The 143,876-nt window shown below is 48.4% G+C and overlaps 4 protein-coding genes across 5 annotated transcripts in view; 1 reads left to right on the forward strand and 3 right to left on the reverse strand.

Moving 5' to 3' along the window:
* Window positions 1–694: 694 nt before the first annotated feature.
* Window positions 695–18,832, forward strand: spout1 (SPOUT domain containing methyltransferase 1). Its single transcript, XM_072488849.1, has 12 exons — window positions 695–790; window positions 1,569–1,611; window positions 2,656–2,769; window positions 4,130–4,289; window positions 6,853–6,942; window positions 8,213–8,262; window positions 9,528–9,658; window positions 10,588–10,660; window positions 14,144–14,242; window positions 14,346–14,448; window positions 16,076–16,223; window positions 18,214–18,832. Exons 1-12 carry the CDS (start codon window positions 743–745, stop codon window positions 18,286–18,288), a joined length of 1,134 nt encoding a protein of 377 aa, XP_072344950.1. The 5' UTR covers window positions 695–742; the 3' UTR covers window positions 18,289–18,832.
* Window positions 18,833–21,580: 2,748 nt separating this feature from the next.
* Window positions 21,581–71,902, reverse strand: LOC140399324 (bile salt-activated lipase-like). The gene is made up of 11 exons (XM_072488848.1): window positions 71,787–71,902; window positions 64,579–64,726; window positions 61,440–61,559; window positions 52,626–52,823; window positions 44,605–44,735; window positions 41,681–41,788; window positions 39,883–40,000; window positions 38,800–38,989; window positions 37,140–37,343; window positions 25,838–26,035; window positions 21,581–21,819 (listed from the first exon to the last, which is right to left on the reverse strand). The coding sequence occupies exons 1-11, from the start codon at window positions 71,853–71,855 to the stop codon at window positions 21,654–21,656; spliced, it is 1,650 nt and encodes a 549-aa protein (XP_072344949.1). The 5' UTR covers window positions 71,856–71,902; the 3' UTR covers window positions 21,581–21,653.
* A 22,513-nt stretch (window positions 71,903–94,415) lies between these two features.
* Window positions 94,416–114,481, reverse strand: gtf3c5 (general transcription factor IIIC, polypeptide 5). Its single transcript, XM_072488850.1, has 11 exons — window positions 114,268–114,481; window positions 108,443–108,671; window positions 105,345–105,543; window positions 104,047–104,242; window positions 103,416–103,520; window positions 101,969–102,083; window positions 99,503–99,583; window positions 97,364–97,461; window positions 96,858–96,940; window positions 96,137–96,279; window positions 94,416–95,448 (listed from the first exon to the last, which is right to left on the reverse strand). Exons 1-11 carry the CDS (start codon window positions 114,451–114,453, stop codon window positions 95,300–95,302), a joined length of 1,584 nt encoding a protein of 527 aa, XP_072344951.1. The 5' UTR covers window positions 114,454–114,481; the 3' UTR covers window positions 94,416–95,299.
* Window positions 114,482–127,401: 12,920 nt separating this feature from the next.
* The window catches only part of tsc1b (TSC complex subunit 1b), a 69,057-nt gene continuing 52,582 nt past the window's right edge, over window positions 127,402–143,876 (reverse strand). For both annotated transcript variants that reach the window (XM_072488853.1, XM_072488852.1), the window contains exons 15-22: window positions 141,492–141,535; window positions 137,554–137,720; window positions 136,631–136,813; window positions 135,655–135,765; window positions 133,015–133,137; window positions 130,909–131,102; window positions 130,517–130,675; window positions 127,402–128,742 (exon numbers count right to left, since the gene is read on the reverse strand). In XM_072488853.1, the coding sequence (XP_072344954.1) occupies window positions 128,277–128,742; window positions 130,517–130,675; window positions 130,909–131,102; window positions 133,015–133,137; window positions 135,655–135,765; window positions 136,631–136,813; window positions 137,554–137,720; window positions 141,492–141,535 (1,447 nt within the window). In that variant the 3' untranslated portion in view covers window positions 127,402–128,276. The remainder of the gene's footprint in view (window positions 128,743–130,516; window positions 130,676–130,908; window positions 131,103–133,014; window positions 133,138–135,654; window positions 135,766–136,630; window positions 136,814–137,553; window positions 137,721–141,491; window positions 141,536–143,876) is intronic.

The raw sequence follows: 143,876 nt of genomic DNA on the forward strand, positions 1-143,876 counted from the left end.
GGGCCATGTGCACCCCACCTGCCGTCTTCAGCATTGAATTCAGAAAGACACCATTCAGCCCATCGAGTCTGCACCGACCCTCTGAAAGAGCACCCCACCAAGACCCACTCCCTCGCTGTATCCCCGTAACCCCCACCTAACCTACACATCTTTGGACTGTGGGAGGAAACCGGAGCCACCCGGGGGAAACCCTTGCAGACACCGCACAGACAGTGACCCGAGGCCAGGATTGAACCCAGGTCCCTGGTAACCGCCAGGCCGAGGATATCGATGGGATATCAGGGCTGAACTTCTAAATGAACTCCAGTTTCCTGTCCCAACTCCCCCGATTCCTAGTCTCCAAAAATCCAACAATTGCAGTCTGGATAATGACTGAATATTCCCAGAGCCTCAAGGAGCAGGCCTCACACAGCGGCCAAAAGGAGCAGGCCTCACACAGCGGCCAATAGCAGTGGATCTTGCTGACGCCCAGCGACCAATAGCAGTGGGCTGCGCAAAGCAACCAATAGAAGCGGGGTTTGCTGCGCACACAGCGACCAATAAGAGTGGAGCCGCGCATAGCAACCAATAGAAGCGCTGCTGGACACAGCAACCAATAGAAGTGGAGCTTCCTGTCGCCAGGCGACCAATAGGAGCGGAGCCGTGCGTATCAACCATTAGGAGCGGGGCTTACTGCGCACATAGCGACCAATAGCAGCGTAGTTTATTTGGGTGGGGGTGGGGAGAGAACCCTTCGTTAAACATGGCGACGATGGAGCAGCCTCGGGAGAAGCGCCGAAAGGAACAGCGGGTGAGTCCGGGTGTGGGGCCCGGCCCAGAGCCACCCTTTCTCTCGGAGACAGCGGCAGGAAAATGCCTTTGGGGGAAACGATGAAACCTTTGCATTTGTATAGAACCGGGAGGCTAGATTGCCGACTCCTAATCCATGTGTTCTGGGGAGGAGATGCTCTGGGTGATTTCACAATCCAGCTCTTGGTCTGTAACATTGTGGGCAGCAGATGAGGAACATATCAGCCCTGATCGAATGGCGGAGCAGACTCTGGGCTGAATGGACTAATTCTGCTCCGATATCTTACCAACCTTTCACATCCCTGAGTCACGTGGTCTCCAGTCCAGTGCTGAGGGGAAGCTGCCTTTTTGGAGGTGTCGGGTTTTTGTGAGATGTTAAACCGAGGCCCCATCGGGCAGTTCAGGTGAATGTGAAAGATCCCACGGCTGAGCAAGAGAGTTTATCCTGGTGTCCAGAACAATGTTGATCCTTCACCAATATCACTGCAAAGTGCCTACTTTAGGGGTTGGTTTAGCACACTGGGCTAAATCGCTGGCTTTTAAAGCAGACCAAGGCAGGCCAGCAGCACGGTTCAATTCCCGTACCAGCTTCCCCGAATAGGCGCCGGAATGTGGCGACTAGGGGCTTTTCACAGTAACTTCATTTGAAGCCTACTTGCGACAATAAGCGATTTTCATTTCAAGTACATCCCCAGCGGTCTGCAAAGTGCTTTATCAAAGCAAAACTTCATTCTTGTTCAATGCACATTGTACATTTGATGACTTGGTTTTCTTTCCAGGATGAAATGAGCAGATCTGACAGGAAGAAATTGAAAGAAGCCAGTGAGTGTTTAATTTTTGTTATATTTTATGTTTCTACTGGTGCTGCCTTTGAATATTTTTAAGGCAGAGCCAGATAGATTTTTTTTTCTTTTTTTAAAAAACATTTAGAGTGCCCAATTCATTTTTTTTTCCAATTAAGGGGCAATTTAGTGTGACCAATCCACCTAGCCTGCACATCTTTGTGTCGTGGGGGCGAAACCCACACAAACACGGGGAGAATGTGCAAACTCCGCAAGGACAGTGACCCAGAGCCTCACGGCGCCGAGGTCCCAAACCTGGGACCTCGGCGCCGTGAGGCAGCAATGCTAACCACTGCCACCGTGCTGCGCCACCAGATAGATTCTTGATTAATAAGGGTGTGAAAGGTTATCAGGAGTAAGCAGGAGTGTGGGATTGAGGTTGCAATCAGATCAGCTACAATCTTATTGAATGGTGGGGAGGCTTGAGGTGCTGAGTCGCCTCCTCCTGCTCCTAATTTGTAAGCTCATCTGGAACAGACAGCGTTCTTGCTCGAATGCTAACTTGTAAAGAGACATTAAAGGCACAGGCTCACCAGAGGTGAGGCAAAAGCAAAATACTACATATGCTGAAATTCTGAAATTAAAATCGAAAATGATGGAAATAATTTTTCCAAAGATGTGCAGGGTGGACTGGTCATGCTAAATTGCCCATTAGTGTCCAAGGATCTGCTGGTTACGGGTATAGAGCGGGGAAGCCGGCCTAGGTAAGGCGCTCTTTCAAAGGGTCGGTGCAAACTTGATGGGCCAAATGGCCACCTCCTGCACTGTAGGAATTCAATGGTTCTACTCTAATTACTCAGCAGCATCTGTGTTTCCAACATATTCTGTTTTTACATAATCAAAATTGACTTGTGATAGATTGCTGGACTGCTTGTGGGAGAAGCATGCAATTTCTCTGCAACTTGAAGTGTTTTAAAACAGGATTTAAATGCAAAAATAGTCAAACAGACGAGCTCTAGTCTCGTGAGTTACTTGATGCTTCTCGTGGAAAAATATCTGTTAATTGTACACTTCTTGTCTACAGGGAAGCAAGATGTAAAACGACTGAAAGAACTTGAATTCTTGAAGAAACTCGAGAAACAAAGGGCAGCGGAAGAGAAAGCGCAGAAAGATCTAGAGGGAAAAAAAGAACAGAAAGGTTGTTTCACAGCGTTCTAAATACTGGAATGATATCACAAACCTGAAATGTGTTTACATTGTTCTTTCCTGCCTGGTTTGGATTTCCAGTATGTCACACCAGCTTCTCCTCACTCTACGCAGCTACAAAGAGATTCCCCAGCTCAAGAGGAGTTCACTTTGTAGGGAAACAGAAGGTGCACCGTTAGCTCATTTCACAGTGCTTTCTCTGGCTGTACCGTCAATGCGCATACAAATAAAGGCAAACAAAGTGTAGTTTAAAAAGATCCTGTATTCATTTTTAACCTTGTCACTCAAAACAGACCATCAACCGATGACACTTAATATTTTGCCGGGAACTGGGTACACCGTCTATAACTTAGTAACTAGACCTTAATTACTAAGGGCAGAAAAACTTGAGCACCTGCCAATGAGACCTTGGTTCTCTGTCCTGGTGATTCAAGTAGGCACTAAAGATTCTTGGCAGGGAAACGTTAACCAACCTGACATCCACAGGAACAGAGAAGAAGGAGAATACAGGCGGAGGACGGGAGGGCCGGCTGAAGCGGCAGTGTGCATGAGAAGACAACGGCGGCAAAATCCGACCTGGAGAAGCGAGGGGCAACACCGGCACCAGACCCAGGATTGCTCTCCGGAAGTGCCTCGCCGGCACAAACGGATGCCTACTTGTGTATATATCATATCCTGTCTACATAACGGCAAAATATATTCTCTGCAAAAATCCAATAAAAAACATTTATTAAAAAAAAAGATTCTTGGCAACATTCAAAGCCGAGCCAGGAGTCGTGTCGTCCCCCCCCCCCCGGTGCCTGGTCAATATCTCTCCCAAAACACCTAAGAAATGCCGCATCGCGTTGTTGCTTGTGGGATCCTATTTTGCGCGGCTGCCTTTTCTACACTGCATAAGTACACTTTTTGGAAGTAATTATTTGTACGCAAAACGCTTTGGGATTTTTGAGAAGATGTAAGGTTCCATGTGAATGGAAGTTTTACTGCATTTTACAGCCGTTAGAGTAACGAAGATGAACTCTTTTCACAGTTAGTGACTTGCAGAAGCTTTGACCTGTTTGCCAGACAGTGTGTGGTACAGGCAGAGCAACTGTAAGATCTTTATCATATTTATGGAGGGCAGCAGAACTTGGAGTAAGGTGTGAAAAAACAAAACTGAAAACTTCAGTAATTTCTGGGCAAGGGATGATTGGAGATTTCACTTAAAATAAACACTGGTAACTTGAGGTTTTCTCTTTAGACAGTGCCACGGGGAGTGGACCTGCACGCCAACACCCTGGCACTAATTGTTAAATGATCCCATATGCTAATCCACCTTTTACATGTACTGATATGTCATTTATATTTTCTAGGTCGTCTATACACTGTTAGTGTGGCAATACCGGGGTCAGTACTGGATAATGCCCAATCTCCAGAGCTCAGGACATACTTGGCTGGACAGATAGCACGAGCCTGTACTGTGTTCTCTGTGGATGAAATTGTGGTCTTTGACGAACAGGGAGAAGATGTAAAGTAAGTCACTTATTAGCATTAAATACAAGCAAATCGGGTGTCACGGTGGCACAGTGGTTAGCACTGCTGCCTCATGGCGCCAGGGTCCCAGGTTTGATTCCAGCCCTGGGTCACTGTCCGTGTCGAGTTTGCACATTCTCCCCGTGGCTGCATGGGTCTCACCCCCACAACCCAGGGTAGGTGGATTGGCCATGCTAAGTTTTTTGTTTTTTTTTAATATTAAATTTAGAATATCCAATTCTTTTTTTCTGATTAAGGGGCAATTTAGCGTGGCCAATCCACCTATCTGCACATCTTTGGGTTATGGGGACGAAACCCACACAAACACAGGGAGAATGTACAAACTCCACACGGACAGTAACCCAGAGCCGGGCTCGAACCTGGGACCTCCGCGCCGTGAGGCAGCAGGGCTAACCACTGAGCCACCGTGCTGCTAAGTTGCCCCTTAATTGGAATTTTTTTTTTTAAATTAAAAAAAAAAAGTACAAGCAAATCTTGCATTTACTTCTGTTAAATACTTGATACTAAATGGGGTCGGGTGGGGGTGTGGTGATGGTGGCGCAGTAGTAGTAATGTAGCTGCACTAGTAATACAGAGGCCCAGGTTAATGCTCTGGGGACAGGGGTTCAAATATCACCACGGCAGCTGGTAGAATTTGAACTCTATTCATAAATCTGGAATATCAGGAAGTCCCTTAGGAACATTAACATACAGAGGGATCTGGGCATGCAGGTCCACCGTTCCCTAAAAGTGGCAACACAGGTGGCCAAGGTGATTAAGAAGGTATATGGCATGCTTGTCTTCATCAGCTGGGACATTGAGCACAGGAGTTGGGAAATCATGTTGTAGCTATATAAAACCTTGGTTAGGCCACGCCTGGAGTATTGTGTGCAGTTCTGGTCACCACATTATCAGAAGGACATGGAAGCTTTGGAGAGAGTGCAATGAAGATTCAGCAGGATGTTGCCTGGTCTTGAGCGTGTTGGCAATGAGGAGAGGTTGAATAAACTAGGATTGTTTTCACTGGAAACATGGAGGCTGAGGGGAGACCCGAAAGGTTTACAGAGTTATGAGGCATAGGGTGAATAGTCAGAGGATTTTTCCAAAGGTAGAAGTGTCAATTACAAGGAGGCACAGGTTCAAGGTGAGAGGGGGAAAGTTTAAGAGAGCTGTGCGGGGTAAGGTTTTCACGCAGAGTGGTGGGTGCCTGGAACGCGCTGCCAGAGGACGTGGTGGAAGCAGCACATTAGCAACATTTAAGAGGCATCTGGATGGGTACATAAATAGGGAAGAAATAGAGGGATACAGACCGAGTAAGGGCAGAATTTTTTGTTTTTAGTTGGGGCATCATGATCAGCACAGGCTGGGCTGTTCCTGTGCCGTACTTTTTGTTCTTTGTTATAAAGTTCATCTCCGTAATGGTGACCATGAAGCTATCATCATTTGTTGTAACGACCCATCTGGGTGTCCTTTAGGGAAGGGAATCTGCTGCCTGGCCTACCTGTGACTCCAGACCCACACAGTGTGGTTGACTCTTGAACAGTTCCCTGCAATGGCCCAGCAAGCTTCTCAGTTCAAGGGCAATTAGGGATCGGCAACAAATCCTGGCCTTGTCAGCGACACCAATATCCCATCAAAGAATAAAGAAAAATATGTTTCTTAGAGCATTATATGTTCTGAAGTATTTGCAATTTAACCTGCAGTGCCTTGGCCGCTAAGCCAGCTCCACTTCTGTTTCTTGTGCGCTTGGGAGAATGGCAGTGGTCGCTCTGGTCACTCCAGCCCTCCTCCTGTATGCATTACGGGACAGAAGGAGGACATTCAACCTCCGTGCCTGTCCTACCACTGCGTTAGATCTGTACCTCCTCTCTGCTTACCCAGCTCACCCTATTTCTCTCTGATGCTTCTTTACCCAACAAAAATCTATCGACCTCTTTGTTGAAAGCTCCAATTGTCCAAGAATCCATAGCCTTTTGGCAGAAAGAGTTTTGGATTTCATGACGAGAATGCCTCCTGATTTCCCCCCTACACGGCCTCGGTTAATTTTAGTCCTTGTTTTGGGCTCTCACATCGGGGGACTTAGTTTTTCTGTATCTGCTCTTATCAAATCCTTTTAATGTTTCGAACAACTTGATCGGATCACCATTCAATCGTCTCGACTTGGCCGGCATCCCGAGAGTTTTCTAGCACGTGTAACGGTGGGGCGGGGGCACCCACGCAAGATTCTGAGAAGGCATGTCAGTGGAATCTGGGTCAGAGCTTGTGTATAATGTGGGGAATTTTATATAAAAGGAAGAAAGTGGGAGGGAGAGGGGATGTTACTGGGTGTGTCAGAAATCAGTTGCACCATAAGTGTTTCCCCAAGACAATATCTCACCTGTGGGTTCAGCACCAAAAACGGGGGGATTTTTCACATCGCCACCAATGGGAGCCAGTCATTGTTAATTGCAATAATAACGTGGATTTATATAGCGCCTCTACTTGGATGGCATGTAGAATGTTGAAACTCTGGGTTTGTTTAGTGTGTCGGAATGGAAATTGTCTCGTGTCTGTGTGACTACAGGAGCATCGATGGTGAATTCCGAGGAATTGGGAAGAAAGGACAAGCCAGTGTGCAACTTGCACGGATCCTGCAGTACCTCGAGTGTCCACAGTAAGTCACTTTGAAGTAAAAATGAACTATTAACTCTTAACTGGGAACTACAACAATAGAAAAGTGTATTTAAGCAACACCTTCGACATCTCAAAACATCTTGGGGGTCTCTCCACAGAAGCGGGATGGTACAGGAATTGAAGGTATGGTGAGGGGAGACTAAAAGTGTAGTCAAGATTTTAAGAAGCGTCATAAAGGGTGTGGAGACCGATGTTTAGGGAGGGATTTCCAGAGTCTTAGGGGGCCTAGGCTGTTAGGAGGTGGTTGGAAAGTGTCTAGATCATTTAATTGAACGATCACTATAGTCTGATGGAGGCTTTCACCTCCTAGAAATAATTGATTGGCCAAATCCTATTCTTTATATTTTGTGGGGTTGGGGTCCGTTTTCTCAACGGATCCCCCTGTCGTACTTGTGCTCACTGGTTGAACCCAACAATTTTGCCCTGTGATGAATTTCTTTTTTAAAAAAATAATAAATTTAGAGTACCCAATAATTTTTTTGTCCCGATTATCATAGAATCATAGAATCTACAGTGCCGGAGGAGGCCATTCGGCCCATCGAGTCTGCACCGGCTCTTGGAAAGAGCATCCTACCCAATGTCAACACCTCCACCCTATCCCCATAACCCAGTAACCCCACCCAACATTAAGGGCAATTTTGGACACTAAGGGCAATTTATCATGGCCAATCCACCTAACCTGCACATCTTTGGACTGTGGGAGGAAACCGGAGCACCCGGAGGAAACCCACACACACACGGGGAGGACTCCGCACAGACAGTGACCCAAGTCGGAATCAAACCTGGGACCCTGGAGCTGTGAAGCAATTGTGCTATCCACAATGCTGCCATAATTAAGGGGCAATTTAACGTGCCCAATCCACCTAACCTGCACATCTTTGAGTTGTGGGGATGGGACCCACACACACACTGAGAATGTGCAAACTCCACACGGACAATGTCCAGGGCCGGGATTGAACCTGGGTCCTCATCGCTGTGAGGCAGCAATGCTAATCACTGCACCAACGTGCTGCCCCCTATTTGATGGATTTGTGAACCTGACCTTCCATTAATTGGGACTCCGCACCAGGAGTGCGTATTTGGAGAATCCACTGCCTGCTGTCACTTTGGTTTACTTGTAAAATACACAAAAGCCACTGGTCTGTTTGGAAAAAGATTGCTGAGGACAGGTTTCTAATGCAGATGATAATTGTCACCATCTGTGATTGAGACTGTCAACTAGTGTGATATATCCTCTTGTGTGCAACCAGGTACCTGAGGAAGTCCTTCTTTCCAAAGCATCAGGATCTGCAGTTTGCAGGTAAGCTTGTCAGGAAAGCCACACACTAAAAACTGCGACACATCGATTTCAAAGCAATTATGGTTCTGGCTAACGTTTAAATTGATCAGTAAAAGAAAATTGGATAAATACTGTCAGGAAACTGGTTTGTTGGGCTGTGGGGAAGCATCAGGGGTGTGAGGTAGTTGGATAGTTCCTCCCAAGAGCTGTCCACACGCACACTGGACCAAAGAGCGTCTTCCTCTGCTGCATCATTCTTATTCTACAGAGCTGCTCATCATTGACGGCACTGAATAGACGCTTGTGTTTAGTACCTCCACCAGCAGAGTGGAGTGCTGCGGCAGTATCTCTCCACTTGACTGAGGATTATTGCTAGATTAGTAGCATTGGCCAGACTGCGCCTCTAGGGGACCCAAGAGGTACAGATCGGTCCTGCATCTCATCAAATACCTCTGTCTGTACTTGGATGCCATCGGGCACAATAGAACCTGGCGTGTGCGCGCTGTTTTCTGAGTTCAAACTGAAGTTATCAGACTTGGCTTGATAGCTTGGTAGCACTCTCCTCTCTGAATCAAACGGTTGTGGGTCCAAGCTCAGCGCCAGAGTTTGAGGATATAATCTAGGAGGCTGTCCAGTTTGAATCTGAGGCACTGTCGCAGACACTATCTCTTGGATGAGATGTGCCCTCAGGTGGAAGTATGGTTCCATGGCATTATTCCAAGACGAAGGGAATTCTCACCCTGCCCTTAGACGTAGGATTTACAGTGCAGAAGAAAGCCATTCGGCCCACCGGATCTGCGCCAGCCCTTGAAAAGAGCACCCCACCTAAGATCACACCCGTAACCCAGCAACCCCACGCAACCCCCCCTGGACACTTAAGGACAATTTAGCAAGGCCAATCCACCTAACTAGCACATATTTGAACTGTGGGAGGAAACCGGAGCACCCGGAGAAAACCCACGGAGACACTGGGAGAACGTGCAGACGCCACACAGACAGTGACCCAAGCCGGGAATCGAACCTGGGACCCTGGAGCTGTGAAGCGACAGTGCTTAACCACTGTGCTACCCCGCTTCGCCAACTCAAAGGCACCAAAACCAGTTTAACTGGTCATTTATCCCTTTGCTGTTTATTTCACCTTGCTGTGCGAAAAGTGGCTGCCACATTGCCTCCATAACAAGAGAAGCACTTTGAGACGAGCTCTGAATGCAAACGTGCTTTATAGATCGTTAATATATCGAACAGGGCATTCAGGACAATCATCTGTATGTACCGTTATGTTCTAGGCCTCCTGAATCCACTCGACAGCCCGCATCACATGCGGGTAAACGAGGTATCTGAGTACCGCGAGGGAGTGGTTGTCAAACGGCCGTCTAAACCCAACAAAGGATCATTCGTGGACTGTGGCATGAGAAAGGTTTGTGCGCAAAAATCTAAATCCATCACAAATGCTGTCTTGAACTTTGAATCATTGAATGAATTCATTCAAAGCTTTGTAGCTGGTCTGTCAGTACCCGCAGGCAGCATGCATTGATAATGCTGTTAGGATGTGATTGACAGGAGAGTTGAATGTGTTCCTGAACCTAACGTGGATCAGTCACACGGAAAGCTCATGCTATAGCAGAGTGATACATAATCATTCAGCTCATTGTGCTGTTTGAAAGAACTGTTCATTCAATCCATTCCCCTTCCTGACAAATCTTTCCCTTTACAAATTGAAATTGGAAGTTGCCAATAGTCTCCAAGGGCCATAGGCTGCTCTCCCCTTTTGAGAGAGAGCTAACTGGTGGTGATTTATCCTGAGGGTCACAACACCTCGGGAAAGGTTGAGAAGGCGGGGCCTTCGTGGATAACCTCTGCCGGTACGGGAATTGAACATAAAACATACAGTGCAGAAGGAGGCCACTTGGTGCATCGAGTCTGAACCGACCCACTTAAGCCCTCCCTCCCATCCCCGTAACCCAATAACCCCTCCTAACTTTTTTGGACACGAAGGGCAATTTAGCAGGGCCAATCCACCTAACCTGCGCATCTTTGGACTGTGGGAGGAAACCGGAGCACCCGGAGGACACCCACGCGCACACGGGGAGGATGTGCAGACTCCGCACAGACAGTGACCCAGCGGGGAATCGAACCTGGGACCCCGGAGCTGTGAAGCAACAGTGCGAACCACTATGCTACCGTGCTGCCACAGGTATGAACCCGTGCTGTTGGTGTCATTCTATATCACAAACCAGCTGCCTAGCCAACTGAGCTAACGGACTAATTGATTTCTTTACAAACTATACTGTGCAAACTATAAATCTGCTTCCAATTTTAACTCACTTTTTTGTTAATTTAAATTAGGGAGTACAGATCGACAGAAATCTTCAAGCTGGTTTGCGAGTCACTGTTCAAATGCAGAAGAATGAAAATTCGGGTAAATCAGAACCCGCGGTTTCTATTTGCCGTTATGAAATGAAAATTAATTCTAAGATAACTGGGAAAAATGTGATTTTATGGAGTTCGCTCTGCATAGGATCTGTAGTGACAGAGTGGTCGGTAACTTTGTGAATCACTAAAATGTAGACCGGCGCTCCATTCTATCCATTTTCTGATCTGCCTCAGAAACCTGGACAATAAAGAAAGGTCCGTGGCCCTTGAAACGTGATTGCTGAGACCTTTGCTTAAAAATTCCACATCAGACCAAGAGACAAATCAAGAGATGTGCTTGAATTGTAAGAGTAAAAAGAACTCTTTTTTAAAAAAAGTCAGCATTTCGACCATTTAATCAGATCTGAAATGCTGGGACGATCTCTTCAGGAAGGCTTGGTGGATGCAGCAGCAAGGGGGGGGTCGTAGTTGATGACTGACGTCACAAAGCAGCAAGACTAAAAATCACAAAGGCATGAGATGTCCGGAATATAATAGGGAGGAGGTTTTACTACTGCCGCACTAACAGGGCTGCAAAGGTTAGATTGTGAGGAGAGATTACAGCAACGAGACTTGTATTCTCTGGAATATAGACGGGTGAAGGGTTATCTGTTGGGGATTTTGAAAGATTGATTAGGTAAATAAGGTTACTATGATAGGGTGGGGGCGTGAGCCTCGGTTGGGTGAACTTTCAGAGGGTTCGATGGGCCGAATGGGCAGGCTCGATGGGCCGAATGGCCTCTTTCTGCTTGTGCGAGCGCACAGGACAAGGGGCTATAACTTTAAACCGGAGCCATGCCATTCAGGAGAGAAGTTAGGAAACACTTTCTCTTGAAAAGCAACAGATCTCTTTTTAAATTTAGAGTACCCAATTCATTTTTTTCACAACTAAGGGGCAATTTAGCGTGGCCCAATCCACCTACCCTGCACATCTTGTGGGGGTGAGACCCACGCAGACACTGGGAGAATGTGCAAACTCCACATGGACAGTGACCCGGGGCCGGGATCGAACCTGGGTACCCGGTGCCGTGAGACAGCAGTGCTAACCCACTGCGCCACCGTGCCGTCCCTTACAAAAAGCAGCAGATGATGGCCAATTAATCCTTTTATATTCGAGGTTGATAAGTCTTTTGCGAGATTAGGATTTGAAATGGCTATGGAGCCAAGTAGAGTCCGAGTTTTACAGCACAGAAAAAGGCCCTTCGGCCCATCATGCGTGCGCCAGCCATCAAGCACTATCTCTTCTAATCCCATTTTCCAGCGCTGAGACCACAGCGTTTCCAGTGAGTATCTAAATGATTCTAATGTTATGAGGGTTCCTGTCTCGACCTCCTTTTCGGGCAGTGAGTTCCAGATTCCCATCAACCTCTGGGTGAAAAGATTTTCCTCAAATCCCCTCCAAATCTCCTGTCCCTTACCGTAAATCTATGACCCCTGGTATTGCCCCCTCTACTAAGAGAGGAAGTGAATCCTATCTATGTCCCTCGTTTTGTACACCTCAAAGCCTCCTCTGCTCCAAGGAAAACAACCCAGCCGAGCCAACCTCTCTTCACTTATTAATAAGGGGTTATGGGGAGAAGGCAGGAGAATGGGGATGAGAAATATCAGCCATGATTGAATGGCGGAGCAGACTCGCTGGGCCAAGTGGCCTTGGTCTTATAGCTGAAACGCTGCAGCCCAGGCAACAGCTTGGTGAATCTCCTCTACACCCTCTCTAATGCAATCTCATTCCTCCTATATAGTGGTGACCAGAACTGCACACAGTTCTCTAGCTGTGGCCTAACCTGCGTTTTATACAGCCCCATCATAACCTCCTTGCTCTTATATTCGGTGCCTCAGCCATGATGTGGAGATGCCGGCGTTGGACTGGGGTGAGCACAGTAAGAAGTCTTACAAACCAGGTTAAAGTCCAACAGGTTTGTTTCAAATCACTAGCTTTCGGAGCGCTGCTCCTTCACCTGGTGTTGTAAGAATTCTTACTGTGCTCAGCTAATAAAGACAAGTATCCCATAGGCCTCCTTAACCACCTTATCTGTCAGGGACCTATGGATATGCACCCCAAGGTCCCTCTGGCCCTCTGTATTTCCTCGCGTTCTGCTGTTCATTGTCTATTCCCTTACCTTGATAGTCCTCCCGAAATGCATCACCTCACACTTTCCAGGGTTAAATTCCATTTGCCACTGTTCTGTCTATCTGAGCAGCCCGTTTATATTGTCCTGCAATCTTTCCTCCTCGCTATTTACCACACTACCAGTTTTCATGTCATCTGCAAACTTGCTGATCATACCTCCTACTTTCATGTCTAGATCATTAATGTACACCACAAACTGCAAGGGACCCAGCACGGATCCCTGTGGTACACCACTGGACTTCCAGTCACAAAAACAACCATCGACCATCACCCTCTGCATCCTGCCACTAAACCAGTTTTGGATTCAATTTGCCAAATTGCCCTGGGTCATATGGGCTCTTACCTTCTTGATCGGTCTCCCATACGAGACCTTGTCAAAAGCCTTAATGAAGTCCATGTAGACTACATCAACCGCAGTACCCTCAACAACACACGTCAAATACCTCCTCTAAATTCGATCAAATTTGTTAGACACGATCTCCCCTGGACAAAGCCATGCTGACTATCCTTTACTGATCTTTGCCTTTCCGAGTAGAGATTAATTCTGTCCCTCAGAATTTCTTCTAAGGCAGCACGGTGGCGCAGTGCGTTAGCCCTGCTGCCTCACAGCGCCGAGGTCCCAGGTTCGATCCCGGCTTTGGGTCACTGTCCGTGTGGAGTTTGCACATTCTCCCCGTGTTTGAGTGGGCTTCGCCCCCACAACTCAAAGATGTGCAGGGTAGGTGGATTGGCTACGCTAAATTGCCCCTTAATTTGAAAAAATTAATTGGATACTCTTGTAAAAAAAATTTTTTTTTTTTAAATTTCTTCTAATAATTTCCCTACAACTGCAGTGGATGGGGTTAAGACACAGATCAACCATGGTCTTGTTTAAATAGCAGAAGAGGCTTGAGGGGCTGAATGGCCTACTGCTATTCCTCTGTTACGCCCCTTTTTCTATTGGTGTAGTTTCGATTTGGTGCAAGGTGAGACCATTCATTTTAATGATGTGGAGATGCCGGCGTTGGACTGGGATGATCACAGTAAGAAGCCTTACAACACCAGGTTAAAGTCCAACAGGTTTGTTTCGAATCACTAGCTTTCAGAGCGCTGCTCCTTCCTCAGGTGAATGAAGAGGTATGTTCCAGAAACATATATATAGACAGATTCAAAGATGCCAGATTAATTTTAATGGTTTCAGTTTATTTCTTCTGATGGAAATTGTTCAGTTTTGGTTTTCTGGCAGTTATTGATCCTGAATAAAATGAGGTACTCCAGTAGTGTAAAGCAGGATCCTTTGCCTGGGACTCACTATCCTCCTGAAGGAAGTGCCATTAATGCTGCTCTTAATCCTGATGCAACTTCGTTTTGTCCTTTCAGAGAGCAAAGTTTTGAAGGGTACAGTTGTCGCGCCTCACGCTCCTCGGACAGAGTCTGGTCTGTACTGGGGTTACACCATGCGACTTGCTTCATGTCTCAGTGAGTCCTAAGCCTTTCTCTTCATCTCGTACTACTAAGATTGAACAATTATGGTAAAAGCCTGTTTTTTAAAGAAATAAACCTTGCTGTGTATGTTTTATAGGTGCTGTGTTTACAGAGTGCCCGTTCAGCGATGGCTACGACCTTTCAATTGGCACATCCGAGCGAGGGTCAAATGTCGACAGCGTTACACTTCCCCCATTCAAGTAAAACTTGCTTTCTCGTTCCTTTTATTGGGGAAATTGCTTTATAACCTCAATTAGTTCTGAGGCTCGCAAACATTCAGTCAGAAATACAGACTCTGAAGTGTGTTTCCTGATCACTAGCCATGGCCATACCGATTACCAGTTACTGAAAAATATGCTTCTGTAATTATAGTTTTATTATTGTTTAATTTAAGCTCTGTAGAACAGGAGAGAAATTTTCTCCATTCCTTTAGTCTTTTCCCTTTATGTCCCCTTCATGGTTCCCCATTAACATTGATGAGACCTTCCTCTACACCATTGTCTCTGAGATGCATTGTCATCTTTCACTCTGTGATAACCAACTTATTCACCAGTCGGAACTTTTTAAAAAAAAAAAACCAGAATGAGTGCTGACATCACTCTCCAGATACCGTACCCCGTTTGGAGAAAAGCCAGCGACTGACGCCTAAAACTGACTTAACCCTTTCCAATCTGCTAGATTTCCTGAACTGATAAAACTTTGCATCCTTAGAAAGAGAGTTAGCCAATCATTCATGAAAGAACTTAAAATGTTAACAGTAATTAGACATTGTAGCCTTGAAAGAACAGGGCATCATATGGCCATGCCCCCTTCAAAGTACCACTGCGCATCACTTAGTTTGATGCTTTTATCCTTCTAAAATGTTGCATCGTCTCAGTAAGCAACGCCCCTGGAGGTGGGCTGGCATGGTGGCACAGTTCTACTGCGAACCCGGGTTTGATCCCGACCCCGGGTCAATTCTGTGTGGAGTTAGCACATTCTCCCCGTGTCTGTGTGGGTTTCACCCCCACAACCCAAAGATGTGCATAGAACATTACAGTGCAGTACAGGCCCTTCTACTCTCGATGTTGCGCCGAACTGTGAAACCACTCTAAAGCCCATCTACACTATTCCCTTATCATCCATATGTTTATCCAATGACCATTTGAATGCCCTTAGTTGCACGCAGGGCGTTCCACGCCCTGACTACTCTCTGAGTAAAGAACCTACCTCTGACATCTGTCCTATATCTATCTCCCCTCAATTTAAAGCTATGTCCCCTCGTGCTAGACATCACCATCCGAGGAAAAAGGCTCTCACTGTCCACCCTATCCAGGTAGGTGGATTGGCCACACTAAATTGCCCCTTAATTGGAAAAAATTACTTTAATTTTTTATTTAAAGCGTCCTTTTTCATGATGCTCCTTAAAACCTATCTTTTTCACCAATCTTTTGGTCATCTTAATATCTCCTTATGTGGCTCAGTAAAACCTTTGTCAAATAAGCTTTCCTGTGAAGTGCCTTGGGATGTTTTGAATGTTAACGACACTGTATGTATGACATTTGCTGTTAAATGAATGATAAATTGTAAAATTCCTCTTTCCTTCTCTCCCAGTCTTGTTCATACCTACAAGCTGCACTGCAGCAAATTCAAAGCCAACCCAGTAAACTGCTGGCTAATGTTTTCATTAAATTGCAATTATAATTTAAAACAGCAGATGGGATTTTTTTGAAGTGTTTCTCAGTTTTGCCATCAGTGTTTTAATAATGCCGGACCGTTGCTGCCTTCCACACTCATTTGCTCTGTCTAGCAAAGACAAATGTTGTAACCTTTTCCTCTCTGCGTTAGGCACTTGTTGGTGGTGTTTGGTGGTCTTCAGGGGCTCGAGGCCAGTGTAGACATTGACCAAAGCCTCACTGTTACGGATCCTAGCATCCTCTTTCACCATTATCTGAACACCTGTCCTGGGCAAGGCAGCCGTACCATCCGCACAGAGGTATGTAACATAGGGAATGTTTTCTGTTGTCCCAGATTTGATAAATTTGTAGATAAATCAATGTATGGAGTGTGCAAAGTTTCAGGATTGCAGGCCCACACCATGTACTTGCAGCTAAAGGGACAACGTTCCCAATATCCCTCCCCATTTCCCCTTCCTGCCAGCCTTGTGTACTGATGTAATATTTGGATTGGCGGGTTTGATGCATCAGACTGACCATGAATTGCCTCACTGTATCTATCACTGTTGCAGACGCATCTGAATTGCGGAGAGAGTTAAGGCTTTAATCCATTTGTTGCAGTTTGCCCTTGTAGCTTGATGTGACTTTAAGTGCTTTGGAGACACTTGGAATCACTGACTTAATTCAAATTAACACCTACATCTCAGTCATCATCTCTACAGTGCAGAAGGAGGTCGTTCGGCCCAGGGTCGAGTCTGCACAGACCCTTGGGAAAGAGTATCCTACCTAGGCCCACGCCCCGACCCTATCCCCGTAACCCCACCCAACCTTTAAGGGACAATTTAACATGGCCAATCCATCTAACTTGCACATCTTTGGACTGTGGGAGGAAACCGGAGTACCCAGAGGAAACCCACGCAGACACTGCGAGAACGTGCAAACTCCACACAGACACCCAAGGTCGGAATTGAATCCGGGTCCCTGGCGCTGTGAGGCAGCAGTGCTAATCAGTATGATGTTATAATCATCTATAAAGTCCTATTGAGTTATTTCTTTTCGCTCTGAAAGGGAAGGAGAGAACATTTAAGCAAGCGACATCACTGTGTAATAAGACCCTACGACACGGGCAAAAGTAGGTCACTCGGCCTATCAAGTCTGCTCTGCCATTCGGAGAGATCATGGCTGATAGCAAGTAAAATTTGGCCCTTCTGTAACACGTTGCAGAAATTGGAGTTTAGGTTTCTCGGGCTGATGCCTCGATGGCCAGTTCACTGTGGGGTGAATGCTACAGTCAGAATCCCCTCAAATCTCCTCCTTGCATCAGGCTGTGACTGAAGAACAGCTACATGCAGCCCTCTGATACAAACTCTGGTGTTTCCTTCTCGAGTCTGCCAGTTACTGGGCCAGTTTGGGGCAACCACGAGTAAATTCCACCACTGACATGAGATCTGTAAAATTATGGTTTTAATGCATCAACTTTAAACCAAGCAAAATAAATTTCTTTTGGTTTTCTGAGGAATATGACATTTACTGAGCTGTAAATATTTTCTTCCGTCACTTTTCAGTTGGAGAAATCTCCCTCTGTCCACAGCTAATTAGTGCTGCCTTTCAAATGGGAAGTAGGATAACTCTCACTCCAACTTTACCCGTAAGGACGGAGCTGTTATTCCCTCCATTCAGACCAGCATCTCCCCTTGATCAAGGGAGCTGGTGGTAAGTCACTGAACAAAAAGTCCAGAGACCAAGGCAAATGCTCTGGGGACCAGGGTTCAAATCTTACCACCGCAGCTGGTGGAGTTTAGCTACAATATACAATGTAGGGGCTGGTTTAGCACAGGGCTAAATTGCTGGCTTTTAAAGCAGACCAAGGCAGGCCAGCAGCGTGGGTTCAATTCCCTTACCAACCTCCCCGAACAGGTGTCGGAATGTGGCGACCAGGGGCTTTTCCCAGTAACTTCATTTGAAGCCTACTTGTGACAATAAGCCATTTTCATTTCATTTTCATTTTAAAATCTGGAATTAAAAGCTAGTCGCCACGAGATTTTCACAGTCACCCTCAATTGTTGTTTAAAAACCCATCTGGTTCAGTAAATGTTCTCCAGGGAAGGAAATCTGCCATCCTTACCCGGTCTGGCCTACATGTGACTCCAGAACCACAGCATTGTGGTTGACTCTTAACTACCCTTTGAAACGGCCGAGCGAGACACTCCGTTCAAGGGCAACTAAAGCTGGCCCAGCCATGAAATAATACATTTTTAAAACTCATTACTTTGAAGGTTGAAATTTTCACTGGTTTGTGTACTCTTCTAGGAAGCTATACTCGTTACGCTGTCCATACTAAGACCAAAGATTGACACGGCAGTCGGAAGATCCACTGCACCTTGAAACGTGCAAGCATTTTGCGGAGTTCCACCTCTGAAACCTGCCCACCACATGGAGGACCAGCGTTCACCAGCCGTTATTCATCCTCCTTATTAACACTGCAGTCGAATCACTCGGTTGGAGAGAACCAATCCTGGCCTGTGATGCCGGAGAAGAATGTTCGTGTCGAATTTCTGCAGCGTGTTTCCCACTTTTGAGGAATGTTTGGGGACATATTTGTACCAGATGCTTTCCAACAGTAAAGTATCAAAGATTTAATCCTGACTTTGTCCACCAATTAGTTAGATCGGAATCTGAATTGATGATTGATCACCTTGCTGATATTAGTCTGGCACAAACATCCACTTCTTTAGTTTTGTATCAGTCCTGGAATGAATGGAGTAACACATCAAACACGTTTGCAGTTGGTGTCTCTTTGGATGTTTGGCCAGGATCATTCCTCAAGCGTTCCTTGAATTCTACACAGCAGTGCAAAATTCCAGTAGTTACGGTGTAATATTGAGAAATCGTGCCATTTGTATATTGAGTAAAGTTTTATTTTTAAAAATGTTTTGTTTAGTATTTTCAGTTGCAACTGTTTCCACTTTTGAGGACTGGTCACAGGTCAGATGTAGGCCATTGTCGGTTCTGTAGAAAACCGGAAATTCTATACCCGATACCGGTAGAATTTCTGGACTAGGGTCACAATTTTCTGAATTTGATCTTTTCTGAGTAACTGATCCATTGTTCTGAATCCCAATCTTGGGTGCTCCAGGTGCCTGACTATTTTCCTGGGCACCCTCCTCAATCCAAAGCATTTTGGCTGAGCGCTTTTCATCTCCATTCAAGATACATTCTCAATGTGCAGAGATTTCAGGGAATGTGTGAATTTTGTTGGTCTTCATACCAATATTGCAAGGCTGCTTTACATTAAAGTGTGCCTGAGGGCTGACTTACATTAACACTGAAACGAAGTTACTGTGAAAATCCCCTAGTCACCACAGTCCGGCGCCTGATCGGGTACACAGAGGGAGAATTCAGAATGTCCAATTCACCTAACAGCACGTCTTTCGGGACTTGTGGGAGGAAACTGGAGCACCCGGAGGAAACCCACGCAGACGAGGGGAGACGTGCAGACTCCACACAGACAGTGACCCGAGCTGGGAATCAAACCCGGGTCCCTTGTGCTGTGAGGCAGTAGTGCTAACCACTGTATCCCCTGATACCCTCACATTTGCGAGACCAATTACATTGTGAATGCAGTGAGCTCGCACTGGCCAGTTAGACCAAGTTAAATATCTGATTTTGATTGATTTTTGATTTGATTTATTGTCAAATGTACCGAAGTACAGTGAAAAGTATTTTTCTGCGGCCGAGGAATGTACACAGTACGTACATAGTAGACACAAGAATAATCAACAGGGAACATGAACAAATGGTTCATTGACAAAACCGTGATTGGTTACAATGCGGAACAAGGGGCCAAACAAAGCAAATACATGAGCAAGAGCAGCTTAGGGCGTTGTGAATAGTGTTCTTACAGGGAACAGATCAGTCCGAGGGGGAGTCGTTGAGGAGTCTTGTAGCTGTGGGGAAGAAGCTGTTCCTATGTCTGGATGTGCGAGTCTTCAGACTTCTGTACCTGCTACCTGATGGAAGGGTCCGGAAGAAGGCAATGCCTGGGTGGGAGGGGTCTCTGATAATGCTGTCTGCCTTCCTGAGGCAGCGAGAGATGTACACAGAATCAGTGTGAGGGTGGCATGTTTGTGTGATGCGTTGGGCTGAGTTCACCACACTCTAGTTTCTTGCGATGTGTGCAGCTCCAACAATACTCAAGAAGCTTGATGCAGGGGCACCACTAGCGCAGTGGTTAACACTGCTGCCTCACGGTGCCAAGGTCCCAGGTTTGATCCCGTGCACATTCTCCCCGTGTCTGCGTGGGTTTCACCCCCACAACCCAAAGATGTGGAGGGTACGTGGATTGGCCACACTAAATTGTCCCTTATTTGGAAAAAATGAATCGGGTACTCTAAATTTAAAAGAAAAAGAAGCTGGACACCATGCAGGACAAAGCAGCCCTGCTTAATTTGCACCCCACGAACATTCACTCCCTCGACCACTGACTCTTAGTAGCAGCCGTGTGTACCAGCTACTAGATGCACTTTTTGACAGCACTTTCCAAACCCACTACCAGTTAGAGGAACAAAGGTGGCAGAAACATGGGAACACCACTCTCCAAACTTACCATCCTGACTTGGAAATATATCGCCGTTCCTTCACTGTTACTGGGTCAAAATCCTGGAATTCCTTCCTAACACCACTGGGCTGCCAATAGTTTAAGAAAGCAGCTCCCCACCACCTTCTCAAGGGAAATTAGGGATGGTCAAATAAATGCTGGCCAACCTTTTTTTAAAAATAAATTTAGAGTACCTAATTCTTTTTTTTTTCCAATTAAGGGGCAATTTAGTGTGGCCAATCCACCTAGCCCGCACGTTTTTGGGTCGTGGGGGCAAAACTCACAGAAACACGGAGAATGTGCAAACCCCACACGGACAGTGACCCAGAGCCATGGTTGAACCTGGGACCTCGGCGCCGTGAGGCAACACAGCTAACCCACTGCGCCACCGTGCTGGCCAACCTGGTGATACATAGATACGTAGAAGATAGGAGGAGGCCTTTTGGCCCTTTGAGCCGGCTCCGCCATTCATCATGATCATGGCTGATCATCCAGTTCAATAGCCTAATCCTGCTTTCTCCCCAGAGCCTTTGATCCCATTCTCCCCAAGTGCTATATCTAACCCCCTCTTGAATATATTCAAAGTTTTAGCATCAACTACTTCCTGTGGCAATGAATTCCGCAGGCTCACCACTCTTTGGGTGAAGAAATGTCTCCTTATCTCTGTCCGAAATGGTTTACCTTGAATCCTCAGACTGTGACCCCTGGTTCTGGACACGTCCATCATTGGTAACATCTTCCCTGCATCTACCCTGTCCAGTCCTGTTAGAATTTTATAAATCTCTGAGATCCCCCCCTCATTCTTCTGAACTCCAGCGAGAACAATCCTAACCTAGACAATCTCCTCATATGACAGTCCCGCCATCCCTGGAATCAGTCTGGTAAACCTTCGCTGCACTCCCTCGAGAGCAAGAACATCCTTCCTCAGAGAAGGAGACCAAAACTGCCCACAATACTCCAGGTGTGGCCTCACCAAGGCCCTGTACAATTGCTGCAACACATCCCTGCTTCTATACTCGAAATCTCTCTCAGTGATATCCACATCTCATGAATGAATAAAAATCTACGAGAACAAGCCTATTTTTTTTCAATTGGAGATTTATTTCAGAGTTGCACACTGATTATATCTATCTATGGAGGGTTAAGGTGTCATTTATAGAGCAGTAAATGTCTGGTTCCAGAAGTTAACAATGTCGTAGCGAAGCCTTTGCTTGACAGAGTTCATGCCAATGTCCTTGTTGATTTCCAGATACTGGGTGTACATCGTTGTGTAAGGGATCCATGGGGTGGGCACTTTAGATTCACCCCTACTAGGATCACTGAAAGACAAAACAGACTCGGTCACTGATGGTTAAATTCACTCTGAGCCACTCGTGTTTATACGGTGCCTTTCATCATCTCAGAAACACCCCAGTGCACTTCAAATAATGCTTTGTACATTACATAGAACATAGAACATAGAAAATACAGCACAGAACAGGCCCTTCGGCCCACGATGTTGTGCCGAACCTTTGTCCTAGATTAATCATAGATTATCATTGAATTTACAGTGCAGGAGGCCATTCGGCCCTTTGAGTCTGCACCGGCTCTTGGAAAGAGCACCCTACCCAAACTCAACACCTTCACCCAACACCAAGGGCAATTTGGACATTAAGGGCAATTTATCATTGGCCAATTCACCTAACCTGCACATCTTTGGATTGTGGGAGGAAACCGGAGCACCCGGAGGAAACCCACGCAGACACGGGGAGGACGTGCAGACTCCGCACAGTCAGTGACCCAAGCCGGAATCGAACCTGGGACCCTGGAGCTGTGAAGCAATTGTGCTATCCACAATGCTACCGTGCTGCCCTTGAGAACAAATAAATCTACACTATATCATTTAACCGTAATCCATGTACCTATCCAATAGCTGCTTGAAGGTCCCTAATGTTTCCGACTCAACTACTTCCACAGGCAGTGCATTCCATGCCCCCACTACTCTCTGGGTAAAGAACCTACCTCTGATATCCCTCCTATATCTTCCACCTTTCACCTTAAATTTATGTCCCCTTGTAATGGTTTGTTCCACCCGGGGAAAAAGTCTCTGACTGTCTACTCTATCTATTCCCCTGATCACCTTATAAACCTCTATCAAGTCGCCCCTCATCCTTCTCCGTTCTAATGAGAAAAGGCCTAGCACCCTCAACCTTTCCTCGTAAGACCTACTCTCCATTCCAGGCAACATCCTGGTAAATCTTCTTTGCACCTTTTCCAAAGCTTCCACATCCTTCCTAAAATGAGGCGACCAGAACTGTACACAGTACTCCAAATGTGGCCTTACCAAAGTTTTGTACAGCTGCATCATCACCTCACGGCTCTTAAATTCAATCCCTCTGTTAATGAACGCGAGCACACCATAGGCCTTCTTCACAGCTCTATCCACTTGAGTGGCAACTTTCAAAGATGTATGAACATAGACCCCAAGATCTCTCTGCTCCTCCACATTGCCAAGAACTCTACCGTTAACCCTGTATTCCGCATTCATATTTGTCCTTCCAAAATGGACAACCTCACACTTTTCAGGGTTAAACTCCATCTGCCACTTCTCAGCCCAGCTCTGCATCCTATCTATGTATCTTTGCAGCCGACAACAGCCCTCCTTACTATCCACAACTCCACCAATCTTCGTATCATCTGCAAATTTACTGACCCACCCTTCAACTCCCTCATCCAAGTCATTAATGAAAATCACAAACAGCAGAGGACCCAGAACTGATCCCTGCGGTACGCCACTGGTAACTGGGATCCAGGCTGAATATTTGCCATCCACCACCACTCTCTGACTTCTATCGGTTAGCCAGTTCGTTATCCAACTGGCCAAATTTCCCACTATCCCATGCCTCCTTACTTTCTGCATAAGCCTACCATGGGGAACTTTATCAAATGCCTTACTAAAATCCATGTACACTACATCCACTGCTTTACCTTCATCCACATGCTTGGTCACCTCCTCAAAGAATTCAATAAGATTTGTAAGGCAAGACCTACCCCTCACAAATCCGTGCTGACTATCCCTAATCAAGCAGTGTCTTTCCAGATGCTCAGAAATCCTATCCTTCAGTACCCTTTCCATTACTTTGCCTACCACCGAAGTAAGACTAACTGGCCTGTAATTCCCAGGGTTATCCCTAGTCCCTTTTTTGAACAGGGGCACGACATTCGCCACTCTCCAATCCCCTGGTACCACCCCTGTTGACAGTGAGGACGAAAAGATCATTGCCAACGGCTCTGCAATTTCATCTCTTGCTTCCCATAGAATCCTTGGATATATCCCGTCAGGCCCGGGGGACTTGTCTATCCTCAAGTTTTTCAAAATGCCCAACACATCTTCCTTCCTAACAAGTATTTCCTCGAGCTTACCAATCTGTTTCACACTGTCCTCTCCAACAATATCGCCCCTCTCATTTGTAAATACAGAAGAAAAGTACTCGTTCAAGACCTCTCCTATCTCTTCAGACTCAATACACAATCTCCCGCTACTGTCCTTGATCGGACCTACCCTCGCTCTAGTCATTCTCATATTTCTCACATATGTGTAAAAGGCCTTGGGGTTTTCCTTGATCCTACCCGCCAAAGATTGTTCATGCCCTCTCTTAGCTCTCCTAATCCCTTTCTTCAGTTCCCTCCTGGCTATCTTGTATCCCTCCAATGCCCTGTCTGAACCTTGTTTCCTCAGCCTTACATAAGTCACCTTTTTCCTCTTAACAAGACATTCAACCTCTCTTGTCAACCATGGTTCCCTCACTCGACCATCTCTTCCCTGCCTGACAGGGACATACATATCAAGGACACGTAGCACCTGTTCCTTGAACAAGTTACACATTTCATTTGTGTCCTTCCCTGCCAGCCTATGTTCCCAACTTATGCACTTCAATTCTTGTCTGACAACATCGTATTTACCCTTCCCCCAATTGTAAACCTTGCCCTGTTGCACGTACCTATCCCTCTCCATTACTAAAGTGAAAGTCACTTTACATAGGCAAATAAGTGCAGTGGCCATTCTGTGAACAGCAAGATACCACAACTACTGTTTGTGGCGGAAGATAGGGCAATGGCCAGTGGAATGTCCTGTTAGGTGATATTAAATGTTGCATCCTGGAGTAAAGCAACTCCAACAGTGCAGCACTCCTTCAGAACGGCACAGACATGTGTGTCTGGGCCTTCAACCCACAACCTTCTAACTCAAAAGTGCAACTAATTCGGACAAGCCGAGACCCAAACGAAGAAGTTATTGGACCGGCCCTGCCTAATGGTCAGTGAGTGGAAGCCTGGGGGTTATCCTCACTTCCAGGAATGAAAATGAAATGAAAATCACTTATTGTCACAAGTAGGCTTCAAATGAAGTTACTGTGAAAAGCCCCTAGTCACCACATTCCAGCGCCTGTTCGGGGAGGCTGGTACGGGAATTGAACCCTTGCTGCTAGCCTACCATGGTCTGCTTTCAAAGCCAGCGACTTAGCCCTGTGCTAAATGGAATGGTGCATGTAGCAAATGAGACCTGCAAAACGAGAACTAAGAACGAAAGAACACTTTGTAATGTTTTCATGGGGATGTGAATGTCACTGGCAAGGCCAGCATTCGTTCCCCGTCCCTAATTGCCTTTGAACTGTGGCTGTCACTCTTCCCCAGTGTCCTCAACTTATGGGCTCAGTAACACTGCTGCTTCTCAGCGCCAGGACCCGGGTTCAATGCCAGCCTTGGGTCACTGCCTGTGTGGAGTTTGTACTTTCTCCTGGGTCTGCGTGGGTTTCCTCCGGGTGCTCCGGTTTCCTCCCACAGTCCAAAGAGGTGCAGGTTCAGTGGACTGGCCATGCTAAATTGCCCCTTAGTGTCCAAAAGGTTAGGTGGGGTTACGAGGATAGGATGAGGGCGTGGCCCTAGGTAGGGAGCTCTTTCAGGGGGTTGGTGCAGACTCGATGGGCAGAATGGCCTCCTTCAGCACTGAAGGGATCCTAAGATTCTGGAGACTGAGCGTAACAGTCCAGGTTGCACACACCCGGGGCAGTATTGAGAGTGTTGCACTGTCTTTAGCATGAAACATTAAACTGAGTTTCATCTGCTCTCTCAAGTGGATATGAAGGATCCCGTGGCACTATTTTGACAAAGTGTAGGGGAGATCCCCGGTGTCCTGGACCAATACCACAAAAATAGATTTATCTGGTTATTAAACTGGCTGTGCACAAATTAGATGCTGCATTTACCACATAACTAAAGTATTTTATTGGCCCTAAAGTGTTTGCGAGCATCCTAAAGATGCTGCAGAAATACAAATCTTTTGTTATTTTATTTCCTTACCCAGTTTGAGCAAAGTTGGTCCAGTATGCGATTATATATCTTGAAACATCCCTGTCCCTTGGTCGGTATCCAAGTGGAGTAGCAAACGGTTTGCCAAAGACGTACTGGAGGTCATCCGCGTGATCAGCTCCCATCCATCTGGGATATATAGGAGCGCGGGAGGGATAGGAAAACAAGTAGCTGAATGTCTTGGCTCCCCTGTGAAGAAAGGAGTGTGGAAAGGGAGGAGAAGAGGTGACAGGGTGAGAAAATGTAAGCACAGTTCAAAAATACGCAAGGTGCCATGGGAGTGTCCCTTTAAGAAATGTTTTTGTCTTAACTTTAGAGGGCACGGTAGCACAGTGGGTAGCACAGTTGCTGCACAGCTCCAGGGTCCAGGTTCGATTCCCGGCTTGGGTCACTGTCTGTGCAGAGTCTGCACGTTATCCCCGTGTCTGCGTGGGTTTCCTCCGGGTGCTCCGGTTTCCTCCCACAGTCCAAAGATGTGCAGGTTAGGTGGATTGGCCATGCTAAATTACCCTTAGTGACCAAAAAATGTTAGGTGGGGTTACTGGGTTACGGGGATTGGGTGGGGGTGTGGACTTGGGTAGGGTGCTCTTTCCAGGAACCGGTGCAGACTCGATGGGCCGAATGGCCTCCTTCTGCACTGTAAATTCTATGATTCGCGCTTGGCTTCAGTGATGTCATTGTGTGGGTGGAGCCTGGGTTTTTACTTTCGTTTTTGAGTTTGAACTCGTTTGTATATCACAAGTTTAAAAACTGTTTCCAGATTACTTGATAACTTGAAAATAAATAATTGCTTTCCGGAAGGAATTGAAACCCGCTGTTTTGAAAAGGAAACAATAATAATAATAATAATAATTGCTTATTGGATTGGATTTGTTTATTGTCACGTGTACCGAGGTACAGTGAAAAGTATTTTTCTGCGAGCAGCTCAACAGATCATTAAGTACATGAGAAGAAAAGGGAATAAAAGAAAATACATTATTGTCACAAGTCGGCTTTAGAGTGCACACCAGGTCTTCAGTGCTGAGCGCTGGGCCACACCTTTGAGAAGGATTTACTGGACTTCCGGTTGCGGCTATGCCTAGGTAGGTCGCACGTTTGGCAGCTCCCGCCGGGAACTGACTTTTGGGCTCTTCAGAGGGGCCCCAACGGCAATTGTTCAATGGCTTCCAGTGTGGGAAGGTGACAGCAAGGTCCCCCCGACATTATATGGATTGGACCAGGAGTGGAGCGGTTAAAAAAGTGATCTTGGGGCAGCAAAAAGTGCAAGGGAGGAAAAACAAGATGGCGGCGGGTGGAGACCAAGCAGCGTGGGCGCAGTGGTCGCAGGAGCAGCAGGGGTTTCTTAGACGCTGCTTTGAGGAGCTGAAAACCGAAATGCTGGCGCCAATGAAGGCGGCGATTGAGAAGCTAGTGGAGACCCAGAAGGCCCAAGGGACGGCGATCCGGGAGGTGCGGCAAAAAGCCTCGGAGAACGAGGACGAGATCTTGGGCCTGGCGGTGAAGGCGGAGGCACACGAGGCGCTGCACAAGAGGTGGGCAGAAAGATTTGAGGACCTGGAGAATAGGTCGAGGAAGAAGAATCTTCGGATTCTGGGTCTCCCTGAAGGAGTGGAGGGGCCCGATGCCGGGGCATATGTGAGCACGATGCTCAATTCGCTGATGGGCGCGGGAGCTTTCCCGAGGCCCCTGGAGCTGGATGGGGCTCATCGGGTCCTGGCAAGGAGACCCAAAGCCAACGAGCCACCAAGGGCTGTAGTGGTGAGGTTCCACCGCTTTATGGACAGAGAGTGTGTCCTGAGATGGGCCAAAAAAGAGCGGAGCAGCAGGTGGGAGAACACGGAGATCCGGATTTACCAGGACTGGAGTGCAGAGGTGGCTAAGAAGAGGGCTGGTTTTAACCGGGCTAAGGCGGTGCTCCATTGGAAGGGTCACGTTCCAGGATCGGCTCCACTATTTCGAAACACCTGATGAGGCATGGAGCTTTATACGGACTGAAAAGTTGGACTCAAATTGAGGGTTTGTTGTGGGGGGGTGTTTACTGTATCACGTTTAGGGAATGTTCCTTTGGTTGGGTGCTGGATGGGGATGGGTGAAGGGATTTGATGGGGAGACTGGGAGAGTGTGGGCGTCGGTGTTGGAGGGGCAGATCCCCCACGAAGGAAGAGGGGGAGTGGAGGCCCGGGGATGGGGAATTGGGGTAAGGCCGCAAAAGGAGCTGCGCCAGAGGGGGCGGGGCCGGCTCAGGAAAGCGCGGGCTTTTTCCCGCGTTAGGGAAGGACGGGGGTGGGGGCCGGGGGGGCTTGGGCGGTGCTGGAGAGGAGCGCACACTGACTGCCAGGGAGGGGGAGGGGCGATTCTCACACTGGGGGGGGGTGTCGATGGAATGGCGGGAGAGGCCGGGGTCAGCAGGAGTCAGCTGACTTACGGGAGTGTTATGGAGGGAGCAAAAGGGCTAGATGTGGATCTAGCGGGGGGAGGGGAGGGGGGGGAAGAGGGGGGGTATAGGGTTGCTGCTGCATTGGCCAAAGGGAAGCTCGAAGTAGGAGAGGTGGTCGGGGCGGGGGTCCGCCGTCTGGCGGACTGGAGGGTGCGGGCACGTGGCTGGCCTAGAAAAGGAGATGGCTAGTCGGCAGGGAGGGTGGGGGGGGGGGGGGAGGGGGGGGGGGTGAGCAGCCCCCCAATCCGGCTGATAACTTGGAATGTGAGGGGCCTGAACGGGCCGGTCAAGAGGGCCCGGGTGTTCGCGCACTTAAAGGGACTGAAGGCAGACGTGGTTATGCTCCAGGAGACACATCTGAAGGTGGCAGATCAGGTTAGGCTGAGAAAGGGATGGGTAGGGCAGGTCTTTCATTCAGGGCTGGATGCGAAGAACAGAGGGTTTGCAATACTGGGGGGGGAAGCGGGTGTCGTTCGAGGCACTGAATATTGTAGTGGATAATGGAGGTCGATATGTGATGGTGAGCGGTAGGTTGCAGGGGGTGCGGGTGGTACTGGTGAACGTATATGCCCCGAATTGGGATGATGCCGGAATTATGAAACGCATGCTGGGTCGGATTCCGGACCTGGAGGTAGGAAGCTTGATAATGGGGGGGGGATTTCAACACGGTGCTGGACCCAGCACTGGACCGTTCTAGGTCCAGGACGGGTAAGAGGTCGGCTGCGGCCAAGGTGCTCAGTGGGTTTATGGACCAGATGGGGGGAGTGGATCCATGGAGGTTTGTCAGGCCCCTGGCCAGGGAATTTTCATTCTTTTCTCATATCCATAGAGCCTACTCCCGGATAGATTTCTTTATTTTGAGTAGGGCACTAATCCCGAAAGTGGAGGGAACGGAGTACTCGGCCATAGCCATCTCAGACCACGCCCCGCACTGGGTGGAGCTGGAGTTAGGAGAGGAGAGGGACCAGCGCCCGCTGTGGCGTCTAGATGTGGGATTATTGGCGGATGAGGAGGTGGCCGGGCGGGTGCGGGGGTGCATTGAAAGATATCTGGAGGCCAATGACAACGAGGAGGTGCAGGTGGGGGTAGTCTGGGAGGCGTTGAAGGCGGTGGTCAGGGGAGAGCTAATCTCCATTAGGGCCCACAGGGAGAAGAGGGAGGGGAGGTTGGTGGGGAAATTCTAAGGGTAGACAGGAGGTATGCAGAGGCCCCCGAGGAGGGACTACTCAGGGAGCGGCGGAACCTCCAGACGGAGTTCGACCTGTTGACCACGGGGAAAGCAGAGGCACAGTGGAGGAAAGCGCAGGGGACGATGTACGAGTATGGGGAGAAGGCGAGTCGGATGCTGGCACACCAGCTTCGTAAGAGGGAGGCAGCGAGGGAGATTGGTGGAGTTAAGGATAGAGGGGGGAATAAGGTGCGGAGTGCGGTGAGAATAAACAAGGTATTTAGGGACTTCTATGGGGATCTGTACAGGTCTGAGCCCCCAGTGGGGGAGGAGGAGATGCGACAATTCCTGGATCAGCTGAGGTTCCCGAGGGTGGAGGAGCAGGAGGTGGCTGGTTTAGGGGCACCAATTGGGCTGGAGGAGCTGGTTAAAGGATTGGGGAGCATGCAGGTGGGGAAGGCCCCGGGGCCAGGTGGATTCCCGGTCGAGTTTTACAGGAAATACGTGGACCTGCTAGGCCCGTTGCTAGTGAGGACTTTCAATAAGGCAAGGGAGGGGGGGGGGGGCCTTGCCCCCGACAATGTCCGGGGCGCTGATCTCTCTGATCCTGAAGCGGGACAAGGACCCACTGCAATGTGGGTCGTATAGACCGATCTTGCTCCTCAATGTGGATGCTACGTTGCTGGCAAAAGTGCTGGCTACGAGAATTGAGGACTGTGTCCCAGGGGTGATTCATGAGGACCAGACGGGATTTGTGAAGGGCAGGCAGCTAAACATCAATGTGCAGAGGCTCCTCAATGTGATTATGATGCCCTCGGTGGAGGGAGAAGCGGAGGTAGTGGCAGCTATGGACGCGGAGAAGGCCTTCGACCGGGTGGAGTGGGAGTATCTTTGGGAAGTGTTGCGGAGGTTTGGGTTCGGGGAGGGGTTTATCAGCTGGGTCAGGTTGCTATATAGAACCCCGGTGGCGATTGTGGCTACGAATCGGCGGAGGTCGGAGTACTTTCGGCTGTACCGAGGGACGAGGCAGGGGTGCCCCCTGTCCCCCTTGTTGTTTGCATTGGCAATTGCGCCTCTGGCCATGGCACTAAGGGAGTCCAGGAAATGGAGGGGACTGGTCCGAGGGGGAGAGGAACATCGGGTGTCGCTATATGCGGACGACCTGTTGCTGTATGTGGCAGATCCAGTGGAGGGGATGGCGGAGGTCGTGCGGATCCTAAGGGAGTTTGGGGACTTCTCGGGGTATAAGTTCAATGTAGGGAAAAGTGAGCTCTTTGTGGTGCATCCAGGGGACCAGGGAAAGGGGATAGACGACCTACCGTTGAAGAGGGCGGAAAGGAGCTTTCGGTACTTAGGGATGCAGGTGGCTGGGAGTTGGGGGCCCTGCACAAACTCAATTTGACGCGGTTGGTGGAGCAGATGGAGGATTTTAAAAGATGGGATATGCTGCCACTCTCACTAGCGGGTAGGGTGCAGTCGGTTAAAATGATGGTCCTCCCGAGGTTTCTCTTTGTGTTCCAGTGCCTTCCCATTATGATTCCCAAGACCTTTTTCAAACGGGTAGGCAGGAGCATCATGGGATTTGTGTGGGCAAATAAGACCGGTGAGGGTGAAGAGGGTGTTTTTGGAGCGGAGCAGGGACAGGGAGGGCTGGCTCTGCCGAATTTGTGGCTATTATTGGGCAGCCAATGTGGCGATGATCCATAAGTGGGTAATGGAGGGAGAGGGGGCGGCGTGGAAGAGGCTAGAGATGCCGTCCTGTGTGGGCACGAGCCTGAGGGCGATGGTGACGGCACCACTGCCTCTCTCGCCGACAAGGTACACCACGTGTCTGGTGGTGGCGGCGACGTTGAAGATCTGGGGGCAGTGGGAGACGACACAAGGGCGAGGTGGGAGCCTCGGGTTGGTCCCCGATTCGGAAGAACCATCGGTTCGTCCCGGGAGGGATGGATGGGGGGTTTCGGAGTTGGCATCGGGCAGGGATTAGAAGAATGGGGGACCTGTTTATAGATGGGACGATTGTGAGCCTAGGGGCGCTGGAGGAGAAGTTTGGGTTACTCCCGGGGAATGCTTTTTGGTACATGCAAGTGAGGGCGTTTGTGAGGCGGCAGGTGAGGGAATTCCCACTGCTCCCGGCACAGGGGACTCAGGACAGGGTGATTTCGGGTGTATGGGTTGGAGAAGGCAGGGTTTCGGCGATCTACCAGGAGCTGAAAGAAGAGGAGGAGGCCTCGGTAGAGGAGTTAAAGGGCAAGTGGCGGGAGGAGATAGATGAGGGTCTGTGGGCTGATGCCCTGAGTAGGGTTAATTCTTCCTCCTCTTGCGCCAGGCTCAGCCTAATACAATTCAAGGTTATTCACAGAGCGCATATGGCAGGGGTGAGGTTGAGTAGGTTCTTTGGGGTGGAGGACAGATGTGGGAGGTGCTCGGGAAGCCCGGCGAATCACGTCCACATGTTCTTGTCGTGCCCGGCACTGGATGGGTTTTGGTGGGGTTTCGCGAGGACTATGTCCAAGGTGGTGAAAGTCCAGGTCAAGCCGAGTTGGGGGTTGGCATTATTTGGGGTATCGGACGAGCCGGGAGTGCAGGAGGCAAAAGAGGCCGGTATCCTGGCCTTTGCGTCCCTGGTAGCCCGGCGGAGGATCTTGCTATTATGGAAGGACACGAAGCCCCCCAGTGTGGAAGCCTGGATAAATGACATGGCAGGGTTCATTAAGCTGGAGAGGATAAAGTTTGCCTTACGAGGGTCTGTGCAGAGGTTCTTCAGGCGGTGGCAACCGTTCCTAGACTATCTCGTGGAGCGTTAGGAGGAGGTCAGCAGCAGCAGCAACCCAAGGGGAGGGGGGGGGGGGGGTTGTTCGGGGGGGGTCGGGGGGGGGCTTCCCTATGGGTACCTTTGAATGTCATATGGGGGGGGGGGGGGTTACTGTATATGGGGAAACCCAATGTATAAGCTTTGTATAATTTTTGACTGTTGTGTTTGTGTTTCTTTTTGTTATTGGGGGGGGGGCGGGTTTGTTAAAAATGTTGTTGGAAAATTTGAATAAACATTTTTTTTAAAAGAAAAGGATTTACTGGTTTATGGGATCTTGTTATTAAATTGGAACAGCTAAAGGGGGAATTTATTAAGGGTTATACATAGAGTACTGTAGCTGTGTGGGGTATTTATGTTTGTAGTTGATAAAAATTGTTTACTGTGTGTGTTTATAAAAATGTTAACTAAATTTGTAGAATAAACTTTTTTTTGATTAAAAGTGCTTAAGGCCTCTGTTGAATAACTCCTGAAGAGTAGGCCCGTGTGTTCATCATAACCAAAATAAATCAACAGTTGTAGGTCAGGTGAACTCCATGATATACTTTGGAGTTCTCTAAACCCTGGTCCATAACAAACGAAAATCTCAGTTCAAAACGTGCACAGGTTTCAGAATAATGTTTTATGGGGTTTATATAGAAACAGCTGCCCTAGACTGGTGTCTATGTGCACCAGGTGAATTGGCCATGCTAATATTGACCAAAAACTAGTTAGGTGGGGTTACAGGGATAGGAGCGGGGGATTGGGCCTCGGTAGGGTGGTCTATCGGAGCAAGGGCCGGTGCAGACCCGATGGGCCGAATGGCCTCCTTCTGCACTGTAGGGATTCTACGATACATGAATCATCATAGAATTCACAGTACAGAAGGAGGCCATTCGGCCCATCGAGTCTGCATCGGCTCTTGGAAAGAGCACCCTACCCAAACCCACACTCCCACCCTATCCCCATAACCCAGTAACCCCACCCAACACTAAGGGTAATTTTGGACACTAAGGGCAATTTAGCATGGCCAATCCACCTAACCTGCACATCTTTGGACTGTGGGAGGAAACCGGAGCACCCGGAGGAAACCCACGCAGACACGGGGAGAACGTGCAGACTCCGCACAGACAGTGACCCAAGCCGGGAATCGAACCTGGGACCCTGGCGCCGTGAAGCAATTGTGCTATCCACAATGCTACCGTGCTGCAGATTCTCCTAACGTATTTCATCTCAATCCGTCCTTTAATTTTGTTCTTCCTCATGTACTTACCAAGCTCCCCCCAAACAGGATGAACAGCTGCAATAGGGCCTCACCATTCCCTTCCCCTACTTCCTACTGCCGGCTATGGGGACTTTTCCAGCCAGAAACCTCCAGATGATGAGGGTAAAGATCAAGGAGACAGAGAGGGACAGTCCCAGGCTGTGTTTGTGTGAGAGCAGCACTGCTGAAAAATTGGAAGAAAAGCAATAATAACAGTTCTGAGGCAGTCATATTGGACTCCACGTAAACTCTCTCTCCACCGATGCTGCTGAGGTTTTCCAGGGTTTTCTGTTGTTTCTTGCAGCATCCAGAGTATTTCGCTTTTATAAAGGGAAGAGTCCCTGCTGTCCATTCAACTGAACCGTACAGGGAGACCCAGATGAGAAAAAAGTAGAAAATAACCTTTTTAAAAGAAACTTGAAAGAATGGCTTTCAAATAAATCAGGAGATAGAAAAGGCATGTTAAAAAAAAAGCCAATATTACAATAATCATGGGGGACTTCAATATACAGGTGGACTGGGAAAATCAGGTTGGTAGTGGATCCCAAGAAATGGAATTTGTGGAATGTCTAAGAGATGTTTTTTTGGAGCAGCTTGTGACAGAGCCTACTGGGGAACAGGCAATTCTGGATTTGGTGATGTGTAATGAGGCAGACTTGATTAGGGAACTTAAGGTGAAGGAACCCTTAGGGAGCAGTGACCACAATATGATAGATTTTACCCTGGAGTTTGAGAGGGAGCAGCTGCAATCAGATGTAACGGGATTACAATTAAATAAGGGGAACTACAAAGACATGAGGGAGGAGCTGGCCAGAGTTGATCGGAGAAGGAGCCTAGCAGGGAAGACAGTGGAACAGCAATGGCAGAGGTTTTTTGGGGTTATTCGGGAGGCACAACAGAAATTCATCCTAAGGAGGTGGAAACATGCTAAGGGGAGGACACGGCATCCATGGCTGACGAGGGATGTCAAGGACAGCATAAAGGCTAAAGAAAAAGCATACAAAATGGCGAGGATTAGTGGGAAACCAGAGGATTGGGAAGCCTTTAAAAGCGAACAGAGGACAACTAAAAAAGCAATAAGGGGGGAGAAGATGAAGTACGAATGCAAGCTAGTTAGTAACATAAAGGAAGATAGGAAGAGATTTTTTCAATATATAAAAGGTAAGAGAGAGGCAAAAATAGACATTGGACCACTGGAAAATGTGGCTGGAGAAGTAATAATAGGAAACAAAGAAATGGCAGACGAACTGAATAGTTACTTTGCATCAGTCTTCACGGTGGAAGACACCAGTGGGATGGCAGAGCTCCAGGAGAACCAGGGGGCAGAGGTGAGTGCAGTAACCATTACTAAGGAGAAGGTTCTGGGGAAGCTGAAAGGTCTGAAGGTGGATAAGTCACCTGGACCGGATGGACTACACCCCAGGGTCCTAAAAGAGATAGCTGAGAAAATTGTGCAGGCATTAGTGATGATCTTTCAGGAAACACTGGAGGCAGGAAGGGTCCCAGAGGCTAATGTAACACTACTGTTTAAGAAGGGAGGGAAACAGAAGACGGGAAATTATAGGCCGGTTAGCCTGACTTCGGTCATTGGTAAGATTTTCGAGTCTGTTATTAAAGATGAGATCGCGAAGCACTTGGAAGTGCATGGTAAAATAGGACTGAGTCAGCATGGCTTTGTCAAAGGGAGGTCGTGTCTAACAGATCTGTTAGAGTTCTTTGAGGAGGTAACAAGGAAGTTAGACAAAGGAGAACCAGTGGATGTGATTTATTTAGATTTCCAGAAGGCCTTTGACAAGGTGGCGCAGAGGAGACTGTTAAATAAGTTAAGAGCCCATGGTGTTCAGGGTAAGATCCTGGCATGGATAGAGGATTGGCTGACTAGCAGAAGGCAAAGAGTGGGGATAAAGGGGTCTTTTTCACGATGGCAGCTGATGACTAGTGGTGTGTCTCAGGGGTCTGTGCTGGGACCACAACTTTTTACAATATACATTAATGATCTGGAAGAAGGTACTGAAGGCACTGTTGCTAAGTTTGCAGATGATACACAGATCTGTAGAGGGACAGGTTGTATTGAGGAAGCAAAGGGGCTGCAGAAGGACTTGGACAAGCTAGGAGAGTGGGCAATGAAGTGGCAAATGAAATACAATGTGGAAAAGTGTGAGGTTATGCACTTTGGAAGGAGGAATCTAGGCATAGACTATTTTCTAAATGGGGAAATGCTACAGAAAGCAGAAGCACAAAGGGACTTGGGGGTCCTTGTTCACGATTCTCTTAAGGTTAACGTGCAGGTTCAGTCGGCAGTTAAGAAATCAAATGCAATGTTAGCATTGATGTCGAGAGGGCTAGAATACAAGACCAGGGATGTACTTCTGAGGCTGTGTAAGGCTCTGGTCAGACCCCATTTGGAGTATTGTGAACAGTTTTGGGCTCCATATCTAAGGAATGATGTGCTGGCCTTGGAAAGGGTCCAGAGGAGGTTAACAAGAATGATCCCTGGAATGAAGAACTTGTCGTATGAGGAACGTTTGAGGACTCTGGGTCTGTACTCGTTGGAGTTTAGAAGGATGAGAGGAGGGGATCTTATTGAAACGTACAAGATACTGCAAGGCCTGGATAGAGTGGACGTGGAGAGGATGTTTCCACTTGTAGGAAAAACTAGAACCAGAGGAGACAATCTCAGATTAAAGGGCTGATCCTTTAAAACAGAGATGAGGAGGTATTTCTTCAGCCAGAGGGCGGCGAATCTGTGGAACTCTTTGCCGCAGAAGGCTGTGGAGGCCAATTCACTGAGTGTCTTTAAGACAGAGAGAGGTAGGTTCTTGATTAATAAGAGGATCAGGGGTTATGGGGAGAAGACAGGAGAATGGGGATGAGAAAAATATCAGCCATGATTGAATGGCGGAGCAGACTCGATGGGCCGTGTGGCCTAATTCTGCTCCTATGTCTTATGGTCTTATGGAATCATCCTGGGGCAGCACGGTAGCATTGTGGATAGCACAATTGCTTCACAGCTCCAGGATCCAGGTTCGATTCCGGCTTGGGTCACTGTCTGTGCGGAGTCTGCACATCCTCCCCGTGTGTGCGTGGGTTTCCTCCGGGTGCTCCGGTTTCCTCCCACAGTCCACAGATGTGCGGGTTAGGTGGATTGGCCATGATAAATTGCCCTTAGTGTCCAAAATTGCCCTTAGTGTGGGGCTGGGTTACTGGGTTATGGGGATAGGGTGGGGGTGTTGACCTTGGGTTGGGTGTTCTTTCCAAGAGCCAGTGCAGACTCGATGGGCCGAATGGCCTCCTTCTGCACTGTAAATTCTATGATAAGTATGTAGTTGTGATATTGGTCCAGGAGTATTCTGTATTATTGGACGAGTGCTGGGTCGATTTCATGCCCAATGGTACATCCTCCTCTCCTTCACAGAGTGGTACAGTCTGATAATCGTCACGTCTACGCAATGTCTCACCATTTGGATGGTAGCCATGATGTGGAGATGCCGGCGTTGGACTGGGGTGGGCACAGTAAGAAGTCTTACAACACCAGGTTAAAGTCCAACAGAGTTGTAAGACTTCTTACTGTGCTCACCATTTGGAGACACACAAGATGTGACAATAGGTGGAAATCCCTGTCAGACAACTTACTGAGTATGTCGAGAATGAAGGTCAAGCGCCAGTTGTGTGGGGACCAAGAAGAGGACATCTGTCTCCAGCGCCACCACTGCCCTTTTAATGATCTCTTGACTCGGATTGGCAGGCCAGTCTTTGGTGTATTGCGCATATGTTATATTGGCACCTTTTTCACCTGAGCCTACGGTCAGACTTTGAATCAAGTTATACAGATCGCTCCTGTAGATATTAAAACACAACATCCACGTTCACAAGGATATTCTTTTTCCCCCAAACAATTAAATCTGTATCCTTAATCTTTGTAACATCAGCTAATTATAAAATAATAGTGCAGAAGGAGGCCATTCAGCCCATTGAGTCTGCACCGACCCTCTGAAAGAGCACCCTACCCAGGCCCTCCCCTTGTAACCCCTCCTAACCTTTCAGACATTGAGGGGCAATTTATCACGGCCAATCGACCTAACCTGCACATCTTTGGACTGTGGGAGGGAACCAGAGCACCCGGAGGAAACCCACGCAGACACGGGGAGAACGTGCAGACTCCACACAGTCAGAATCGAACCCGGGTCCCTGGCGCTGTGAGGCAACAGTACTAACCACCTTATGGGAGCAGCCTTTCTTTTTCTACCTTATACAAATGTGTCATAATGTTCTCATCTATCAGATCTCCCCTTAACCCCCCTTCAATCCTCGGACAACCCTAACTTCTCCGACCTAACCTTCAAGCTAAATTCCCTCAACTCTGGAACCATCTGGTAAATCTCCTCTGCACCCTCTCAAAAATCTTCACATTTCCTCCCTAAGGTGTGGTGGCCAGAACTGGGCACAATGCTCTAGATAAGCCCCACCCAGAGCTTTATAAATGTTCAGCATTTGTATCAATACCTCTTTTTTATTAATCCCAAATTCTCCCACACTTTGCTAACCGCGCTCTCAATAGTTCCTGCTACCTTCAAAGATCTATGCACAGGGACCCCCAGGTCCCTCTGTCCCTGCATACTCTTTCCATCAACCTCTCCCATGAAGAGAAGCTACCCTCCCGCTCTGGTGTAACAGGGAGAGGATAACAAAATGCAACCGTGGCTGTCGGTCTCAGTCACAGCAACCTGCCCACTGAAACCTGTTGCGGGAAGCACCTCATTTCTCACTCAGCATCTCAGGAGTCCATCGCGTGGATAGCGTCGAATAATAACAACAAAAACCAGCAAGTTGCTTCTTCACAAATTGGGTTGAAAGGAGGGAAGAAACATCGCCTCCAGAAATCTCTTGCCCGTCCTCCGACCATCTAGTCTTGGAAAAAATTGTTTATGGAGCAGGTACTCAGGGAAGGGGAAGAAATGCCTTAGGAAGGGACATAGGTTCAAGATAACTGACAGAAGGTGCAGAGGGGACATGAGGAAGAACTTTTTTATGCAGAGGATAGTGAGAATCTGCAATTCGCTGCCCGAGTTGATGGTGGCAGAGACCTTAAACTCTTTTAAAAGGTACCTGGATCTGTAGTGCTGTAAGCTGCAGGCTGCAGACAGGGTGCAGGAAGGTGGGATTGGAAAGGGCACCTGGGTGTCCTTGGGCTGGCAGGGATAGGATGGGCCGAATGGTCTCCTTCTGTGCTGTAACTTTTCTATGAACAACGTTAGAACGTAATACACTCAATGAAATAAGCTGTGGCCCTTACGGGTAGGTCTTTCCTAGCCCAGCCTGATTGATTGAATGGACATCCAAACCAGCAAACAAATGTCCGTCCATATTGTTAACACCGGCGATGTAATCGATCCCCGCAGCGTTGTGGTAGAGGTTCTTTGGCTCAGCAGGAATAAAGTCTCCGTCAATGACTGGAGACCAGATCAGGTAGAATAACAGCGGAGCTGCAGGGGGGGAAAAAGAAAAGGAGTCAGTCGCCTCCACTCTCTGCATTTGGGGCAAAATAACAAAGTGAACTCCCCCCCCCCCCCCCCCCCCAGCCTGACAGGGACCTCCCGCCCCGGCAGGAGTTTTCCTGGCAGGTGTGTTTCTTTATAACTTGCTTCAAGGGGCAGTGGCCTCTCGGGGGAATCCGGACGACAACTTGCTCTTTCCAATGACCTTTCCCACACCAGGAGACATCTCAAAGTATTTGGCCAAACGGTGAATGGTGAAAATGTGCAACTCACTACATGGACGAGTTGAGGTCAATAAATTAAATGCGTTTCAGAGGAAGCTGGATACAGACGTGAGGAACATTACGCTGATAGCGTGAGAAGGGACAGAGTGAGAAGGAAGCTTTGTGGGGCACAAACAGCAGCAGAGACTCGTCCCCGACCCCGTCCCCCCAAGGAATGGTATTGAAGATCATCATAGAATCCCTACAGTGCAGAAGGAGGCCATTCGGCCCATCATGTCTGTACTGACCCTTCGAAAGAGCACCCTACACAGACCCAATCCCCACCCCTCTCCCAGTAACCCCACTTAATCTTTGGACACAAAGGGCAATTTAGCATGGCCAATCAACCTGCACATCTTTGGACTGTGGGAGGAAACCGGAGCACCCGGAGGAAACCCACGCACACACGGGGAGGACGTGCAGACTCCCCACAGACAGTGACCCAAACCGGGAATCGAACCTGGGACCCTGGAGCCGGGAGGCAGCCGTGCTAACCACTGCGCTACCGTGCCGCCCAAAGGTTTAAAATATACGTCAGGTTTCCAAATCTTTGCCGCGGAAATATGTTCACATGTCCCCAAACAGGAACATTCACATCATCCCCTTTGTGTATCTTACTTTCCAGGTTTATGAGCTTCAGGGGGATGGCCAGAGTGACAGCGCTGGGGTCTGTGATCTTCAGACAGGCCACCATGGCAGCAGGATCATCTCTGGGACAGCCGACTTTCTGAGCAAGCTGAAAGATCAGGTAAACAGCCGCAATCAATATTATTCCCACCAGCGGTGCCTCACCTTCGGCAAACAGTCCCCTTACCAAACAGACCCAGGTCAAAAACTTCCCCCTTCAGCCCGAGAATATACCTTGGAGCTAAACTCGGTGGAATACTTTCATTTCCCGCATCAATCATCCTGGGGGTTATAGAAGATTTCCACTTTGTGTCACGTTCTGGACACTTCAGTGACTTCTGTGCCAACAACATCCTTTATCTCCAAGGAGAAGCTGGTGTCCATGTCCCAAAGGTATGGGCTGAGTTTGAATCCCGGTCCGAGAGCCAGACCCAGGTCCAGGTCACTGAAAGCTAGCATGCAGGTGCAACAGGCAATTAGGGAGGCAATTGGCCTTGATTGCAAAATGATTTGAGTACAGGGGTAAAGATGTCTTTCTGCAATTGTGTAGTGAGACTGCACCTGGAGTGTGGTGTAGACTTTTAACCTCCTTACCTCGGGAAGGATATACATGTTAGCGAGGGTGTTCAGTAAAGGTTCACCAGACTGATCCCTAGGATGGCGGGATTGTCTAATGTGGAGAGATTGCGGAGAGTGGGCCGGCATCCTGTAGAGTTTAGAACAGCAATGGGCAACCGAGGCTGGTGAGTAGGCCTCATGAGTGACCCTCCCTCATCTCAATGGGCCTCAAGATTAAAATCGAGGCTTGTTCACTAACCAAGACCTGTGAATAAGACTGTTTACATTTAATACACGCCGAACATTTCCTAATGAGTTATAAGAAATGTTTTATCAATCATATCATAATAGAACTGTCATTAGCTTCAAATGGTACAAACAAAATAAATATTTGCACGTACCTTAAAGTACAAAAGTAACATTTAAAAAACGCAATCTCCCACATCCACTGGTGTTGTAACTGTAGATGGTTTCCCGGGATGGGGTCATTTCGTTTTGCCTGCGTCGACGTGCCTAGAATTTGCAGGACGCGCTGGTTGAATCACAGCAGTGTTTTGATTGGATGCAGAATGAGCGCTTGGCTCTCCTGAGTGATTGTAACAATCAGCACGCACCTCGCTTCACTCGTCTTTTCTTTACGTGCGGATACTTCAGTCATACCGGTAGGGAAAAAGAAAACTCGGCAGACGGAATTCAGCGGAATGTGGCGGTGCTCCGTGTGGGCAACGGTCCACATAATGTCTCGCTGGAGGCACTCGGAAACCGAATGGGCCACCGGTTGCCCACCACTCGCCGAGGAGAATGAGAGGTGATCTCAGTGAAGCACACCGAATTCTCACAGGGCTCGACAGGGGAGACCCTTGCCAGTTTGATATCTTGTGGACCTGGTGCTTGCCAGGCGGCAGCTTGAACTGGCAGAGAGGTAAAGTGCTTCTCACATATACAAGGACAGTCCAGGGGCCTCTCTACCCTGATCTGCCCAAACCAACCCCTCTTTCCCAAGTCCAGACCAGATCAAGAATCACTCTTGGGAGTTCACAGGTAGGAGGCCACACTCTCTCTCAGTCTTTTGGAGCAATTCTTCACCAAGGATAATGAACCCAATATTTCCACTTTGAACACTAACCCATCCAATTCCAACTCAACCCGCATCGATTTGCCATTTGCTCAATACTTAACTTCTGAGGGAGAATCAGTTTAGTGTCATTTCTGTTTCTGCAGCTGTACTGACCTGTTGTGCCCAGTGCATGGGGTTTCTCTGAACTGCCCAAGGACTTGTAGCGACCCCACTCTGCGAAATTGCTCGTTTTATTAGACCTTTATTATACGGTGACAAGGTCTGTGAAAGAAAGTAGAAACGTTATCAGAAAGATATCAATTGGTTCAACTTGAAGGATCCACTCATTGAAGAACGTCTTTAATATAGGAGAGAGTTTGTCTGAGTGTGATGTGTACATAAGACACAACATTAAAGTATCTTTGAGATAGGCTTCGATACCTTGTACAAATCAGCCTTGGAAAAGGGCGATAGTATCTCTGTGGAATTTCCAGTCTCACGGTGTCTGTGGTGCATCCGTACATCACCGCCAAAATTGTGCAATACCCAAGTCTCAAGCATGAAAATCAAGGCTGACTCTCCAGTGCAGGACAGGGGGAGGTGCCGCACTGTTGGAGGGGGTCATCTTTCAGATGAAATGGTAAACAGAGGCCCTCTGCTGCCCTATCAGATAAACCCAGGAAATTCTGGAGGCGAGCAGGGGAGTTCTCCCTGGCGTCCTGACCAATATTTATCTCTCGGTCAACACCACAATAAAACCCTCACTTTGACCCCGCCCCCTTACTTTGTCACACGCATCCAGAGAGCCATGAACCGGTTCTTCTGGGACAAAGGATTGCACTGGGTCGTTGCGGAGGTCTTGAGTCTCCCGATGGCGGAGGGCGGACAGGCGCTGGTGTGCCTTCGCACCCAGGTCGCGACTTTCCGCCTTCGGACTCTGCAGCGTTACCTGTACGTCCGATACCTGTACGTCGAGCCTCCTCCACGATGGTGCCCTGGCGATGTATTTCTTCCGCCAGGTGCACGGCCTGAACTACGACGGGCAGCTCCTGTTCGTTGACCAGCAGCGTCTTCGGAACTCTTTTTTGGCGCTGCCCGTCTTGTACCAGGACCTCCTCAAAGTCTGGAACATGGTCACCACGCTCTCCCCCGTCAGGAGTGGTGGCTCTCGTAATTGAGCCGCTGCTCAGGAATCCGCATCTCCGCCGATTTCCATTCCGGTGGGTGTCGGAGCGGAGGGCTGTGGATGCCGGGGTGACCAGGATCGGGGACGGGCTGGGTGGCGGAGGAGCGGGCTGGCTGACACCCCACGAGCTGGCCGAGCACGGGGCGATGTCTGTCCGGCTCGCGGCCAATGCCACCCTAGGCCTCAAAACGGCCGTGCTCGGCCCCGCGGGCACACTGGAGCTAGAGATGGCATGGTTGTGCGGTGGCATCCCGTCTGAGCGGACCCCCGCTCGGACGGATTCCACATTGGTCCCAGGCCCCGGCGCACCCGCCGGGCGCCAGCGCCCCACAACTGCAGCTGCCTCATGGAAATACCCTCCGTGCGTTTTCGCACCGCGCGGAGGGGTTTCCTGTACGGCCTGCTGTCGCACACCTTCCACCTCCTTTTCCTCGCCCGCCGTCCGGACACGCCTTGGCGGGCCTTGTTGCCGTCCGCCGGCGGAGGTCCCTGCTGGGGGTCCCTCTACAGAGGTGTGCTCCCCATAAAACTGGGGGACCTGTGGTGGAGGGTGTTGCACGTGGTAGTACCGTGCAACCGCAAGGTTCACCACTCCACGACTCTGCCAGAGACCTGCCACTTTTGCAGCCTGGTGGAGGCCGTGGAGCACGTTTATGTTGTTTGTCCGAGACTGTACTCCCTTTTTGCTTTCTTGACGACGTTGTTGTTGAGGTTTTCTTTGCACTTCAGCCCCACGCTCCTGATCTACGGGCATCTGCGGAGGGGGGGTGCGAGGAAGGCGGAGGGTCTCCTCGTGAACCTGCTCCTGGGCCTGGCCAGACTTGCCATTAATAGGTCCAGGCAGCGGGCGAACGAGGGGTTCATCCGGCCTGACTGTCTGCCCCTCTTCCGCGGCCTCAGAGAGGGAGCATGCGGTGTCCACGGGCAAGCTCGAGACCTTCCGTGCTCGGTGGGCACCGCAGGGGTTGGATTGTCTTATTGACCCCAATTTCACACTTTAATCTGACGGGTATTTGATAAGTTTTTGTTCCTTTTCTCGTTCTGTTTGGGCTGTGCTCCACCCGCCGTTTGGGGCACTCCCCACATTTGCTTTATCCATCAGTTACTTTTTGTTCCTTTTGCTTGGTTGTTCTCACACCCAGCATCACGACAGTGTCAGTGGACGCTGGCCCAATCCTGCAGGTCATAAAATCGGGGGAAAAAAGAAGAAAGAAAAAAAGGTAACATCAAATAGCAGTGGTGCGACCTTATAAAAGGACAATAAAACTCAGACGATCACATTACTGCTGTGGGATCTTGCTGTGTGCTGCAGAAGGAAAATGGGACTGAGTAAAATCAACGCTGACGTGATGCCTGTAGTTCACACAGGTAGAGGGGACCAATGTTCTCCTGTGCTAAAATAATTATCACATCATCCTGGACATACAGCTCACTCACTCTGGGCACCCTTCGTCCCTCCAGTATCTTGTTGAATGAGTAATTCGCTTTGAACCTTAGCCGAGTGTTAGCTGGCTATTCAACTATCTGAACCATCACAGGCAAGCCCGATCCTGTCACCAAATTCCAGGAAGGGTAATTAATGGTGAGCAATTATAACCCTGACCAATTTCCCCTCTCACAGCTGGTTTGTGATGCAGAACAAGGCCAGCAGCGCAGGTTCAATTCCCGTGCCAGCTTACCCGAACAGGTGCCGGAATGTGGCGACTAGGGGCTTTTCACAGTAGCTTCATATTTGTGACAATAAAAGATTATTATTATTATTATTATAACCAGGGCCACCAAATCTGAATGAAACACCATCCCTGCAGCTCCACTTCAGATGAGCGAAGAGTGCAGGTCACGGCTGGAGCTCAGGCCTTACCCAACCCACCACATCATCCATTAGCAAGATAACATCACACTCGACAATTACCTGGAGGGAGACACTTGCCGCTCCTGCTGACTCTCCGAAGAGGGTGATTTTATTCGGGTCCCCACCAAACGCGGCGATATTTCTCTTCACCCAACTGATGGCCATGTGCTGGTCCCATAGACCTTGGTTACCTGTTTATTACAATGAGCAGGTCTGATAAATACAGCATACACAAAACTGCAGATTACAGGGAGAGAACAGCATGACAGAGAGAACACAGTCTGACACAGAGAACACAGTATGACACAGAGAACACAGTATGATACAGAGAACACAGTATAACACAGAGAACACAGTACGATACAGAGAACACAGTCTGACACAGAGAACACAGTATGACACAGAGAACACAGTATGACACAAAGAACACAGTATGAAACAGAAAATATAGTATGACAGAGAACACAGTATGACACAGAGAATACAGTATGACACAAAGAACACAGTATAGCACAGAGAACACAGTATGACACAGAGAACACAGTACGACACAGAGAACACAGTCTGACACAGAAAACACAGTATAACACAGAGAACACAGTATAGCACAGAGAACACAGTACGATACAGAGAACACAGTCTGACACAGAGAACACAGTATAACACAGAGAACACAGTATAGCACAGAGAACACAGTATGACACAGGAACACAGTCTGACACAGTGAACACAGTATAGTACAGAGAACACAGTCTGACACAGAGAACACAGTATAGTACAGAGAAGACAGTATGACACAGAGAACACAGTCTGTCACAGAGAACACAGTATAGTACAGAGAACACAGTATGACACAGGAACACAGTTTGACACAGAGAACACAGTATAGTACAGAGAACACAGTACGACACAGAGAACCCAGTATAGCACAGAGAACACAGTATGACACAGAGAACACAGTATTGTACAGAGAATACAGTACAGCACAGTATAACACAGAGAACAAAGTATGACACAGAACACAGTATGACATAGATAATACTGTATGACACAAAGAACACAGTATGACACAGAATACAGTATGACACAGAACACAGTATGACACAGAGAAGACAGTATAGCACAGAGAACACAGTATAGTACAGGGAAGACAGTATGGCACAGAGAACACAGTCTGACACAGAGAACACAGTATAGTACAGAGAACACAGTATGACACAGGAACACAGTCTGACACAGAGAACACAGTATAGTACAGAGAACACAGTACGACACAGAGAACACAGTATAGCACAGAGAACACAGTATGACACAGAGAACACAGTACTGTACAGAGAATACAGTATAGCACAGTATAACACAGAGAACAAAGTATGACACAGAACACAGTATGACACAGATAATACTGTATGACACAAAGAACACAGTATGACACAGAGAATACAGTATGACACAGAACACAGTATGACACAGAGAACATAGTATGACATAGAGAAGACAGTATGACACAGAAAATACAGTATGACAGAGAATACAGTATGACACAGAATACAGTATGACACAGAGAACACTGTATGACACAGAATACAGTATGACACAGAGAACATAGTATGACACAGAGAACACAGTATGACACAGAGAACACAGTATGACACAGAATACAGTATGACACAGAGAATACAGTATGACACAGAGAACACAGTATGGCACAGAGAAGACAGTATGACACAGAGAACAGTCTGACACAGAGAACAGAGTCTGACACAGAGAACACAGTATGACACAGAGAACACAGTATGAAACAGAAAATATAGTATGACACAGAGAACACAGTATGACACAGAGAACACAGTATGACTCAAAGAACACAGTATGAAACAGAAAATATAGTATGACACAGAGAACACAGTATGACACAGAGAATACAGTATGACACAGAGAATACAGTATGACACAAAGAACACAGTATAGCACAGAGAACACAGTATGACACAGAGAACACAGTACGACACAGAGAACACAGTCTGACAGAGAACACAGTATAACACAGAGAACACAGTCTAGCACAGAGAACACAGTATGATACAGAGAACACAGTCTGACACAGAGAACACAGTCTGACACAGAGAACACAGTCTGACACAGAGAACACAGTACAATACAGAGAACACAGTCTGACACAGAGAACACAGTCTGACACAGAGAACACAGTATAACATAGAGAACACAGTATAGCACAGAGAACACAGTACGATACAGAGAACACAGTCTGTCACAGAGAACACAGTCTGACACAGAGAACACAGTATAACACAGAGAACACAGTATAGCACAGAGAACACAGTACGATACAGAGAACACAGTCTGACACAGAGAACAGTCTGACACAGAGAACAGTCTGACACAGAGAACACAGTATAACACAGAGAACACAGTATGATACAGAGAACACAGTCTGACACAGAGAACACAGTATGACACAGAGAACACAGTATGACACAAAGAACACAGTATGAAACAGAAAATATAGTATGACACAGAGAACACAGTATGACACAGAGAATACAGTATGACACAAAGAACACAGTATAGCACAGAGAACACAATATGACACAGAGAACACAGTACGACACAGAGAACACAGTCTGACACAGAGAACACAGTATGACACAAAGAATACAGTATGACACAGGGAACACAGTATGACACAGAGAACACAGTATGACACAGAGAATACAGTATGACACAGGGAACACAGCATGTCACAGAGAACACAATATGACACAGAGAACACACTATAATGCAGAGATCACACTATAACATAGAGAACACAGCATGTCACAGAGAACACAGTATGACACAGAGAATATAGTACGACTCAGAGAATACAGTATGACACAGAGAATACAGTATGACACAGGGAACACAGCAAGACACAGCGAATATAGTACGACACAGAGAACACAGTATGACAGAGAGAACACTGTATGACACAGAGAACACAATATGACACAGAGAACACAATATGACACAGAGAACACAGTATGACACAGAGAACACAGTATGACACAGAGGACACAGTATGACACAGAGAACACAGTATAGCACAGATAACACAGTATGACACAGAGAACACAGTATGACACAGAGAACACAGTACAACTCAGAACACAGTATGACACAGAGAATACAGTATGACACAGAGAATACAGTATGACACAGGGAACACAGCAAGACACAGAGAATATAGTACGACACAGAGAACACAGTATGACAGAGAGAACACTGTATGACACAGAGAACACAATATGACACAGAGAATACAATATAACACAGAGAAGACAGTATAGCACAGAGAACACACTATAACATAGAGAAGACAGCATGGCACAGAGAACACACTATAACGCAGAGTACACACTATAATATAGAGAACACTGTATGACACAGAGAATATAGTACGACACAGCGAGCACAGTATACACAGAGAGAACACTGTATGACACAGAGAACACAATATGACACAGAGAACACAGTATAGCGCAGAGAACACTGTATGACACAGAGAACACAGTATGACACAGAGAACACAGTATAGCGCAGAGAACACAGTATGACACAGAGAACACAGTATGACACAGAGAACACAATATGACACAGAGAAAACAGTATGACACAGAGAACACAATATGACAGATAACACAGTATAGCACAGAGAACACAGTATGACACAGAGAACACAGTCTGACACAGATAACACAGTATAGCACAGAGAACACAGTATAGCGCAGAGAACACAGTATGACACAGAGAACACAGTATAGCGCAGAGAACACTGTATGACACAGAGAACACAGTATGACACAGAGAACACAATATGACACAGATAACACAGTATAGCGCAGAGAACACAGTATGACACAGAGAATACAGTATGACACAGAGAAAACAGTATGACACAGAGAACACAATATGACACAGATAACACAGTATAGCACAGAGAACACAGTATGACACAGAGAATACAGTATGACACAGAGAAAACAGTATGACACAGAGAACACAATATGACACAGTCTGACACAGATAACACAGTCTGACACAGATAACACAGTATAGCACAGAGAACACAGTATAGCGCAGAGAACACAGTATGACACAGAGAACACAGTATGACACAGAGAACACAATATGACACAGAGAAAACAGTATGACACAGAGAACACAATATGACAGATAACACAGTATAGCACAGAGAACACAGTATGACACAGAGAACACAGTCTGACACAGATAACACAGTATAGCACAGAGAACACAGTATAGCGCAGAGAACACAGTATGACACAGAGAACACAGTATGACACAGAGAACACAGTATGACACAGAGAATACAGTATGACACAGAGAAAACAGCATAGCGCAGAGAACACAGTATGACACAGAGAACACAGTATGAAACAAAGAACACAATATGACTCAGAGAACACAGTATAGCACAGAGAACACAGTATGACACAGAGAACACAATATGACACAGAGAACACAGTATAGCACAGAGAACACAGTATGACACAGGGAACACGATATGACACAAAGAACACAGTACAGTACAGAGCATGGTATTGTCTTTTGTGAAAAGCACATGTTGAAATGGTGTAAATCGACCAGCACTTTCTGAGGATTCAGAATGCTTGCTCCATCTCTTAATCCCCTGACATTGCTGGCCAACTCGCACATTAAGCTTGGGGTGCGTCGTTAATACATCAGCATTTTTGGGGAAAGAGTTTATGTTTTTCACTCATCTTCTCCACCCATCTGAGTGAGGAAACTGGATTACTGATTGGCTGCTGGGAATTCTGGAACGTGGTCCCAGCTGAAATATTAACCCCTTCAGAGGTTGCCCAGGCTCCAGTCTACATCCAGCCTTTTGTCTTCTTTTCTCAAGCTCTCAGTTTTGCCATGATTGCTGTCTGTTGGTTTACCCTCACATTCAGGGATCTGATATGGTGTGGTTCCAGTCGCATGCAGTGAGTCTAATCACTGACCGTGTGTCATCCTGGTGACCATTACAACAACAACTTGCAGTTAGACAGTTTCATTGAGGTGGTAAATTGTCCCAGAGTACTTCAGAGCGATGATTTTCAAACAAAATTTGTCATTGAGCCACGTGAGGAAATTGTTAGAACAAGTCCTCTGCGCGCTCAATAGGGTAACTTGTGGTGATATGCATCACTGTAAATACACAAGGGATTAATGTAAATACACTAAGACTAAGTAAACACTAGAGGGAGCACCAGAGACATCATAACATGCAGACATACAGCTAATGGCTTTCCTCCGGGTGCTCCGGTTTCCTCCCACAGTCCAAAGATGTGCAGGTTAGGTGGATTGGCCATGATAAATTGCCCTTAGTGTCCAAAATTGCCCTTAGTGTTGGGTGGGGTTATTGGGTTATGGTGATAGGGTGGACCTTGGGTAGGGTGCTCTTTCCAAGAGCCGATGCAGACTCGATGGGCCGAATGGCCTCCTTCTGTACTGTAAATTCTATGATATTCTAATGAACACATAGAATAGGACACGACCAATGGGCAGTCAAGACATCCAGAGGTGACACTACCACAAGGGGGCAACCCATATAAAAGTACAAGGACACATGCTCTTTCTCTTTCCACAGGCGACACTCAGAGAGACAGGGGCAGATCAGAAGCATCACACCCACCGCATGGCTTAGAGCAGACTGGTTAGTTAGACTGAGTTACTATAGCAAGATTAGCAGGAGAGTCGAACTCAAGTAGGAGAATTGTTAACTGTTCAATAAATGTGTAGGGTAACTCAAATCCAATAACTCCATGGGGGGATCTATCAACCATTTTCCATGGCCTTTGTGGTCATCAAAACATAAGGATTGTCTCAAAGGAGGCGAGAGAGTGAGAGAGAGAGAGAGAGGTGGAGCTGATAAGGGACAAAATTCCAGTGCTTGGGGCCCAGGCAGCTGAAATAAAGCCTGCCAATGGTGGAGAGATTAAAGTCGGGGTTGTGCACAGGCCAGAATGGAGGCGCGCGGAGATCTTGGAAAGTCGTAGGGGTGAAGAGGTCACGGGGATGGGGAGAGGACGAGGCTATTGAGGGATTTGAAAAATGGATGTGAAAATCTTCTTTAAAAATTGTGGTATTGCTGCACTGGGAGCCGTTGTCGGTGAGTGAGCTCAGAGCAGGCGATGAGGAAAAGGGATTTCACAGCATTGTAATAAATTGTAAAAATTTTGTTGATGACGATGTTCTGATTAATAAGCTGCCTGCATTATGTGTGGAAGAGTTCATTGTGATCGTGTTTGATTGTATTGTTTGCTGCAAGGAAACTTAAGGGTGCAAAGAAATTTGAAAGTGTGCGTTTTCCACAGGAGCCTCTGACTACGATGGAAAACAGCACAGGAGGTGAATCTGAGGTGAGATGGCCAAGCTACACGTGGTCAAGGGAGTGAGGTGGTCAGGTCACAGGTGGACAAGGGGCGATGTGTAAAGCTGTTCATCGGGAGACCCGAGGAGGGTATCCGATAAGGTGACCAGGTGCCCCAATTTTGCTGGAACATTTCTGTTTTTAATTAAATGTCCAGGTCCCCGACAATTTCCCCCAAATAGTTCAAATGTCCTGGTTTTCACCTTTTTCCTTCCTGTCAAATAGGAACCAGGCCTGAGGGGAGGAAATCCACGGGAAAAGCCTTCCCTCCTGTAAACACCCGTCACATTGAATTGTGTTGCATGAAGGAGCCCAGTGCCACACCCCTCACTGTCCCCTGGGCCCCTCCAAGGGATTGTAGCTCTCTATTTGGCACTGGTTGTTCCCATTGCTGATGACGCCTTTCTATTAATCTACAGAATAGGGTTGCGGATTCTGGTTGAACACACTCTGGAAGATGTCCATAGAACCGGAGAATCCCGACAGTGCAGAAGGAGGCCATTCAGCCCATCGAGTCTGCACCGACTCTCCAAAAGAGCACCTTAGCAAGGCCCACTCCCCCGTCCTATCCCAGCAGCCCCACCTTACCTGCACATCGTTGGACACTAAGGGGCAATTTTTACAAGGCCAATCCACCTAACCTGCACATCTTCGGACTGTGGGAGGAAACGGGAGGAAACGCACGCAGATACGGGGAGAACGTGCAAACTCCACACGGACCCAAACTCCAAGGCCGGAATTGACCCAGGGTCCCTGGTGAGGCAGCAGTGCCAACCACTGTGCCGTCGTGCCGGCCATCACATGACGCCCCCACCTTCAACTGTCCCTCCCCCAGATTCGCACCATTGGTCACCCAGCATGCCAATCATCGCAGCGTCCACCTTCCCATGGCTTTTCAATGTGAAATGAATGAAAATCACTTATTGTCACAAGTAGGCTTCAAATGAAGTTACTGTGAAAAGCCCCTAGTCGCCACATTCCAGCGCCTGTTCGGGGAGGCTGGTACGGGAATTGAACCGTGCTGCAGGCCTGCCTCGGTCTGCTTTAAAAGCCAGCGATTTAGCCCTGTGCTAAACAGCCCCAATGTGTTCTGGTTTTGGCTTTTGAAACTCTGGTCACCCTGCCGATACACTGAGGACCCCGGACACACCAGAGGAGGAGCCGGAGACAATATGATATCAAAGAGAACCGAGGACGACATCATCTGTGTCCAGGCAACTTCGAGGAGCAAGGATTGAAAGCAGCTTGTCGACAATTGCCTACCGCAGGTATTTTTGTTCAATTATGTACTTGGTAAATTCTGTCGCACCGGAATTATCGTCTGTTACCTCCTTGACTCGTCCCAAGAACTCAGTTAAGTTCAAGAGATCCAGGCAGCACGGTGGCAGAGTGGTTAGCACTTCTGCCTCACGGCGCCAAGGACCCGGGTTCGATCCCGGCTGTGGGTCACTGTCCGTGTGGAGTTTCCACACTCTCCCCGTGTTTGCGTGGGTTTCGCCCCCACATCCCAAAGATGTGCAGGGTAGGTGGATTGGCCACACTAAATTGCTCCTTAATTGGAAAAAAAATAATTGGGTACTCTCAATTTATTTTTAAAAAGTTCAGGGGATCTGACACTAACCTGGTGCATTGGTATCCCCTGTGCTCAGGAAGCCCAATGGGCCGACTCGATAGTTGAAGGTGACAACGATCACTTTGCCGCGGGAGGCGATCTCTCTTCCATCGTACAGGTAGTTGTTCAGAAAGTTGGCACCATGTCCTGCGCCCATCAAGAAACCTCCTCCGAAGATCCAGACCATGACAGGCAGGTTGCTGGACACTGGGGACGGGGGGTGGGTGGGTGGGGGGGAGCAGTTTGAACGTTGTTACAAAAGCAAAACAGAGCCAATGCTGGAAATCTGACATTAAAACTAAAAACACTGCAAAGTGTCATGATAGCCACATCAGCATATCATGGTGCAATCACACACACACTGATGGACAAGCAGTTGGACCAACCAGCACACACATAACATCGCAACCAATCATCAGTGAGAGCACACGCACTATAAAACAGGGAACACCACAGTTCCCGCTCATTCTACCAGGAGATAGCTCAGAGCACAGAGCTCACAGCGTGCCACTCAGACATAGACCATGTGCTGAGTGCCTCACTAAGATAGTGCTAGGGCTGGGTCCACAGGTTAGCTGGTGAAGCACGAACCCAAGCCAGCAGTTAGTTGTTACCGTTGTTTAGACAATAAAACAGAGTTGTACCATCTACAGCCGTGTTGTATCATTCGTGCATCGGAACACCCAACACGACACAAAGGTTCAGCAGGTCAAGCAGCAAACTGGAGAGATAAGCAGATTAATGTGACAGCTCAATGACAAAAGGTCATCAATCTGAAAGGTTAACTCTGTTCCTCTCCCCACAGAAGCTGCCTGACATGCTGAGTTTTTCCAGCAATTTCTGTTTCTATTTTATTTTATTCACTGCACCCTGACAGTCAGATTAAATCCAGTACAACAACAGATGATTAGAAGTATTGATGTTTGCAAATAAGCTCAAAGATCTTCTTCATTTGTACCCTTGCTTTACCTTGCTTGCATTGAATTTTCTTCTGAGAGGAATGTTAGTGGTATATAGTATCAACATCAAACACTCCCAGGACAGGTACAGCACGGGGTTAGATACAGAGTAAAGCTCCCTCTACACTGACCCCATCAAACACTCCCAGGACAGGTACAGCACGGGGTTAGATACAGAGTAAAGCTCCCTCTACACTGTCCCCATCAAACACTCCCAGGACAGATACAGCACGGGGTTAGATACAGAGTAAAGCTCCCTCTACACTGTCCCCATCAAACACTCCCAGGACAGGTACAGCACGGGGTTAGATACAGAGTAAAGCTCCCTCTACACTGTCCCCATCAAACACTCCCAGGGCAGGTACAGCACGGGGTTAGATACAGAGTAAAGCTCCCTCTACACTGTCCCCATCAAACACTCCCAGGGCAGGTACAGCACGGGGTTAGATAGAGAGTAAAGCTCCCTCTACACTGTCCCCATCAAACACTCCCAGGGCAGGTACAGCACGGGGTTAGATACAGAGTAACGCTCCCTCTACACTGTCCCCATCAAACACTCCCAGGACAGGTACAGCACGGGGTTAGATACAGAGTAAAGCTCCCTCTACACTGTCCCCATCAAACACTCCCAGGGCAGGTACAGCACGGGGTTAGATACAGAGTAAAGCTCCCTCTACACTGTCCCCATCAAACACTCCCAGGACAGAGTAAAGCTGTGGTTAGCACTGCTGCCTGATGGCGCCAGGGACCCAGGTTCAATTCCGGCCTTGGATCGCTGTTTGCGTGGAGTTTGCACGTTCTCCCCGTGTCTGCATGGTTTTTTTCCGGGTGCTCCGGCTTTCTCCCACAGACCCAATTATGTGCAGGTTTGGTGGAGTTACGAAGTTTCGATTGGGGGAGATGGACCTAGGTAGGGTTCTCCTTCAGAGGGTTGGTGCAGACTCGATAAACAAATAGCCTCCTTCTGCACTGTGGGGATTCAATGGATAAACTTCTCATCAAATAGGGGAGACGAATGCCTGGGGCTGGCTTCTCCGATTCTGAGACTAAGTGCTGATCGAGAAAACGGCCACCGATCCCCTGTCTGGTGGGGGGCTAGCCCCCAGCTCTAGCTGCACACACGGCCACATGGCGCGGGGCGCGCGCAGTCCCAGCCTGCCAAATAGTGACCCCCATTAGCCAGGCTCGCCACCCCAGGACCATTCCCCACCAGTGTCCCCAGCCAAAGTCCCGCCTGCCCGCAGATCAGCCCCCCCCGCCCCCGCCGCGTGACTGGGGCGGCGCTGGACTGTGTCCGCAGCCGCCATGCTGACTTCCCGAAATTAAATACCACACGCGACCGACACCGTCGGGAACTCAGCCCATTGGGGGTGGTGCATCCGGGGGGAGGGCCTCAGGTAACTTCCTGAGGCTGTCCCGATGGCGTGTGACACCGTTTTGGAGGGAGCGGAGCATCGCAAAAGCGGCGCTGCCCCCCCGATTTCAGCCCTGATTGGATTCTCCAGCCAATCGCCGAGCTCGATTTCGGAGTCAGAGACTTGAGAATCCTGCCCCAATGTCTTTTGTAAATAAAATTTTAGAGTGCCCAATTCATTTTTTCCTAATTAAGGGGCAATTTAGCGTGGCCAATCCACCCACCCTGCACATGTTTGGGTTGTGGGGGCGAAACCCACGCAAACACGGGGGGAATGTGCAAACTCCACACGGACAGTGACCTAGAGCCGGGATCGAACCTGGGACCTTGGCGCCGTGAGGCAGCAGTGCTAACCACTGCGCCACCCTGCTGCCCAATCCCTGATGTTTGAGGTTGAACGGTAAGAGGAGTTACGATTGGGTTAAGGACACATTATTGTAATAGTGTAGGAAGTGTTTAACTCTATATCTATCGTGTCATGGACTGGATCTGGCAAAGCCAGAGGATTGATGGAGGGAAAGAACAGTGAAGCATTTTCCTAACCATTGTTGCCAGTAAGGACATTAGTGAGGGAGTGTTGAGGTGCAGTGGGCAGCTCCCTGACTCTGAGTCAGAAGCTCTGATGGCCAGGGAAGATGTCTTCAGAATGTGGCTGTACAGGTTTCATATCCTTCAGTGAGGAGAGATACCTGGTCAGCCCGGTGTCATAATATACACCAGTATATCATGGTGCAGCCACACACACACACACTGACGGACATGCAGTGGGACCAATCAGCATACACAACACCGCAGCCAATCACCAGTGAGAGCACACACACTATAAAGACAGGGGACAGGAGAGTTCCCGCTCATTCTAGTAGCAGCCAGCTCGGAGCACAGAGCTCACAGCCTGCAACACAGACATTCACCATGTGCTGAGTGCATCACCTGGTTAGGACTAGGCAAGGGTCAACAGTTAAAGCTGGTATTGCATTTACCCACAGTTCAAGTATGTTAATATAGTTAACCTTATAATAAAATAGAGTTGCCCCACTTCCAGTGTTGGTGACCTGTTTGTGATCCAGAACACCCAACACATCATGGTACAAGGAGTGGTTGCATACTAGCACTTCTGAGACCCACCTGCAACTAATCAGCATTCTGGCATCCTGAAGTATGGAGAACATCAACCCTCCGCCGCCGCTCCGCATCGCCGGCAATCTCGGGGTCAATTGGAAGATTTTTAAACAGCGCTTCCAGCTCTTCCTCGAAGCCACGGACAGGGAGAACGCCTCGGACACCAGGAAGATTGCTCTGCTCCTCTCCACGGCCGGGCAACACGCCATCCACATCTTCAACTCCCTCACATTCGCAGACGACGAGGACAAGACAAAGTACAAGACGGTTCTCCTCAAATTCAACACCCACTTCAGCATAGAGGTCAATGAAAGCTTCGAAAGATACCTGTTCCAGCAGCGCTTGCAGGGTAAGGACGAGCCTTTCCAATCCTTTTTAACACACCTCCGCATCCTTGCGCAGTCCTGCAGCTACGGGCCCACCTCCGACTCCATGATACGTGACCAGTTCGTATTTGGTGTTCTGTCGGACTCCCTGCGTCAGCAGCTCCTCAAAATTAAGCAACTCACCCTAGCGACTGCCATCGAGACCTGTGTCCTGCATGAAAATGCCACCAGCCGGTACTCCCACCTACAGGCGGCTGAAACGGCGCGGCAAGGTCCCCACGAGGCGGAACGGGTCCAAACAATTGAACACCTCCAAGGCTGCAGCCTGGATGAGGGCGGCCATTTCGCGCGCTTTTCGCAGCCTCTCGCGCTTGTACGCGCCAAACGAGGGGACGGTGACGTGGAGGAACGATGCGCAGGCGCGCACCACGCAGGACCGCACCACGCATGCGCGGTGGCGCAACGAGCGTACTGACGTCACGACGTGCGGCAACAGTGGCTCCGCCCATTTAAAGCGGCAATGTCCTGCAAAATCGCGACAATGCCTACGATGTGGCAGACTTGGCCACTATGCTGCCTGCTGTCGAGCAGCTCAGCCTGCCAATTCGCATCGCTTCAGCCAGCCTCGCAGGAACGTTCGGGCAATTCAACCCACGTTCACCGAGTCCGATTCCGACTTCCCGCAGATCAGTGACACCGAGGACCCGAGGGAGCCTTTTCGAGTCGCTGTTATAACAAAGAACAGGCTGTCCCCGAATCAAAACCACCAGCCGCTGTCGGTGCACAGCATTGATCCAGATGACGAGTGGTGTGCCACCCTGACGGTCAACCGATCCCAGATTCGATTCTGCCTGGACACTGGTGCTTCCACTAATCTCCTAGTGTGGTCAAACTTTCAGACCCTTGGGGTTAAACCAACCATTCTTCTGTCGACCTGCCAACTAGTGGACTACAATGGCAACGTCATTCCTGCTACCGGTTCATGCCAACTCGAAGTGACGCACAATTCGCGAAAAGCCATCCTTCCCTTCGAGATCGTGGGCTCCTCGAAGGACTCTCTGCTAGGCGCACAGGCGTGCAAACTCCTAAACCTTGTTCAACGAGTACACTCTCTCTCTCCAGAGGACACGTCTGCCTTCCAGGATGCGGACTTCAGGGCGCAACTCAATGCCATCATCGACCAGCACCGCGACGTTTTTGAAGGCATGGGCACGCTTCCATACACTTACAAAATCCTGCTCAAACAAGACTGTGGTTCATGCACCTCGCAGAGTCCCAGCACCCCTCAAGGACCGCCTCAAGCAGCAGCTGCAGGACCTCCAGGACCAAGGAGTGCTCTCCAGAGTGACGGAACCAACCGACTGGGTCAGTTCCATGGTGTGCGTAAAGAAGACTTCTGGCGAGCTCCGGATCTGCAGTGACCCAAAGGACCTGAATCGCAACATAATGAGGGAGCATTACCCTATCCCCAAGCGCGAGGAGATCACGTGCGAGATGGCTCGGGCAACATCTTCACCAAACTTGACGCCTCGAAAGGATTCTGGCAAATTCAACTAGACAGGTCCAGCAGAAAGCTGTGTACCTTTAATGCCTCGTTTGACAGATACTGCTACAACAGGATGTCATTAGGGATTATATCGGCATCAGAAGTATTCCACCGGATCATGGAGCAAATGATGGAGGGCATTGAGGGTGTGCGCGTCTATGTTGACGACATCATCATTTGGTCCACCACCCCGCAGGAACATATCAGTCGCCTCCAGCGCGTTTTCAAATGAATACGGGACCAAGGCCTTCGCCTCAACAGAGCCAAATGTTACTTCGGCCAGACGGAACTCAAGTTCCTAGGGGACCACATCTCCCGGTTGGGTATGCGGCCGGATGTGGACAAGGTGGCAGCCATCACGGCCATGCAGAAGCCGACAGACAAGAAGGCGGTCCTCCAATTTTTGGGCATGGTCAACTTCCTGGGGAAGTTCATCCCCAACCTCGCCTCCCATACCACAGCTCTCCGGAACCTGGTCAGGAAGACGACAGACTTCCAATGGCTTCCCGCCCACGAGCGCGAATGGGAGGAGCTTAAGAGCAAGCTTATCACGGCCCCGGTATTGGCATTTTTTGATCCCACGAAGGAAACAAAAATTTCAACGGATGCCAGCGAATCCGGCATTGGGGCGGTGCTCCTGCAACGCGATGAGGCCTCATTATGGGCCCCCGTTGCATATGCGTCATGTGCCATGACCCCCACGGAACAGCGCTAAGCGCAGATCGAAAAGGAGTGCCTGGGCCTGTAGACTGGTGTCGACAAATTTCATGATTACGTGTACGGCCTCCCCCAATTCACTGTCGAGACCGACCATTGCCCGCTGGTCAACATTATACAAAAAGACCTGAATGATCTGACCCCTCGCCTCCAGCGCATTCTGCTTAAACTCCGGCAGTACGATTTCCAGCTGCTATACACCCTGGGCAAGGACCTGATCATAGCCGACGCTCTGTCCAGGGCAGTCAACACCCCGTGTGACCCAGAGGGGTTCGTCTGCCAGGTTGACGCCCATGTGGCTTCACGGCCCCCAATCTGCCGGCCACGGATGAACGGCTTATCCACATTCACCACGAGACTGCGGCTGACCCCCAACTACAGCATGTCATGCGCCACATGACGGATGGGTGGCTCAAGGGCCAATGCCCACAGTTCTACAATATCAGAGACGATCTGGCAGTAGTGAAAAAAATGAAAATCGCTTATTGTCACGAGTAGGCTTCATTGAAGTTACTGTGAAAAGCCCCTAGTCGCCACATTCCGGCGCCTGTTCAGGGAGACTGGTGGTCGATGGTGTCCTCCTGAAGCTGGACCGCATCGTGATCCCGCACAGCATGCGCCAGCTCGTTTTCGAACAGCTACACGAGGGCCATCTTGGCGTGGAGAAGTGCCGACGGAGGGCCCGAGAGGCTGTGTACTGGCCTGGCATCAATGAGGACATCGCCAACACAGCGCTCAACTGCCCCACCTGTCAGCGGTTCCAGCCGGCCCAACCACGTGAGACCCTACAGCCCCATGAGTTGGTCACTTCCCCTTGGTCTAAGGTAGGCGTTGACCTGTTCCATGCGCTCGGCAGGGACTATGTTCTGATTATAGACTATTTTTCGAACTACCCGGAGGTCGTACGCCTGCACGACATCACATCATTGGCTGTCATCCGTGCCTGCAAGGAGACCTTTGCTCGTTACGGCATCCCACTCACTGTGATGTCGGACAATGGCCCCTGCTTCGCGAGCCAGGAATGGTCCAACTTTGCCAGCAGGTACAACTGTGTGCATGTACCATCCAGTCCCCTGCACCCCCGATCCAATGGCAAAGCGGAAAAGGGCGTCCACATCGTCAAACGGCTCCTCTGCAAGGCTGCCGATGCAGGATCCGACTTCTACCTCGCCTTGCTGGCCTATCGTTCGGCCCCACTGTCCACGGGCCTGTCGCCAGCCCAGCTGCTCATGGGTCGCACCCTCAGGACCACGGTGCCGTCCATTCATGTCCCAGACCTCGACCTCGTTCCGGTCCTTCAGCGGATGCAACAGTCTCGTGCGCAACACAAGGCGGCGCATGACGCTCGGGCGACTGATCTCCCTGCTCTGGCGCCTGATGACAACGTCCGCATCCATCTTCCGGAGGGTGGCTGGTCTGCAACTGCTGTGGTTCTTCGGCAGGTGTCTCCCCGCTCGTTCCTGGTTCGTCTGCCAGATGGTTCCATTCGCCGCTGCAATTGGCATGCCCTTCGTCTCGTTCCACGCTCGCTACGTGATCCTCCACCGGTGAAACACCCTCCTGTTGCCCCCAACCTGGACTATGTGGAGATTCCGAATACTCTGTATCCCCCTCACTCTGCCGTGGCCCAGCCCGTTCCTCAGCCGGTGGCTCCTGACCCACCCTTGAGGCGGTCAACCAGAATTCGTCGCCCACCTCAGAGACTTGACTTATGAGTTTTACAATGTTGGTCTCTTTGATCGGTTCTGTTATCCTGTTTCATCGTTCCAGTAGTTTGTATATAATGTTCATTTTGCTGTTGGTGTGACACCCTATTTCTCTGCACCAGGCACCTTCCCGTGTAAACAGATTAGCCTCATGTACATAGTCATGTAAATAACACGCACACACATAGTCAGGTACATTCACTACACGATATTTATTGTCACGCAGGCACATGTTCTTTATATAAAAGGGGGGATGTCATAATATACACCAGTATATCATGGTGCAGACACACACACTGATGGACATGCAGTGGGACCAATCAGCATACACAACACCGCAGCCAATCACCAGTGAGAGCACACGCACTATAAAGACAGGGGACAGGAGAGTTCCCGCTCATTCTAGCAGCAGCCAGCTCGGAGCACAGAGCTCACAGCCTGCAACACAGACATTCACCATGTGCTGAGTGCATCACCTGGTTAGGACTAGGCAAGGGTCAACAGTTAAAATTGGTATTGCATTTACCCACAGTTCAAGTATGTTAATATAGTTAACCTTATAATAAAATAGAGTTGCACCACTTCCAGTGTTGGTGACCTGTTTGTGATCCAGAACACCCAACACATCACCCGGTGGTGGATAGAAGGTTGGAGCTCCGACAATCACCAACCACAGCTCCTGACTGTAACGTGTTTGGAAAAGTGCAGGTTGCCACAGCAACCTGGACTCGGAGTGAAGTGTAACACACCATCACCAGGAACGTCATACAGCTGTTCACTTTTAGGGCAGCATGGTGGCACAGTGGGTAGCACTGCTGCCTCACGGCACCTAGGTCCCAGGTTCGAATCCCGGCCCTGGGTCACTGCCCGTGTGGAGTTTGCACATTCTCCCAGTGTCTGCGTGGGTTTCACTCCCACAACCCAAAGATTGGATTGGCCACGCTAAATTGCCCCTTAATTAGGAAAAAATGAATTGGGTACTCTAAATTTTTTTTTTTTTAAAAGATGTGCTTCACTTTTTGCTGCTGTTTTGTACCTTTTCTCCCGTGAGGGACCCAGATGTTCAGGTAAAGACAATCTTCACTCCCAAAGACAGCATCCTGCGTCAAGGTGGTCTGCAAACATCTGGGTTTGAAATCCTTGGCTTTCAGAATATCTGGTGATGAACACAAGCACCAAGGGTTAATAGAAAGAAAGAAAAACTTGCATTTATGTAGCGCCTTTGACAAGCCCGAGGCAGTCCACAGACAATTATGTACTTTTTAAATTAAATTTAGAGTACCCAATTTTTTTTTTCTCCCAATTAAGGGGCAATTTAGCGTGGCTAATCCACCTACCCTGCACATCTTTGGGTTGTGGGGGTGAAACCCACGCAGACACGGGGAGAATGTGCAAACTCCACATTGACAGTGACCCTGGACCAGGATTCGAACCCGGGTCCTCAGCGCCGCAGTCCCAGTGCTATCCACTGCGCCACATGCCACCTTACAATGATGTACTTTTGAAGTGTTGTCACTGTTACATTTTAGGGTTAATGTGACCCAGTCCAGAACAAACATACGAAGGCTGCGCATACAACAAATTTGATTTGAACAACTCTTTTTTTAGAATAAATTTAGAGTGCCCAATTCTTTCTTTCCAATTAAGGGGTAATTTAGCATGGCCAATCCACCTGGGTTGGGAATAGAGGGATACGGACCCCGGAAGTGCAGAAGATTTTAGTTTAGACAGACAGCATGGTCTGCACAGGCTTGGAGGGCCGAAGGGCCTGTTCCTATGCTGTACCTTTCTTTGTTCTTTGTTCACCTACCCTGCACAGCGTTGGGCTGTGGGGGTAAGACCCACACGGACACGGGGAGAATGTGCAAACTCCACACGGACAGTGACCCGTGGCCAGGATCGAACCCGGCGCCGTGAGGCAGCAGTGCTAACCACCGTGCCATCCTGATTTGAACAAGTCTGACAAAAGGTCATTGACTAGAAACATTAACGCCGTTTCTCTCCTCACAGATGCTGCCTGACCTGCTGAGCATTTCCAGCGATGTCTATTTTTGTTTCAGATTTCCAGCATCTGCAGTATTTTGCCTTTGATTGGTGCAGGTCTGATTGAGTGGGGCGGCGGAGGGGGGGGGGGGGGGGGGGGGGGTCCAGTTATTGTAAGAGCATACTACTCACTTAAATACAATTTAAAGGGTTAAGGTTTGTCTCGTTTGCACTCTTGTGAGGCACCTTGGGACATTCAGCTGCGTGAAAGGCGCTACAGGAATGCAAATAGCTGTAGAATGATTCTGCTATCCAGGCAAGGCCAGGAAATGTCTCGGTTTGATCTGCAGAGGGTTGTTACGACGTGAAATTCCGCAGAAGGGGCAATGGTGGGCGCAGAATCCAGAATGGCTTGCAGCCAGAATGTGGACAACTACAACAACAACTTACAGTTATATAGCACCTTCAACGTAATAAAACCAACTATTGCACAGGTGCAATTATAAAACAACATGAGACACCGGGCTGTGTAACACCGCCCCCCCCCCCCAATCTGCACTCACACTTTCCAGCTGGGATCACTGCCCTGAAATCAGGGGTAACAAACCTGCCTGGTTCGTACACTTCCCAGCCCAGCGGAGATCAACAGTTTGGTAACAGAGTGGGGATCGAGTCTGGGTCCAATCAACGCCGTGAGGCTCGTCAGTGCATTGGGTCAATGTGACAGGAGGAGCTTTGTCCTTTGTCAAGGGAAAGAGAGATCTTGCATTCATATGAAACCTTTCACAAAAAGCTAACAGAATGTCCTAATTCATTGTGAGGGGAATTGGTTACAAATGTACGGAGGTTCTGCTTCAGTTGCACAGGGCCTTGGTGAGACCACATCTGGAGTATTGTGCACAGTATTGGTATCCTTATTTTTTTATGATAAATTTAGAGTACCCAATTCATTTGTTCCAATTAAGGGGCAATTTAGCGTGGCCAATCCACAACCCAAAGATGTGCAGGATAGGTGGATTGGCCACGCTAAATTGCCCCTTTATTGGAAAAAATTAATTGGGTACTCTAAATTTATTAAAAAAGAAATAAATAAATAAAAATGAGCGTCACCCATTTATGACAGATGAGAATTTCTTTCTCAGAGGGTCGGGTTTCTCTGGAACTCTCTTCCTCAGAAGGCAGTGAAAGCAGAATCATTGAATATTTGTAAGGCAGAGCTGCATAGATTCCTGATTAACGAGGGGGTGAAAGATTATCGGGGGGTAGGTGGGGTTGAGGCCACAATCAGATCAGACATGAGCTTATTGAATGGCGGAGCAGACTCGAGGGGCCGAATGGCCTCCTCCTGCTCCTAATTCGTATGTTCGTCTGACCTAGGGCAGCACGGTGGCGCAGTGGGTTAGCGCTGCTGCCTCGCGGCGCCGAGGTCCCAGGTTCGATCCCGGCTCTGGGTCACTGTCCGTGTGGAGTTTGCACATTCTCCCTGTGTTTGCGTGGGTCTCACCCCCACAACCCAAACATGTGCAGGTGGATTGAACACGCTAAATTGCTCCTAAATTGGAAAAAGAAATGAATTGGATACTCTAAATTAATTTTTTTAAATGTTTGTCTGACTTCAAGATGTCCCAACGCACTTTACAGCCATGAGTACAGCCACCCTACAGCCATATATTGATGAGTTTTTGAACTGTAGTCCCTGTTGGAAGGTGGGTAAAAATGGATAACTAGTGGCTGGGACAACACCACAGTTTCTCTGCTCTTTCGCTAAATTATGACTGGGGCATCTTCTATACCCACCTGAGGGGGCAGATGGCATCTTGGTTCAACATCTCGTCTAATCCAAAGGCACCTTTGACAATGCTGCACTCTCCCCAGCAGGAGAGTCAGCCAGGATTTTGTCTGACGTCTGGAGTGTGGATTTAGCTGGATTCTGAGCTGAGGTCACTGGGGTGGGAATTGAACAGGCAATCGCCTGAGTCAAAGGTGAAAGTTCAACCGACTGAGTTACAAACCCACTAGCTGAGTTGAAGAGTGTTCGGGATAACTCTGATTTTCCCGTTTCCCTGACGCCCTACTCAGTACCTCTCTAATCTCCTGCGATTGGCTACTTCAGAGGACAGGCTGCGGTGTTCTCTGTCCATTTTTAATTGAAGACAAAAGCAAATAAGGAAAAGGCAAAGGGAATGAGTTACCGGACCATCCAGGATGGGGTCCCGCTTTCTCAAATCGTTTCGGAGTTGCAGCAAATGGAATCCCTTTGAAAATATCCACCGAGGCGAAAAACCCATCCCGTTTATTGGTTCCTTCCACACGACCACCTTCAGTTTTCACCACACCCAGCTACAGGGAAGAAGAGACAGAGGATCAGAGATGGAGCAAAGAATAAAGAACAATACAGCACAGGAACAGGCCCCGCGACCCTCCAAGCCTGCACCAATCTTTTTTTTTTTAAATATGTTTTATTGAAATTTTTTTCCCAAACAACAGTTTTTCCCCTCTTACAAAGCAAACGCAACAATAACAATACAGAAATTTTTAACAATACACAAGGAACAAAACCCCTTTATCTTTGACCTAAACTAAACTAACCCCCCTCCCCCCTGGGTTGCTGCTGCTGGTCATCTGTCTTCCCTCTAACGTTCCCCTAGGTAGTCGAGAAATGGCTGCCACCGCCTGGTGAACCCTTGAGCCGATCCTCTCAGGGCAAACTTTATCTGCTCCAGTTTAATGAACCCCGCCATATCATTTACCCAGGCCTCCAGTCCGGGGGGTTTCGCCTCCTTCCACATGAGTAGGATCCTGCGCCGGGCTACTAGAGACGCAAAGGCCACAACGTCGGCCTCTTTCGCCTCCTGCACTCCCGGCTCTTCCGCAACTCCAAATAGAGCTAACCCCCCAGCCTGGTTTGACCCGGGCCTTCACCACCCGCGGAATCACTCCCGTCACTCCCTTCCAATACCCTTCCAGTGCCGGGCACGCCCAAAACATATGTGCGTGGTTTGCCGGGCTCCCGCCACACCTCCCACATTTGTCCTCCACTCCAAAGAACCTGCTCAATCTTGCTCCCGTTATGTGTGCTCTATGTAGCACCTTAAATTGAATCAGGCTAAGCCTGGCGCATGAGGAAGAGGAATTTACCCTGCTTAGGGCCTCAGCCCACATACCCTCCTCTATCTCCTCCCCTAGTTCTTCTTCCCACTTTCCTTTTATTCGCCCACCGACTCCTCCCCCTCTTCCCTCATCTCTCGGTAAATCTCTGACACCTTGCCCTCTCCGACCCACACCCCTGAAAGCACCCTGTCTTGTATCCCCTGTGTCGGGAGCAACAGAAATTCCCTCACCTGTTGTCTAGTAAACGCCCTCACCTGCATATATCTCAAGAAATTTCCCCGGGGCAACTTATACTTTTCCTCCAATGCTCCCAAGCTCGCAAAAGTCCCATCTATAAATAAATCTCCCACCCTCCTAATTCCCAACTGGTACCAGCTCTGAAATCCTCCATCCATTCTTCCTGGGGTGAACCTATGGTTGTTCCTGATTGGGGACCCCACCAGGGCTCCCCGCACCCCTCTCTGTCGCCTCCACTGTCCCCAGATATTCAATGTTGCCGCCACCACCGGGTTCGTGGTAAACTTTTTAGGTGAGATCGGTAGCGGCGCCGTCACCAGCGCCTCTAAACTCGTCCCTTTACAGGACTTTCTCTCCAGTCTTTTCCACGCCGCTCCCTCACCCTCCATCATCCATTTACGTATCATTGCCACATTGGCGGCCCAATAGTAATCGCCCAAGTTCGGTAGTGCCAATCCTCCTCTGTCCCTACTACGCTGAAGGAACCCCCTCCTTACTCTCGGAACTTTCCCTGCCCACACGAAGCTCGTGATGCTCCTGTCTATTTTATTAAAAAAGGTCTTGGTGATTAGTATAGGGAGACATTGAAATACAAATAAGAACCTCGGGAGGACCATCATCTTAATTGCTTGCACCCTGCCCGCCAGCGATAGAGGCTGCATGTCCCACCTCTTGAAGTCCTCCTCCATTTGTTCTACCAACTGTGTCAGATTAAGTCTGTGCAAGGTTCCCCAGCTCCTAGCGATCTGAATCCCCAGGTATCGGAAGTTTCTTTCCACTTTCCTTAGAGGCAAGCCTTCTATCTCTCTACTCTGGTCCCCTGGATGTATCACAAATAATTCACTCTTCCCCATGTTTAGCCTATACCCCGAGAAATCCCCGAACCCCCTCAAAATTCGCATAACCTCTATCATCCCCCCCCGCTGGGTCCGACACGTATAACAATAGGTCATCCGCGTATAACGAGACTCGGTGTTCTTCTCCCCCTCTAATCACCCCTCTCCATTTCCTGGAGTCTCTCAATGCCATGGCCAGAGGTTCAATTGCCAACGCGAACAACAGTGGAGACAGCGGGCATCCCTGTCTTGTTCCCCTATATAGTCGGAAATACTCCGATCTATGTCGACCTGTAACTACGCTTGCTGTTGGAGCCCCATAAAGAAGTCTAACCCAGCTAATAAACCCGTTCCCAAACCCAAACCTCCTTAACACTTCCCATAAATACTCCCACTCCACCCTATCAAATGCCTTCTCTGCGTCCATTGCCGCCACTATCTCTGCCTCCCCCTCCACTGGGGGCATCATTATCACCCCTAATAGTCGTCGCACGTTAACATTCAGTTGTCTCCCTTTTACGAACCCTGTCTGGTCTTCGTGCACCACCCCCGGGACACAGTCCTCTATCCTCGATGCCAGTACCTTTGCCAACAATTTGGCATCCACGTTCAATAATGAAATGGGTCTATAGGACCCGCACTGCAACGGATCTTTATCATTCTTCAAAATTAACGATATCGTCGCCTCCGACATCGTCGGGGGTAGAGTCCCCCCTTTCCTGGCCTCATTGAACGTCCTCACCATCAACGGGGCCAAACAAGTCCACATATTTTCTGTAATACTCCACCGGGAACCCGTCTGGTCCTGGGGCCTTCCCTGCTTGCATGCTTCCCAGTCCCTTAATAACCTCGTCCACCCCAATCGGTGCCCCCAGGCCTTCCACCCCCCGCTCCTCCACTTTCGGGAACCTCAATTGGTCCAGGAACTGCCGCATCCCCTCCTCTCCCTCTGGGGGTTGAGACCTATACAGTTCCTCATAGAAGATCTTGAACACCTCATTTATCTTTCCTGCCCTTCGCACCGTGTCTCCCCTTTCGTCTCTAATTCCTCCTATCTCCCTCGCTGCTGCCCTCTTTCGCAATTGATGAGCCAACAGGCGACTAGCCTTTTCCCCATATTCATACCACCTCCCCTGTGCCTTCCTCCACAGTACCTCCGCCTTTCTGGTGGTCAGAAGGTCAAATTCCGTCTGGAGTCGTCTCCTCTCCCTGTACAATTCCTCCTCCGGGGTCTCTGCTAATTCCCCATCCACCCTTAAAATCTCCCCCAGTAATCTTTCCCTTTCCTTGGCCTCTGTTTTCCTTTTGTGGGCCCCAATGGAGATCAGCTCTCCTCTGACCACCGCTTTTAGTGCTTCCCATACCACTCCCACAGGGACCTCGCCGTCGTCATTGACCTCCAGGTATCTCTCAATACACCCCCGCACTCTTGCACACACTCCCTCATCCGCCATCAGTCCCACATCTAATCGCCAGAGTGTTCTCTGCTCCCTTTCCTCTCCTAATTCCAGGTCCACCCAATGTGGGGCATGATCCGAAACCGCTATGGCTGAGTACTCAGCTTCTTCCACCCTAGAGATCAACGACCTTCCCAAAACAAAAAAATCTATCCGGGAGTACACTTTATGGACATGGGAGAAGAAGGAAAACTCCCTAGCCCTAGGTCTAAGAAATCGCCATGGATCCACTCCCCCCATTTGGTCCATAAACCCCTTAAGTACCTTGGCCGCTGCCGGCCTTCTTCCGGTCCTTGAGCTGGATCTATCTAGCCCCGGGTCCAGCACCGTATTAAAGTCCCCTCCTAAAATAAAGTTTCCTACCTCCAGGTCCGGTATACGCCCCAGCATCCGTCTCATAAATCCCGCATCGTCCCAGTTTGGGGCATACACATTAACCAACACGACCTCCATTCCCTCCAGCCTGCCACTCACCATTACATATCTACCTCCGCTATCTGCTACGATGTTCTTTGCTTCAAATGCTACCCGTTTCCCCACCAAAATGGCCACCCCTCTATTCTTTGCGTCCAGTCCTGAGTGGAACACCTGTTCCACCCATCCTTTCCTTAGCCTAACTTGGTCCGCCACTTTTAGGTGCGTCTCTTGGAGCATAACCACGTCTGCCCTTAGTCCTTTCAAATGCGCGAGCACTCGGGCCCTTTTTATCGGTCCGTTCAGGCCTCTCACGTTCCACGTGATCAGCCTCACTAGGGGGCTACCTGCCCCCCTCCCGTGTCGACTAGCCATTACCTTCTCTAGGCCAGTCCCATATCCCGCCTCCGCGCTCCCGCTCGCTCCCCCAGCGTCGCATACCATCCCCGCCCACCCACTCTTTAGCCATTTCCTTTTGGATTTCCGCAGCAGCAACCCAGTTGTCCCCCCCCCCCCCCCGCCCCCCTCCCTCCCCCCCTCCCTGCCTGCACCAATCATGACGCCCGTCTTACCTAAAACCTTTTACACTTCCGTGGTCCGTATACCTCTATTCCCATCCTATTCATGTATTTGTCAAGATACCCCTTAAACTTCACTATCTGCTTCCACCACCTTCTCCAGCAGCGAGTTCCAGGCACTCACTGCCCTCTGTGTAAAAATACTTGCCTCGCACATCTCCTCGAAACTTCGCCCCTCGCACCTTAAACCTATGTTCCCTAGTAATTGAAAATGAAAATCGCTTATTGTCACAAGTAGGCTTTAAATGAAGTTACTGTGAAAAGCCCCTAGTCGCCACATTCCGGCGCCTGTTCAGGGAGGCTGTTCCGGGAATCGAACCGTGCTGCTGGCCTGCCTGGGTCTGCTTTCAAAGCATCGATTTAGCCCTGTGCTAAACAGCCCCTGAAAAAAACACAGCTCGTCTTGGATTTGAACCCGGGACCTCTCGCATTTTATCGCAAATGGAAGCTTCCTAAGCGAGAATCATACCCCTAGACCAACGAGGCAACCGATGTAATTGAGACAGATAATCAGTGAAGGGAGAGACTCAGGAGCAAAAGAAAAATCAAAAATGTTGAGAAAATAAACAGGAAGGTACAGCGCGGAGTTAGATACAGAGTAAAGCTCCCTCTACACTGTCCCCATCAAACATTCCCAGGACAGGGACAGCACGGGGTTAGATACAGAGTAAAGCTCCCTCTACACTGTCCCCATAAAACACTCCCAGGACAGGAACAGCACGGGATTAGATACAGTGTAAAGCCCCCTCTACACTGTCCCCATAAAACACTCCAGGACAGGTACAGCACGGGGTTAGATACAGAGTAAAGCTCCCTCCACACTATCCCCATCAAACATTCCCAGGACAGGGACAGCACGGGGTTAGATACAGAGTAAAGCTCACTCTACACTGTCCCCATCAAACACTCCCAGGACAGGGACAGCACGGGATTAGATACAGAGTAAAGCTCCCTCTACACTGTCCCCATCAAACACTCCCAGGGCAGGTACAGCACGGGGTTAGATACAGAGTAAAGCTCCCTCTACACTGTCCCCATCAAACACTCCCAGGGCAGGTACAGCACGGGGTTAGGTACAGAGTAAAGCTCCCTTGACACTGTCCCCATCAAACACTCCCAGGACAGGTACAGCACTGGGTTAGATACAGAGTAAAGCTCCCTCTACACTGTCCCCATCAAACACTCCCAGGACAGGTACAGCACGGGGTTAGATACAGAGCAAAGCTCCTTCTACACTGTCCCCATCAAACACTCCCAGGACAAGTACAGCACGGGGTTAGATACAGAGTAAAGCTCCCGCTACACTGTCCCCATCAAACACTCCCAGGACAGGTACAGCACGGGGTTAGATACAGAGTAAAGCTCCCTCTACACTGTCCCCATCAAACACTCCCAGGACAGGTGCAGCACGGGGTTAGATACAGAGTAAAGCTAACTCTACACTGTCCCCATCAAACACTCCCAGGACAGGTACAGCATGGTGTTAGATACAGAATAAAGCTCCCTCTACACTGTCCCCATCAAACACTCCCAGGACAGGTACAGCACGGGGTTAGATACAGGGTACAGCCACCTCTACACTGTCCCCATCAAACACTCCCAGGACAGGTACAACACGGGCTTAGATACAGAGTAAAGCTCCCTCTACACTGTCCCCATCAAACACTCCCAGGACAGGTACAGCACGGGGTTAGATACAGAGTAAAGCTCCCTCTACACTGTCCCCATCAAACACTCCCAGGACAGGTGCAGCATGACAATAGAATAATAGAATGATTAGGACACAGATGGAGATATTTTGGCCTGTCGTATGTGTTAAGGCCCTTTGCACAAATAACTCATCTAACAGCATTCCCCTGCTGTCTCCCCACAGCCCTGCACGTCTTTTTATTTTCCGATAATCATCTAATTCCCTTTTGAAAGCCTTGATTCACTCTGCGTCCATCACACAGTCAGGCAGTGCATTCCAGATCCCAACCATTCGCGCTGTAAACAAAGCCTTTTCTCATGTCACCATTGCTCCTTCTGCTAAATAACTTCAATCTGTGCCCTCTGATTCTGGATTCTTCCACAATTTCTCCCTATCTGCCCCGTCCAGACCTCTCATGATGTTGAAGACCTCTATCAAACCTCCTTTTAACTTTCTCTTCTCCAAGGAAAACACTCTCAAATTTGCCAATCTATCTACCCAACTAACGTTCCCTAGAACCATTCTCGTGATGCACAATGCAGCTCCCTCCAATAGGCATGTTTAAACACACTAGATTAGCTCCCTACAGTAGCAATGTGGTGGGGATTTCCCAGCTGTTCCTGTGGCTGAGTGACAAGTCGTTTTATGTGCCCATAACCTGCATGGATTTATTTTATTAAAAATTTAGGGTACCCAATTCATTTTTTTTCCAATTAAGGAGCAATTTAGCATGGCCAATCCACCTAACCTGCACATCTTTGGGTTGTGGGGGTGGAACCCACGCAGACACGGGAAAATGTGCAATTTCCACACGGACAGTGACCCAGGGCCGGGATTCGAACCTGGGTCCTCAGCGCCGCAGTCCCAGTGCTAACCACTGCGCCACATGCCACCCTCGCCTGCATGGATTTATAATCAGACTGAACTGCCCCAATCCTGTTACAGGAAGCATTTCCACCTACCGCAGGACTTTCCCCCATCTATGAGTTGAAACTAAAGTAATCTTGTGGAAAGGACGAGGCACCAGCCGACTTCACCCCCAAACCACCGATTAGCGGGCAGCGCGCTGTGTCTCACCGTGACTCTAGCTGCAACATTGAGGAGGCAACCATTTAGCACAAAGCACAGAAACTGCCAGCGAGCCATTTTTCAGAGATCCTTACTCAGGATCTGAGCTCCTCACATATATATCCATCACTTACAGCTCAACGTCGCCAAGGTTGGTCTGTTTACTCTAGTAGACAAGCATATCTTAATGACTTATTTAATGTGGGTAGACATTTGCTTCACTAAAGGCAAGCCTGGCTTTCAAGGTCAGCTTAACAACACATGGCAAACGCACAGATGTTCAGCAAGCTGCTTAAGGCAGGAATGTGGTGATTTTCTGCAGGGGCGTGCGAGGCAGTTAATAGAATCACACCCAGAAACACAGAGAGCTGTTACCGTAAAGAAGGAAGCTAATCGGCCGATCATGTCTTTATTAAAATAGAAGATGGTGACAATGGCCCAGTTGAAAATGTGAGTGTTGAGCACCTGAGCAGTATAGTGATAGATGCCTCGTGGCGTCGAGGTCCCTGGTTCGATCCTGGCTCTGGGTCACTGTTCGTGTGGAGTTTGCACATTCATAGAATTTCACAGAATTTATAGTGCAGAAGGAGGCCATTCGGCCCATCGAGTCTGCACCGGCTCTTGGAAAGAGCACCCGACCCAAGGTCAACACCTCCACCCTATCCCCATAACTCAGTAACCCCACCCAACACTGAGGGCAATTTTGGACACTAAGGGCAATCTAGCATGGCCAATCCACCTAACCTGCACATCTTTGGACTGTGGGAGGAAACCGGAGCACCCGGAGGAAACCCACGCACACACGGGGTGGACGTGCAGACTCCGCACTGACAGTGACCCAAGCCGGAATCGAACTTGGGACCCTGGAGCTGTGAAGTAATTGTGCTATCCACAATGCTACCGTGCTGCCCTAAGTTTTATAAGTCTTCCCGAGTTTGCGTGAGTTTCGTCCCCACAATCCAAAAGATGTGCAGGGTGGGTGGATTGGCCATGCTAAATTGCCCCTCAATTGGAAAAAAAATGAATTGGGTACTCTAAATTTTTTATTTTTTTAAAGTATAGTGATAGATAAAGAAGAGGTGCTAAAAAGGCTGGCAGCACTCCAGGTAGAGAAGTCGCCAGGCCCAGATGGGATGCATCCTAGATTGCTGAGAGAGGTCAGGGTGAAAATTGCCGAGCCGTTGACAGAAATTTTCCAGGCCCATAGGATTAGTCCCGGGGGACTGGAGGATTGTAAATGTGACGCTGTTGTTTAAGAAAGGATAACGCAGGAAACTACAGACCTGTCAGCTTGACATCAATAGTGGGAAAACTGATGGAGGTCATAATACGGGATGAGATAAACATGCACCAAAAATAAGTTAATACTAGACAGTCAACATGGCTTTGGCAGGGCAGGTCATGTCTGACTAATTCAACTGAGTTGTTTGTCGAGGTGACACCGGCAGTGGGTGAAGGTAGTGCCGTGAATATTATATATTTGTACTTTCAGAAAGCATTTGATACGGTGCCACTGGGCAGGTTGGACAGCGAATTAGAAATTTTGGGATTGGAGGGTCCTTGGCAGCATGGATTAGAAGTTGGCTAAGAGATAGAATACAGAGGGTAGGTATAGATGGCCATTTCTCAGACTGGAGATGAGTTGAAAGTGGTGTTCCCCAGGGCTCAGTGTTGAGACACTTGCTTTTTCTGATTTATATCAATGATTTAGAGGTGGGTGTTGAGGGCAAAATCTCTAAATTTGCAGATGATACTAGGCTAGGGAGAATAGTGAATTGTGAGGATGATGCTGAGCGACTTCAGAGGGACTTTGACAAGTTGGCCAATGGGCAGGCACCTGGCAGATGAACCTCAATGCAGTGAAATGTGAGGTAATGGATTTTGGGAGAAGAAACATGGGGAGGCAATACAGGCTCATGGTACAACCTTGAGGGGAGCACAGGAGGAGACGGACCTCGGGGTTCAAGTGCATCATTCTCTGAAGGTGGCCAGGCAAGTTGAAACAGTTGTTAAGAATGTTTATAGGATCCTTAGGTTTATAAATAGAGGTGTAGAATATAAAAGCAAGGAAGTGATGCTACACATCTACAAATCATTGGTCAGACCATATTTGGAGTATTGTGCTCAGTTCTGGGCACCTTATTTAAGGAAGTATGTTAAAGCCCTGGAGAGAGTGCAGAGGAGATTTACTAGAATGGTACCAGGAATTAATAATTTTAGATACAAGGAAAGATTAGGGAAATTGATCTTATTCTCTTTGGAGCAGAGAAGATTAAGAGGTGACCTTATTGAGGTGTTCAAAATTCTGCACAATTTTGACAGGGTAAAGAAGGATATTCAGATTCCATCAGTTGGATGTCAATGACGAGGGAGGTCACAATTTCAAGATGGCCGGCAAGAGAGCTCGGAGTGAGATGAGGAGAAACTTTTTTACCCAGAGAGTTGTTGGGGTTTGGAATGTGCTGCCTGGGAGAGTGGTGGAGGTGGATTCCATAGGAGGTTTCAAAAGAGAGCTCGATATATATTTGAAAGTGATTAATTTAGAGGGCAACAGAGATAGGGCTGGGGAATGGGACTAACTGGAGTAGCTAGTAGGACCTGGGTTCGATCTAGGCCCGGATGACTGTCCGTGTGGAGTTTGCACATTCTCCCCGTGTCTGCGTGAGTTTCATCCCCACAACCCAAAGAGGTGCAGGGTAGGTGGATTGGCCACGCTAAATTCATAATAATAATAATCTTTATTGTCACAAGTAGGCTTACATTAACACTGAAGTTACTGTGAAAATCCCCTCATCGTCACATTCCAGCGCCTGTTTGGGTACACAGAGTGAGAATTCAGAATGTCCAAATCACCTAACAGCACGTCTTTCGGGACTTGGGGGAGGAAACCGGAGCACCCGGAGGAAACCCACGCAGACATGGGGAGAACATGCAGATTCCGCACAGACAATGACCCGAGCCGGGAATCGAACACGGGTCCCTGAAGCTGTGAAGCAGCAGTGCTAACCTCTGTGCTGCCCCTTAATTGGAAATGTTTTTTTAAAAATGGCTCATTCAGTTAAGACAGAGAAGAGGAGACTCTTTTTCTCTCAGAGGGTCGAGAGTCTCAGGAACTCTGCTCTTCAAAAGCCAGTGGAAGCTGAATCTTTGAATAGTTTTAAGGCTGAGTTAGATAGATTTCTGATTAACGAGGGGGTAAGAGGTTATCGGGGTAGGCCGGAATGCGGCGTTGAGGTTCCAATCAGATCAGCCATGATCTTATTGAATGGCGGAACAGGCTCGAGGGGCCTCCTCCTGTTCCTGATTCGTATTGTCACCTGTTGCTCTTTTTAGCCTTAGTTTTATTACCTCTGATTATGTCACCTTTGCTCACGAGTCGCCAGGTATCTTTCGGATACCGCCACGTGGTTCAAGCTCGAGTTATGATTAATAAGTCAGCACACCGCTTAGTAAGATTGAAATCAACGGTCATTTATTATATACAACAATTAATGCTTACACAATAATCCTACTATCTATATCGAAACCTACCACTACTGGCCAATACTTAACTTTAGGAAGGGCCCACCAGGTCAGGGAAACGAATGGCTTATCGAATCGGATCTGGCCCGCGGGATTCAAAAAGGCTGATACGGGTCGATGGCTAGGAGTCTTTATCGGGTAGCGATCGCTGGAGTCAAACTTACAGTTTCTGGTCGATGTTCTTGCGAAGGTCGCGAGCCGGAGAAGGAGGGAGAGAGAGAGAGATCTGAACTTGGCCCCTCACTTTATACAGCCCAGGGGCTTCCCGATTCCTGGGGCGGCCCTTGACCCTGAGTCCCAAGTGATTGGACTTGTTCCCAATCACTGGGTTCGATATGCTCCAATAACGGGGCGATTCCTCGATTGGGGGGTGGTCGTTCACCTGTCTTTGTCTCAGCCACTGCAGGAGCCGACAGGTCTGGCCCGGCATTCAATTGCTGATATGTTGCAATTGTTCCCGGGGACAGCCGATTAAACTGCAGATGTCTGGGTTGATGTGCTGCTAATGGTCTTGAGTATCGATCTGGGCCGACTTCCCCAGAGCCGAATACGCTATTCTGTCTGCAGCTGTCTGTTTGTGTCCTGTTGGCTGCTTTTCCCATCAGCCTTTTCGGATGGCCATTTTAAATCGGGTTTTGGCCAAATTAATAGGGAATCAGCCATTTTAGGTGGCTACACACCGCATTGAATTGCATCTGCCACCTATTTGCCCACTCTGTCCTTTGAAGTTCCACACTGTCCTCTTCACAGTTTACAATATTTCCAAGTTTTGATTCATCCACAAACTTTGAAATTGTCCCCTGCACACCAAGACCTAGATCATTAAGATATATCAGGAAAAGCAAGGATCCCAATACCCACCCCTGGGAACACCACTACAAACCTCCCTCCAGCCATACAAATATCCATTGACCATTCCTCTCTGCTTCCTATTATTCTTCCAGTTCTGTATCCACATTGCCACTGTCCCTTTTATCCTGTGAGTTATAACTTTTCTCACAAGCCTGTTGTGCAACATTGTATTGAAAGCCTTTTCAAAATCCATGTCCACCACATCAATAAAATTACCCTCATCGACCATTTCTGTTACCGCAACGAAAAGCTCCAGCAAGTTAATTAAACACAATTTCTCCGGCTTTTAGAAATTCATGCTGGCTCTTCCAATCAACCCTCATTTTTCCATGTGACTACTAATTCTATCCCGAATAATTGTTTCCAGAACCTTAGCCAGTACTGTTGTTAAACTGACTGGTCTGTAATTGCTGAGTTGAGCCTTACAAACTTTTTTGAACAAAGGCGTAACTTTAGCAATTCTCCATTCCCCTGGCACTTCCCTTGAGTCTAGGGAAGACAGGAAGATTATGGCCAATGTCCCTGTAATTTCCATTCTCACTTCCTTCAATATAGAACATAGAACGATACAGCGCAGTACAGGCCCTTCGGCCCACGATGTTGCACCGAAACAAAAGCCATCTAACCTACACTATGCCATCATCCATATGTTTATCCAATAAACTTTTGAATGCCCTCAATGTTGGCGAGTTCACTACTGTTGCAGGTAGGGCATTCCACGGCCTCACTACTCTTTGCGTAAAGAACCTACCTCTGACCTCTGTCCTATATCTATTACCCCTCAGTTTAAAGCTATGTCCCCTCGTGCCAGCCATTTCCATCCGCGGGAGAAGGCTCTCACTGTCCACCCTATCTAACCCCCTGATCATTTTGTATGCCTCTATTAAGTCTCCTCTTAACCTTCTTCTCTCCAACGAAAACAACCTCAAGTCCATCAGCCTTTCCTCATAAGATTTTCCCTCCATACCAGGCAACATCCTGGTAAATCTCCTCTGCACCCGCTCCAAAGTCTCCACGTCCTTCCTATAATGCGGTGACCAGAACTGTACGCAATATTCCAAATGCGGCCATACCAGAGTTTTGTACAGCTGCAACATACCTCCCGACTCCGGAACTCAATCCCTCTACCAATAAAGGCCAACACTCCATAGGCCTTCTTCACAACCCTATCAACCTGGGTGGCAACTTTCAGGGATCTATGTACATGGACACCTAGATCCCTCTGCTCATCCACACTTCCAAGAACTTTACCATGAGCCAAATATTCCGCATTCCTGTTATTCCTTCCAAAGTGAATCACCTCACACTTCTCTACATTAAACTCCATTTGCCACCTCTCAGCCCAGCTCTGCAGCTTATCTATATCCCTCTGTAACCTGCTACATCCTTCCACACTGTCGACAACACCACCGACTTTAGTGTCGTCTGCAAATTTACTCACCCACCCTTCTGCGCCTTCCTCTAGGTCATTGATAAAAATGACAAACAGCAACGGCCCCAGAACAGATCCTTGTGGTACGCCACTTGTAACTGAACTCCATTCTGAACATTTCCCATCAACCACCACCCTCTGTCTTCTTTCAGCTAGCCAATTCCTGATCCACATCTCTAAATCACCCCCAATCCCCAGCCTCCGTATTTTCTGCAATAGCCTACCGTGGGGAACCTTATCAAACGCTTTACTGAAATCCATATACACCACATCAACTGCTCTACCCTCGTCTACCTGTTCAGTCACCTTCTCAAAGAACTCATGCTGACTATCCCTGATCATATTATTCCTATCTAGATGATTATAAATCTTGTCTCTTATAATCCCCTCCAAGACTTTACCCACTACAGACGTGAGGCTCACCGGTCTATAGTTGCCGGGGTTGTCTCTGCTCCCCTTTTTGAACAAAGGGACCACATTTGCTATCCTCCAGTCCTCTGGCACTATTCCTGTAGCCAATGATGACATAAAAATCAAAGCCAAAGGTCCAGCAATCTCTTCCCTGGCCTCCCAGAGAATCCTAGGATAAATCCCATCAGGCCCCGGGGACTTATCTATTTTCAGACTGTCCAGAATTGCCAACACCTCTTCCCTACGTATCTCAATGCCATCTATTCTAATAGCCTGGGTCTCAGCATTCTCCTCCACAACATTATCTTTTTCCTGAGTGAATACTGACAAAAAATATTCATTTAGTATCTCGCCTATCTCTTCAGACTCCACACACAACTTCCCATCCCTGTCCTTGACTGGTCCTACTCTTTCCCTAGTCATTCGCTTATTCCTGACATACCTATAGAAAGCTTTTGGGTTTTCCTTGATCCTACCTGCCAAATACTTCTCATGTCCCCTCCTTGCTCGTCTTAGCTCTCTCTTTAGATCCTTCCTCGCTACCTTGTAACTATCCATCGCCCCAACTGAAACTTCACACCTCATCTTCACATAGGCCTCCTTCTTCCTCTTAACAAGAGATTCCACTTCTTTGGTAAACCACGGTTCCCTCGCTCTACGCCTTCCTCCCTGCCTGACCGGTACATACTTATCAAGAACACGCAGTAGCTGATCCTTGAACAAGCTCCACTTATCCAGTGTGCCCAACACTTGCAGCCTACTTCTCCACCCTACCCCCCCCAAGTCACGTCTAATGGCATCATAATTGCCCTTCCCCCAGCTATAACTCTTGCCCTGCTGTGTATACTTATCCCTTTCCACCATTAACGTAAACGTCACCGAATTGTGGTCACTGTCCCCAAAGTGCTCTCCTACCTCCAAATCCAACACCTGGCCTGGTTCATTACCCAAAACCAAATCCAACGTGGCCTCGCCTCTTGTTGGCCTGTCAACATATTGTGTCAGGAAACCCTCCTGCACACACTGTACAAAAAACGACTCATCTAATGTATTCGAACTATATCTCTTCCAGTCAATATTTGGAAAGTTAAAGTCTCCCATAATAACTACCCTGTTACTTTCGCTCTTCTCCAGGATCATCCTCGCCATCCTTTCCTCTACATCCCTAGAACTATTTGGAGGCCTATAGAAAACTCCCAACAGGGTGACCTCTCCTTTCCTGTTTCTAACCTCAGCCCATACTACCTCAGAAGATGAGTCCCCATCTAGCATCCTCTCCGCCACTGTAATACTGCTCTTGACTAGCAGCGCCACACCTCCCCCTCTTTTGCCTCCTTCTCTGAGCTTACTAAAACACCTAAACCCCGGAACCTGCAACATCCATTCCTGTCCCTGCTCTATCCATGTCTCCGAAATGGCCACATCGAAGTCCCAGGTACCAACCCATGCTGCCAGTTCCCCTACCTTATTTCGTATACTCCTGGCATTGAAGTAGACACACTTCAAACCACCTACCTGAACACTGGCCCCCTCCTGCGACGTCAAATCTGTGCTCCTGACCTCTATACTCTCATTCTCCCTTACCCTAAAACTACAATCCAGGTTCCCATGCCCCTGCTGCATTAGTTTAAACCCCCCCAAAGAGCACTAACAAATCTCCCCCCCAGGATATTTGTGCCCCTCAGGTTCAGATGTAGACCATCCTGTCTGTAGAGGTCCCACCTTCCCCAGAAAGAGCCCCAGTTATCCAGAAATCTGAATCCTTCCGCCTGCACCATCCCTGTAGCCACGTGTTTAATTGCTCTCTCTCCCTATTCCTCATCTCACTATCACGTGGCACGGGCAACAACCCAGAGATAACAACTCTGTTTGTTCTAGATCTGAGCTTCCATCCTAGCTCCCTGAAAGCCTGCCTGACATCCTTGTCCCCTTTCCTACCTATGTCGTTAGTGCCAATGTGGACCACGACTTGGGGCTGCTCCCCCTCCCCCTTAAGGACCCGGAAAACACGATCCGAGACATCACGTACTCTTGCACCTGGGAGGCAACATACCAAACGTGAGTCTCTCGCGCTCCCACAAAATCTCCTATCTGTGCCCCTGACTATCGAGTCCCCAATTACTAATGCTCTGCTCCTCTCCCCCCTTCCCTTCTGAGCAACAGGGACAGACTCCGTGCCAGAGGCCCGTACCCCATGGCTTACCCCTGGTATGTCCCCCCCCCCACAAGTATCCAAAGCGGTATACTTGTTTCTCAGGGGAACGACCGCAGGGGATCCCTGCACTGGCTGCTTCTTCCCAGTCCCTCTGACAGTTACCCATCTATCTCCAATCTTTGGTGTAACTAATTCCCTAAAGCTGCTATCTATGACCCCCTCTGCCTCCCGAATGATCCGAAGTTCTTCCAACTCCAGCTCCAGTTCCCTAACTCGGTCTTGGAGGAGCTGGAGATGGCAGCACTTCCTGCAGGTAAAATCCTTGGATGCATCTCATCCTGTCCTGGTGCCTTGTCAACTTTCAGTACTGACAGTCAATTCAACACTATCTCCTTATCAATTTTGAACCCTTCTAAGGACAGAGTTTCCACATCTGTCTCCATGGCCCGGACACTGTCTATATCCTTGATCAAGGCAGATGTAAAGTATTTTATTTTAAAAATAAATTTAGAGTGCCCAATTTATTTTTTTGCAATTAAGGGTCAATTTAGCATGGCCAATCCACCTACCCTGCACATCTTTGGGCTGGGGGGGCGAAACCAACGCAGACACGGGGAGAATGTGCAAACTCCACACGGACAGTGACCCTGAGCCGGGGTTGAACCTGGGGCCTCGACGCCGTGATGCAGCAGTGCTAACCACTGTGCCACCGTGCTGCCCTTATAAAGTATTTATTTAATACATCTGCCATGCTCCCAGCCTCCACGTGTAAGTTCACTTTTTATTTTTATTTTTTTCAATAATAAATTTAGAGTACCCAATTCATTTTTTCCGATTAAGGGGCAATTTAGCGTGGCCAATCCACCTACCCTGCACATCTTTGGGTTGTGGGGGCGAAACCCACGCAAACACGGGGAGAATGTGCAAACTCCACACAGACAGTGACCCAGGGCCGGAATTGAACCTGGGACCTCGGCGCCGTGAGGCAGCAGGGCTAACCCACTGCGCCACCGTGCTGCCCGAAGTTCACTTTTTAGACCTTAATCAGCCCTATTTCTCCTCTTACCACCGTTTCCTATTTTTATGCCGAAAGAAGACTTTATGTTGGCTGTCAGTCTTTTCTCACAATCCCTCTCCGCTTCTCTAAGGCGTTTTTTTTAACCTCCTCCCGGAACCTTCTGCATTCCTCTGGGTTCTCGACTGTATTTTCTACCCGACACTTTGGGTGTGATTTTCCCACTGCGGTGCACATGGCCAATCCCGTTGTGCCGGGAGCATCGCGGGAGAGGCCCAAAGTGGGCGCCATCCCAGCGCAAATCTGCGCGCAAGTCACCCAACCCGTGGTGCCGGTGAGAAACTCCCTCAGCCCCCAAAACATGACTAAGGGAAAACCCTGTAAAACCCACCCAATATAACACAATCATTCTTTGGGTAAATCGCGCCCCTTATTTTAATTTCAATACCCTTTTTTATCCAGGGAGCTATAGATTTGTCTGCCCTACCCTTCCCTTTTAAGGCAATATACCTTTACTGTGTCCGGACCATTTCTTTTTTGAAGGTCGTTCATTGTCCGGTTACAATTTTTCCCACCAATCTTCCCTCCAGTTTAACTGGCCCAGCTCCGTTCTTGCCCCATTGAGGTCGGCTCTCCCCACAGTTAATTATTTTTACATGGATTGCTTATCTTCCTTTTCTATCATCATCCTAAACCTTATGCTTCAACGATCACTGTCTCCTAAATGTTCACCACACGAACACTTGATCTCCTTATCCCGCCTCATTTCCAAAGTGCAGGAACCATTCATTCGGGAAATTACTTCATATTAAATCTGATGCACTGTCAATTACCACAAAGACGAGAGCAGCGGAATAATCGAGGCTTTATTGAGCAAAGGTGTTGTGCCTCCTGTAGCTGGAACCAGAATGGCTGCAGCACCGGCGAGCACACACTCTTATACCCCGCCTACTGGGCGGGGCCAGCAGGCAGGGATTTACCCATGTACCTCTAGTATATGTGTCTTTCCATAATACATACAATACAGCTAGTGGTGACTACCACAAAATCATAAGATAGGGACATGGAAGAGCACAGGGCTCAAGTAGTAAAAGGCAAATTTAACACTGATATCAGGAAGTTCCTCTTAGAATATCAGACTGATCGATACTTGGATGTCCAAAGTTGAGGTGGAAGACTGGAACAATTTAAGGGCGGCACGGTAGCACAGTGGTTAGCACTGTTGCTTCATAGCGCCAGGGACCCGGGATCGATTCCCGGTTTGGGTCAATGACTTTGCGGAGTCTGCACGTTCTCCCCGTGTCTCCGTGGGTTTCCTCCGGGTGCTCCGGTTCCCTCCATCGTGTCCCGAAAGACGTGCTGTTTGGTGAATTGGACATTCTGAATTCTCCTTCAGTGTACCCAAACAGACACTGGAGGGGATTTTCACAGTAACTTCATTGCAGTGTTAATGTAAGTCTACTTGTGACAATAATAAAAATTATTAAAAACCAGAGTGTCAACTGTAAGGAATGATTGAATGGGCTGGGACTATTTTCTCTAGAAAAAATGATATTGAGAGATGACTTGATAGCAGTCTAAAATTATACAGGAAGTCAATGGGATAGACATAGAGATATCAGGTATTAGATGAGCAGATACTTCCTTGGGCAGATTGAAGCCATGGTCTTCAGCCTCCACTACAAACTTGATTTCTTCCCCCTAGATTCCAACACCCTCCCTAGCCTCTCTCTGAACTGAACCAGACCAATCACAGCCTCCGTGATCTTTTTGAGCACTGAACTTCTGACCTCCATGACCCCTTCCACCCCTGGAATATCACCTATCTCCATCCCTACCTCAGCCAATCCGCTATTGAAACCTTCACCCAGACGTTTATCACATCCAGTCTCAGCTATTCCAATTTTCTCCTGGTCAGCCTCTCATCTTTCACTCTTCATAGATCGGCAATCATCCAAAACCGTCATCTCTTTTTAAAAATATATTTTTATTCAAGTTGTTCCATTTTTATAAACAATACAACACAACCTCAAAACTGGTACAGTACGGCATGATTAATGTCACGAAGAAACCAACACAGTTGGTTCAGTACACCGGGCGCCTCCGTATATACAAAAAGTAGAGAGGACAAGTAATAGGATGGGGGGGGGGGGATATAAAGCCACAAAAACAGGGCAAAGAGGTGCTCACCTTCATGTCTAGTATATTAGAGCCTGTACTATATGACCTATGGAAAACGTTCTAGGAGTTAGTCAGACGCTACCGAGCTGGAATATTTGAGACAGGGGACCCCATACTTTTTGAAATGCATCTAATTTGGCTTGGAGTATTCAGGTTAGAAATTCCATTGGGATGCAATCCATAATAAATTTAATGCCAATTCTGGACAGAAGGAGGTTTATCGCTAATCCAGGAACAAAGGATATTCTTCCATGCTGCAGATGTTAGGATATTGCACGGCATTTTCTCATTGGCGTCAATGATCTTTTTGTCTGGGAGCCCCAGAACCAGGATCAAAGGATCAAACTCTGAGGCCGTATCAAATATTCTCTCAGGCTCATTAAGTATGCCCCAACCAGGATGATTTAATTTTGACACAGGACCAGACACAATGTATATAGACCACTCGCCCTAGTTTGCATTTTTGGCACAGTGAGGATTATAGTGGGGTCTATCCTATGTCTTAAGCTTGGTGTAACATGCAGAAGTGCAATATTTTAAGTCGGGTTTCCTTCGTTCTATTACAGATTGAGATTCTATTGGCTTTTTCCCAGATAGTGCCCCAGGTTTCCTTGTCAATATTCACTGAGAGATCTTTTTCCCAAGACCGCAGAGAACTGTTGTTTCTTAATCAAATCCTGTTCATCCATTACCCTGTGCTCTCTAACCTTCTAACCTTCATTGGCTCCTGGTCTGAAATGCCTCAATTTTTACATTTCTCAACTTTTATGTTTAAATTCCTCAATAGCATCGCCATTAACTCTGTTTCTTCTATAGTCCAACAAACGTCCAAGAACTCAGCGTTCCTCCAATTGTTATCTATCGTACATCCCATTTTCATTGTTCCATCATGTGGGGCGGGGGTGGGGGTGGGGGGGGGGGTGCTTCCACTGCCTAAACTCTACGATCTAGAAAAGATTTAATGAGAACGTTTAGAAAAAATGAAACATGTTCTGAGAAGGTGCAATACTCCACACTCTAAGGTGGCATTCATTCACCAACCATCTCATTGAAACAAACATTTCACATCAATTATGCTCCTCGTCTAGTTCATTGCCATCTGTCCAGAACCTGACCCCATTCTCTATGCAGAGCGTGAGACAGAGCCAGACTCTCAATTATATCAGCTCAAGGCTCAGTCTTTAGGGAGCTGGATTTTCCTGAGCTGGAGCCAATCCTAATTGGCATCAATGATGGCATTATAACTCAACCAACACCAACCTTGACGGTTCCACAGCAGCTATAAGTGTCGACTGTAGCTCAGTAAGTAGCGCTTTTGTCTCTTGTTGTCGATTCAAGTTCTATTCCAGAGACACCAGCTCATAATCCAGGACAACAAAGCCCCCCCCCCCCCCAAGGATGTCAGTGCTGTCTTTCAGATAAAACTGTGGCTAGGTCTGCCCTCCCAGGCGGATACAAGACAAACCACAGCCACTGTTTTGAAGAAAAGCAGAGGATTTCATCCTTGTACATTGGCCATTATTTTTCCCACAACAAATTGTATTGAAGATAAGCTGGTCAGTGTTGCGTTGCAGTTTGTGGAAGCTCGTCCCGTGCAAAATTTCTGCCTTTTCCTACAGCACTGACTATACTTGGAAACACGTATTGGTTGTAAAGCACCTTTGGATGTCATGAGGTTCTGAAAAGCATCATAAAGTCTTTCTGACTTCCCGGGGGTCTCTCCCTGGTGGCCTCGTCTCTTTTTGTTTCACTCACGGGATATGAGCATCACCAGCAAAATTAGCAGTTATTGGCCTTCCCTAATTACAGCCGGCCATTCAGCCTAACACTTGGCGCTGGTTCTCTGACAGACCCACCCATTTAATCCACTTCCCCAAATTTAAACAACAACAACTCCCTTTTGAAGTATTTATCCACCAGCCCTTTAGAAGCTATTATGGATTCTGAATATCAGGACACAGCTGCCCGATATCACCACACTGTTACATTTCCTGATGCGGAGGGGACCACTGCTGGCTGCCAGGTCCTGTTCATATTTATAATGATTTCAAAGATGGCAAAGGTGTCAGGTTTTCCACTGTAAGTTGCAGTTTGAACGTGTGACTTGCTCAAGGCTACACGAGATGCAATGAAAGAGCTGGAAGTTTGGAAATGGAAGAGTTGTGATTTAGGACAGATCGATAAGCAACATTTTGCGACACCTTACACTAGCTATTTGATACATTGAACTTGCAGGTAGTGTTACCATGCCAGGTTCATTTGATCATGTCATTCTGTTTTTTGGGATCTCCCCATCCTCAACAAAGCTAACCTTTACAACCTTTAGCTGGGGCTGGTTTAGCACACTGGGCTAAATCGCTGGCTTTGAAAGCAGACCAAGGCAGGTCAGCAGCACGGTTCAATTCCCGTACCAGCCTCCTTGAACAGGTGCCGGAATGTGGCGACTAGGGGCTTTTCACAGTAACTTCATTGAAGCCTACTCTTGACAAGAAGCGATTTTCATTTCACAAGGCATGCTGCCCTGTCATCTTGCCTTACCATAACTCTCCTCATACAACCGTTCTCAATTGGTGGGGGGGGGTCTGAATCGGAGCTGTTTTACCACTTACTGAGATTCGGTTTCATGTCTCAACTTGGGTCTCCTACTGTGTTCCACGGAATCTTTTAACAGGTTGAGAAATCTAGCGAATAGCTGAAAGGTCGGTGGCTGTTATTTCTGGAAATGGGAAGGTTGATGGGTTACCAGATGGAGTTCTTTCAATTTAGGAATAGGGTTAATCTAGAGGCCTTGGCTGATGATCCGGGGACATGGGTTCAAATTCCCCCACAGCAGCTGGTGGAATTTAAATTCAATTAATCACATTTGGAACATAAAAGCGAGTTTCAGTAATGGTAACCATGGAACGATCATCGATTGTTGTAAAAATCTATCTGCTTCACTAATGTCCTTTAGGGAAGGAAATCTGCTGTCCTTACCCGGTCTGGCCTGATGTGCTGGGTGCTCTGGATCCATGGAACACATACAGGCCACCAAAACTTAAAATAGTGCAACACTATTTTATTAAGTTAGAAACTGTTGAACATACTTTCACTGTGGGTTAATACGATGTTAGATTAAACTAAAGACCTATGCCTGTCCTAACCAGTCTATGCACTCAGCACATGGTGAAGATCTGTGCTGTAAGCTGTAAGCTCTGTCCTTCTAGGACGCTGCATCCCGAATGAGCGGGAACTCTGATGCCCCCTGTCTTTATAGTGAGTGTGCTCTAACTGGTGATTGGCTGCGGTGTTGTGTATGTTGATTGGTCCCGCTGTGTGTCCATCAGCGTGTGTGTATCTGCACCATGATATACTGGTGTATATTATGACATCCCCCCTTTTATAAAAGAATGTATGTGTGTGGCAATAAAAAATGTATGGTGAGAATGTTCCTAACTATGTGTGGGGTGCAAAGATGTATTTACAGGACTACGTATATGAGAACGAAGCTATTTACTTGGGAAGGTGCCTGGTGCAGAGAAGCAGTATGCAACAAGAATAACGAGATCAACACTATATACAAACCAGGGAAACGATCAAACAAAGCAACGAAACAATTCAGAGAGTCTATAAGTCCGCAAAGTTCATAAATTTAGTCTCTGAGGTGGGCGACGAGTTCTGGTTGACTGCCTCAAGGGTGGGTCGAGAGCCGACGTTTCAGGAGCGGGCTGGACTGCGTCAAGAGTCAGGGGGTTGCAGAGTGACAGGGAGCTCTGCATAGTCCATGGCAGGGTCAGCAGGAGGGCGAGGCGACACTGGAGGATCACGTGGCGAGCATGGAACGAGACTAAGGGCGCGTCGATTGCGGCGCAGAATAGAGCCATCCGGTAGACGAACCAGGAACGAGCGGGGGGCCACCTGCCGAAGGACAACAGCGGTTGCAGACCAGCCACCATCCGGAAGATGGACGCGGATGTTTTCATCTGGAGCCAGAGCAGGGAGATCAGCTGCACGGGAGTCATGAGCCGCGTTGTGCTGTGCACGAGACAGCTGCATCCGGCGAAGGACCGGAATGTGGTCGAGGTCTGGGACATGGATGGACGGCACCGTCGTCCTCAGGGTGCGGCCCATGAGTAACTGGGCTGGCGACAGGCCAGTGGACAGTGGGGCGGAGCGATAGGCCAGCAAGGCAAGGTAGAAACCGGACCCAGCATCGGCAGCCTTGCATAGGAGCCGTTTGACTATATGTACCCCCTTCTCCGCTTTGCCGTTGGATTGGGGGTACAGGGGACTGGATGTCACATGGTCAAAATTGTACCACCTGGCAAAGTTAGACCATTCCTGGCTGGCGAAGCAGGGGCCATTGTCCGACATAACCGTGAGCGGGATGCCATGTCGAGCAAAGGTTTCTTTACAGGCACGAATGACTGCAGACGAGGTGAGGTCGTGCAACTGTATCACCTCCGGGTAATTCGAAAAGTAGTCCACGATCAGGACATAGTCTCTACCCAGCGCGTGGAACAGGTCGATGCCCACCTTGGTCCATGGTGACGTGACCAACTCATGGGGCTGCAGGGTCTCACGTGGTTGGGCCGGCTGGAAGCGCTGACAAGTGGGGCAGTTGAGCACTGTGTTGGCTATGTCGTCATTAATGCCGGGCCAGTACACTGCCTCTCGGGCCCGTCGGCGGCACTTTTCCACGCCAAGGTGGCCCTCGTGTAGTTGTTCCAGGACAAGCTGGCACATGCTATGCGGGATGACAATGCGGTCCAGTTTTAGAAGAACCCCGTCTACTACCGCCAGATCATCTCTGACATTATTGAACTGAGGGCATTGGCCCTTGAGCCACCCGTCCGTTAGGTGGCACATGACACGCTGTAGCAAGGGGTCAGCCGCCGTCTCGCGGCAAATTTGGACGAGGCGTTCATCCGTGGCAGGTAGATTGGAGGCTGCGAATGCCACATGGGCGTCAACCTGGCAGACAAATCCCGCTGGGTCACATGGAGTGTTGACTGCCCTGGAGAGAGCGTCAGCAATGATGAGGTCTTTGCCTGGGGTGTACACCAGCTGGGAGTCATATCGCCGGAGCTTGAGAAGAATACGCTGGAGGCGAGGCGTCATGTCGTTCAAGTCTTTCTGTATTATATTGACCAGCGGGCGATGGTCGGTCTCGACGGTGAATTGAGGAAGTCCGTAGACATAATCATGAAACTTAACCACACCGGTCAGAAGGCCCAGGAACTCCTTTTCTATCTGCGCGTAGCGCTGCTCCGTGGGGGTCATCGCACATGACGCATATGCCACGGGGGCCCATGATGAGGCCTCATCACGTTGAAGGAGCACTGCCACAATGCCGGATTGACTGGCATCGGTCGAAATTTTGGTCTCCTTTGCTGGATCAAAGACGGCTAAGACCGGGGCCGTGGTCAGTTTTGTTTTGAGTTCTCTCCATTCGCGCTCGTGGGCGGGGAGCCATTGGAAGTCTGTCGTCTTCCTGACCAGGTTCCTGAGAGCCGTGGTATGAGAGGCGAGGTTAGGGATAACTTTCCATAAAACATTGACCATGCCCAGAAATCGGAGGACCGCCTTCTTGTCCTCTGGTGCTTTCATAGCTGTGATGGCAGCTACCTTGTCCACATCTGGCTGCACACCCAACTGGGAGATGTGGTCTCCGAGGAACTTTAGTTCCGTCTGACCAAAAGAGCATTTGGCCCTGTTGAGGCAGAGGCCATGCTCATGTATACATCTGAATACGCGCTGGAGGCGACTAACATGCTCCTGCGGGGTGGTGGACCAAATGATTATGTCATCGACATAGACGCGAACACCTTCAATGCCTTCCATCATTTGTTCCACAATCCTATGGAACACTTCTGATGCAGATATGATCCCAAACGGCATCCTGTTGTAACAATATCTGCCAAAGGGGGTATTAAATGTGCAAAATTTCCTGCTGGATTTATCGAGCTGGATTTGCCAGAATCCTTTTGAGGCGTCGAGTTTGGTGAAGAGCTTGGCGCGCGCCATCTCACATGTGAGCTCTTCGCGCTTGGGAATTGGATAGTGCTCTCTCATAATATTGTGATTTAGATCCTTGGGATCAATGCAAATTCTCAATTCACCGGAAGGCTTTATTACACAGACCATGAAACTGACCCAGTCGGTTGGTTCCGTGACTTTGGAAATCACTCCTTGGTCCTGGAGGTCCTGCAGCTGCTGCTTGAGGTGGTCCTTAAGGGGTGCTTGGATCCTGCGAGGTACATGCACCACAGGTGTGGCATTCGGTTTTAATAGAATCTTGTAGGTGTACAGGAGCGTGCCCATGCCCTCGAAGACGTTGTGGTGCTGGTTGATAATGGCGTCGAGCTGCACCCTGAAGTCGGTGTCCTGAAAGGCAGATGCATCAGCAGGAGAGTGAACTCTCTGAACTAGGATCAACAGCTTGCATGCCTGCGCACCAAGCAGGGAGGCTTTCGAGGAGCCACGATTTCAAAGGGAAGGATGGCTTTGCGTGACCTGTGCATCACTTCAAGTTGGCACGAGCCGCTGCAGCAATGGCATTGCCATTATAATCTGATAGCTGGCAGGCTGATGGCAGGATGGCTGGTTTGACACAAAGGCTTTGGAGGTCAGACCGCCTCAGACCGGCTCAGAATGAGATTGGCGGAGGCACCAGTGTCCAGGCGGAATTGTATTTGGGACCGGTTGACCGTCAGGGTGGCACACCACTCATCGTCTGGATCGATGCTGTATACCGATAGAGGCTGGATTCTTTGCTTTGGGGACACCCTGTTTTTTGTAACGATACCAACTCGAAAAGGCGCCTTCGGGTCCTCGGTGTCAATAACGGGTAGTAGGTCCGCATCGGACTTGGTGACCGTGGGTTGAATGGCCCGCACATTTCTGCGAGGCTGGCTGGAGCGATATGAGTTGGCAGGCTGAGCTGATCTGCATAAAGCAGCATAGTGGCCAAGTTTGCCACATCTCAGGCATCGTCGGGATTTGGCAGGGCATTGCCGCTTTAAGTGGGCGGAGCCACAGTTGCCGCATGTTGCAGCGTCAGTACGTTCGCTGCGCCACCGCGCATGTGGTCGTACGTGGTTCGCGCCTGCGCAGTATGTTCGTCGACATAAAGAATATAAATGGTGTGATTAAGGCTAAGAAATTAAATGAAATGAAAGAAAATCGCTTATGGGGCAGCACGGTAGCATTGTGGATAGCACAATTGCTTCACAGCTCCAGATTCCCAGGTTCGATTCCGGCTTGGATCACTGACTGTGCGGAGTCTGCACGTCCTCCCCGTGTCTGCGTGGGTTTCCTCCGGGTGCTACGGTTTCCTCCCACAGTCCAGAGATGTGCAGGTTAGGTGGATTGGCTATGATAAATTGCCCTTAGTGTCCAAAATTGCCCTTAGTGTTGGGTGGGGTTATGGGGATAGGTGTTGACCTTGGGTAGGGTGCTCTTTCCAAGAGCCGGTGCAGACTCGATGGGCCAAAGGCCTCCTTCTGCACTGTAAATTCTATGTATGGAGAATAGACACTGACAAAAACTAGTTGGGTCAAATGGTCAATTTGTGTGTTGTAGGTTCTGTGCAATTTTTAGGCTAGAAGATTTCTCTTTTCCAATATGGTCATTCAACGTTTTGTGGCTGCAGCCAGTTTAATATTTCCTGCAAACCCCATTGCTTGGCTCTCTCCGAGCAGAGATCAGATGGAGATGATTTAAATTAGAATATAATGTGGCTTGCTGTCCCACTAAGCATAGCCAGCATCATTAAACCCAGTGTTAAAGCCAGTGACTGCTTCCTATAGACAAAGCCTACATGCGGCAAACCTGTGCACAAAATGGTTTAGGTTGTCAAAGGACTTTGGTTTCAATAAGGACTGGGCTGAAGCAAGCAGTTTGTTTTTTTGTATTTCAGGGAAATGTTTCCAGGACAGGTGAGCCAATGAGTGCTTTCAGAGGAATCTATGGATTTGGACAGCATGAGTAGTGTCTAACAGGAACCTGGCGGCAGGGTCCACCACTAACCCAATCTCCCGAATCGTGGGAACGTAAAAGATTCCCACAGAATGTGTCAAAGATCAGGGGAGCCCTTTAGGATCCATCAATCAACCAGCATCACCAAATTAACTGGGCATTTATCTCTGCTGTTTGATGGGGGTTTGCTGTGTGCAAATTGGTTTCATGAGTGTCCCTTTAAGAAAGGTTTAGTCTCTAATCATGTGACTTGTAGCACATTTGGCTGTGAGGTGAGAGAGGGGGTTTCAGTTTCAGTGCTTTGGACTGCAGAAGGAGCCAGAAGTGTTTTGCCTGTTTCCATTTTCATTTTAAAAGCTGTTCCAGTCAAAAGCCCATTGGCTGTGGCTAACTGCCTTGGTAACTTTAAAGATATAGTTTGAATCTGCTGTTTGGAACTGGGTCAGAATTTCAGGGAATGGACCAGTCCCATTCAAGTAAGAATACAGTGTGCTGGGCCACGCCCCTGAAAAGGGGTTTTGGTTTAATTGGATTTTGTTATTGAATTGGAACAGCTAAGGGGGAATTCATTAAGTGTTGTAGATAGATTACCGTAGCTGTGTGGTGTCTTTATGTTTGTAATTGATAAAAATTATTGCTGTGTTTATATATATATATATATGTTAGCTGCATTCTTAGAATAAAGCTTGTTTTGATTAAAGTGTCTGGGAAGTCTGATGAATCACACCTGAAGGGAAGGCTTCTGTGCTCATCCTAGCCAAATTCAACATAAAGGTTGTAGGTCAGGTGAGCTTCAATATACATTTTGGAGTTTGTAAGCCCCGGCCCATAACATTGGTTATTCGCATTTGTTCAAGCAAGGACAGCAGCTGCACTTTGAAAGTCAGTCATTGGCTGTGAAGCGCTTTGGGTCACATGTGAACGGTGGAATCATAGAACCTTGCAGCCCAGGAGGGGGCCATTCAGCCCATCATCCCTGTGCCAACACTTTGAAAACATTGTCTTAATTTAGCCCCAAACCCAGCTTGTTCCCTCCAAACCAATCTTCGTCAAGTACATGTCACTATTTCCTCCTTCGAACTTACATTTAGAATAATATCTTTCCGTGAGGGTGAAGTTGATCCCAATACCTCAGCAATCACATCTATGCAATGTGTTCATTTTATTAGATTTGGTTCAGCAGTAAGGGGGCTGCAGATCTCAATGGGCAGGGATTACTCACGGCCCCCGTTTGATGATGGAAAGAGGCTCAAACACCAGGGAGTACCAGAAAACCATTTACACAGCTCTCAGAATAAAAGCACCTCCCTTCCTCCTACACCCAGTGCTCGCTATCAGTAAACAACTCCACAAATAACTCTCATTTGTCCCAATAACTGTTTTTGCAGCTGAACGTTTCTCAGGCTCGAGATTAGTTTGAGTTTGGATGTGCAGTCACCTGCTGCCCACATGTTTCCTATTTATCTTGCGTTGTCGGAAGGCATGCGTCAGCTTGGAATATCAACACTTTCAGGGAAGTGGAAGAATGGCAGAGTGGAAATAACTTTAATGACACCCCTGTGTCTTGCCACTTCTCCCCCTCCCAGATCACACCACGTCCGCGTCCCCCCCACCACCACCATAAGCCTACACACTCCTACCCATGCACCCCCGTCACTTCATTCCCCCCACTGTGGGACCAGTCCTTCTGCTTCCGATACTGGACTGTAGTTTTGTCCTGACACAGCAAGAACTATCCAATCAGCCCAGATGCAGCGAAGACAATAGACAGGTCAAAGCTAACTGTAAATCAGTCACCTCACAGATAAACATTCTGCACAAATCCTTGGCCTCCGAGTGTACGGGGCAGCTGGGCTATCATAATCCCATACACGGCTGAGAAATCCAGATCAGGTGTTTCGCTATGTGGCTATCGGCTGTTTTATTACTGGACAATCGAGGGGTGAGGAGGAGCGTTTGGTTGTGATCTTCCGGCTTCATAAATAGTGGATAGCACCGTTGCTTCACAGCACCAGGGTCCCGGGTTCGATTCCCGGCTTGGGTCACTGTCTGTGCGGAGTCTGCACGTTCTCCCCGTGTCTGCGTGGGTTTCCTCCGGGTGCTCCGGTTTCCTCCCACAGTCCAAAGACGTGCAGGTTAGGTGGATTGGACATTCTGAATTCTCCCTCCGTGTACCCGAACAGGTGCGGGAATGTGGCGACAGGGGGCTTTTCACAGTAACTTCATTGCAGTGTTAATGTAAGCCTACTTGTGACGATAAAGATTATTAAATGTGGGGCAACCTGCTGTTTTACATACATAGAATTTACAGTGCAGAAGGAGGCCATTCGGCCCATCGAGTCTGCACCAGCTCTTGGAAAGAGCACCCTACCCAAGGTCCACACCGCCACCCTATCCCCATAACCCAGGAACCCCACCTAATCACCTTAACCCAGTAACCCCACCCAACACTAAGGGCAATTTTGGATACTATGGGCAATTTAGCATGGCCAATACACCTAACCCGCACATCTTTGGACTGTGGGAGGAAACCGGAGCACCCGGAGGAAACCCACGCAGACACGGGGAGAATATGCAGACTCCACACAGACAGTGACCCAAGCTGGGTATCGAACCTGGGACCCTGGAGCTGTGAAGCAATTGTGCAATCCACAATGCTGCCGTGTTCCCTGTCAATCGTTTCCACATGTTTGTGCTCCATCTCACCCAAGCAACGCAGTCAGGGGGTTTAAACACAGATTTGCAGAACCAAGGGCAGTGGAATGCCAAGTGTGAATTGGAGCATTACTAGAGTTTAACCAGTGAAGGCTGGAACAGAGGAAGGAGAAGCCTCCCAAGACTGCCCCACCACTGGTTTGCAGCATTACTGCAGGTGAATGGCAAGAGTCCCAGTCCCTGGGTTGGCTCTGTTCCCGATGGTTCTGTTAATGGGTCAGGCTGGTGGGTCAGTCGCCCACAGGTCCTCAGTGCCGGAGTGTTGCAGAGACGCAGGAGGGAGAGAGTCTGTTTGTGAGTCCCTCGTCTCAGACAGATCACCCTAGAACTGGAGATACCTCCCACTGCCCCTCCTCCCCAAAATCAAATATAATCACCACACAATCAAGACGAGAATCAAACTACAAAATGATATTTAATAAGAGCAAACTATGTTTAAATACACCCTGGATGGGACGAGAGTTGAAAAGAGGTTTAACTGAAATGGGTCCCTCAGACTATTGGTTGACAGCATCGTGGTGAACCCATCCCATTGGTGAACCCACCTCGTTGGTGAAGTCACTGTGTGGGATTTGGGTTTAGTTAATGCTGAGCAGATGGGAAGCCCCCAGCCCCCGGGCAGGTGGAGTGATATCTGGTGCCGTGTAACTGGCCAACATTGTAAAAGAGACACAAGGTGTATTCACCTACCCAACAGTAAAAATCTCACTATCTAATCTTGTAACTGCATCAGAGATATTTCGAACTGATTTTCATGTCCACGCACCGTGGATAGTTACCGGACATTGGGCCAGGCGCATCTTTGGCCTGTTACACAAAGGCTTGGCTGGGAACAGAAACTCGCTGCATGAAGAGTCACAGAGGCCTTCAGTCTGCGGTGCTCACCACCTTAGCACTTTGAACTGCCCCACCACACCATGCTGATTGCACCCCATTTAACAACCCATAACTAACGAGGGAAAAGTCTGATGAATTGCTACACTAACGAGGCAAACAAACCAACAGCCTCATTGTGCCTGGAACGGAGACGGAAGATGCTGCATCTCAGCACATTGCCTCTGCATACCAACTCCAGTCATCACCCACACTAGGGTCTTGTTCATCTACATCAGCAGCTCCTTCTCACTCCGGATGCACGAGCCCGGCTTCAGGAACCCTTTGCTGGAGCTCCGTGCAGTGGCTGTAGAAATAGCAGCTTCCTTCAGTAAAGGTGAATTCAAAACCACTGCCCAACATCTGCGCCCCCTCCATGTCAGCAAGTCCAGCTCAGTCCAGCCAAATCACATATAATCAAGAATTTCGGTCTCCATTTCATTTTCGCTTCCTTCGGACGGTGGATACTCTTCCTCCTCGTCGTCCTCATCCTCGGGAGATTCGGACCCCTCCCTCTCCCGTGGGACCAATGGTTTCTTTCTCAAGGAAGCTGAAGCTAAACCACAACACCCCCCCCAAAAAAAAAAGGAACATTTATTTTCAGAGAAGTCGATTCAGTCTTACACAGCAGCGAATTACAACCCGTTCTCCCCCCTCAGCCTGTCCACCCCCAACAGAAGCACCAGACAGACGAGCAGCTCTTGCCGGCGATCAGTGAACGCTCTGACAAAGGCTACACCATTTTAATGGAGAGTGACCATTATCCAGTACTGGGGCTAAATCCCGGAATTCTCTCCCTAACAGCAGTGGCTGTACCTACACCACACGGGCTGCAGAGGTTCAAGAAGGTTCCCTTCTCAAAGGAAATTTGGGGAAGGGCAATAAATGCTGGTCCAGCCAGCGACGTCCACATCCCATGAATGAGTAAATGTTAAAAACTTGCCCCCCTGCTTCACGTCGGAGAGATTTCCCCCATGCTATGGCCAACTCAGACAGCATGCTTCAGCCAAATCAAATCTGTGTCACAGAACCCGGAGCCCAGTGCATGGTATGGACTGGGGAGAATGGGGGAGGAGGGGGGGCCCCAGAGTGCCATCACAGTGGGGGTGCTGCAAGGTGCGTGGGGCTGATCAAGGTTACAGGAGGGAAGCAGGAGAAGGAGGGCAGCCAGAGTAGGGGGCTGAGAGGTAACCGAATTGGACAGATTTTAAAACATTTTTTTCCAGGACAGACACTGCCTTCACCTGCTTTGTTCTTGCGCCAGATCTCTTTAATCATGTTAGACATACGATCCCGGAGCTCATCGCTGGTCTTGGGTAGACACCACCCATCCCGCTCAGTACATGTCATCTCTTGGCCTTCGTTACGGTGAATTATTTTCCTTAAACTGAAATAAAACAGACAAGGAGAAGGGGTCAATTTGCAGGGGGAATTGTTTAATCATCATCCGGCATTGGGACATCCTGAGAACATGATGAAGTTCTTTTATGTTCCAACAACTACTGTACTACTACTAATAAAATTCACTGAAGGTTACTGCACATAATAATCCAGATCACAATGTGCGAACGGTGAACAGCTGTGACTGAGGGAGCGCTGCACCGACCAGCACCGAGGGAGTGTGGGAAGGTCAGTACTAAGGGACTGTTGCACTTTTGGTGGTGCTGTTTTTCAAATGAGACGTTCAGCCAAGATTCCCTAATCTCTCTCTAACCAAAATCCAACAGCAGCGTGTGAAGAGCAGCAGAGTCATTCTCCCATGTGTCCCTGGCAATATTTATCCTTCAAGCAGCTCAGTTCCACAGTAGAAAATGCAACTGAGCCTTTGAGACAAACATCCTCCATTCTCCCATGTCCCATTTCACTCTCAGTCCATCTCATATTTCCCCTCCCATTCTCTACTTTTCCCCCAACATGCCCTGTGAATACGTCCTGTTAAAAGAAGGACGTGCAAGGTATCAGTACCTCTCTGCATCCAGGTCGCACAGCTGGTAAAACATCTGGCGATAAGGTGGTAAGGTGTGCTCTTGGAATATGTAGGCAGACTTCTGGAATTACAGAAACAGCAGGGATCAGGTCAACGCCACATTTAAATTTTATACCCCACAGATTGCTTCATGGAGACCCAGGGTTTTCGACTTTTCAAATTGCCGCTTTACTGCAGAGGGAGAGAGTCACATCATCAGGGTTCCTTCTCCATCTCTCAGTCCCCCAGGTTGTCTGGCATAGGAGCAGGGCCCTCAAGGGAACTTTGGCAGAAGTGGCTAAAGCAATTCCGAATGAGACAGCAACAGGGGAAACTTAGGAGAGAGAGAAGGAGCTATTCAGCTCATCATCAATAAACCATACTTTGTCTACCAAGGAGCCTCGCACGATTCACAGCGGCCCACAAACTACCGTCTATGTCATACCCGCCCCTACACAAACGCAAAACATTATCCCAAAATGAACACATTGTGCTGGAAACTTACTTTGAGTTTGTATCCAGATGCACTCAGTCTCATCCTATGTGGGGTATTCAGAAGTGCTGGAGCCTTTGCCAGATCCTGAATACTCACAACCTGGGGGACTGAGAGATGGAGAAGGAGCATCAATTCGACACAGTCCCATTTAAAAATCACACACTTCATTAAAAATAGTTACCACATCCAGTACATCGCCTGCACTTGACATGGCAGCTGCCTATGTACCATCATCATAAGCATCAATTAGAAATGTGCCGTTTATAACACATTAAGCAGGATGACTGGGGCCATTCAAACATTTAACAACTTAGTTAAAAAGAACCTGGTGCTTTCAGCCAATATCAGTCTTTGAGTGATCTCTATTAGTTATGTGTAACTGGTTAAAGTGCCGAAACTGGGGCGGCACGGTGGTGCCGTGGTTAGCACTGCTGTCTCACGGCGCCGTGGACCCGGGTTCGATCCTTGCTCCGGGTCACCGTCCGTGTGGAGTTTGCACATTCTCCCCGTGTCTGCGTGGGTTTCGCCCCCACAACTCCAAGATGTGCAGGGTAGGGTGGATTGGCCGCACTAAATTGCCCCTTAATTGGGAAAAAATAATGGAGTACTCTAAATTTATAAAAAAGCGGAGGAGATAAGAGTACGAGATATCCCTTCGGTTTACTATTCAACAACTTGCTTGTAGAAAATGCTTTTAGCGTATTGAAAATATATCAAAGTGCTTCATAGGAGCGTCATCAATCAGAATATCATATCAAGCCACATAAAGAGAAATTAAAACAGTCTTGGTCAAAGAGGAAGGTTATAAGGAGCATCTGAACAGATAGATTTGGGGAGGGAATTACAAAGTTTCGGACCCAGCAGCTGACACTGCAGCCTGAGAGTTGTCAGGCTGGAGGGGTTGACAGAGATAAGCCTATTAACGAACTTCCACATCATTTCGCCCTTACCAACTAAACTTTTTAAAAACAGAGGAGGGTCTGACAGGATTGGCTAACCAGCTTCGCAAGACGATATATAAAGAAGAAGCTGAAGATCTTGCCTCGTTGCCGAGGCAGCACCTACATTGTTCAAAATGGTATGACAGCATCAGGCTGCGCGAGCAGGAACTTCCTCAGACAATAACGGGTCTGTGGATTAGGCTGCTGTCTCATCCGGTGGATGCTGTTTCGCTGAATTCCTCCATGCGAGAGCTGAACCCGTTTCTGAATGGGGTAAGATCACCTCATATGCCCTCAGACATGCACCCGGCAGCACTGCGGCACAGTGGTTAGCACTGTTGCTTCACAGCGCCAGGGTCCCAGGTTCGATTCCCGGCTTGGGTCACTGCCTGTGCTGAGTCTGCGCGTTCTCCTCGTGTCTGCGTGGGTTTCCTCCCACAAGTCCCAAAAGACGTGCTGTTAGGTGAATTGGACATTCTGAATTCTCCCTCAGTGTACCCGAACAGGCGTCGGAATGTGCCGACTAGAGGATTTTGGCAGAAACTTCATTGTAGTGTTAATGTAAACCTACTTGTGACAATAATAAAGATTATTATATTATTATGAAAGTAGTTATAGAATTTACCATGCAGGAGGAGGCCATTCGGCCCATCGAGTCTGCACCGGCTCTTGGAAAGAGCACCCTACCCAAGGTCAACACCCCCACCCTATCCCCATAACCCAGTAACCCCACACAACACAAAGGGCAATTTTGGACACTAAGGGCAATTTATCATGGCCAATCCACCTAACCTGCACATCTTTGGACTGTGGGAGGAAACCGGAGCACCCGGGGGAAATCCACGCACACACGGGGAGAACGTGCAGACTCCGCACAGACAGTGGCCCAAGCCGGAATCGAACCTGGGACCCTGGAGCGGTGAAGCAATTGTGCTAACCACTGTGCTACCGTGCTGCCCCTCTGACAGGAAATTATCAGGGCCAGAGGGACCTCTTTTTCAGGGAGGCATTTTCCAGATTCACCCTTCCCCCACAGTGACCTGGGCTTTTGCTCTATCTGTTTGCCGCTCCCTGGCAATAACGGTAGTGAGTTGGGGTGACGTGAGGTTATTGTGATGGTCAAGGCATCATATATTTTGTGGATCAATTTGGTAGGATCAGAGCATCTTTTCCCGTCATCACTGTACACATCCTCTGTGTCTCTTACCTGGTTTGCTGATGGTGATGGGGAGGCTGTAGTTGAATGTGCTGCGCTTTGCCTTCACAGGCATGTCCGAGGGCATGTAACCTGCAAAAATAAAACACTATCAATTCAGCACCATCTGTTGCATTTAACGGCAAAGTTCCCAGTTGGATTGTTCGGCTCTGGACAACCTGCTTTCTTCAGGAGCCAGCTGTGACCCAGCGGTGACCCAGCGGTGACCCAGCGGTGACTCAGCGGTGACTCAGCGGTGACTCAGCGGTGACTCAGCGGCTGAACACAGGAGTCAGAATCAGAACGTGTGATTTTCAGCCGACCTCACGAGACACAAGCGCAAAATCTAGGTTACAAATGAAGGAGTGCTGCACTGTCAGAGGGTCAGTACTGAGGGAGTGCCGCACTGTCAGAGGGTCAGTGCTGAGGGAGTGCTGCACTGTCAGAGGGTCAGTACTGAGGGAGTGCTGCACTGTCAGAGGGTCAGTACTGAGGGAGTGCCGCACTGTCAGAGGGTCAGTGCTGAGGGAGGGCTGCACTGTCAGAGGGTCAGTACTGAGGGAGTGCCGCACTGTCAGAGGGTCAGTACTGAGGGAGTGCCACACTGTCAGAGGGTCAGTACTGAGGGAGTGCTGCACTGTCAGAGGGTCAGTACTGAGGGAGTGCCGCACTGTCAGTGGGTCAGTACTGAGGGAGTGCCGCACTGTCAGAGGGTCAGTACTGAGGGAGTGCCACACTGTCAGAGGGTCAGTACTGAGGGAGTGCCGCACTGTCAGAGGGTCAGTACTGAGGGATTGCCGCACTGTCAGTGGGTCAGTACTGAGGGAGTGCCGCACTGTCAGAGGGTCAGTACTGAGGGAGTGCTGCACTGTCAGAGGGTCAGTACTGAGGTAGTGCCACACTGTCAGAGGGTCAGTACTGAGGGAGTGCCGCACTGTCAGAGGGTCAGTGCTGAGGGAGGGCTGCACTGTCAGAGGGTCAGTACTTAGGGAGTGCTGCACTGTCAGAGGGTCAGTACTCAGGGTGTGCCGCACTGTCAGAGGGTCAGTACTGAGGGAGTGCCGCACTGTCAGAGGGTCAGTGCTGAGGGAGTGCCGCACTGTCAGAGGGTCAGTACTGAGGGAGTGCCGCACTGTCAGAGGGTCAGTGCTGAGGGAGTGCCGCACTGTCAGAGGGTCAGTACTGAGGGAGTGCCGTACTGTCAGAGGGTCAGTACTGAGAGAGTGCCGCACTGTCAGAGGGTCAGTGCTGAGGGAGTGCCGCACTGTCAGAGGGTCAGTACTGAGGGAGTGCCGTACTGTCAGAGGGTCAGTACTGAGAGAGTGCCGCACTGTCAGAGGGTCAGTGCTGAGGGAGTGCCGCACTGTCAGAGGGTCAGTGCTGAGGGAGTGCCGCACTGTCAGAGGGTCAGTACTGAGGGAGTGCCGTACTGTCAGAGGGTCAGTACTGAGAGAGTGCCGCACTGTCAGAGGGTCAGTGCTGAGGGAGTGCCGCACTGTCAGAGGGTCAGTACTGAGGGAGTGCCGCACTGTCAGAGGGTCAGTACTGAGAGAGTGCCGCACTGTCAGAGGGTCAGTGCTGAGGGAGTGCTGCACTGTCAGAGGGTCAGTACTGAGGGAGCGCTGCACTGTCAGAGGGTCAGTACTGAGGGAGTGCTGCACTGTCAGAGGGTCAGCACTGAGGGAGTGCTGCACTGTCAGAGGGTCAGTTCTGAGGGAGCGCTGCACTGTCAGAGGGTCAGTACTGAGGGAGCGCTGCACTGTCAGAGGGTCAGTACTGAGGGAGTGCCGCACTGTCAGAGGGTCAGTGCTGAGGGAGTGCCGCACTGTCAGAGGGTCAGTACTGAGGGAGTGCCGTACTGTCAGAGGGTCAGTACTGAGAGAGTGCCGCACTGTCAGAGGGTCAGTGCTGAGGGAGTGCCGCACTGTCAGAGGGTCAGTACTGAGGGAGTGCCGCACTGTCAGAGGGTCAGTGCTGAGAGAGTGCCGCACTGTCAGAGGGTCAGTGCTGAGGGAGTGCTGCACTGTCAGAGGGTCAGTACTGAGGGAGCGCTGCACTGTCAGAGGGTCAGTACTGAGGGAGTGCTGCACTGTCAGAGGGTCAGCACTGAGGGAGTGCTGCACTGTCAGAGGGTCAGTTCTGAGGGAGCGCTGCACTGTCAGAGGGTCAGTACTGAGGGAGCGCTGCACTGTCAGAGGGTCAGTACTGAGGGAGTGCCACACTGTCAGAGGGTCAGTACTGAGGGAGCGCTGCACTCCCGCATGCCCTGCCGCCTCCTGCTTGCGCATCGTTGCCCTCCTGCTTCACAACACCCCCCACTATACCTCTTTGGGGATGTCTGTCTCCATTAGAGGGAAGCTAAGTTGAGAGGGGAACGCTGGAATTAAATACAAGCAATATCTTCTTGTATTTCTTAACCACTGAATGAATGATTTTCATGCGCTTGGTTGAGTGGATTTGCTCTGTCCCGTTAGTTACCGTGTTTGGTGCTGCATCGGAGCCTGAAATCCAACACCTGGTAAATCTTCGATTTGGGATCTTTTCTTGGATCGTACCCAAACCTGACCCAGAGACTTCGCCAGGGGCCTGTGAGCTGTAAAGAGGGCAGCAGGGAAGGAAAGACAAAGTGAGCACAAAGAACAAAGAAAAGTACAGCACAGGAACAGGCCCTTCGGCCCGCCAAGCCTGTGCCGACCATGCTGGCCGTCTGAACTAAAATTGCCCTTGCTTTGTTCAGCGATTCGCCTGAACAGTTTTCTTCACATACACGTTAATTAAGCACATCATAATGGAATAACACAAGCTAGTACCTAGTTTAATAATCAAAGTTTCTGCTAGTCTGCCAACGCTTCAATAAAACCACCTTGCAGTTCCACATTTTCATCCCACGGGGAAGAAACCTGGATTTAGAAATTTCACAGACCAGTTCACGCCCTCTAGGAATCCAGTAGTGTACGACACAAAAGTCCGTGAGGGTGCAACTGATATGCATCCTTGCCTCCTCCAACTACACACTGCTCGAGGCCCCAATATCTAAAGAAGCTTTACACTGATCAAAGCCCATCGCCCACCCTATACACAGCCAGGTAGTTGACCCATTCCTTCTTCATCTGTATCAACCTCGTCCCTAGTCTGTGCACATCAAAGCTGTCAACCCTCAGAGCTTAAGCCCAACAAAGTGTGCTAAATGCAATTTGTAATAAGCTATATGCCACAAAAACAAGTCTTTGAATTCAGTAAACCCTTCACTATGAGCAGAGGACACCCTTCCCTCGCCCTGCTACAGCAGGTTTCCATGAAATTTGATGAAGATTGGGCCCATACTGAGAAACTACAGAGTGGCAGCTTCCCCCTGCCCAACCTGGTATTGCATCCAAGAGTCAGTTCTTCTTCAGAGTGGCATGGCAACACAGTGGTTAGCACCGTTCCAGGTTCGATCCCGGCTCTCGGTCACTGTCCGTGTGGAGTTTGCACATTCTCCCCGTGTCTATGTGGGTTTCACCCCCACAACCCAAAAGATGTGCAGGGTAAGTGGATTGGCCACGCTAAACTGCCCCTTAATTGGAAAAAATGAATTGGATACTCTAAATTTACAAAAAAATAAAAATAAATTGTATGCGCTGAAGACAGTGAATTCTGTCAATTATAAATTCCTGGGGTCAGGACCCAATATATAGCACCCAATAGCCCCACTGTAGCACTTTTAGCAGCGGTGACTGACCAGTGATAGAACGAGTCTCCTCGCCGAAGCCCAGGGACACTGAGCCACAAACACAGAGGATCCACTGAGACACAAATGCAGCTCTGACCCAGTCCGTGTGTCTCAAATGTGGTGGATACAGTTAGTTGAGGACCCATACAGGAGGGTGCATTAATTTACTGAATAATGAGTGGAGCCAAGGAAGAGCAGCAACTTGTAACTCACCATGTAATAGGCCACAAAAGGTAGGAGCAGCTTCAGTTTGTCTGGGTGAATGTCAATATTCGACTTCACTGCATTTCGGGACCAGATGGGCCGGATTTCAAAATGCTGAGGAGACAAAAGACAGGCGCGCACAATCAGACTCCAGGTTCTGCCATTCCTAACTACACTCTTGTAATCCTCAGAGCCAAAGCTTACGATAGTGTGCCTGTAGCCTTTCCTAGCAATAGGAATAGGACTCCACAGTCATCCAGCTGGTTGGCTTCCCTCTGAAGTGGCCCTCATTTGTACCAGCCAAGCTGCAATTCAAGCAAGTCCCTCCACCGGGAAAGACTTGTGCTTCTCATAAGCTCAAAGCATCTCAAAAAGCGTTTTGCAAACAATGCGGTGCTGTTTGAAGCAATGTCACTATTGCAGTGTGGGAAACCTGGCAGGTATTTGACAAAGAAAGATCCCACAAACTGCAGGTAATGGGCAGGTAAACTGCTTTCGGTGTTGGTTGATGGGGTGAAGATCGGCGAGGACACTAGGCAGAACTCCCCTGCTCCTCTTCGGAAGGTTTGAGAGCAGCGTTGATCTGAAGAAACAACATCAGGGTCCCTGTAAAGCAGACAGGGACGCCTTTGCCACTCACCTTTTTCAGCTCCTCTTCAGCCCTCCGGTCTGCAGCCTGGGTGTTGAATTTCCTCCAGTTCTGAACAGCGGCTTCAAGCGCCTGGGACGGCACCTCTGGATCATCAAAATTCACAAAGATGGCATTGTGAGGACGGCGAGCTCGCCCCAAGCCGATCAGATTCTCGTTGGATAGCTTTGGAGGATGGTAACCATCCCTGCAATCAGGGAAAGGCAGGAATAAGAATAACCTCACTGGCAGCTTCACACAAACCAAATATTTGATTTTTCCTTCAGTGTCAGATAAATTTAAAGTACCCAATTCATTTTTTCCAATGAAGGGGCAATTTAGCTTGGCCAATCCACCTACCCTGCACATCTCTGGGTTGTGGGGGTGAAACCCACGCAAACACGGGGAGAATGTGCAAACTCCACACGGACAGTGACCCAGAGTCGGGATCGAACCTGGGACCTTGGCGCTGTGAGGCAGCAGTGCTAACCCACTGCACCAGCATGCTGCCCCAAACCCATCTTATCCTTCCCTTTCCTCGTGGTCCCCAGACTGGATGGGCAAGACAGGTCACCCATTCGAAAACACGGGCAAATCTATCACTCGCTCTTGGATCAGTTTGTCATCATTAGCCGCGTGAAATCAAGACAAAACATATATTTGTTATTAAGATGTGTAAATATGAATTTTCGATTCTATAGCATCTTTCACAATCTCACAAATTTACAAAGGGCTTTATAGTCAATGAAATACTTTATGAAATGCTGTAATATAGGGAATACGCAGCAGCCAATTTGTCCAAAGCAGTGAAATAATTAAAAAAAATGTGTAGAGTACCCAATTCATTTTTTCCAATTAAGGGGCAATTTTAGCGTGGCCAATCCACCTACCCTGCACATCTTTGGGTGGTGGGGGCGAAACCCTCGCAAACTCGGGGACAATGTGCAAACTCCACACGGACAGTGACCCAGAGCCGGGATCGAACCTGGGACCTCAGCGCCGTGAGGCAGCAGTGCTAACCACTGCACCACCGTGCTGCCCTAAGCAGTGAAATAATGACTAGGTCACATGTTTTAGGTGCTTGTTGAGGGATTCGTTGTTGCCGGAGGAACTGGAAGAAATAGGAGGAGGAATTAGAAAGATAAAGCTTTAGAAATTGAGGGGAAATAGTTTAGTGTAGTGAACTCGGAATCATCAGGAACCTTACCGGATACATTATGGATGTTGCAACCACTGCTGCTTTGGTGGCTGAAATGATGCCCTGTTAAATGGAATGAGTTGAACCCCCAACATCAGGCGCCTATACTGACCTGTGCTGGACTTCCGGCCGGTAGTAATAATCCACAGGGTTATCCACACGTGAAAATGTTGGTGGAGGGATGTAAAGCGGCAAATCCTGGTCAAAAAACTCCTTGTGTTCGGGCCTGTGGAGGATGACCTTGTTGTACATGGACAGCTGCGAGCCATCTGTTGCTGTGTGCATGACCAGGAACTGGAAATCAGACATTCCTATCAGACACAATCAGAAGATCCACATTTGATGAATCCGGGCATGGAGGAGGGTGGTTGGGGTTGGGGGTGTCACAGAATTTGCAGCACGGTAGCACAGTGGCTAGCACCATTCCTTCACAGCTCCAGGGTCCTGGGTTCGATTCCCGGTTTGGATCACTGTCTGTGCGGAGTCTGCACGTTCTCCCCGTGTGTGCGTGGGTTTCCTCCGGGTGCTCCAGTTCCCTCCCACAAGTCCTAAAAGACGTGAATTGGACATTCTGGATTTTCCCTCTGTGTACCAGAATGTGGCGACTAGGGGCTTTTCACATTAACTTCATTGCAGTGTTAATGTTAAGCCTACTTGGGGCAATAAAGATTATTAGAATCAGGAACAGATTCCTTTTCAGAAGTGACTATCTGTTAATGTAAGTGGAGGAACAGTAACAAAATACTGTCCGTTCATCTTTGAAGGTCTAAGACATTGGTCAAGGACAAGATCAGGTTCCTATCTGAAATCCTCTGCATCAAAGATATGAAAAGGGGCAGCATGGTGGCCGAGGACCTGGGTTCAATCCCGGCCCAGGGCTACTGTCCGTGTGACGTTTGCACATTCTCCCCGTGTCTGCGTGGGTCTCACCCCCACAACCGAAAAGGAGTGCAGGGTAGGTGGATTGGACACACTCAACTGCCCCTTAATTGGAAAAAAAAAAGAATTGGGCACTCTAAATAAAAAATATATATATATGAAAAGGAGTTATGCTGAAGTCAATAAAACATTAGTCATGCCTCAGTTGGAGTATGGTGTCCATTTTGGGATGTCACACTTCAGGAGGAACGTCGGAAAGGTTGCAAAGGAGGTTTACGAGAACAGTAGCAAGAATGAAGAACTTAAGATATATGGTGAGACCCAGAAAACGTAGCAGCTGCTCTTCTTACAGTAGCAAAGATTGAAGGGAGATTTAATAGAGGTGGTGAAAAGTATGGAGTTTTGGTAACAATAAAAAAGGAGAAACTGTTTCCATTGGTAGTAACCAGGACGTAGCTTTAAGATAATTGGCAAAAGAACCATAAAGCAAAGCCAATCCAATAGTAACTTTCAAAAGGGAACTGGATAAATATTTGAAATGGAAAACATTTGCAGAGTCTAACCCAAACCAATTAGGATTATATTGGGGTGTGATTAGATGACTTAAGACAGATATGAAAGTGTATAACTGAAAAGTTTCTCCCCGCCATTTTAATCTGTTTAGTTGTCTTTTTCGGGGTGTTAGTCTGTGTCAGTGATGTAGTTTTGTCCTTAATAGTCTTTCTGTTAGTTTGTTAGTCTGTCTGTTAATTCTGTCAGTCTGCCAGTCTGTTAGTCTGTTTTGTACTTTGAGTTTGAGTTTAGCTGAAGTTTAGCTCTCTCTCTCTCTTCATGTTTCATTTCCAGACTTTGACCTTTTAAAAGTTATTTTCGAGCTGTCTGCCTAAGCAAAAAAGATAATGTCTGTAATTCTCTGAAAGCTTCGAATTGTCTACGAATTGCCTTTTAAATGACTTTCAAATTGTAATCAAGCAACTACAAATAAAACAATTCTTATTGGCACCTGAGAAGTTTTAACTGCAAATTTCTGCTGAGTCCCAGTATTCGCAAAGTGCTACTGGTAACCGAATAGTGGAAATGATATAAATTCCTTCAACTTTACACAGTCGAATAATACTAGGAATCCAACAACTTGGCATAGTCCAGAAATATTACAAATCTTACAACTTGTCGTAGTGCGCCAGGACTTTGATTCATCAACTAAGCTTCCCCCAACTTGGCGTAAGGCACGTTAAGATCCAATCCCTTCAAATTAAAGATTCCAACAAGATTCCAACACCAATGAAGGAATACTGTGGGAAACACTGCAGCCAATTTGCGTACACAGGTCCCATAGTCATCAAATAATAATAATCTTTGTTGTCACAAGTAAGCTTACATTAACACAGCAATGAAGTTACTGTGAAAATCCCCTCGTCGCCACATTCCGGCGCCTGTTCGGGTACACAGAGGGAGAATTCAGAATGTCCAAATTACCTAACAGCACGTCTTTTGGGACTTATGGGAGGAAACCGGAGCACCCGGAGGAAACCCACGCAGACACGGGGAGAACGTGCAGACTCCACACAGACAGCGACCCAAGCTGGGAATCGAACCTGGGACCCTGGAGCTGTGAAGCAACACTGTGTTTCCGTGCTGCCCCCAATCAGATAACAACTGGATAATCTGGCATTTTAAATGTTAATTGAGTGATAAATATTGGCCAGGACACCAGGGCAGCCCCTTACCCTTTGAAACAGTGCCATAAGATCACTGGGGAGGCGGTGGCGTAGCGGTATTGTCACTGGACTATTAAACCAGAGACCCAGAGTAATGCTCTGGGGTATTAGGTTCAAATCCCACCTCTGCAGATGTTGAAATTTGAATTCAATAAAAATCTGGAATTAAAAGTCTAACGATGACCATAAAAAAGTCAAAACATTGTCGATTGTCGTAAAAAACCATCTGGTTCATGAATATCCTTTAGGGAAGGAAATCTGCCGTCCTTACCTGGTCTGACCTACATGTGACTCCAGACCCACAGACTCTTAACTACCCCCTCAAAGGCTATTAAGGATGGCCAATAAATGCTGGCATGAACAAATAAATAAATAAGCTTCCCTTCACTTCTTCAGAATGGTCTCCTGCGAGAGTTCTTGTTTTGTTCATAACCCTCTTTACTTCTCCAGTCTGCATCAAAAATTCAGTGCTCAACAATGATGCAACATACCATCAAAACTGCCCACCTCCAATCTAAGGCTGAAATCTGTTGTGGGGTAAATGCAGATATTATTTCCCTAATGTTTCTGAAGACTGCAAACAGCATCCACACTCAGGCCGATAACACATTACCCTGGAATTTGTAAGTGGTCCCAATGATTCCGAGGATTTCCATTTTGTATTTCACCTCCTCTTCTCTGCCCCCTTCCTCAGGAGGTGCATTTGCTCCCACTTTCCTCCACCTCCTCTTCACCCTGAGCAGCATGCTGGTTGAAGGGAAGCGATTGGCACACACTGGGTGGCAGTAAGGGTCCTTTGGACGGAAGTGCAGTTCGAGCCTCCGGCACGGGTCAGCGTAGGTCTATTCCAAAAAATCAAACAGGTTTGGGAGGTACATCGTGAGGAAGATAGCTGCAGCCAAACAGCACAAGTAGCAGTGTGAATGAAAAGGGAAAAAATGACTTATATTTATACAGAACCTTGACTGGGTAGATGCTGGGAGCTTCTTACCCCTTGTGGGAGAGTCTAAGACCAGAGGGCACAATTCCATAGTGGCACATTTAAAACACAGATGAGCAGGAATTTCTTCTCTCAGAGGTAATGAATCTGTGGAATTCTTTATCGCAGCGAGGGGTAGAGGCTGGGTCATTAAGTAGGTTCACGGCAGATGGCGCCGCTGCCGTTCTCCCCGAAAAGGTACACCACAAACCCAGTGGTAGTGGCAACCTAGAGGATCTGGGGGCAGTGGAGGCGACACAGGGGAGTGACGGGTGCCTCGGTGTGGTCCCCAATAAGGAATAACCACAGGTTTGTCCCAGGGAGGATGGATGGGGGGGGGTTCCAGTGTTGGCAACAAGCAGGAATTAGGAAGCTGAGGGACCTGTTTATAGACGGGACGTTTGCAAATCTGGGAGAGCTAGAAGAAAAATATAAGTTGCCCCTGGGGAACGCCTTCCGGTATATGCAAGTGAGGGCATTTGCGAGGCAACAGGTGAGGGAATTTCCGCAGCTCCCGACGCAGGGGATCCAAGATAGAGTGATTTCTGGGGTGTGGGTCGGAGAGGGCAAAGTGTCCGAAATATACCGGGAGATGAGGGACGAGGGGGAGGCGATGATAGAGGAGCTGAAGGGAAAATGGGAAGAAGAGCTGGGGGAAGAGATTGAGGAGGGGCTATGGGCGGAAGCCCTAAGTAGGGTACATTCCTCGTCCTCGTGTGCCAGGCTTAGCCTGATTCAATTTAAGGTTCTACATAGAGCACATATGACGGGAGCAAGACTGAGCAGGTTTTCCGGGGTGGAGGACAGGTGTGGGAGGGGCTCGGGAAGCTCGGCGAACCACACACACATGTTCTGGTCGTGCCCGGCACTGCATGAGTTCTGGGGGGGCCTGGCAAGGGTAATTTCGAAGGTGGTGAAGGTCCGGGTCAAGCCAGGCTGGGGGTTAGCTATATTTGGGGCTGCGGAACAGCCGGGAGTGCAGGAGGCGAAAGAGGCCGATATTTTGGCCTTTGCGTCCCTAGTAGCCTGGCGTAGGATTCTACTCATGTGGAAGGAAGCAAAACCCCCAGGCGTGGAGGCCTGGATAAACGACATGGCAGGGTTCATAAGATTGGAACGAATAAAATTTGCGTTGAGAGGATCGGCTCAGGGGTTCTCCAGGCGGTGGCAACCGTTCCTTGACTATCTCGCGGAACGATAATGAGGGGGGGGGGAGCACTATTTTGTGTTTTTGCTATTTGTTTTTTCTCTTTAGTTGTTGTTGTTAGTTCACTATATTATTTAAATAATGTTATTTACCAGTTAATGTATAATCCCTTGAGGAGTTCGTTGTAAAAACGGAAAGATTTTTGTTGAAACATTTTAATAAAATATATATTTTTTAAAAAGTAGGTTCACGGCAGAGATGGACAAATTTTTTTAATCGGCAAGGGAATTAAGAGTTATGGGGAAAAGGCAGGAGAGTGGAATGGAGGATTATCAACTCAGATCATTCATGACCTCATTGAATGGCGGAGCAGACTAGATGGGCTGAATGGCCTACTGCTGCTCCTACGTCCTGTGATCTTTCACAGCAACTAGACAGCGCAAAACTCTTTCCAGCCAAAGGCGGGTTTTTTTTTTTATAAAGTGTACCCACTGTTGCAATCTAGGAACAGGGCAGCCAGTATGGTAACAGCAACATCCCACAAACAGCAATGTGATAAAGCCAAATAATCAGAATTGCTGGAAAAAGCACAAACATTTGATGCAGAGAGAACTTTACTCTGTATCTAACAACGTGCTGTACCTGTCCTGGGAGTGTTTGATGGGGACAGTGTAGAGAGAGCTTTACTCTGTATCTAACCCCGTGCTGTACCTGTCCTGGGAGTGATTGATGGGGACAGTGTAGAGGGAGCTTTACTCTGTATCTAACCCCGTGCTGTACCTGTCCTGGGAGTGTTTGATGGGGACAGTGTAGAGGGAGCTTTATTCTGTATCTAACCCCGTGCTGTACCTGTCCTGGGAGTGTTTGATGGGGGCAGTGTAGGGGGGGTTTACTCTGTATCTAACCCCGTGCTGTACCTGTCCTGGGAGTGTTTGATGGGGACAGTGTAGGGGGGGTTTACTCTGTATCTAACCCCGTGCTGTACCTGTCCTGGGAGTGTTTGATGGGGACAGTGTAGAGGGAGCTTTACTCTGTATCTAACCCCGTGCTGTACCTGTCCTGGGAGTGTTTGATGGGGACAGTGGAGGGGGGGTTTACTCTGTATCTAACCCCGTGCTGTACCTGTCCTGGGAGTGTTTGATGGGGACAGTGTAGGGGGGGTTTACTCTGTATCTAACCCCGTGCTGTACCTGTCCTGGGAGTGTTTGATGGGGACAGTGTAGGGGGGGTTTACTCTGTATCTAACCCCGTGCTGTACCTGTCCTGGGAGTGTTTGATGGGAACAGTGTAGAGGGAGCTTTACTCTGTATCTAACCCCGTGCTGTACCTGTCCTGGGAGTGTTTGATGGGGACAGTGTAGAGGGAGCTTTACTCTGTATCTAACCCCGTGCTGTACCTGTCCTGGGAGTGTTGATGGGGACAGTGTAGAGGGAGCTTTACTCTGTATCTAACCCCGTGCTGTACCTGTCCTGGGAGTGTTTGATGGGGACAGTGTAGAGGGAGCTTTACTCTGTATCTAACCCCGTGCTGTACCTGTCCTGGGAGTGTTTGATGGGGACAGTGTAGAGGGAGCTTTACTCTGTATCTAACCCCTTGTTGTACCTGTCCTGGGAGTGTTTGATGGGGACAGTGTAGAGGTAGCTTTACTCTGTATCTAACCCCGTGCTATACCTGTCCTGGGAGTGTTTGATGGGGACAGTGTAGAGGTAGCTTTAATCTGTATCTAACCCCGTGCTGTACCTGTCCTGGGGGTGTTTGATGGGGACAGTGTCGAGGGAGCTTTACTCTGTATCTAACCCCGTGCTGTACCTGTCCTGGGAGTGTTTGATGGGGACAGTGTAGAGGGAGCTTTACTCTGTATCTAACCCTGTGCTGTACCTGTCCTGGGAGTGTTTGATTGGGACAGTGTAGAGGAAGCTTTACTCTGTATCTAACCCCGTGCTGTACCTGTCCTGGGAGTGTTTGATGGGGACAGTGTAGAGGGAGCTTTACTCTGTATCTAACCCTGTGCTGTACCTGTCCTGGGAGTGTTTGATGGGGACAGTGTAGAGGGAGCTTTACTCTGTATCTAACCCTGTGCTGTACCTGTCCTGGGAGTGTTTGATGGGGGCAGTGTAGAGGGAGCTTTACTCTGTATCTAACCCTGTGCTGCACCTGTCCTGGGAGTGTTTGATGGGGACAGTGTCACGGGAGCTTTACTCTGTATCTAACCCCGTGCTGTACCTGTCCTGGGAGTGTTTGATGGGACAGTGTAGAGGGAGCTTTACTCTGTATCTAACCCCGTGCTGTACCTGTCCTGGGAGTGTTTGATGGAGACAGTGTAGAGGGAGCTTTACTCTGTATCTATCCCCGTGCTGTACCTGTCCTGGGAGTGTTTGATGGGGACAGTGTAGAGGGAGCTTTACTCTGTATCTAACCCCGTGCTGTACCTGTCCTGGGAGTGTTTGATGGGGACAGTGTAGAGGGAGCTTTACTCTGTATCTAACCCCGTGCTGTACCTGTCCTGGGAGTGTTGATGGGGACAGTGTAGAGGGAGCTTTACTCTGTATCTAACCCCGTGCTGTACCTGTCCTGGGAGTGTTTGATGGGGACAGTGTAGAGGGAGCTTTACTCTGTATCTAACCCCGTGCTGTACCTGTCCTGGGAGTGTTTGATGGGGACAGTGTAGAGGGAGCTTTACTCTGTATCTAACCCCTTGTTGTACCTGTCCTGGGAGTGTTTGATGGGGACAGTGTAGAGGTAGCTTTACTCTGTATCTAACCCCGTGCTGTACCTGTCCTGGGAGTGTTTGATGGGGACAGTGTAGAGGTAGCTTTAATCTGTATCTAACCCCGTGCTGTACCTGTCCTGGGGGTGTTTGATGGGGACAGTGTCGAGGGAGCTTTACTCTGTATCTAACCCCGTGCTGTACCTGTCCTGGGAGTGTTTGATGGGGACAGTGTAGAGGGAGCTTTACTCTGTATCTAACCCTGTGCTGTACCTGTCCTGGGAGTGTTTGATTGGGACAGTGTAGAGGAAGCTTTACTCTGTATCTAACCCCGTGCTGTACCTGTCCTGGGAGTGTTTGATGGGGACAGTGTAGAGGGAGCTTTACTCTGTATCTAACCCTGTGCTGTACCTGTCCTGGGAGTGTTTGATGGGGACAGTGTAGAGGGAGCTTTACTCTGTATCTAACCCTGTGCTGTACCTGTCCTGGGAGTGTTTGATGGGGGCAGTGTAGAGGGAGCTTTACTCTGTATCTAACCCTGTGCTGCACCTGTCCTGGGAGTGTTTGATGGGGACAGTGTCACGGGAGCTTTACTCTGTATCTAACCCCGTGCTGTACCTGTCCTGGGAGCGTTTGATGGGGACAGTGTAGTGGGAGCTTTACTCTGTATCTAACCCCGTGCTGTACCTGTCCTGGGAGTGTTTGATGGGGACAGTGTAGTGGGAGCTTTACTCTGTATCTAACCCCGTGCTGTACCTGTCCTGGGAGTGTTTGATGGGGACAGTGTAGTGGGAGCTTTACTCTGTATCTAACCCCGTGCTGTACCTGTCCTGGGAGCGTTTGATGGGGACAGTGTAGAGGGAGCTTTACTCTGTATCTAACCCCGTGCTGTACCTGTCCTGGGAGTGTTTGATGGGGACAGTGTCAAGGGAGCTTTACTCTGTATCTAACCCCGTGCTGTACCTGTCCTGGGAGTGTTTGATGGGACAGTGTAGAGGGAGCTTTACTCTGTATCTAACCCCGTGCTGTACCTGTCCTGGGAGTGTTTGATGGAGACAGTGTAGAGGGAGCTTTACTCTGTATCTATCCCCGTGCTGTACCTGTCCTGGGAGTGTTTGATGGGGACAGTGTAGAGGGAGCTTTACTCTGTATCTAACCCCGTGCTGTCCCTGTCCTGGGAGTGTTTGATGGGGACAGTGCAGAGGGAGCTTTACTCTGTATCTAACCCCATGCTGTACCTGTCCTGGGAGTGTTTGATGGGGACAGTGTAGAGGGAGCTTTACTCTGTATCTAACCCCGTGCTGTACCTGTCCTGGGAGTGTTTGATGGGGACAGTGTAGAGAGAGCTTTACTCTGTATCTAACCCCGTGCTGTACCTGTCCTGGGAGTGTTTGATGGGGACAGTGTAGAGGGAGCTTTACTCTGTATCTAACCCCGTGCTGTACCTGTCCTGGGAGTGTTTGATGGGGACAGTGTAGAGGGAGCTTTACTCTGTATCTAACCCCGTGCTGTACCTGTCCTGGGAGTGTTTGATGGGGACAGTGTAGGGGGGGTTTACTCTGTATCTAACCTCCGGGGATATTGGGCCCGCGGCCATTCACTCACCCGGGAAATCCCCTCCTCTCCCCCGAGGGTCTCCAGCATCTTCCGGGGGTCGCGGACCAACCCCGGGTACTCGGCGCAAACCAGCCGCCTCTCCGCATCGAAGCGCAGCCGGACCGCCCGGGCCTGGACGCCGGGCTCCGGCCCTGACCCGCGGCCGGATTCGGACTCCCCCGCCGCCGCCGCCATGATAACCGCTGGTTCCGCACCCCAAACGCGTCCGGCTCGCCACCGGCGGCCGGGACAAACGGTCCCCCCGACAGATGTTCCGCCCCCTACAGTTCACATTGAACAATTCACCAGATATTCCTGCAGCTGCGCTGTGCAGCATTGCGAGGCGCATTCCACATCGAATAGATGTAAATATCTCTGGGAATATAGTCAAACAATTTAACATAATATATTTCCATGTATTAATGAGGACACATGTAACTCCGTATAACTATCAGTAATATTATAGGGCATGTCAAAACATCTCACCAATCTAATTTTGTAGTATGTCTGTGTGTCTCACCTACAACCCAAAGATGTGCAGGCTAGGTGGATTGGCCACGCTAAATTGCCCCTTAATTGGAATTTTTTTTAAAATGTGCTTTATGTGCACACTGACTGGCATGACTTCTGTGTGTATTTTTCTGCCTCTCTAGCCATGTTGTTTGGTATTTTTCCACTTTGTGCTTTTTTAAAACTTTACAAATCTATTAACTAGCAGCACAGAGGCACAGTGGTTAGTGATTTGTTGTGTTGTAGGTGTAGCGTAAGCGGCTTCCTTGTGGTGCACTTGACAAAGGAAGGTTCAGACGTGGAGATAACTTCAACACGTTTATTAAACTATTTACACTTCTATTACTCGGGTTCGACACTACTGCTAATCCTACTATAGCTACCCAGACTGACTAACCAGTTGCTGCAATCCACGTGGTGGGAGTGATATTGAATCAGCCCAGCAAAGGGCAGGAGAGCGGAGCTGCTGATTGGCTGTTGCGGGGGAAATTTGCATACATCTGTTGTGCTCACCCTAACTTGAAGGTGTACCTGAGCAAGATACCCTAGCTGTTCAAGTGAAGACAAGCATCCAGTAGAGGGCAGGAGAGCGGAGCTGCTGATTGGCTGTTGCGGGGGCAATTTGCATACGTCTGTTGTGCTCATCCTAACTTGAAGGTGTACCTGAGCAAGAGACCCTAGCTGTTCAAGTGAAGACAAGCATCCAGCAGAGGGCAGGAGAGCAGAGCTGCTGATTGGCTGTTGTGGGGGCAATTTGCATACGTCTGTTGTGCTCACCCTAACTTGAGGGTGTACCTGAGCAAGACACCCTAGCTGTTCAAGTGAAGTCAAGCATCCAGCAGAGAGCAGAAGAGCAGAGCTGCTGATTGGCTGTTGCGGGGGCAATTTGCATACGTCTGTTGTGCTCACCCTAACTTGAAGGTGGTTTGTGGAGGAGCTGTTGTCAACTGACACTTAAACCTGAAACACTTCTTCAGTGTTTCCCTCCCTACCCCCTCTAACCAAAAGAAAAAACAACTGCTGTAAAGATCAAGAGGAAGGCTCGAGGGCAGGTAGAAGTAGTAAGAAGTTGAACTGTGAAGTCACAGCCTGCAGGTAAGGGATTGGCTGGTGACTGGTAAGTAGCTTTTCTTTTCTTTTCCCTCAGGTGTTATCGTGCAGGGTGCAGAGGTTGCTGAGTGAGTGCTTGCTGAGAAGGGGAGTGAATAACAGGTAAGCTCTTTTTCTTTTTTTATCTAGAGGGAATGGCAGGGAAGGTAGAGCAATGTTCCTCCTGCAGAATGTTTGAGGTGAGGGACGCTGTCAGTGTCCCTGCTGATTTCATCTGTGGGAAGTGCACCCATCTCCAGCTCCTCAGAAACCGCGTTAGGGAGCTGGAGCTGGATGGACTTTGGATCATTCGGGAGGCAGAGATGGTCATAGATAGAAGCTTCAGGGATGCAGTTACTCCGAAGAATCAAGATAGATGGGTGACGGTGAGAGGGGCTGGGAGTCAGTACAGGGATCCCCTGTGGTCATTCCCCTAAGTAACAAGTATACCGCTTTGGATACTGTTGGGGGGCAGGGGGGGGGGTGCTTAACAGGTGTAAGCCATGAGGTACAGGTCTCTGGCACAGAGACTGTCCCTGTTGCTCAGAAGGGAAGGGGGGAGAGGAGTAGAGCATTAGTCATTGGAGACTCCATAGTTAGGGGGATAGATAGGAGATTCTGTGGGAACGAGAGAGACTCGCGCGGTTGGTGTGTTGCCTCCCAGGTGCCAGGGTGCGTGATGTCTCGGATCGTGTTTTCGGGATCCTTAAGGGGGAGGGGGAGCAGCCCCAAGTCGTGGTACACATAGGTACCAACGACATAGGTAGGAAAAGGGATAGGGATGTAAGGCAGGAATTCAGGGAGCTAGGGTGGAAACTTAGATCTAGGACAGAGTTATTATCTCTGGGTTGTTACCCGTGCCACGTGCTAACGAGACGAGGAATAGGGAGAGAGAGGAGTTGAACACGTGGCTACAGGGATGGTGCAGGAGGGAGGGTTTCAGATTTCTGGATAATTGGGGCTCATTCGGTGGTCGGTGGGACCTCTACAAACGGGATGGTCTACACCTGGACCAGAGGGGTACCAATATCCTGGAGGGGGGGGCGGGGTGGGGGGGGGGGGGAATTTGCTAATGCTCTTCGGGTGGGTTTAAACTAGTTCAGCAGGGGATTGGGAACCTGAATTGTAGCTCCAGTATACAGGAGGTTGAGAGTAGTGAGGTCATGAGTAAGGTTTCAAAGTTGCAGGAGTGTACCGGCAGGCAGGAAGGTGGTTTAAAATGTGTCTTCTTCAATGCCAGGAGCATCCGTAATAAGGTGGGTGAACTTGCGGCATGGGTTGGTACCTGGGACTTCGATGTTGTGGCCATTTCGGAGACATTGATAGAGCAGGGACAGGAATGGTTGTTGCAGGTGCCGGGGTTTAGATATTTCAGTAAGATCAGGGAAGGTGGTAAAAGAGGGGGTGGGGTGGCATTGTTAGTCAAGGACAGTATTACGGTGGCAGAAAGGATGTTTGATGAGGACCCGTCTACTGAGGTAGTATGGGCTGAGGTTAGAAACAGGAAAGGAGAGATCACCCTGTTAAGGGTTTTCTATAGGCCTCCGAAAAGTTCCAGAGATGTAGAGGAAAGGATTGCAAAGATGATTCTGGATAGGAGCGAAAGCAACAGGGTAGTTGTTATGGGGGACTTTAACTTTCCAAATATTGACTGGAAATGCTATAGTTCGAGTACTTTAGATGGGTCCGTTTTTGTCCAATGTGTGCAGGAGGGTTTCCTGACACAGTATGTAGATAGGCCAACGAGAGGTGAGGCCATATTGGATTTGGTACTGGGTAATGAACCAGGACAGGTGTTAGATTTGGAGGTAGGTGAGCACTTTGGTGATAGCGACCACAATTCTATTACGTTTACTTTAGTGATGGAAAGGGATAGGTATATACCGCAGGGCAAGAGTTATATCTGGGGGAAAGGCAATTATGATGCGATGAGGCAAGACTTAGGATGCATCGGATGGAGAGGAAAACTGCAGGGGATGGGCACAATGGAAATGTGGAGCTTGTTCAAGGAACAGCTACTGCGTGCCCTTGATAAATATGTACCTGTCAGGCAGGGAGGAAGTGGTCGAGCAAGGGAACCGTGGTTTACTAAAGCAGTCGAAACACTTGTCAAGAGGAAGAAGGAGGCTTATGTAAAGATGAGACATGAAGGTTCAGTTAGGGCGCTCGAGAGTTACAAGTTAGCTAGGAAGGACCTAAAGAGAGAGCTAAGGAGAGCCAGGAGGGGACATGAGAAGTCTTTGGCAGGTAGGATCAAGGATAACCTTAAAGCTTTCTATAGATATGTCAGGAATAAAAGAATGACTAGGGTAAGTGTAGGGCTAGTCAAGGACAGTAGTGGGAAGTTGTGCTTGGAGTCCGAGGAGATAGGAGAGGTGCTAAATGAATATTTTTCATCAGTATTCACACAGGAAAAAGAAAAGGTTGTCGAGGAGAATACTGAGATTCAGGCTACTAGACTAGAAGGGCTTGAGGTTCATAAGGAGGAGGTGTTAGCAATTCTGGAAAGTGTAAAAATAGATAAGTCCCCTGGGCCGGATGGGATTTATCCTAGGATTCTCTGGGAAGCTAGGGAGGAGATTGCTGAGCCTTTGGCTTTGATCTTTAAGTCATCTTTGTTGACAGGAATAGTGCCAGAAGACTGGAGGATAGCAAATGTTGTCCCCTTGTTGAAGAAGGGGAGTAGAGACAACCCAGGTAACTATAGACCAGTGAGCCTTACTTCTGTTGTGGGCAAAATCTTGGAAAGGTTTATAAGAGATAGGATGTATAATCATCTGGAAAGGAATAATTTGATTGGAGATAGTCAACACGGTTTTGTGAAGGGTAGGCCGTGCCTCACAAACCTTATTGAGTTCTTTGAGAAGGTGACCAAACAGGTGGATGAGGGTAAAGCAGTTGATGTGGTGTATATGGATTTCAGTAAAGCGTTTGATAAGTTTCCCCATGGTAGGCTACTGCAGAAAATACGGAGGCATGGGATTCAGGGTGATGTAGCAGTTTGGATCAGAAATTGGCTAGCTGGAAGAAGACAAAGGGTGGTGGTTGATGGGAAATGTTCAGACTGGAGTCCAGTTACTAGTGGTGCACCACAAGGATCTGTTTTGGGGCCACTGCTGTTTCTCATTTTTATAAATGACCTGGAGGAGGGCATAGAAGAATGGGTGAGTAAATTTGCAGATGACACTAAAGTCGGTGGAGTTGTGGACAGTGCGGAAGGATGTTACAAGTTACAGAGGGGCATAGATAAGCTGCAGCGCTGGGCTGAGAGGTGGCAAATGGATTTAATGCAGAAAAGTGTGAGGTGATTCATTTTGGAAGGAATAACAGGAAGACAGAGTACTGGGCTAATGGTAAGATTCTTGGCAGTGTGGATGAGCAGAGAGATCTCGATGTCCATGTACATGGATCCCTGAAAGTTGCCACCCAGGTTGAGAGGGTTGTTAAGAAGGCGTACGGTGTGTTAGCTTTTATTGGTAGAGGGATTGAGTTTTGGAGCCATGAGGTCATGTTGCAGCTGTACAAAACTCTGGTGCGGCCACATTTGGAGTATTGCGTGCAATTCTGGTCGCCGCATTATAGGAAGGATGTGGAAGCATTGGAAAGGGTGCAGAGGAGATTTACCAGAATGTTGCCTGGTATGGAGGGAAGATCTTATGAGGAAAGGCTGAGGGACTTGAGGCTGTTTTCGTTAGAGAGAAGAAGGTTAAGAGGTGACTTAATTGAGGCATACAAGATGATCAGAGGATTGGATAGGGTGGACAGTGAGAGCCTGTTTCCTCGGATGGTGATGTCTAGCACGAGGGGACATAGCTTTAAATTGAGGGGAGATAGATATAAGACAGCTGTCAGAGGTAGGTTCTTTACTCAGAGAGTAGTAAGGGCGTGGAATGCCCTGCCTGCAACAGTAGTGGACTCACCAACACTAAGGGCATTCAAATGGTCATTGGATAGACATATGGACGATAAGGGAATAATGTAGATGGGCTTTAGAGTGGTTTCACAGGTCGACGCAACATCGAGGGCTGAAGGGCCTGTACTGCGCTGTAATGTTCTATGTTCTATGTTTTATGTGGTCGTGTCACCTCTGTGTGTATCGTGAATGTCCATTGGTCGTGTCCTATCTAACTGATCTATTGGTTGAGTGTGTGTGATGTCTCTGGTGCTCCCTCTAGTGTCTAGCTAGCCTACATGTATTTACATTGATGCACATCACCACATTCCCCCCTTTTTTATATGTTACATATTTTCTGCACACTTTGAGAAAATTGAACAAAAAACAGGTAGATAGGTTAAGGTATATACAAGTCACGGGAATAGTGATTAAACAATAAGTCCAAATCATTTGTGTGAGTCCAAAAACCATCAATCATCATGGTCAAGTGTCTCTCTTGGTTATGAACGCCATCAACGTCCCTGTGCCACAGGAACCAAGAAGTGGTCAAATCACTTCGCTGTCTGATTTGGAGTCCCTTTCTTTTTCGATGTTTGTGATGGTGCTGTCGGATGGCATCCTGTAGCTGATAAGGTGTTGACGTTGAAGAGGTACCTTCAACAGTATCATTCGAGGTCATGGATGTGCCATATGTTGAAGTTGGATAAGACTGTACATACTGATTCTGGCCACAAGCTGTGCAGGAAGGGTGATCCTGCTGAGAACCGTTGAAGCTTGTCGAATTGGAAACAGAATTGCTGCTCGCATAAATACCTGGTGATGGTGTGAAACTAGAACCTTGCACCTGATAGGAATATGCCGTCTGGCCAGGCTGGGGTGCAGTAAATCCTGGGCTGTAACTAAGGCATCCAGTCTGTAGTGCAGATTGCGCTTGCGGTAGTCCTCCTTCGGTCTTGATTCCATTAGTGGGCAATCCGTAGTGCTGGCCTGTTTGAGAATATGCTGCATAGACTGCTGGCTGCTGCATGCCTGAATACTGGGTTTGTCCAGCATGAGCTGTCATTGGCTGCACTGCTGGTGTGGAAAAAATGTGTGGATATAGCTGTGGTGAATATTGGTGTATTCCTCTTGGACTGTAGCCGCTGCTTGTTATTATTGACCCAGTGTAATTGTTAAGTGATCCATCTCCTGTCATTGTGGCATCTGCTGTCACCCTGAGCATGCCATCACTGAGGTTGCGGCACTCCCTGTCTGGAGTAAAGTCCGGCTTACGTGAATCAGAGTCGGCGTTTGGTTGCTCCCAATCTGGAGTCTGGTCTGTTTTAACTGAGTCAGTGTTGTTTTATTGATGCTCCCCGTCCGGAGTCTTAGCAGGTTCACTGGAGTCAGCTGAGATTTCTTGAAGCTGCATGTCTGGAGTCGGAACATGCAGGAATGCATTGACTTGTGGAGAGGTTCGAGCGAATGAAGTATCGTGGTGTCACCGGAGTCACCAGCGGTCTCACAGTGATCGTCGAGTGCCTCTGTACCCACTAGCTGAGGTCTGTCACTTTGCACATCTTGCATGGGAAGAGGGATGCTGTCGTCACTCGTCTCACATACCGTGGGTAGAGCCTCAGTAGCTGCTTGTTGTTCACTTGGGTTGGGTAAATTGTCAGAGTCTTCATCTGGTGGCGCAAACAATGTGGGTGGGCTGTCATTGTCTTGCTGTTGTCCTGCATTTGGACTTGGACTGTCATCGTCGCTTGTACCGCTCTCTGTCTCTTGGTTTCAGGCCACAGCATAATCCTGCACTCACAAGTCGGGATGTCATATCTGTTGGGCTGAAAATCCTCAAATCCGAAGAACTCGTCGTCGGGGTCGTCAATGTGCAACACGTCTAGTTGCGGTTCGGATTTGGTACTGGGGTAGCCTCCCAAGGTGAAAGGTTCATCTGAGTCGTTGTCTTCCAAGACCACATCATCACGTTTTGTGTTGGAGCTGGCATTGGGCTCGCGTGGTCCAGAGAAAATGTAAAGGTCGGTTTCAAAGTATTCAAGGTCGGAATCATTGGTTTGGGCATAGCTAACTGCTTGTTGCAGGGTTCTTCGTAGGTTAATTTCATTTCCTGGTTCAATTTGAGGCGTTGTGCTGTCATTCCAGGTGAAAGAAGGTTGTTTTATGGCTTTAAAATATTTTTTCTGAGATTTGGGATGTTTCCCCTTTAAATGGGCGTGGTCCAGGGCCTCTGATGTCATGACGCGCGTGACATCATACGTAGGAACTGTTTACCGCTGTTCCTGTACCGGGGACCGTTTTTGTGATTGTGCGTGCGCAGCGTCTCGCGCATGCGCAAACGGACATTTCCGTTCTGTACGCTTCTCGCGCAACTGCGCAAGTGCAGCCCCTTTAGAAAGATGGCCGCCGATCAAAATTGTTCTCTGCTCCGGGATCTCGGCCTCGTGGTGAGTGCTGGCGCTTCTCTTACCTTTTCTTGCTGGTTGGAGTGTGTTTTCCTCACAGTATTTGCTGACTTTGTCCAGGACTGCCTGGAAGTCGCTCCTGTTTTGCCCTTTGGAGAACTTGAATTTTTAAAAGATTTCTTCTGCTCTGGCACCAGCGATGGTGAGGAGAAGCTCTGTCTTTTCAGCATCGGCCAGGTCTTCTAGTTCGGCTGCTACCAGGAGACAACTTCAACACATTTATTCATTTATTAAACTATTTACTCTTCTATTACCCGGGTTGGACACTACTGCTAATCCTACTATAGCTACCCAGACTGACTAACCAGTTGCTGCAACCCACGTGGTGGGAGTGATATTGAATCAACCCTGTGTCTCTACTCACTGACTGTCTCCACTGGAAAGAGGCAGATCATGTGTGTGGTGCCCTTTATATATGGGTTGGTGTAATGCCCTCCTGTGGTCATGTCACCTGTGTGTGTGTATCGTGAATGTCCATTGGTCGTGTCCGATCTAACTGATCTATTGGTTGAGTGTGTGTGATGTCTCTGGTGCTCCCTCTAGTGTCTAGCTAGCCTACATGTATTTACATTGATGCACATCACCACAGTTAGCACTGCTGCCTCAGAGCGCCAGGGAATCGGGTTTGATTCCGGCTTGGGTCTGTGAACGTGGAGTTTGCGCGTTCTTCCCGCGCCTGCGTGGGTTTTCCCACGGTCTAAATTTGTGCAGGTTGGGTGGATTGGCTCCGCTATATTGCTCCTTATTTTGCCTGAGTGTGAGTGCAGCTATGCTTGATGTGATGCCATGCCCCATAAGCTCTGAGCCCCTGGCACAGAGTAGCGGCCTGTTCCCCGTTCCAGGAACAATTCGAAACAGACGAATGGTTGGCCTCTGCACCGTCGATTTATTGCATATTCTGACCAGAGTGATAGAAGTTGTACTGCATAGAAACCAGTCCATCTCTCAAACCACCTCATGGATTATGCCTTACTTTTCTTTCAAAGACCGGAGGAAATTAAAGATGGGGCCCCAAACATCCTGCTAAGCTACCGGACCATTTTAATTGTCTGATACTTGGGTACTCTAAATTTAAAAAAAATTAAAAAACATGTATGGTTGAGGTGCTCCACCTCCCACACCACATTCCCTGCAGTTTTAACTGACTCAAATGAAAAGGCGAGGTTACAGGAGCAGGAAGAGAATGGCTTTCAAGAACGGCAATGAGCCACTCATCAACCCAGGGAGTCCCAGGCAGCCCACCTAGGATGGTGTTCAATTCGCAAAATTCCAAGACCATATTTCACAGGTTATGTCCAGAATGTAAAAGCATTCAATGTTTATCATTCCAGTTCCCATTCTTTTATTTGTACAACAGAGCATTGCACTGATGGCATCACTTATAATTTACATTGAGCGTGTTGAACTGTACACAAGGAATGGGATCATTATTAGCCCCCACAGCCTGAAACTGACCCTGGAATTAGGCCATTTTAGGCTTCAGCTCCATTTAAACAATCAAACCAGCTTGTTTTACAATCTGGTTAATGACCAATTTACACCTCTTTCTTTCCTCAGCTTGTGTGGTTGCCCCAGCAAATAAACTGCAGTGTTTTTCATAATAATCTTTATCGTCACAAGTAGGCTTACATTGCAATGAGGTTACTGTGAACAGCCCCTAATCGCCACACTCCCGGCCCCGGTTCGGGCACACAGAGGGAGAATTCAGAATGCCCAAATGACCTAACAGCACGTCTGTCAGGATTAGTGGGAGGAAACCGGAGCCCCCGGAGGTTAATCCATGCAGACATGGGGAGACCGTGCTGACTCCGCACAGACAGTGACTCAGCCGGGAATCAAACCTGGGACCTGGTGCTGTGAAGCCACAGTGCTATCCACTGTGCTACCATACTGCCCCCCATTCTAAAAAGTATTTGAAAACTAACAGAGCCAGTTGAGGAGAGGCCATTTGAAAAGAACACCCTACTAAACCCACACCTCCACCCTATCCCCGTAACCCAGTAAACCCCACCTAAACATTTTTTGGACACTAAGGACAATTTAGCATGGCCAATCCACCTAACCTGCACATCTTTGGACTGTGGGAAGAAACCGGAGCACCCGGAGGAAACCCACGCAGACACGAGGAGAACATGCAGACTGTGACCCAAGCCGGGAATCGAACCTGGGAGCTGTGAAGCATCAGTGGCACTGTGCTGCCCTGCTTGGAAATTCAGAGAAATGGCGGGTCAAATCTCCAGCACACAGTTTCTTCATCCTGGAATGGGGCATCCCACATTTTCAGAATCATTACCCAATTACCTTGAGATGGCAAAAATCCTTTGCAGCTCGCTGATTCGTAAGCAGAACCAGAGGATTACCTCTTGGCATGGTGTCAGGTCTGTACTTTTTCTCGTGCAAAGAAAACCATCCCAGTGCACCTAGTCCACATCGTCACGGTTAACATTATGACCTATTCGAGCCAAAGCGACTACCTCCCTGGCAGTGAACATTGGCAAATGGCCTGAATTTCCCCCAAAGCTCCGCTGATTTTCTTTGTCCTTCCTAGTATGTAACATATTGTAGCAAAATCCTCCCAACTAATGGCAACGCTCAAATTCATCTATCAGCAGTGACAGATTCTGCGTCAGAAGTGTCTGTACTCCTGAGCGATGACTCCTCAAAGTTACCGCTTCTGTCGCCAATTGCGCCCTTCAAAGGGGAGCCATCAATGGGTCCACATGGGGCCCCACATTCGAACATTAGGGGGAAGATGTAAAAAGGAGGGGGCATTAAATGTCATGGCTCCTGAACTATATATATTTACCCGCCTAACCAACGAGCACATTAATATATCACATTGGTTTACCTCACCAAGTGTGATTGATTTTTGAAGTAAGAGCAAAGAAAGGTGCACAAGGAGAGTCCAGTGAATCCCTGGCAAGCGATGGATCAACAGCCACATGTACAAATCGGATGCCTTTCAGAACTTTTCCCTTCGGCTTATGGTCTCGGAGATCATTCAACAAAACTTGGCGGCTCAATGGCTTGCAGACATTTATCTGTAACAGCCGGTGGGAGGAGATCCAATATAAAAATCTAGTGTCTACTGTAGTCAGATCCACAATTCAGGGTCAGCACGGTGGCGCAGTGGTTAGCACTGCTTCCTCACAGTGCCAAGGTCCCAGGTTCGATCCCGGCTCTGGGTCACTGTCCGTGTGGAGTTTGCACATTCTCCACGTGTTTGCGTGGGTTTCGTCCCCACAACCCAAGGATGTGCAGGCTAGGTGGATTGGCCACGCTAAATTGCCCCTTGTTTGGAAAAAATGAATTGGGTAATCTAAATTTGTTTTTGTTCTTTTAAATTTGAATTTAAAAAATTTAAAAAAATAAAATAAAAAAAAAAGACCCACAAATTAGTCAACGGTCTCACAACACCCAAGAGAAGGCAATGTATAAAATCAGAGAACGTAAGAGAAAATGCTGGAAAATCTCAGCAGGTCTTTGACAAAGAGTCATTGGACTTGAAAAGTTAGCTCTTTTCTCTCCCTACGGATGCTGCCAGACCTGCTGAGATTTTCCAGCATTTTTTCTTTAGTTTCAAATTCCAGCATCCGCAGTAATTTGCTTTTATAAAATCAGAGAAGCCCCAGCAGCCTGGGGCACTAGGCCCCTTCACACCTATATTGGACTATATTCTGGAGCATCACACAACAGCACAGCGCAAACAATCTGCTTCCAACAACATTCCCACCTCTATCCCATTAAGCCTCCCAGCATGAGAAAGCTTTCTCGCTTCTTCAACAAATTCACGTGGGAAAAATTCCATTTTGGGCTCTTACTTTCCAAATCAAACTCCAGCAAGAATGAGATTTGTGGCTCTCGCTTTTGGAGGGAGTTCACTGGCTCCTTGATGCCACACTGGGTCAAATGCTGCCCTGATGTCAAGGCAGCCACTCGCCCCTCTGGAGTTCAGCTCCTTTTGCCCAAGTTTAAACCAAGGTTGTAAGGAAGTCAGGAGCTGAGTGGTCCTGGCCAAACCTAAACGGAACGTCAGTGAGCAGGTCACTGCTACGCAAGTGCTGCTTGATTGCACTACTGGTGACCCCTTCCATCACTTTACCGTTGATCAAGAGAAGATTGATGGGCCAGTAATTGACCAGATTAGTTTTGTCCTGCTTTTTGTGTACAGGACGCATGGTGCCAGCGGTGTTGCAGTGCTGGAACAGTCTGGCAGCATATTGCTGGACCATTGTCAGAGTCCATAGCCTTTACAGTATTTGGACTGCAGATGTTCAAGGCAGCGATTGACTCATCACTATCTTCTCAAGGGCAAGTAGGGTTGGACAATAAATACTGGCATAGCCAGCGGTGTCGAAATCCTGAGAGAGAATAAAAACAGTCCAGGATAGTACACAGCCCAACAGCAAATTCATTCATTTATTTAAATTTACGAGTGCGCAATTCTTTTTTCCAATTAATGGACAATTTAGCATGGCCAATGCCCCTACCCTGCACATCTTTGGGTTGACACGCAGACACGGGGAGAATGTGCAAACTCCACACGGATAGTGACCCAGGGACGGGATCGAACCCGAGTCCTCGGCGCCGTGAGGCAGCAGGGCTAACCATTTCCGCCCTGCATTCATTCATTTTGAAACAGATAATTGCCATCTAAAGAAATCTACAGTTTGTTTTATCTTTTTAAAAAATAAATTTAGTGTACCCAATTCATTTTTTCCTATTAAGGGGCAATTTAGCGTGGCCAATCCACCTACCTTGCACATCTTTGGGTTGTGGGGGAGAAAACCACGCAGACACGGGGAGAATGTGCAAACCCCACACGGACAGTGACCCAGAGCCGGGATCGAACCTGGGACCTCGGCGCCGTGAGACTGCAGTGCTACCACTGCGCCACCGTGCTGCCCTATCTTGTTTATCTTTACTTAATAAACGTGGTCCATAATTTGAGCCAGATATACACTTACCTGTACCTTATTTGGCAAAACCAAGATGGAAAGTGATAACCTATTCAATTTCTACACGAGTCTGACTTGGTACAAGAGTTCACCTTGCTACCCACATTCTCAGATCACTGCGCTCATATTCCAGGTCGTGGGAGCATGGGCTAAACTGTGGAAACGCGGTTCAAACCGAGGACACGGGAAATGTGATTACAACGATCAATAAATTTAAACAAAGAAAGAATTGCAAGTGTGGAGAGTAGCCCTTTATTAAATTACTGCGCAATATTCATTGCCAACTCAACTTCGAACCCCCCAAAAAATACTGAGTCTGAGCAGGCAGACAAACTCTCCCCCCTCCCCCCACCAGTGGCCACCCCTCCCTCAAAAAAAACAAAAAACTAATTTGGCAAGATACCACCGAACACCACCACCAACCACCACACTTCGAATGTCGAGTCACAGTCTCTCTCGCTCAAATTGACGAGCAGTTCTGCCCCCAGTCTCGGTCTTGAACTCAATTGAGGCAAGTTCAAAGAGTCCAAATCATCACAGTTTGGGGGAAGACAGCGACTGCAAATGTTGGGGTAAAAGTAAAGGGGGTTTCAAATCACAGCACGGTTTCATTATTTAGAGCACACTGTCAGACACAAAGATCCTGCGGGGTGTTGGTCCAGCCTTTTTTCGTCTTTTGAACACCACAGGAGAGTTTGTCCGCTTGTACGATGAACGTCTTCAAGGTCACGCTTCCATCCCAACAGAAGAGCAGTCTGATTGGGTCAGCAGCAAGCGTTCGAAGGGGAGGGAGTACAAAAGAGTCCAATCAGATGTTCCGTCATACCTGGGTGGCCACCATCTACAGACATACCATACATACAACATAATGTAGTGCAAAACATGAAAGACAACTTATTTGTTCACAGTTACACAGGGATTTGATGTCAAGTTTTTTTTCTTCTTTTTTTCTTCTTCTTAAATATACGAACATTCCACTGAAGGGAGTACATGGCCCTTAACTGGATTGTACCTTGTTATAAACTTACGACATGCTCACAAAGCAAAGCAGGCATTAACTGCTCAGAATAATACTGACTCGTTTCCTTCCTTCCCCACCCCCAATTAATTCTGGTCGTGATGCATCCCGTCGTAGTCCATTATGCTGAGCTGCCTGACGCTCTCCGGACTGGGCAGCTGTAGTTTCATGGGGCCGAGTGAGCGGCCCAGCTCCACGCTGCACTCAGTTTTAAGGGATTCAAAGAGGCTGTCCATCTTGGGCCGCTCGTTGTCACACTGGCTCTCGCTCTTGTTCCTGAACAGCTCGCGGGCCCGCATGCCCAGGAGGCTCTTGGAGCTGGGGTAGGAGCCGACCGTGACCGGGGCTGCAGGCTGTTCCAGGAGGTTCGGGCTGGAGGCACCGTGGCCTTGACCCACCGCCTCGGTGACCGTCGGTGCTGGCTGCGGCTTTCTATTGGGGGACTGGTCAGCCGAGGTGCCGGGGGCCACGGGAGGCTTGGCTTGGCGGCTTTTGGTCTCTGCGTCTGGGGCCTGATCGAATGAGTCAGAAATGGCACCAATGGTTTCAGACCTATTGGTAAACGAAACAAAAAAAGGAGAGATTAGAGCAGCAAAGATCCTTCAACTAATAAAATCCCAGGCTGGAGAAACATTTTGCTCTAGCTGAAATTTTGGGATATAAAAATTACAGCACAGAAACAGGCCATGTAGCCCATCTGGTCTATGCGAGAGTTTGTGTTCTCTACCTTGCGTTATCAAGTACACTCAGCAGAAAGTTCTACCCCTTACCTTAATGGCTCTATCCAACTTTCATTTAAACATAATCTATTTGCAACACCATCCATTTATATGGTTCTGAGAAAATATCCCACGGAATGTCATTCAAGGAATGACATCAAAATCTGACTCCAAGCCAAATGCTGAAGAGTTGTATTGGACTCAAAACATTAACTCTCTGCTGACTTTATCCAGCGCTCTGATTTTAGGTTTACAAGATTACAACTGGTGATCAAAACCTCGGTGAAAGAATTGGGTTTTCAAGAGCAAGTTAAAGGAGGAGCGAGCCGGAGTGGTTTAGGAAAGGAATTCCAGAGCTCAGGGACCCAGGCAGCTAAAGGCGTGACTGCCAGTGATGGAACGATAAAATGTATGGGCAAGCAGAGACCGGGGGGCAAGCAGAGACCGAGGGCTTAAAGGGCTGGAGGAGTTTTCAGGGACACAGAACTGCAAGACCATGGAGGATTTGAAAGCAAGGATGAAAATCCTCAAATAAAACCGATGATATTTTCTGGAGCCAATGCAGCGCAGCAAGCGTTGGGGGTGATGAGTGAATGGGATTTGGCTCAAGTTAGGATACCAACAGCAGCGCTTTGTACCTGTGCAATTTTGTTGAGGGTGGAAGATTAGTGGGCTGCTAGTGTAGTCAAGTCAGAGGTAACAAAGGTTTCAGCAGATGAGTCATAGAATTTACAGTGCAAAAGGAGGCCATTCAGCCCATCGAGTCTACATCGGTTCTGGGAAAGAACACCCCACTTAAACCCACGACTCCACCCTATCCCCGCAACTCAGTAACCCCACCCAACTGTTTTGGACACCATGGGCAATTTATCATGGCCAATCCACCTAACCTGCACATCTTTGGACTGTGGGAGGAAACTGGAGCACCCGGAGGAAACCCATGCAGACACAGGGAGAACATATGTCGGGGCAATGGTGGGGGAAAAAAAAAATCGATGTTAGTACCCTTTGTGGTAGCGAGCTCTTTACCCAGTGAGAATGGTTAAAATGTAGAGGTTTCAGGGCAGCACGGTGGCGCAGTGGATTAGCCCTGCTGCCTCACGGCGCCGAGGTCCCAGGTTTGATCCCGGCTCTGGGTCACTGTCTGTGTGGAGTTTGCACATTCTCCCAGTGTTTGCGTGGGTTTCGCCCCCACAATCCAAAGATGTACAGGGCAGGTGGATTGGCCACACTAAATTGCCCCTTAATTGGAAAAAATGAATTGGGTACTCTAAATTTTTTTTTTTTTTTTTTTAAATGTAGAGGTTTCTCCTGAATTCCTTACAGATGTGTCCCAGTGGTTGATCAGCAATCAGGCGTCACCACCTCGGAGCTTCGTAATCATTCAGGTTTCAAATAGCAAGTTCTATAATTGCAACAATGTTTTGGCCAATATTTCTGCAGCATTTCAGTTAGAATCCTTGCAGCTGGCAGAGAGGAGACACCCAGCCAGTCTGAGCAGCATGAGGAATCCAGGTTGTGGGGTTGTTAGTGCAGCATATCAACTCATTGCATCGCCCAAGATTTACATCAAGCCAACTTAAAAGAACAAAAGCATCTCTCCTTACTTATCCTCCATCGGCCGAGGTGCTCCCTCTGCTGTTGCTGGTTTCTCTGGAGGTGCTGCCCGCTCCAACTTACTGTAGAGTTCCAGGATTTCACACTGTAGAGTTCGCGTTATCCCTTTCTGGGTTTCATAGCGGCTTTCTGCTGCCTGCAGCTCCCCACTGGAAAAAATAGATTCCGTAATGTTCAGTTGCAGCTGAGCACCACCCTTCTCCTCAAACTATAGCCCAACCACCCGCCGAGAAATTGGGAAAACCCTGGTAACAGTGAGAAAACAGTCACGCCTGCCTGATGGCTCAAAAGGATAATTGTACTGTCACTACACTGAGCTCCGAGCCCACCCCACGTCGAGCCCTTCGCCCACCCAGTGCCGAGACCCTCGCCCACTCAATACCTCGCCATGTTCTTGACGTTCTCCAGATATTTCTTTTGCTCACGAAAAAGGTGCTCTTTCTTAGTCAGCTGGCTTTCCAGCTCGGTTATGCGGCGCTGCGATGCCTCAGTCCTCTGTACTTGCTGCTGGATGCGGTGTTTCATTTTCTCTCTCTCTCGGACTAAAGAAATCTGCAACATCTCGGTCTCCGCTGCCTGAACAAAACGTCATGGGGACAAGTTGGATTTAAAAAATCAAAGGATCTTTTATACACATTTACAAAACTTTCTAGGTGAATGACGATGTTTATGTCCACTGAAAAATTAGTCAGAACAATATACAAATTAGTGCCTGATTTTTTTTTTTTGTTGCATCAATCGGAAAAGTTTAGCATCCCATCTGACGGATGGCCCCACTCTGTGCCTTTAGAATGGAATCAGCCCAGGTAAACCAGTCACGTTGTAGTTTCACCCTTCTACCAGCGGAGGCAATGCAGTACCAGCACTGGTGAGAACAGGTACAGGTTAGGTGGATTGGCCACACTAAATTGCTCCTTAATTGGGAAAAAAATAAATTGGGTACTTAAAATTTATTTTTTAAAAGGGTTAGACAAATGGAGGAGGCTCATGTGGATCGTATTGGGCCTATTGTGCTTAATGACCCATTTTTTGCACTGTAAGTATGCATCAAACATAAAGACCTTAAAATAGGAACTGGATTAAGTTTATTGTGCAATTAACAACTTGCATTATGCGACACCGTTAATGTGCAAAAGTGTCACAAAGCACATTACAAGAGCATAATCAAACAAACTTAAATACCAAGTCAAATATTACAACAGTTCAAAGAGGTATGTTTTAGAGTGTCTTAAAGAAGGAGACCAAAATGGAGAGGTTTAAAGAGGAATTCCAGAGCTCAGGGCCCAGGTAGAGCTTGGGTGGCATGGTGGCACAGTGGTTAGCACTGGTGCCTCAATGCCAGGGACCCGGGTTCAATTCCCTGCCTTGGGTGACCGTGTGGAGTTTGCACTTTCTCCCAGTGTGTGCCTGGGTTTCCTCCGGGTGCTTCAGTTCCCTCCCACAGTCCAAAGATGTGCAGGTTAGGTGGATTGGCCGTGATGCACGGGGTTACGGGGATAGGGCAGGGGAGTGGGTCTAGGTAGTGTGCTCTTTCGGAGGGTCGGTGCTGACCTCGATGGGCTGATTGGCCTCCTTCTGCACTGTCGGGATGCTATGGATTGTATGGTAGCTGAAGGAACAGCCACCACTGGGGGGGGCCAAGGGAAATCAGCGATGCGCAAGAAGCCAGAACTAGAGGAGTAGAGATTTTTCGAAGAGTTGTAAGGCAGTAAGAGAATTAGGAAGGAACAAAGTATTGAGGAATTTGAACACCAGGATGACAATCAAATTAGGCATTTTCACCCCTTGCCCACGCTTTCCTTGGTCTGGATTCCCCATTTGCAATGTCACATGGGGTTGAATTGTATTTTTTAATTAATTCTTTCAAGGGAAAGGTGAAATGAAATGAATGAAAATCGCTTGTCACAAGTAGGCTTCAGTGAAGTTACTGTGAAAAGCCCCTAGTCGCCACACTCCGGCGCCTGTTCGGGGATGCCGGTACGGGAATTGAACCGTGCTGCTGGCCTGCCTCCGTCTGCTTTCAAAGCCAGCGATTTAGCCCTGTGCTAAACAGCCCCAGACATTTGTTGCCCATCACGAACGGTCCTTGAGCCGAGTGCTTTGTCACGCCATTGCACAGGACAGTTAAAAGTCAATTAATTTGCTGTGGGTCTGGAACCACATTGATATTAGGGAACCAGGTGGGTTTTTATGACAAGTGTCAATGGTTTCATGGTCACCATTACTGAGAATAGCTTTACAATCACAGATTCTCCATTGAATTTTAAATCCCACCAGCTGCTGTGCCGGGATTTGAACACTTGTCCCCTGGGCATTAGTTTGGCCTCTGGATTACTGGTCCTGTGACATTGCTATTACGCCACTGACTGCCGCTAACTTATCGTGAGCTTGAAATTGAGAAAGTAAGTATTCCCAAGTACAGATTTGACCAATTTCCCAGCTTCGAAAACACCCGAGTTCGCAAGGCTCACACTGCCGATAATCTTACCTTGGTGGAGCCCATCTGAGAGTGTAGTAGCTTCTCCATATGTAGTTCATTCACTTCGCTCAGGAGCAGTAGCTGCTTGTTCAGCCATTCCATTTGCTTCTGGACGGACTGTGTGCTGGTAAACTAGGAATAATTCAACAAGAAGATCAGCCTTCCACTGGTACACCGAGGGGAAGGATGACAAGAGAGATAGGAGCGTAATCTTTTCGTTTTCTCTGGGCTTCCTGCAGCCACAGAACTAAGCAACATGCATTACATCGATAGTGCTGAGCCAACAGTGTAGAGGGAGCTTTACTCTGTATCTAACCCCATGCTGTACCTGTCCTGGGAGTGTTTGATGGGGACGGTGCAGAGGGAGCTTTACTCTGTATCTAACCCCGTGCTGTACCTGTCCTGGGAGTGTTTGATGGGGACAGTGTAGAGGGAGCTTTACTCTGTATCTAACCCCGTGCTGTACCTGTCCTGGGAGTGTTTGATGGGGACGGTGCAGAGGGAGCTTTACTTTGTATCTAACCCCATGCTGTACCTGTCCTGGGAGTGTTTGATGGGGACAGTGTAGAGGGAGCTGTACTCTGTATCTAACCCTGTACCATACCTGTCCTGGAGTATTTTATTTTTGATAAACAATTTTACTAACAACAACAGTATAAAAACAATGTACAAAGAGCAATAAACATAGTGCAATGACCAACTCCATCCCAAGACCCACCTAATTGAGCCCATATTCTACCCTACCCTAACCCTCCCCCCGCCGACGATTAATTCTCCGCGAAGAAGTCGATGAATGGTAGCCACCTCCGGGCGAACCCTAACAGTGACCCTCTCAAGGCGAACTTCATCTTCTCTAGGCCTAGAAAGTTTGCCATGTCAGTTAGCCAGGGGCTTTTAGTCCCTCCAAGCTAGCAGTATTCGTCTCCAAGCTACCAGGGAAGCAAAGACCAAAACGTCAGCCTCTTCATCCTCCTGGACTCCCGGGTCCTTTGCAACCCCAAAAATCGCCACCTCTGGACACATTGCCACCCTTGTTTTCAATACTCTGGACATGACGTCCGCCAACCTCTGCCAATATCACCCAAGTTCTGGACAGGCCCAGAACATGTGAACATGGTTCGCCGGTCCTCCCGCACATTTTGCACACCTGTCCTCTACCCCAAAGAATCTGCTCATCCGGGCCACTGTCATGTGGGCCCGGTGAACAACCTTGAATTGGAACAGGCTAAGCCTGGCGCATGTTGCGGTCACGTTGACTCTGCTCAACGCGTCCGCCCATAAGCCATCCTCCATCTGACCACCAAGCTCCTCCTCCCACTTACACTTCAGCTCCTCGGTCTGCGTTGCCTCCGCCCCCATTAGTTCTTTGTAGATGTCCGAAACGCTCCCCTCTCCCACCCATCCCCTAGACACTACCCGATCCTGGATCCCCCTTAGTGGCAGGAGTGGGAAGGATGATACCTGCCTGCGCAGAAAGTCCCGCACTTGTAAACATCTAAATTTGTTCCCCCTTGTCAACCCAAACTTCTCCTCCAGCGCCCTCAAGCTAGGGAAGCTACCCTTTAAAATCAAGTCCCTCATCTCCTCAATTCCTGCCCTTCGCCATACTTGGAACCCCCCATCCAAGCTCCCCGGGGCAAACCAGTGATTGTCACATATTGGGGACTGCTCCAGCGTACCTCCTCCACTGACTCCAAATTCTCAGGGCTCCCAAACCAGCCCCTTCAAGCTCTCAGAGCAATTGCCAGCGGCTCTATAGCTAACGCGAACAGCAGTGGGGAAGTTCCCTGTCTTGTCCCCCGGTACAGTCTAAAATATTCCGAGGTCGCTGTCCTGGAGTATTTGATGGGAACAGTTAGATGGAGCTTAGCCTTTGCGGTACAGTGGCAGAGTGGTGCCTCAACAGTGCCAGGGACCTAGGTGACTGTGCGGATATGGCATGTTCTTCCCGTGTCTGCATGGGTTTCCTACGGGTTCTCCGGTTTCCTCCCAAAGACCAAAGATATGCAGGCTAGGTGGATTGGCCATGCTAAATGTCTCAGAGGTGTGGTTACGGGGATTGGGCCTCGGAAGGGTGCTTTATCAGAGGGTCGGTGCAGACTTCATGGTTTCCTTCTACACTGTAGGGATTCTTTTTGTTAAATTTTAGAGTACCCAATTCATTTTTTTCCAACGAAGGGGCAGTTTAGTGTGGCCAATCCACCTACCCTGCACATCTTTGGGTTGTGGGGGGGCGAAACCCACGCAGACACAGGGAGAATGTGCAAACTCCACACGGATAGTGATCCGGGGCTGGGATCGAACCCGGGTCCTCGGCGCTGTGAGACGGCAGTGCTAACCACTGCGCCGCCCAAATTAAAGTTTGTTTTCATACAAGAGGTACCTATTGGTCGGAGTACCCTTTTCTCAGTTTTGCAAATTGAAAATAATTGTTTCGGGTTTTTGTCCGGTATGGTATCAAATATCGGAGTCCAGTATCCGAACAGAGGGGCTCCTCTGGGATTAAAAAGTATCCTTCCTAGTTTGGTTTGGGATTATTGAATTATTTAAAGACAGAGTGTTTTACATTTTAAAAAAACTGTTTGGGGTCCTTGCCTGTATCCTAAAAAACATCGCGATCTGGTCCGGTACCCTAACAAAATCCCTCACCTTTTCAGTCATCTGGTTAAGCAGATATGCTGTGTTACATGCTTTGTTATTGGTCTTCTGTAGCTCCAGCTTCAATTCTCCAATCATCTTCTGGCAATCCTGCAGTTTGTTCTAAAAAGAGAAAGAGGCGGAAATTAGAAAAACAAAGCACGATCCAAATAAAGGCCATTGCCGACAGCAACCCTCTTTGTTGACTTTTCCTGGATTCTGTAGCTTTAATTGGTGTACGTGGCTGTTGAGCAAAGAGCAGCTCCTGGTTTCAGCAATGATTTACTTCATTTCAGTATTGGACTAATCTGCGAAATAAGCTGGCCACACTGCCCGGGAGGTTCAAAGGGGAATTAGATAATATACTAGAGAGAAAGAGTGTGACGGCCTCTGGTATAAAGGCAGAGCAGTGGGACTACCCCAGTAGCTGGGAGACAGCTGGCACAGACGTGATGGAGCCGATGGCCTCCTTCTGGGCAGCTACCATTCTCTGGTGTGCAAAGTGCCCAGTTACGGAGTATGTCCTACTGATTGGTCTTCCTAATCTCCAGGCATTAAGCAGCAAGGTTGCATCTCCACTATACAATCATCCTCCACAGACATCTTCCCCATTGCCCTCCCTCTGGCAGAGGAATCAAGTTATTCCACAGAGCATTTGACGAGTTCAATCTACATCCATCACCACAGCCATAGCATCATACAGCGCAGGAGGCCATTCAGTCCATCGCGCCTCTGCCAGCTCGTTGGCAAAAGTCCTGCTCATGGTCCCAGACCTCCAGGAAAAATGTCTCCAAGTCTGCATGCAATTTCCTTTCGAAATTAATATCTAAATCTGCTTCCCCTCACCACCCTTACCGGATCGCAACAAGCTGCTTTCATGTTTTCCTCATCCTCTTTCTTTTGCCAATTATCTCAAATCTGTGTTCTCTGGCTACCAACATTCCGGTCAGTGGAAATAATTTATTTACTTCAGTCGGCCATGGTTTACCTGGAGCTCCTGGCAGCTGGCACGATAGTCACCTCGCTCCTTCTGCAGCTCTGCAATCTGGTTGTTGAGATGCTTGACGATGGATTCCTTCTCTTCCCGCAGTAGTCGATACTTGTTCTGCTCGATGAATAAACTATGCTTGAGCGATCCGATGTCCAATTCCTGAAGCTTCAGCTGGTCCTTCTGCAAGGAGGGTGGGCCACAAGACAGGCAAGAGGTTCAGCTGCTCACAGTGACAAACCTCATTTCCTCTGCACCGCAATCAACGAGGAAAGCGGGAGTGTCTTGACCACCAGCCACCTCGCCCCACCCCACCGCCACCCCTCGAATCTCCCTACCCACCCCACATTAAAGCAAGCTCTTTAAAAAAAACTTCTGGACCTGCCTCTGGCCCCTCCTCTCATGGCAAGGTGCCAGAAGCCCACCTTCCCCAAGTGGGTACTTTGCATGTTTGAGCTAAGAGGTGGTAAATCAGCAGCCTGCCTACTCCAGGGTTTCAAGACAAGGGGGTGGGAACATTACACACATCCAAATTCAGCATGATCTTACATACAGCAGTGCCAGATGAGCTATATTAGTCGCATTGATCGAAGGAGGAACATTGACCAGGGCACATCTTGCGTCTTTGACAAGTCTCAGATCTTTTACGTTCTCCTTGAGTGCCAGATGGGGCTTTTGGTTTGATGTTTAGTGATAGAGAGAGAGAGAGAGAGAGAGAGAGAGAGAAAATCCTTCCCAAATAAATATTGAATCCCAAGAAGGGGAAGCAGAGATGGACGGGGGGAAAAAAAAAAGAGGCGCCCAACTCTCTTACAACCGACACATATAGTCAAACAAGGGTAAAGGAGACAGAACCTATAGTGAGAGCCTTCGTACACGTGTCCAACAAGGCAAGTGTTAAAATTTCATTTTTAAAGCCTCACCATAGCTAAATTTTGTTCCTCCAATGCAGTTGCTTTGAGAATTTTGCGTAGCAGCCGTCTATTCCGAACAGCATGCTGTTCTCGCTTGTAACGTTCGTAGAGTAGCTGGTTGTGCAGTAAAATGAGTTGATTGCGAAGCCGCTGTAGCTCATCCATGGGTACAGAACCTAAGACCAATAGAACAGTCTGAGATCACAAGTGGGGGCCTGAACTAGCCGCAGCCATTTCATGTACATCAGGTACAAAACACTTGCATTTGTATGGTGCCTGAACACCACCAAGGCACTTCACACTGTTTATCAGTCAAAATCTGACACTGATCTTAGGATAGATGACCAAAAGCTTGGCTGAAGAGGCATGTTTAATGGAATGTTTTAATGGTGGAGAGAGGTGCAGGGATTAAGGGAGAGAATTTCAGCGCTTAGAACCTAGGAAACAGTTGCCAATGTTGAGGCAATAATCAGTGGCAAGCAGGAGGAAGGCACGCTGCTGAGGATGACGACTTGAGAGCAGTAAGGCCATGGCGGAGTTGAACACAAGGCTCAGAATCAGAAGATTGCGGTGTTGCCAGGTCAGGGATGAGAGTGGATCAGTGAGCACAGGGGATAATGGGTGAATGGGACCGGCCGCAAGTTAGAACCTAGACAGCAGAGTTCTGGAAAAATAAATGTTTACAAAGGGCGAAGGTGAGAGGTCAGCCTGGAGAACACTGGAACAGCTGGGTGTGGAGGTAACATAGAATTTACATTGCAGTAGGGGGCCATTCGGCCCATCGAGTCTGCACCGGCCGTTGGAAAGAGCACCCTACCCAAACAGCCATCCTATCCCCGTAACCCAGCAATCCCACTCAACCGTTTTAGACGCGGAGGGCAACTTAGAATGGCCGATCCACCTAACCTGCACATCTTTGGACTGTGGGAGGAAACCGGAGCACCTGGAGGAAACCCACGCAGACACGGGGAGAACGTGCAGGCTCCACACAGACAGTGATGGGCTTTTCCCCAGGGTAGAGGGGTCAATTACTAGGGGGCATAGGTTTAAGGTGAGAGGGGCAAGGTTTAGAGTAGATGTACGAGGCAAGTTTTTTACGCAGAGGGTAGTGGGTGCCTGGAACTCACTACCGGAGGAGGTGGTGGAAGCAGGGACGATAGGGACATTTAAGGGGCATCTTGACAAATATATGAATAGGATGGGAATAGAAGGATACGGACCCAGGAAGTGTAGAAGATTGTAGTTTAGTCGGGCAGCATGGTCGGCACGGGCTTGGAGGGCCGAAGGGCCTGTTCCTGTGCTGTACATTTCTTTGTTCTTTGTCCCAAGCTGGGAATCGAACTTGGGACCCTGGAGCTGTGAAACAACTGCGTTAGCCGCCGTGCATAAATGATTGTTGCAGCATTAGGTGGGCTGAGGAACTGGGGCTGATGCCTGCTCCTGAACCACACACTCGTACTCAGATTTTAGAATTTTACAGTATTTTATTTTCACACATTGGAAATTAATGGTTCACTTACAATTGTTATCTTACAGCTGCTTGAAGACCACAACACCAAGCGGTGACCGGGAGGGTCACTCCCGCAAGACAGCATCAGGACTAGGACTAGTATGACCAAAAAAAAAAAAAAACGGGCCCAACATCAAACTCAGAAAGGGTCCTGTTGTGCTTGCCGATTCCCTAGAGTGCGCTCTCGTACAATCAGAGGCTGAGTGCATGGCGAGATCCGATTGTATGTCATTCTGTGGCACAGCCTTCGGGGAACGCTCTTGAGCAAGATAGGAGTTGCGTTCTCAAATTGAAACAGTGCCCAGAATATCTTGGTCTCCTTTTGTTGTGCAGAAGTCAAAACAGATCAGAACCCACTAATCCATGAGCAGGCGGCCTTTATTTCAGCCCACCTTGTCTATCAATTAGTTATTTCTCACTCAGCTGCCTCGTAATCAGCCTGACTGTTAATCGAGCCTTCTCGAAAACTTTATTCTAAAGCCCATCAACCATTTGTACAGGGCCCCAAATAAGTGCAAGTATTTTAGGACACTTAATAGAAAGGAGACAGCAAGTGGGGGCAAGAGTAGTTGTGGAGGGGACAATGGGAATCAAAGGAAGGTTTCCATTTAAAAAAAATAAAAAATGCACTTTTGAAACAAGAGAAGCCACGAGGGAGAAACACTGAAAGAATTCTGCTGCAAAGAGTTTCGATTGACATTCTTTTTCTGCATTTTTAAGATTGTAGGATCCAGTTATTTGATATCATCATTTGCTAATCCCTTCCTTTAAAAAAACCTCTTTAATCTTTTCTCCAAATTTAACTTTCTAATGACTGTAATACTCCTCACTGAGGCTCTGTGACCCTCAAAGCCAATATTCTTACTGGGATTAGGTGACCACCCCAATTCCTAAATGCTCTTGTTGTGATTTACACAATTCTTACATGGCAACAAGACAATGTTCACTCTGCCCACTGCAGAATCTCATTTGGCCTCAACAAAGCTGGACTGACACTCATTCAGTTAATTGTGGTTACGCTTAACCGACACTCCTTCAGCTACCTTGAGCAGCACGGTAGCATTGTGGATAGCACAATTGCTTCACATCTCCAGGGTCCCAGGTTCGATTCCCGGCTTGGGTCACTGTCTGTGCGGAGTCTGCACGTTCTCCCCGTGCCTGCGTGGGTTTTCTCCGGGTGCTCCGGTTTCCTCCCACAGTCCAAAGATGTGCAGGTTAGGTGGATTGGCCATGATAAATTGCCCTTAGTGTCCAAAATTGCCCTTAGTGTTGGGTTGGGTTACTGGGTTATGGGGATAGGGTGGAGGTGTTGACCTTGGGTGGGGTGCCCTTTCCAAGAGCCGGTGCAGGCTCGATGGGCCGAATGGCCTCCTTCTGCACTGTAAATTCTATGATAATCTATGATACCTTGCTCCCAAACCAGTTATTTTACACAATTTATACTGATCTCCACCTCCCAATCTAGTCACTTAAATTTCCGAATGTTGCGGAATCTGGTTCCTACTCCTGCCTCACAAACGCACAAGGGGATGGTTCCATTCAAAAAATAACGTAATGCACAAGTCATACAAAATTTGCACCAGCGAGGAAAAGAACTTCAGAGACGACAGTATGGTCAGTGTCCCCTAACCTGCGACCCCAGCCAATAGAGCCTTTCGAAGCTCAGACAACTCAGTCTTATCTATGTTTGGATTTCTCGCACACTGGTTTGCCCTCTTCCGAGTATCATCGTTCTGCAGGTTTGAAACAGGTTGTTCTCAACACTGTAGCCTCTGGTGGGTAAACCAGAGCACCAGCAATTGTTACCATCAGGAATTTGAGATATCCACACATTAATAGTAACGTTAATTCAAATTTTATATAGGGCACTAGGACTCACAATGTATGGGACTCGCAATTAAAGCTCAGACACTCCAGTGATTTAAAATGAAACACAACTACCATTTTCCTTTCTCAAATTAGTGATGGCTTGCAATTTATAGCTCTGTAATCTTGTGCATTGCGAACGGAGATACCTACTCAATGTATCAATGCCTCATTTCCCCTCTTCAATGATTTTGACTGGCTCAGTGACTGCCCAGTGACGTTCCAAAGTTTCACTACAGCAACATCACGCTTGGAAAATGCTGCTCAGAATCCACTGCGCCATTTAAGTGGCCTGGGGGTGGAACTCGCAATTTATGAGAGCAGGAAATCTGCACAAAATGGTCCCAGGCTGCCGCAGTTGTTTTGGAGCATTATCAAGTACAGGGCAGGAAGAGGTGATAACCTAGCACTTTAACACTGTGTTTATGTCACGCCGCAATGGCTATGCTTAGTGAAGCACTGTGAACTGTTGCTCATTATCAGTAGCTGCATCATTTGTGATTCTTTATGTCAGGTTCACTGGCTAAGCAGTGTAACCCAGAGAACAATCACTATAACATGCACCACATACCTCCAAAGTGTGTCCAGTCTGCAGATTTGCTGGGCAAAGGCAATCTAAATTTGTACACAAAAACAAACAATGAGAAATTGATACTGGTCAAGGACAGGTAACCATTTTACCAACTACAACTTCTCTACGTATGCAAACTCACCGTTAGTACAATGGGTCAGTGACGTGCAGTTGATCACGGGCCCAAAGAAAAATCAACCTGAACTGTGACATCTGGGGTACAAGTCAACAATGAAAGGTCGTAGAGCTTTGGTTAGTAACCATCTAGAGAACTCACTGCCCTCTTTTCCTTAAATTGTCCACAAGTTTCCTTCCTGCAGCTCAGGCTAAGAAATGTGCAGGTGGAAATCGGTGAGAAAATTGGACTGGGCTGCTGCTGGAATGCCTTCAGTGGGCCGGATAAGCCTGATCAAGACTCGTACGTGAAGAATGGGCACTAGGAGAAACGTTAAGAGGGAGATCACATTTGTAGGAGTAAATACTGTTGGGGTCTGTATTGCAAAGTGGTGGGGGGGCTTAAGAGAGTTGCTAAGAGGAAAATGGCTGAGAGAAATATGTTGAATCACGGATGCTGGTTTCCAGGAGACAGTGGAACTGTGCCAGTCTCACCTTGGGCCCAAGACAGCTGTGGTTAAAGCTCTGGGACTGGGACACACACTCTCGGCTGATAATTCTGTACAGTTCTGAGAGAGATCTGCAGTGCCAGAAGTGTCGACGCTCTGAAAAGGGCCCGAATTTACACAACAAGAATGTTCAGCAACATCTTCCAACCATCAGAACAAAAAGAATCACATTGGCCGATTCTTCTTCTCGTTTACTGCAAGTGAACTCTTGCAGTGCACAGATTAGTTGTCAAGTCTGCCCGTGGAAACAATCGATTTTAAAAGTAATTCACTGGATGCAGCACATTCAGGGGCTCAGCGTGAATCGAAGTTGATTCTGTCTTTCACATTGACTAAGGAGAAGCAATGACTTCCACACCAGTAGACAGCTGTGGGTGAACAATTAAGATATTTCATAAACATCGGATCTACAGGTCCAGGGCCGAGTCACAAATCGGAGTTTGGTTAAAGTTTGTGCTGTACATAACGGATGTCAGCGCTGGGCAATAGCACAGGGTGTCCAAAGTAGAAGGCATTCTCTCAGGCCAGGTATAGCAAGCTGAGAGGGAGAGGAAAATATTCTCCTCCCAAGAGAATTATACATGAATGAACCTCCACCAACTTCAGAAGAGGGATTTGCTTATTACAGAATGACATTCCAATTGTCCAAACTGCCTATTATACAAACTCAAACCAGGAAAAACCAATACTGTCTGATTAGGGAAGGTGGAGCTCGAATGGTTGGAGTGAATGCAAGTGTTAAGCTCGCCTCTTAATGATTCTTCCACCCCACTTAATTCACTCAAGATCAGTTCCACGCCATTAACTATATTCTTAGAAGTGGAATATTTAAGATTGGATCAGAAATTTCAAATGGTGGCATGGGTGTTTAGACTGGACAGGTACAGCTTCCACCTGGGAGCACCCGATCACCGATTCTAGAGTTTGGAGACATGGACTAATTATCCGAAAATACCACAGCAATCACTGATTCACACACACACACACACACACACACACGAAGATCATCCAATTCCAACAATTGCAGAATTCGGGTCCATCAGAAAAAACACTTGCTGCACAAGGAATTATCATTGGAGTTGATGCAATACTAACCTTTGAAAGCACAACCCTGGAGTGGGGGTGGTCAGTATTTGGAAGCAACCCACACAAGGTAAAATTTGACAACCATTGCTACCCCGGAAGGTTTATTATGCCGAGGGAGGGGTGTGGGGTGGGAACACAGTAGCAAATCAGAGCTTGGGAGAGGAAAAGAAAATCAGACGTCCTCCCCCACTACCGCACACTGTCAAGTGACCAGTGGCACGACGTTTGGATGCAACGCGCCCGGGCAGTCCAATGGGCACTTTGCGTAGATGCCATGCAGTGTTGACAACCCCTGAAATGTTCTATCTTTTTAAAAAAATTTAGAGTACCCTATTTTCATCCAACGAAGGCAATTTAGTGTGGCCAATCCACCTACCCCACACATCTTTGGGTTAGGAGGATGAGACCCGCAGACAGGGGGAGAATGTGCAAACTCCACACAGACAGTGACCCGGGGCCGGGATCGGACCCCGGTCCTTGGCGCCGTGAGGCAGCAGCACGAACCACCGTGCCAACTCCCGAAACGGTCACCACACTTACAGCTGTGTCACCCAGTCAGCTTTTCTCCTCCCATGCCCATCTCAATAACGAAGAAACAAGTCTTCAAAGAACATGAAGAGAACATTCCTTTTAACGGCTCCTCATGTGCAGTAGGATTCTATACAAGTCCAGGAAT

The sequence above is a fragment of the Scyliorhinus torazame genome, chromosome 22 (genome assembly GCF_047496885.1).
Source record: "Scyliorhinus torazame isolate Kashiwa2021f chromosome 22, sScyTor2.1, whole genome shotgun sequence".
Lineage (NCBI taxonomy): Eukaryota > Metazoa > Chordata > Chondrichthyes > Carcharhiniformes > Scyliorhinidae > Scyliorhinus > Scyliorhinus torazame.

What these genes read in the sequence shown, in the direction of transcription:
- spout1 (XM_072488849.1), top strand. Translation starts at nt 743, where the DNA reads ATGGCGACGATGGAGCAGCCTCGGGAGAAGCGCCGAAAGGAACAGCGG. An exon ending in GCAGAAGAATGAAAATTCGG is followed by an intron (nt 10,661 to 14,143) that starts GTAAATCAGAAC and finishes TTGTCCTTTCAG; the next exon opens with AGAGCAAAGTTTTGAAGGGT. An exon ending in GTTACACTTCCCCCATTCAA is followed by an intron (nt 14,449 to 16,075) that starts GTAAAACTTGCT and finishes TCTCTGCGTTAG; the next exon opens with GCACTTGTTGGTGGTGTTTG.
- LOC140399324 (XM_072488848.1), bottom strand. Translation starts at nt 71,855, where the DNA reads ATGGCTCGCTGGCAGTTTCTGTGCTTTGTGCTAAATGGTTGCCTCCTC. An exon ending in CCATGCACTGGGCACAACAG is followed by an intron (nt 40,001 to 41,680) that starts GTCAGTACAGCT and finishes CTGATCTTTCAG; the next exon opens with CTTGCTCAGAAAGTCGGCTG. An exon ending in GAAGCTCATAAACCTGGAAA is followed by an intron (nt 38,990 to 39,882) that starts GTAAGATACACA and finishes CCCCCCCTGCAG; the next exon opens with CTCCGCTGTTATTCTACCTG.
- gtf3c5 (XM_072488850.1), bottom strand. Translation starts at nt 114,453, where the DNA reads ATGGCGGCGGCGGCGGGGGAGTCCGAATCCGGCCGCGGGTCAGGGCCG. An exon ending in CTTTTGTGGCCTATTACATG is followed by an intron (nt 102,084 to 103,415) that starts GTGAGTTACAAG and finishes CCCTCTTTACAG; the next exon opens with CTCACAGGCCCCTGGCGAAG. An exon ending in CATCACCATCAGCAAACCAG is followed by an intron (nt 97,462 to 99,502) that starts GTAAGAGACACA and finishes TCCATCTCTCAG; the next exon opens with TCCCCCAGGTTGTGAGTATT.